We start from the raw sequence: 144,179 nt of genomic DNA, 5'->3' as shown, positions 1-144,179 counted from the left end.
GCTGGTTATCACGCATGTTCCCGGCAATCTGCACCTCTGTTTTGCAATTCCTTTAATCCATGTGTGTATCATATATTTGCCCATGTCTCTGTAAATTTTCATGGCCATAGAGCTTAATATGAAAGAGTTATAAATGTTCTTGTGCATGTTGTCGCTGCTGTCCCGCAGCAGAGTTTCTGCCGGTTGGCATGTGTATTCCCAATGATCCATCACTCCAGTGACCATGTCCTTCAACCACAGTGTGTTTTCTACCTTTGCACACACCCCTGAGAAATTCCATGGCAATAGAATTCAAGATGAAAGAGATATCATCATCTTTTCGGTGTTTGCTGTCCCTGCTGTTTCAGCAGCATTGCGCCTCTGTTTGATAGTGTTGTTCCCCATCATACATTAGTTAAATCATCAAACCCTTCATGAAGAATGTGTGTCTTATCGTTGTACACATCTCTACAGGTTGGCTTGGCCATAGGTGTCTCAATGGCTGAGATGTTGAGGCCATAGTACCTGCTACTCCTGCTGTCTAGAAATCAGTCATGCCACCCATTTTGAGTTTGTGTTCTCCGCTTAACAGATGGTCAAACCACCATTCCCTTTTACAAGAACATACCTCATACAGTCCACGATGACTCCAAAATATGGATTGCTCATTTGTGCTGACCAGAGCATGTCATCAAGGATCATAACCCCTGTTGTCCGCTGCCATGCACATCCTAGGTGCACCGGTGTCTCACCACGTTCCCCACCAAACCATTGTTCAAATCACTGATCTCTCTTGCATGACTATGTCTATGGTTGCTGCACACAAATCCACCAAATATCTATCCCAGAAGCTTAGCATAGGCCTGCGTTTTGTTGGCAAGAACCACTACTTCCCATCGCACATTCATGCTCAGTCGGTGTGCAGCTCATTGTAATCATATCCCCAGTGGATTTAGCTACTTGCTTTGGTGCACTAGTGACCATAATATGATCCCATATGACCTCTCATATGCAGCAGCACTCCATCATATATATATATATATAGAGTAATCAGGATACACAAACCTTATGTGCAGCCTTGCTTCCATCTTAAATCTATGGTCGCATTGCACTCGCAAAGTTCTAGCCATTCCAACCATCATAGTTGTCCTGCCTCATTGTGTTCTAGAACCACATATAAATAATCTTGATAGTATCTCACCATATCATCTCACTACTGTGTAGCCATTGCCATGTATATGTTTTCTCTCATCCAGCTTGCATAGCCAGCACAAGTGATCAAGCCCTTAAATCTTCATATGCTTACTTCATTCTTCATAATCTCTAGTCTATCTTGTATACAATCCTCTGATCATTTACTATTCATCTATAAATCCTTATGCTCTCTAAATCTTTCAAGTTAGCCCACATACATCATGTTTATTCCATTCCTATCATTTATTGAACCTTCCAACTTCTACCTTTGAACTTTCATGTCTTCTAAACCATTGCTCCGTTTAGTTGTTTTTGCGCTCAACGATCGTAGTTACAAGCCCTACATGTTTAAAACCTTTAAGTCTTATTTTGTAATGCTTGGTGTATTGTTTTTAGGTTCTCTTGTGATGCTTGTATCGATTGTTTGCTGACGTTAGAAGTGGAGCTACATGAGAAGTATATCTTTGAGAAGTGGAACCATCGACAAGTGTTTTGGAAGGCAAGTGTAACATGAGTTCCCTTGTTACCCAATAACCATTTAATCACCTTTTCATATGCATGTGTCTAAAATGATGAACCTATAAGGACTATACCTAGAACCTTTGTTAACTTGTATTCCTTGTTACCATTGGGTTATGCATATGGTTAGTTGGCTTAGCTTGCAATCAACCAACTATATAAAGTTAATCTTGACTAATGGATTATGGAATCAATATATAATGATGCTTTCTAGCAACATGGATATAAGGGGGCTAGAGCATTGGGCCTTTTTGGGTGCTCTAGTCCGCCCTCCGTAAGGACTGAATCTTAAAGTGGCAACCCAGGACTTACAGTACAACCATGAGAATCACATGGCTCTGATCTTAATCAAGTATCTAGTACGTCTCTAGCTTGTTAGTGGTTACCGAAAGGCGCAAGAGGGGGGTGCCTCGTGGTGTATAGTTTTGCTCCTACCTTGGTGTGTACAGTGTCGCGACCACATGTGCCTCTTGGAGGAGGTCTCTATGCACACTTGCCACTGAAACCTCGCGGCCACTAACTAGTTAGGGTGTCTAGTGAAAGGTTACGTAGTGATCCCTGCCGACTTACCTTGGAAGTGAGTCAAGAGGTTGGCTCCCTCGAGCAAAGGGCAATCACGACTCATGGGTAAAGATGTACATACTCTGCAGAGTTAGAAAAACTGATATATCAGCCGTGCTCTCGGTCACGAGCGGCCTGGATCCTTTTCGAGATAGATGGTTCAATGGATGGTTTGGGTTGATGATTAATTTTGATGATAATTATACTTGTCACCTTGGGAGCTTCAGCATAACTTAGCAACATAGGTCTAATAATAAAATATGACCAACTAAAAATGCTTATCGCAATCAAACCAAGTCAAGCCTTTTGAGCCTTGCATCCCCTCATGTTATACTTGTTGAGTATGGTGCGCTCACACTTGCTTTACATTCAACAATCAAAAATCCCAGATGGGTACCAGATGGTGATACAAAGGCGGAGTTCCCTGAAATGTTCCAGGAGTACTAGGCGAGTGTACCCCCAGTCAACCGTCCCTGTGGAGTATGGAGACCCAAAGAGAAGATATAGAATAGTTTCCGCTATGCTTTGTAATAGATGTAAGCCATTTTGTAACTATGTTCCGATATATAATAAAGCGTTGTTCTTGATATTCTCCATATTTGTCACTATATGTGTCGTGTGGACATCCTGGGCACACATATAGTTAGCGCTTGGTCTTCTTTGGAAAACCGGGTGCAACAAGTACCATCAAGTGCGTCCAAAATAGTTTCTTAGAGTATGGTGCATCAGGCACAAACCGTGCACCTATCTTGCACCGAAACTAACACTATCTCCAAACAGACCAAAGCGATATTAGATGACGCACACCATCTAGGAGTTCTATCAGGTGCGTGCAAATTAATTTTCAAGCATATGGTATGTTCCATACAAACCTTGCATCTATCTTACATGAAGATTAACACTATCTCCAAACAGATCTTACCGAGCTTTCACTTGAGCCTCTTCACCTAGGAGTACGATCAGGTGCTTCCACAACTGTTTCTAAGCCTATGGTGCATTAGGCACACACCGTGCACCTATCTTACACTGAAACTAACACTATCTCCAAATGGATCAAAGTGGGATTCCATATGACACACGTCATCTAGGAGTTCTATCGGGTGCGTCCAAATTGATTTTTGAGCATATAGTATGTCCATGCAAACCGTGCACCTATCTTGCGTCAAGATTAGTACTATCTCCAAACAGACCAAACCGAGCTTCCACTTGTGCCTCTTCAGCTAGGAGTACAATCAGGTGTGTCCAAAATGGTTTGTTAGAGTATGGTGCATTAGGCACAAACCGTGCACCTATCTTGCACCGAAACTAACACTATCTCAAAACAGACCAAGATGAGATTACATATGACACATGACATCTAGGAGTTCCATCGGGTGCGTCCAAATTGATTTCCAAGCATATGGTACATTCCATGCAAACCATGTACCTATCTTGCATCAAGATTAGCAGTATCTCCAAACAGACCAAACCCAAGCTTCCACTTGAGTCTCATCACCTAGGAGTACCAACAGGTGCGTCCAAAAAGGTTTCTTAGACTATGGTGCATTAAGCGCAAACTGTGCACCTATCTTGCACCAGAACTAACACTATGTTCAAACGGATGAAAGCGAGATTCCATATGACACACATAAGCTAAGAGTTCCATCGGGTGCCTCCAAATGGATTTGTGAGCATATGGTATGTTCCATGCAAACCGCGCACCTATCTTGCATCAAGATTAGCAGTATCTCCAAACAAACCGAACCGAGCATCCACTTAAGCCTCTTCACCTAGGAGTACATATAAGTGCGTCCAAAATGGTTTCTTATGCTATGGTGTAGTAGGTGCAAACTGTGCACCTATCTTGCACCAGATCTAACACTGTCTCCAAATGGATCAAAACGAGATTCCATATGACACACGTCATCTCAGAGTTCCATCGGGTGCGTCCAAATTGATTTATGAGCATATGGTACGTTCCATGCAAATCGTGCACCTATCTTGCATCAAGATTAGTAGTATCTCCAAACAGACCGAACCAAGCTTCCACTTGAGCCTCTTCATCTAGGAGTACCAACAGGTGTGCCCCAAATGGTTTCTTAGGCTATGGTGCATTAGGCATAAAATATCTTGCACTGAAACTAATACTGTCTCCAAATGGACAAAGCGACATTTCATACAACAAATGTCATCTAGGAGTTCCATCAGGTGCATCTAAATTGATTTTCAAGCATATGGTATGTCCCATGCGAACTGTGCACCTATCTTGCATCAAGATTAGGACTATCTCCAAACAGACCGAACCAAGCTTCCACTTGAGCCTCTTCAGCTAGGAGTTCCATCGGGTGCGTCCAAATTGAATTCTGAGCATATGATACGTTCCATGCAAACCGTGCAACTATCTTGCATCAAGATTAGCCCTATCTCCAAATAGACCGAACCGAGCTTCCTCTTAAGCCCCTTCAGCTAGGAGTACCATCAAGTGCGTCCAAAATGGTTTCTTAGAGTATGGTGCATCAGGCACAAACCGTGCACCTATCTTGCAGCGAAACTAACACTATCTCCAAACAGACCAAAGCGATATTAGATGACACACACCATCTAGGAGTTCTATCGGGTGCGTGCAAATTAATTTTCAAGCATATGGTATGTTCCATACAAACCTTGCACCTATCTTACATGAAGATTAGCACTATCTCCAAACAGATCTTACCGAGCTTTCACTTGAGCCTCTTCACCTAGGAGTACGATCAGGTGCTTCCACAACTGTTTCTAAGCCTATGGTGCATTAGGCACACACCGTGCACCTATCTTACACCGAAACTAACACTATCTCCAAATGGATCAAAGTGGGATTCCATATGACACACGTCATCTTGGAGTTCTATCGGGTGCGTCCAAATTGATTTTCGAGCATATAGTATGTCCATGCAAACCGTGCACCTATCTTGCGTCAAGATTAGCACTATCTCCAAACAGACCAAACCGAGCTTCCACTTGTGCCTCTTCAGTTAGGAGTACAATCAGGTGTGTCCAAAATGGTTTGTTAGAGTATGGTGCATTAGGCACAAACCGTGCACCTATCTTGCACCGAAACTAACACTATCTCAAAACCGACCAAGATGAGATTACATATGACACATGACATCTAGGAGTTCCATCGGGTGCGTCCAAATTGATTTCCAAGCATATGGTACATTCCATGCAAACCATGTACCTATCTTGCATCAAGATTAGCAGTATCTCCAAACAGACCAAACCCAAGCTTCCACTTGAGTCTCATCACCTAGGAGTACCAACAGGTGCGTCCAAAAAGGTTTCTTAGACTATGGTGCATTAAGCGCAAACTGTGCACCTATCTTGCACCAGAACTAACACTATGTTCAAACGGATGAAAGCGAGATTCCATATGACACACATAAGCTAAGAGTTCCATCGGGTGCCTCCCAATGGATTTCTGAGCATATGGTATGTTCCATGCAAACCGCGCACCTATCTTGCATCAAGATTAGCAGTATCTCCAACCAAACCGAACCGAGCATCCACTTAAGCCTCTTCACCTAGGAGTACATATAAGTGCGTCCAAAATGGTTTCTTATGCTATGGTGTAGTAGGTACAAACTGTGCACCTATCTTGCACCAAAAGTAACACTGACTCCAAATGGATCGAAGCGAGATTTCATATGACACACGTCATATAGGAGTTCCGTCGGGTGCGTCCAAATTGATTTCTAAGCATATGGTACGTTCCATGCAAACCGTGCACCTATCTTGCATCAAGATTAGCACCATCACCAAATAGACCAAACCAAGCTTCCACTTGAGCCTCTTCACCTCGGACCAACAGGTGCGTCCAAAATGGTTTCTTAGACTATGGTGCATTTGACGCAAACTGTGCACCAATCTTGCACCGAAACTAACACTATCTCTAAACGGACCAAAACGAGATTCCATATGACACACGTCATCTAGGAGTTCCATCAGGTGCGTCCAAATTGATTTCTGAGCATATGGTACGTTCCATGCAAACCGTGCACCTATCTTGCATCAATATTAGCACCATCACCAAATAGACCGAACAGAACGCCCACTTAAGCCTCTTCACCTCGGACCAACATGTGTGTCCAAATTGGTTTCCTAGACTATGGTGCATTAGACACGAACTGTGCACCTATCTTGCACCGAAACTAACACTATATCCATACGGACCAAACCGAGATTCCATATGACACACGACATCTAGGAGTTCCATCGGGTGCGTCCAAATTGAGTTCTGAGCATATGGTACGTTCTATGCAAACCATACACCTATCTTGCATCAAGATTAGCAGTATCTCCAAGCAGACCGAACCCAGCTTGCACTTGAGCCTCGTCATCTAGGAGTACCAACAGGTGCGCCCAAAATGGTTTCTTAGGCTATGGTGCATGAGGCACAAACTATGCACCTATCTTGCACCAAAACTAACATTGTCTCCAAATGGACCGAAACGAGATTCTATATGAAATACGTCATCTAGGAGTTCCATCAGGTGCGTCCAAATTGATTTTCATGCATATGGTATGTCGACGAAAGCTGGTCGGCAGTCTACCTTGGGGTATACCCACGGTAGTAGTTTATCGGTAGACGGTGCGCAAACTACGAACTCGATGGTGACGCAAGACACGGACAAGCTTTTTATCCAAGTTCGGCTGCCGAGTTGGCGTAATACCTACGTCCTGCGTGTGGTTGTATTGATTTGTGTTGAGAGAATATGATCTGTATGACTTGTCCTCTAGGGGACCCCTGCCCCTCCTTATATATCCTGAAGGGACAGAGTTACAAGCAAAGTATCCTATTTGGTACAATATCTTGTAACCTTGCGGTGCACGCCGACCAGTCGTGCGCCGCACGTCTTCATCCTGTGGGCCGAGTCACCTCTGATGGTGCGGCCCATATAGGCCCATGAGGGTATAGGGGTTTATACCCCCACAGCTAGTCCCCGAGCACCATGTATTGTGATGTAACACGCCGTCTTGAGCTTCTTCGATCAGTGAGGCTTGACGTCTTCAAATAAGCAAGAAAGTCGCCCAAACAGTTGCAACAGTATTTTGACCAACTCAAAAGACAGTTGATCAACATTGACATCGAAGAAACAGGTTGTTCGAAGAATGCATGGTGCTCTAAATTTTAAAAAGATTTCTTTCCTGGTGAAGTGTGTCCACTTTACTTTTTTGAAAAGTATAGATCTCAAAAAAGCAAGCATATTCACCGCAAGGTGAAGTGTGCCCACTTAGTCCCCGAGCCTGGTAGTAGGTGACGTAGGCACGTGGTGCCAGGGTCAAAAAAGTCTTCATATAAATTCTGAAACTGAGATGCATCGCCAGATGCATCGTACCGATGTAGTCCTCGAGCTTGCTGGAAGGCGAAGTATGAGCCTTGTAGCAAGGTCTAAAAAATAAAATTACCCTTCAGTTGTATATGAGTCCAATTCATATGTAACTGAGAAGAACAGTCCCCAAGCTGTGGTTGGAGAGTGATCAAGGCAAGCCCCGAGCACAGCGCAGGGAGTGATTGATGAGTCTCCGAGCACGATCGGTAGTCAGCACAGTCCCCGAGCACGACATAGAGACTGATCGGCCAGTCCCCGAGCGTGGTTGGGAACGTAAACGTGCTCGGTGGTCGGCACAGTCCCCAAGCACGGCGTAGAGACTGGTAGACAAGTCCCCGAGCGTGGTTGGGAACGTAAACGTGCTCGGTGGTCGGCACAGTCTTCAAGCACAGCGTAGAGAGTAGTCGACAAGTCCCCGAGCGTGGTTGGGAACGTAAACGTGCTCGGTGGTCGGAGCAGTCCCCGGGCACAGCGTAGGGAATAGTCGACGAGTCCCCGAGCATAGCTTGTCGACTGGACCAAACTCCTGAAAAATAAATATAGAGAATAGGTAGTACATGATGTATAAATAAACTCTAGATAAAAAATCAGTACTGCGATAAGTTTTAGATTTTTTATTATAAAATTAGCATGAGTAGTTAATTCATCCTAGAGCTTGTACCAGCTCTGGTCTAGCCAACAATCAGCATGAGGTGCGGAACCTAGACATGCGTGGGATTGCCAGCCTCGCCAGAGAGCTACTGCCGACCACCCGGAACGCAGAGGGCGGATCTCATGCACGTGTAGGGAGGAGTCGGAGACAGTACCGGCTCTGGAAAACTCGTGTAGGAGAAAAAACTAGTCGGCTAACCAAAAAGTTGTTTTTGAAGGATAATAAAAAATATTATGCCAAAAAAAATAAAATATTAGAAGTGTACTTATCTTTGGACGAAAGTCTGGTCGGCGGTGACAGAATTGTCTGGCCCTCGAGCTTTTTGACTTGCTGTCATGACGGTGGTCGCGGTTGTCGTAGCGCCGTTCTTCGCGGCGATTATTATTGCGACTGGTGGTCAGAGCAAGTAGGCCAAACAACTTGGTCGTTAACCCGAGCAGGTCGATGTCGTCGATCTGCCTCTCTTTGTAGTAGGGAAGCAGGTGACGCATCGTCGGCGTGGTCGGAGACGTTGTTGGAGTAGTCGGAGTCGTAGCCAGCGTGGTTGAAGCCGCCGCCGACGTCGATGAAGAAGTGGTTGGCGCAGATCGGATCTACACCTCCTCCGTGGTCGTGGCGGTGAAGCTATTGAAGCTGACGGTGAACGTGAAGTCGCCCGCCATGGCCACGAAGTCGGGGATGATGACCATCTTGTTCGTCGGGAGAGCTGTACGCACACCCCCTACCTGGCGCGCCACTGTCGATGACAGCTGGTCGGCAGTCTACCTTGGGGTATACCCACGGTAGTAGTTTATCGGTAGACGGTGCGCAAACTACGAACTCGATGGTGACGCAAGACACGGACAAACTTTTTATCCAGGTTCGGCCGCCGAGTTGGCGTAATACCTATGTCCTGCGTCTGGTTGTATTGATTTGTGTTGAGAGAATATGATCTGTATGACTTGTCCTCTAGGGGACCCCTACCCCTCCTTATATATCCTGAAGGGACAGAGTTACAAGCAAAGTATCCTATTTGGTACAATATCTTGTAACCTTGCGGTGCACGCCGACCAGTCGTGCGCCGCATGTCTTCATCCTGTGGGCCGAGCCACCTCTGATGGTGCGGCCCATATAGGCCCATGAGGGTATAGGGTTTTATACCCCCACATGGTACGTTCCATGTAAACTGTGCACCTATTTTACATCAAGAGTAGCACTATCTCCAAATGGACTGAACCGAGCTTTCACTTGAGCCACTTCACCTAGGAGTACCATCGGGTGCGTCCAAAATAGTTTCTTAGCCTGCGGTACATTAGGCGCAAACCGTGCACCTATCTTGCACCGATACGAACACTTTCTCCAAATGGACCAAAGCAAGATTACATATGACACACGTCATCTAGAAGTTCTATCGGATGCGTCCAAATTGATTTCTGAGCATAAGGTACGTTCCATGCAAACTATGCAACTATCTTGCATCAAGATTAGCACTATCTCCAAAAAGACCGAACCGAGCTTCCACTTGAGCCTCTTCAGCGGAGAGTACCAGTTGCGTCCAAAATGGTTTCTTAGAGTATGTTGTATTAGGCACAAACCGTGCACTAATCTTGCACCAAAACTAACACTTTCTCCAAATGGACCAAAGTGAGATATCAGATGACACACATCATCTAGGAGTTATATCGGGTGTGTCCAAATTGATTTTCAAGCATATGTTTTGTTTCATGCACACCGAGCACCTATCTTGCACCGAATGTAACACTATCTCCATATGACACACGTCATCTAAGAGTTCTATCGGGTGCATCCAAACTGATTTCTAAGCATATGGTACATTCCATGCAAACTGTGCACCTATCTTACATCAAGATTAGCACTATCTCCAAACAGACCAAACCGAGAATTCATTTAAGGCCCTTTACCTACGAGTACAATCGGGTGCGTCCAAAATTGTATCTTAGCCTATGGTGTATTAGGCACAAACTACCTATCTAGCACCGAAACTAACACTGTCTCCAAATAGACCGAAGCGAGACTCCATATGACACACGTCATCTAAGAGTTCCATTGGGTGCGTCCAAATTGATTTCCGGGAATATGGTATGTCCACCTATCTTGCATTAAGATTAGCACAATTTCGAAATAGACTAAACTGAGCTTCCACTTTAGCCTCTTCACCTAGAAGTACCAATAGGTGCGTCCAAAATGGTTTCTTAGACTATGGTGCATTTGACGCAAACTGTGCACCTATCTTGCACCGAAACTAACACTATCTCCAAACGGACCAAAGCGAGATTCCATATGACACACGTCATCTAGGAGTTCCATCGGGTGCGTCCAAATATTATTTCTGAGCATATGGCACGTTCCATGCAAACCGTGCACCTATCTTGCATCAAGATTAGCACCATCACCTAGGAGTACCATCGGGTGTGTCCAAAATAGTTTTTTAGCCTATGGTACACGTCATCTAAACAGACCGAACAAGATTCCATATGATACACGTCATCTAGGAGTTCCAATGGGTGCGTCCAAATTGATTTCTAAGCATATGGTACGTTTCATGCAAATTGAGCACCTATCTTACATTAAGATAAGCACTTTCTCGAAACAGACCAAACCGAGCTCACTTGAGCCTCTTCACCTATGAGTACCAATAGGTGCGTTCAAAATGGTTTCTTAGACTATGGTGCATTAGGTGCAAACTGTGCACCTATCTTGCACTAAAACTAATATTGTCTCCAAACTGACTGAAGCAAGATTCCATATGACACACATCATCTAGGAGTTCCATTGGGTGTGTCCAAATTGATTTCCGAGCATATGGTACGTTCCATACAAACCATGCACCTATCTTGTATCAAGATCAGCACTATCTCCAAACAGATCGTAGCAAGCTTTCACTTGAGCCTCTTCACCTATGAGTACCATGCACCAATCTTGCACCGAAACGAACACTATCTCCAAACGGACCGAAGTGAGATTCCCTATAACACAAGTCATCTAGGAGTTCATCAGGTGCGTCCAAATGGTTGGAAAAAAATATGGAAGCATATGATGGAACTCCTAGATGACGTGTGTCATACGAAATCTTGCTTCGGTCTGTTTGGAGACAATGTTAGTTTCGGTGCAGGATAGGTGCAAGGTTTGCACATAATGCAGCATAGGCTAAGAAACCATTTTAGACGCACCCGATGGTACTCCTAGGTAAAAGGCTTAAGTGAAAGCTCGGTTTGGTCTTTTTGGAGATAGTGCTAATCTTGATGCAAGATAGAAGCACGGTGTGCATGGAACATACCATATGTTTAGAAATTAATATGGACACACCGGATAGAACTCCTTGATGACGTGTGTCATATGGAATCTCACTTTGGTGTGCTTAGAGACCCTATTAGTTTCGGTGCAAGATATGTGCACGTTTTGCGCCTAATGCACCAAAGTCTAACAAACTATTTTTGAAGCACATGTTGGTACACCTAAGTGAAGAGGCTCAAGTGGAGGCTCGGTTCGGTCTGTTTAGACAAAGTGCTAATCTTGATGCAAGATAGGTGCACGATTTGCATGGAACATACCATATGCTCATAAATCAATTTGGACGCACCAGATGGAACTCCTAGATGACATGTGTCATATGGAATCACACTTCGGTCCATTTAGAGACGGTGTTAGTTTCGGTGCAAGATAAGTGCACGGTTTGCACCTAATGCACCATAGGATCAGAAACCATTTTGGACGCACCCGATGGTACTCTTAGGTGAAGGGGCTCAAGTGGATGCTCGGTTTGGTCTGTTTGGAGATAGTGCTAATCTTAATGCAAGATAGATTTACGGTTTGCATGAAACATACGATATGCTCAAAAATCAATTAGGACGCACCTGATAACTCCTTGATGATGTGTGTCATATGGAATCTTGCTTCGGTTCATTTAGAGACAGTGCTAGTTTTGGTAGAAGATATTTGTACGGTTTACGCCTAATGCACCATAGGCTAAGAAACCATTTTAGACACACCTGATGGTACTCGTAGTTGAAGAGGCTCTAGTGGAGGCTCGATTTGGTCTGTTCGGATATAGTGCTAATCTTGATGCAAGATAGTTGAATAGTTTGCATGCAACGTATCATATGTTAAGAAATCAAATTGGACGCACCCAATGGAACTCCTAGATGACGTGTGTCATATGGAATCTCGCTTCGGTCTGTTTGGAGATAATGTTAGTTTCGGTGCAAGATAGGTTCATAGTTTGTGCGTCATGCACAATAGTCTAAGAAACCATTTTTGACACACCTGTTTGTGTTCCTAGATGAAGAGGCTCAAGTGGAAGCTCGGTTCGGTCTATTTGGAGATGTGCTAAAATCGATGCAAGATAGGTGCACGGTTTGCATGGAACATACCATATGCATGGAAATCAATTTGGATGCACCCGACGGAACTCCTTGATGACGTGTGTCACATGGAATCTCACTTTGGTCTGTTTAGAAATAGTGTTAGTTTTAGTGCAAGATACGTGCATGGTTTGCGCCTAATGCACCATGGTCTAAGAAACCATTTTGGAAGCACATGTTGGTACTTCGGTGAAGAGGCTCAAGTGGAAGCTCAGTTTGATCTGTTTGGAGATATTGCTAATCTTGATGCAAGATAGGTGCATGATTTGCAAGGAACATACCATTTGCTTAGAAATCAATTTGGACGCACCCAATGGAACTCCTAGATGACGTGTGTCATATGGAATCTTGCTTCGGTCCGTTTGTAGACATTGTAAGTTTTAGTGCAAGATAGGTGCACAGTTTGCGCCTAATGCACCATAGTCTAAGAAACTATTTTGGACACACTATTTGGTACTCTTGGGTGAAGAGGCTCAAGTGTAAGCTTGGTTCGGTAAGTTTGCAGATAGTGCTAATCCTTATGCCAGGTAGGTGCATGGTTTGCATGGAACATACCATGTGCTTGGAAATCAATTTGGATGCACCCGATGGAACTCCTTGTCGATGTGTCTCATATGGAATCTCGCTTCGGTCCATTTGGCGACATTATTAGTTTCAGTGCAAGATAGGTGCATAGTTTGCACCTAATGCACCATTGTCTATGAAACCATTTTGGACGCACTTGTTGGTACTCCTAGGTGAAGGGTCTTATGTGGATGCTCGGCTCAGTCTGTTTGGAGATAGTGCTAGTGTTGATGCAAGATAGGTGCACGGTTTGCATGGATGTACCATATGCTTTGAAATCAAATAGGATGCACCTGATATAACTCCTTGATGATTTGTGTCATATGGAATGTTGCTTCGGTTCGTTTAGAGATAGTGTTTGTTTTAGTAGAAGATATGTGCACGGTTTACGCCTAATGCACCATAGGCTAAGAAACCATTTTAGACGCACCCGATGGTACTCTAGTTGAAGAGGCTCAAGTGGAGGCTCGATTTGGTCTGTTCGGATATAGTGCTAGTCTTGATGCAAGATAGTTGCACAGTTTGCATGCAATGTACCATATCTTAAGAAATCTATTTGGACGCACCCAATGGAACTCCTAGATGACGTGTGTCATATGGAATCTCGCTTCGGTCTGTTTGGAGACAATGTTAGTTTTTGTGCAAGATAGGTGCATAGTTTGTGCGTAATGCACCATAGTTTAAGAAACCATTTTTGACACACCTCTTTGTACTGCTAGATGAAGAGGCTCAAGTGGAGGCTCGGTTTGGTCTATTTGGAGATAGTGCTAAAATTGATGCAAGATAGGTGCACCGTTTGCATGGAATATACCATATGCTTGGAAATCAATTTGGATGCACCCAATGGAACTCCTTGATTACGTGTGTCATATGGAATCTCACTTTGGTCTGTTTAGAAATAGTGTTAGTTCCAGTGTAAGATATGTGCATGGTTTGCGCCTAATGCACCATAGTCTAAGAAACCATTTTGGAAGCACTATTGGTACTTCGGTGAAGAGGCTCAAGTGGAAGCTCGGTTTGATATGTTTGAAGATAGTGCTAATCTTGATGCAAGATAGGTGCATGATTTCCAAGAACATACCATATGCTTAGAAATCAATTTAGACACACCCAATAGAACTCCTAGATGACGTGTGTCATGTGGAATCTTGCTTTGGTCCGTTTGTAGACACTGTAAGTTTTAGTGCAAGATAGGTGCACAGTTTGCGCCTAATGCACCATAGTCTAAGAAACCATTTTGGATGCACTATTTGGTACTCTTGGGTGAAGAGGCTCAAGTGGAAGCTTGGTTCGGTCAGTTTGGAGATAGTGCTAATCCTTTTGCAAGCTAGGTGCATGGTTTGCATGAAACATACCATATGCTTGGAAATCAATTTAGATGCACCCGGTGGAACTCCTTGACGACGTGTGTCATATGGAATCTCGCTTCAGAACGTTTCGAGACATTGTTAGTTTCGGTGCAATATAGGTGCACAGTTTGCACCTAATGCATCATAGTCTAAGAAACCATTTTGGAAGCACTTGTTGGTACTCCTAGGTGAAGGGTCTCAAGTGGATGCTCGGTTCGTTCTGTTTGGAGATAGTTCTAATCTTGATGCAAGATAGGTGTACGGTTTGCATGGAACATACCAAATGCTTGGAAATCAATCTGGACGCACATGATCGAACTCCTAGATGATGTGTGTCATACGAAATATTGCTTCGCTCTATTTGGAGACTGTGTTAGTTTCGGTGCAAGATAGGTGCAAGGTTTGCACATAATGCAGCATAGGCTAAGAAACTATTTTGGACGCACCCGATGGTACACCTAGGTAAAAGGCTCAAGTGAAAGCTCGATTTGGTCTATTTGGAGATAGTGCTAATCTTGATGCAAGATAGATGCACCTTCTCCATGTAACGTACCATATGCTTAGAAATTAATTTGGACACACCTGATAGAACTCCTTGATGACGTGTGTCATATGGAATCTCGCTTTGGTGTGCTTAGAGATAGTATTAGTTTCGGTGCAAGATATGTGCACGGTTTGCGCCTAATGCACCAAAGTCTAAGAAACCATTTTGGAAGCACCTGTTGGTACTCCTAGGTGAAGAGGCTCAAGTGGAGGCTCAGTTCGGTTTGTTTAGAGATAGTGCTAGTTTTGATGCAAGATAGGTGCACGATTTGCATGGAACATACCATATGCTTGGAAATCAATTTGGATGCACTCGATGGAACTCCTTGATGACGTGTGTAATTTGGACTCTTGCTTCGGTCCATTTGGAGACATTGTTAGTTTCGGTGCAAGATAGGTGCAAGGTTTGCACATAATGCAGCATAGGCTAAGAAACCATTTTGGACGCACCCGTACACCTAGGTAAAAGGCTCAAGTGAAAGCTCGATTTGGTCTATTTGGAGATAGTGCTAATCTTGATGCAAGCTAGATACACGGTCTGCATGGAACGTACCATATGCTTAGAAATTAATTTGGACACACCTGATAGAACTCCTTGATGACGTGTGTCATATGGAATCTCGCTTTGGTGTGCTTAGAGAAAGTATTAGTTTCGGTGCAAGATATGTGCACGGTTTGCGCTTAATGCACCAAAGTCTAAGAAACCATTTTGGACGCACAGGTTGGTACTCCTAGGTGAAGAGGCTCAAGTGGAAGCTCGGTTCGGTCTGTTTAGAGATAGTGCTAGTCTTGATGCAAGATAGGTGCACGATTTGCATGGAACATACCATATGCTTGGAAATCAATTTGGATGCTCTCGATGGAACTCCTTGATGACGTGTGTCATTTGTAATCTCGCTTCGGTCCATTTGGAGACATTGTTAGTTTCGGTGCAAGATAGGTGCATAGTTTGTATATAATGTAGCATAGGCTAAGAAACCATTTTGGACGCACCCGATGGTACTCTTTGGTAAAAGGCTCAAGTGAAAGCTCAGTTTGGTCTATTTGGAGATAGTGCTAATCTTGATGCAAGATAGATGCATGGTCTGCATAGAACGTACCATATGCTTAGAAATTAATTTGGACACACCAGATAGAACTCCTTGATGACATGTGTCATTTAGAATCTCGCTTTGGTGTGCTTAGAGATAGTATTAGTTTTGGTGCAAGATATGTGCACGGTTTGCACCTAATGCACCAAGGTCTAAGAAACCATTTTGGAAGCACCTGTTGGTACTCCTAGGTGAAGTGGCTCAAGTGGAGGCTCGGTTCGGTCTGTTTAGAGATAGTGCTAATCTTGGTGCAAGATAGGTGCACCATATGCTCAGAAATCAATTTGGACGCACCAGATGGAACTCCTAGATGACATGTGTCATATGGAATCTCACTTCGGTCTATTTTGAGACCGTGTTAGTTTCGGTGCAAGATAGCTGCACGGTTTGCACCTAATGCACCATAGGATAAGAAACCATTTTGGACGCACCCGATGGTACTCCTAGGTCAAGGGGCTCAAGTGAAAGCTCAGTTTGGTCTGTTCGGAGATAGTGTTAATCTTGATGCAAAATAGATGCACGGTTTGCGTGGAACATACGATATGGTCAGAAATCAATTAGGACGCACCTGATATAACTCCTTGATGATGTGTGTCATATGGAATCTTGCTTCAGTTCGTTTAGAGATAGTATTAGTTTTGGTAGAAGATATGTGCACGGTTCACGCCTAATGCACCATAGGCTAAGAAACCATTTTAGACGCACCCGATGGTACTCGTAGTTGAAGAGGCTCAAGTGGAGGCTCGATTTGGTCTGTTCGGATATAGTGCTAATCTTGATGCAAGATAGTTGCATAGTTTGCATGGAACGTACCATATGTTATGAAATCAATTTGGACGCACCCAATGGAACTCCTAGATGACGTGTGTCATATGGAATCTCGCTTCGCCCTGTTTGGAGACAATGTTAGTTTTGGTGCAAGATAGGTGCATAGTTTGTGCCTAATGCACCAAAGTCTAAGAAACCATTTACCGCACCTGTTCGTACTCCTAGATGAAGAAGCTCAAGTTGAAGCTCGGTTCGGTCTGTTTGGAGATAGTGCTAATCTTGAAGCAAGATAGGTGCACGGTTTGCATGGAACATACCATATGCTTGGAAATCAATTTGAATGCACCCGATGGAACTCCTTCATGACGTGTGTCATATGGAATCTCACTTTGGTCTGTTTAGAAACAGTGTTAGTTTCGGTGCAAGATATGTGCATGGTTTGCGCCTAATGCACCATATTCTAAGAAACCATTTTGGAAGCACCTATTGGTACTTCGGTGAAGAGGCTCAAGTGGAAGCTCGATTTGATATGTTTGGAGATAGTGCTAATCTTGATGCAAGATAGGTGCATGATTTGCAAGGAACATACCATGTGCTTAGAAATCAATTTAGACACACCCAATAGAACTCCTAGATGACGTGTGTCATGTGGAATCTTGCTTTGGTCCGTTTGTAGACATTGTAAGTTTTAGTGCAAGATAGGTGCACAGTTTGCGCCTAATGCACCATAGTCTAAGAAACCATTTTGGATGCACTATTTGGTACTCTTGGGTGAAGAGGCTCAAGTGGAAGCTTGGTTCGGTCAGTTTGGAGATAGTGCTAATCCTTTTGCAAGCTATGTGCATGGTTTGCATGGAACATACCATATGCTTGGAAATCAATTTAGATGCACCCGGTGGAACTCCTTGATGACGTGTGTCATTTGGAATCTCGCTTCGGTCCATTTGGAGACATTGTTAGTTTCGGTGCAAGATAGGTGCATAGTTTGTATATAATGCAGCATAGGCTAAGAAACCATTTTGGACGCACCCGATGGTACTCCTTGGTAAAAGGCTCAAGTGAAAGCTCAGTTTGGTCTATTTGGAGATAGTGCTAATCTTGATGCAAGATAGATGCATGGTCTGCATAGAACGTACCATATGCTTAGAAATTAATTTGGACACACCAGATAGAACTCCTTGATGACGTGTGTCATTTAGAATCTCGCTTTGGTGTGCTTAGAGATAGTATTAGTTTTGGTGCAAGATATGTGCACGGTTTGCACCTAATGCACCAAGGTCTAAGAAACCATTTTGGAAGCACCTGTTGGTACTCCTAGGTGAAGTGGCTCAAGTGGAGCTCGGTTCGGTCTGTTTAGAGATAGTGCTAATCTTGGTGCAAGATAGGTGCACCATATGCTCAGAAATCAATTTGGACGCACCAGATGGAACTCCTAGATGACATGTGTCATATGGAATCTCACTTCGGTCTATTTTGAGACCGTGTTAGTTTCGGTGCAAGATAGCTGCACGGTTTGCACCTAATGCACCATAGGATAAGAAACCATTTTGGACGCACCCGATGGTACTCCTAGGTCAAGGGGCTCAAGTGAAAGCTCAATTTGGTCTGTTCGGAGATAGTGTTAATCTTGATGCAAAATAGATGCACGGTTTGCGTGGAACATACGATATGGTCAGAAATCAATTAGGACGCACCTGATATAACTCCTTGATGATGTGTGTCATATGGAATCTTGCTTCGGTTCGTTTAGAGATAGTATTAGTTTTGGTAGAAGATATGTGCACGGTTCACGCCTAATGCACCATAGGCTAAGAAACCATTTTAGACGCACCCGATGGTACTCGTAGTTGAAGAGGCTCAAGTGGAGGCTCGATTTGGTCTGTTCGGATATAGTGCTAATCTTGATGCAAGATAGTTGCATAGTTTGCATGGAACGTACCATACGTTATGAAATCAATTTGGACGCACCCAATGGAACTCCTAGATGACGTGTGTCATATGGAATCTCGCTTCGCCCTGTTTGGAGACAATGTTAGTTTTGGTGCAAGATAGGTGCATAGTTTGTGCCTAATGCACCAAAGTCTAAGAAACCATTTACCTCACCTGTTCGTACTCCTAGATGAAGAAGCTCAAGTTGAAGCTCGGTTCGGTCTGTTTGGAGATAGTGCTAATCTTGAAGCAAGATAGGTGCACGGTTTGCATGGAACATACCATATGCTTGGAAATCAATTTGAATGCACCCGATGGAACTCCTTGATGACGTGTGTCATATGGAATCTCACTTTGGTCTGTTTAGAAACAGTGTTAGTTTCGGTGCAAGATATGTGCATGGTTTGCGCCTAATGCACCATATTCTAAGAAACCATTTTGGAAGCACCTATTGGTACTTCGGTGAAGAGGCTCAAGTGGAAGCTCGATTTGATATGTTTGGAGATAGTGCTAATCTTGATGCAAGATAGGTGCATGATTTGCAAGGAACATACCATATGCTTAGAAATCAATTTGGACCCACCCAATGGAACTCCTAGTTGACGTGTGTCATATGGAATCTTGCTTTGGTCCGTTTGTAGACATTGTAAGTTTTAGTGCAAGATAGGTGCATAGTTTGCGCCTAATGCACCATTGTCTAAGAAACCATTTTGGACGCACAAGTTGGTACTCTTGGGTGAAGAGGCTCAAGTGGAAGCTTGGTTCGGTCAGTTTGGAGATAGTGCTTATCCTTATGCAAGGTAGGAGCATGGTTTGCATGGAACATACCATATGCTTGGAAATCAATGTAGATGCACCCGATGGAACTCCTTGATGACGTATGTCATATGGAATCTCGCTTCGGTCCATTTGGAGACATTGTTAGTTTTGGTGCAAGATAGGTGCAAGGTTTGCATGTAATGCAGCATAGGCTAAGAAACCATTTTGGACGCACCCGATGGTACTCCTTGGTAAAAGGCTCAAGTGAAAGCTCAGTTTGGTCTATTTGGAGATAGTGCTAATCTTGATGCAAGATAAATGCACGGTCTGCATGGAACGTACCATATGCTTAGAAATTAATTTGGACACACCCGATAGAACTCCTTGATGACGTGTGTCATTTGGAATCTCGCTTTGGTGTGCTTAGAGATAGTATTAGTTTTGGTGCAATATATGTGCAAGGTTTGCGCCTAATGCACCAAAGTCTAAGAAACCATTTTGGAAGCACCTATTGGTACTCCTAGGTGAAGAGGCTCAAGTGGAGGCTTGGTTCGGTCTGTTTAGAGATAGTGCTAATCTTGATGCAAGATAGGTGCACCATATGCTCAGAAATCAATTTGGACGCACCAGATGGAACTCCTAGATGACATGTGTCATATGGAATCTCACTTCGGTCTGTTTAGAGTCCGTGTTAGTTTCGGTGCAAGATAGGTGCACGGTTTGCACCTATTTCACCATAGGATAAGAAACCATTTTGGACGCACCCGATGGTACTCCTAGGTCAAGGGGCTCAAGTCAAAGCTCAGTTTGGTCTGTTCGGAGATAGTGCTAATCTTGATGCAAAATAGATGCACGGTTTGCATGGAACATACGATTTGGTCAGAAAACAATTAGGACGGACCTAATATAACTCCTTGATGATGTGTGTCATATGGAATCATGCTTCGGTTCGTTTAGAGATAGTGTTAGTTTTGGTAGAAGATATGTGCACGGTTTACGCCAAATGCACCATAGGCCAAGAAACCATTTTAGACGCATCCGATGGTACTCGTAGTTGAAGAGGCTCAAGTGGAGGCTCGATTTGGTCTGTTCGGATATAGTGCTAATCTTGATGCACGATAGTTGCATAGTTTGCATGGAACGTACCATATGTTATGAAATCAATTTGGACGCACCCAATGGAACTCCTAGATGACGTGTGTCATATGGAATCTCGCTTCGGCCTGTTTGGAGACAATGTTAGTTTTGGTGCAAGATAGGTGCATAGTTTGTGCCTAATGCACCAAAGTCTCAGAAACCATTTAACGCACCTGTTCGTGCTCCTAGATGAAGAAGCTCAAGTGGAAGCTCGGTTCGGTCTATTTGGAGATAGTGCTAATCTTGATGCAAGATAGGTGCACGGTTTGCATGGAACATACCATATGCTTAGAAATCAATTTGAATGCACCCGATGGAACTCCTTGATGAGGTGTGTCATATGGAATCTCACTTTGGTCTGTTTAGAAATAGTGTTAGTTTCGGTGCAAGATATGTGCATGGTTTGCGCCTAATGCACCATAGTCCAAGAAACCATTTTGGAAGCACCTATTGGTACTTCGGTGAAGAGGCTCAAGTGGAAGCTCGGTTTGATATGTTTGGAGATAGTGCTAATCTTGATGCAAGATAGGCGCATGATTTGCAAGGAACATACCATATGCTTAGAAATCAGTTTGGACGCACCCAATGGAACTCCTAGATGACGTGTGTCATATGGAATCTTGCTTCGGTCCATTTGTAGACATTGTAAGTTTTAGTGCAAGATAGGTGCACAGTTTGCACCTACCATAGGATAAGAAACTATTTTGGACACACCCGATGGTACTCCTAGGTCAAGGGGCTCAAGTGAAAGCTTGATTTGGTCTCTTTAGAGATAGTGCTAATCTTGATGCAAGATAGATGCACGGTTTGCATGGAACATACGATATGCTCAGAAACCAATTAGGACGCACCTGATATAACTCCATGATGATTTGTGTCATATGGAATCTTGCTTCGGGTGGTTTGGAGACAATGTTAGTTTTGGTAGAAGATATGTGCACGGTTTACGCCTAATGCACCATAGGCTAAGAAACCATTTTAGATGCACCCGATGGTACTCGTAGTTGAAGAGGCTCAAGTGGAGGCTCGATTTGGTCTGTTCAGATATAGTGCTAATCTTGATGCAATATAGTTGCACAGTTTGCATGCAATGTACCATATGTTAAGAAATCAATTTGGACGCACCCAATGGAACTCCTACACGACGTGTGTCATTTGGAATCTCGCTTCGGTCTGTTTGGAGACAATGTTAGTTTCGGTGCAAGATAGGTGCATAGTTTGTGCCTAATGCACCATAGTCTAAGAAACCATTTTTGACCCACCTATTTGTACTCCTAGATGAAGAGGCTCAAGTGGAAGCTCGGTTCGGTCTGTTTGGAGATAGTGCTAATCTTGATGTAAGATAGGTGCACGTTTGCATGGAACATACCATATGCTTGGAAATCAATTTGGATGCACCCGATGGAACTCCTTGATGACGTATGTCATATGGAATCTCACTTTGGTTTGTTTAGAAATAGTGTTAGTTTCGGTGCAAGATATGTACATTGTTTGCGCCTAATGCACCATAGTCTAAGAAACCATTTTCGACGCACCCGATGGCACTCCTAGGTAAAAGGCTCAAGTGAAAGCTCAGTTTGATCTATTTGGAGATAGTGCTACTGTAAGAAAGATGCACGGTCTGCTTGGAACGTACCATATGCTTAGAAATTAATGTGGACACACCCGATATAACTCCTTGATGACGTGTGTCATATGGAATCTTGCTTTGGTGTGCTTAGAGACAATATTAGTTTTGGTGTAAGATATGTGCACGGTTTGCACCTAATGCAGCAAAGTCTAGGAAACCATTTTGGAAGCACCTGTTGGTACTCCTCGGTGAAGAGGCTCAAGTGGAGGCTCGGTTCGGTCTGTTTAGAGATATGGTGTATTAGGCACAAACGGCGCACCTATCTTGCACCAAAACTAACACTATCTCCAAACAGACCAAAGCAAGATATCAGATGACACACATCATCTAGGAGTTCTATTGGGTGCGTCTATATTGACTTTTAAGCATATGGTATATTCCATGCAAACTGTGCACCTATCTTACATGAAGATTAGCACTATCTCCAAACAGATCGTACCGAGTCTCTTCACCTAGAAGTACCATTAGGTGCTTCCACAACTGTTTCTAAGCCTATTGCATTAGGCGCACACTATGCAGCTATCTTGTACCGAAACTAACACTATCTACAAATGGACTGAAGTGACATTCCATATGACACACATCATCTAGGAGTTCTATCGGGTGCGTCCAAACTGATTTCTGAGCATATGGTACGTTCCATGCAAACCATGCACCTATCTTGCGTCAAGATTTGCAGTATCTCCAAACAGACCGAACCAAGCTTCCACTTGAGCCTACCAAGCTTCCACTTGAGCCTCTTCACATAGGAGTACCAACAGGTGCGTCCAAAATGGTTTCTTAGGCTATGGTGCGTTAGGCGCAAACTGTACACCTATCTTGCACCGAAACTAACACTATCTCCAAATGGACCGAAGTGAGATTCCATATGACACACATCATCTAGGAGTTCTATCGGGTGTGTCCAAATTGATTTCAAAGCATATGGTGCATCCATGCAAACCGTGCACCTATCTTGCATAAAGATTAGCACTATCTCCAAACAGACCAAACCGAGCTTCCACTTAAACCTCTTTAGCTTGGAGTACAATCAGGTGCTTCCAAAATGGTTTGTTAGTGTATGGTGCATTAGGCAGAAAACCGTGCACCTATCTTGCGCCAAAACAAACACTATCTCCAAACAGACCAAAGCCAGATTACATATGACACATGACATCTAGGAGTTCCATCAGGTGTGGCCAAATTGATTTCCGAGCATATGGTGCATTCCATGCAAACTGTGCACCTATCTTGCATCAAGATCAGCACTATCTCCAAACAGATCGAACCGATCTTCCACTTGAGTCTCATCACCTAGGAGTACCAATAGGTGCGTCCAAAATTGTTGTTTAGACTATAGTGCATTAGGCGCAAACTGTGCACCTATCTTGCACCGGAACTAACACTGTCTCCAAATGGATCAAACCGAGATTCCATACACATCATCTAGGAGTTCCATCGTGTGCGTCTAAATTGATTTCTGAGCATATGGTACGTTCCATGTAAACTGTGCACCTATCTTGCATCAAGATTAGTAGTATCACCAAACAGACCAAACCAAGCTTCCACTTGGTCCTCTTCACCTAGGAGTACATACAGGTGTGTCCAAAATGGTTTCTTAGGCTACGGTGCATTAGGCGCAAACTGTGCACCTATCTTGCACAGAAACTAACACTGACTCCAAGTGGATCGAAGCGAGATTCCATATGACACACGTCATCTAGTAGTTCCATCGGCTGTGTCCAAGTTGATTTCTTAGCATATGGCACGTTCCATGCAAATTGTGCAAGTATCTTGCATCAAGATTTGCATTATCTCCAAACAGACCGGACCAAGCTTCCACTTGAGCGTCTTCACCTAGGAGTACCAACAGGTGCGTCCAAAATGGTTTCTTAGATTATGGTGCATTAGGCGCAAACTTTGCACCTATCTTGCACCAAAACTAACACTGTCTCCAAATAGACCAAAGCGAGATTCCATATGACACACATCATCTCAGAGTTCCATCGGGTGTGTCCAAATTGATTTATGAGCATATGGTACGTTCCATGCAAATCGTGCAACTATCTTGCATCAAGATTAGTAGTATCTCCAAACAGACCTGTCGAGGGTATCAGTAAGGGGTACCCTCAGCGATGCGCATTATGAGATTGTCCGTACGCAGGTCGAGACCCTCAATTCGACGCTCTAATCTTACCTATGCGCCGCCATCGACGGCCGTAACCTCGAAGACGGAAATAGCGTCGAGCGAATCGATCAGGCGTCGAGCGCCGATTACCGTCGAATGCGGAATAGGCTCATGCGAACCGGGGGGCGTCGAGCGCGAGGGCGCCATCCGCCGCCTGACGCGCGCACGCGGGCGGGAGCATTAAATGCGCCTGATGTTTCCCCACCTAACGCACAAGTCACGGGAGGCGTGATAGGGAACAGGCTTCCGTCCCATCAATCTTTTTGCAGCCTTCCCACCGAATGACCCAGGGCGTGTCAGGACGCAGGAAACGAGGATGGAACGTCTAATCGGGACCACCTCGAGACCTCCAAGGTCAGCGTTCCAGATATCAGCACATTACACGGCGTCCGACCCTCGACCGAACAGGGTCCCTTCCTAGGGGCAAGTTGGGCGTCGACTGACAACACCACAGCTACCCCGCCGGATCCGCCGCCATACCGTACCGGCATGCGACCTCAGAACCAGCGCGAGGCGGCGGGCAGGGCCGAACGCAGGAGCACGCGTAATCATCACCGGGCTATCAAGATGGGACGGCTCGAGGCCATGCCGTACGGAAGCCTCGAGTAGGTCAGCGCTCCATGCGGCTATCGACCCCTACTCTAGCGACTACGCATGTACCCTGGGTCTCTCCTTGGAGCTATAAAAGGAGAGACTCAGGAATAGAACGAAACAACAACACAAGACCACACTCATATGTAGAAGAGCTCCACAGTTCATACCTCGCTTGTATTTGCCCCTGTACAAGCACTTAGGTGCAAGATAATACAAACTCTCTCCCCCCGCTGGACGTAGGGCCTTCTCTTGCCCGAACCAGGATAAACCCTTGTGTCTTCTTGCATCACCATCCGGGAAGGGGAGCACGCATACAAATTTACTCATTGGTGTGACCCCCCGGGGGAAAAACACCGACAGTTGGCGCGCCAGTTAGGGGTCGTGCGTGTTTTTCATCGATTTCCCACTCCTTTCCGGATGGCTACTCTTGCCTCGCCGTTTCCGCGCTCCACGGTGATTTGGTTTGGGAGTCTCGAGTTCATGTCTACGGGCTCCGGCTACGACATGATCTTGCTCTCAGTCAAAGGACCAGAAGGAGCCCGCGTTACGCCAGCACGGTTGAAGGCCCCGAGACGCCCTCACCACCACGCCTCCCCGCCTAAGAAGAGGCGCGGACAGCACCACCGTGGCCCCTCTGCTTCAGCACGACCAACAGCTCGTGCGAGGCAGGACGTGGGCCACAAGGCGGCAGCACCATGTGACGGAGCAACAAGCGCGACGACTCAGCACCGCGCGACGACGGGAGGTGACACGTCTCGCGCGCTCTCCCCCACCGCTGCTAGGCTACTTCCACACGGGTGGTTCACTCCAAGAGCGGCACTGCCGTTCGGATTGGACAACGCCGCGGCGTCGCTCGCCAGGACGATATGCCCAAACGCCCAGATGTACGTAGAAAGACCAATGGTCCTCCCACGAAGCTCTGAAGCGCGGCAATCGGCGTCCGAGCTGCCGGACCTTTCCCGAGTACGAGGCCTCCGTCGTCTAGGCCCCGGACGATACTCGATCACCTCCATCAGGCAACGATTGCTGGAGGAAGGACGTGGGTGTTTCTACGCCGCCGAACCGGACTCCGACTCCGAGACGGACAGCTATGACCCTACGAGGGAATGCTATCACATCGACGGGGCGGTAGAAACTACTGACGAGACCCGGGATGCTGCTACGGGAGGTCGAGCCCCCGCGGCGCGAGAAGACCCCAGGACGCCTGGGAACGACGGACAGGTCGACCCCCCTCATCATGAAGACAGAACCGCGCAGCTCGCGCAGCTGCGGGAGCTCAAGACGAAGCTCGACGAAGACCGCGAGCGCCTCGTCCTGCTCGAGCAAATCCTCGAGCAAGACCTGCCCTACCCGCCGGGCGGAAGTGTCCGCAGACGCGCTCGAGAGGTACATCGACAGATCGTCGGCGACTCAGAGCCAGAGCAACCTGTCAGCCGTTTCCCTCGAGCAGGCCAGAATGTAGTGGCAGCGACGATGCTGGTACGTAACATGCCAGAGCCGTCGAATTCCCAGGCCCGACGCATTCGAGATGAGGTACAGACATTGCTCCAGGTGGCGGCGGTTCAGCAAGCCGAAAGTTCGGCGTCTCGACGTCGAGGAGCTGCCACAGAGAAGCGCGACGAACAGCCTCTAATCGAAGAGGAGGTGTTAGTCCAACAACAACCTCCCCCTCGAGGTAGAAAGACCGCTCTCATCCTCCCCGTCGACGGTCAACATCGACACGACGCGCGGCACGACATCAAAGAAAATCGACGCCGCCGGCACGGAGACGCGGAAGAGCGCGGTTATAGCGCGCATCGCGGTGGGAGATACGACAGCGACGAGGATCGGGTGGCCCCCGAGCCACCAGGCCCACGGGTGTTCAGCAGGGCGATCCGCAGCACGCCCCTACCCAATCCATTTCGACCCCCGACCAGCATCGCGAAGTATAATGGGGAGACCAAACCAGAGTTGTGGCTGGCCGACTTCAGGCTGGCCTGTCAGCTAGGTGGCGCTCGAGGTGATGATCGAGCCATCATCAGACAGCTACCCCTTTTCCTCTCCGACACCGCCCGTCGATGGCTCGAGGAACTCCCTGCCAATCAGATCCACAACTGGGTTGATCTGGTCAGAGTCTTCGAGGGTAACTTCAAAGGGACCTACATACGACCAGGGAACTCATGGGACCTCAGCAAGTGCAAGCAGAAGTCAGGAGAAACTCTTCGGGAGTATGCTCGGCGCTTCTCGAAGCAGCGCACTGAGCTGCCGCACATCCCTGACCACGACGTCATCTTGGCGTTTGTCTCGGGCACCACCAGCCGAGACTTGGTGCGGGAATTAGGTCGCAATCGACCTCAGACCGTCGACGAGCTGATGGACGTAGTAGCCAACTACGCGGCAGGGGAGGAGGCAGTCGGCGCCTTCTTCAGCTCAGAAGGGAGGAAAGGCAAGCAGCCCATCAACGAAGATGGGACCCCCAGTCGAGGCCTCAAGAAAAACAAAAAGAAGCAGAAAGTGCGGCAGTTCCACCGGGAAGATTCCGATGACAACCTTGTCGCCGCCATGGATCGAAAGAAAACTCGAGGCCCCCCGGATGGAGGCATCTTTGACAAGATGTTGGAGGAGCCGTGCCCTTACCATAAGGGAGGCGCCAACCACAAGCTCAAGGACTGTCGTATGCTGAGAAAACATTTCGACGGTCAGGGGTTCAAAAAAGATACGCGTGATGACTCCAAGAAAGAGAAGGCTGGCAGCAAGGAGGACAACAAAGATGACGACGGCTTCCCCGCCGTCCACGACTGCTACATGATCTATGGCGGGCCCTCGACCCAGTTGACCACGAGGCAGCGCAAAAGGGAGCGTCGCGAAGTCTTTGCAGCAAGAATGGCAGTGCCCCAATACCTTAGCTGGTCAAGCACTCCTATCACTTTCGACCGAGAAGACCACCCCGACAAGGTAGTCGCCCCAGGCGTCTACCCGCTCGTCGTCGACCCCATCATCATCAACACCCGGCTCTCGAAAGTGCTAATGGACGGCGGTAGCAGCCTCAACATCATTTACCTCGAGACCCTTGACCTCCTCGGCATAGATAGAGGGAAGCTCCAACCAAGTGCCGGCGGGTTCCATGGCGTCGTGCCAGGAAAAAAGGCGCTGCCAGTAGGTCGAATTGACTTACCGGTCTGCTTCGGCACGGCGGCCAACTTCAGGAAGGAGACCCTCACCTTCGAGGTGGTTGGGTTTCGAGGCACGTACCACGCCATCATCGGGCGCCCGGGCTACGCCAAGTTCATGGCTATACCCAACTACACCTACTTGAAGCTGAAGATGCCCGATCCCAAAGGTGTCATCACTGTCAGTTCCTCCTTCGAGCACGCGTACGAGTGCGACGTCGAGTGCGTCGAGTACGGGGAGGCGGTCGAGAGCTCCACCGAGCTCGTCGCGAAGCTCGAAGCCCTGGCCGCTGAGGCCCCAGAGCCTAAACGCCACGCGGGCAGCTTCGAGGCGGCGGAAGGAACCAAGAAGATCCCGCTCGACCCCAACAGCTCCGACGGCAAAGTACTGACGATCAGCACCGACCTCGACCCCAAATAGGAAGCGGTGCTCGTCGACTTTCTCCGTGCAAATGCCGACATGTTTGCATGGAGTCCCTCGGACATGCCAGGCATACCGAGGGAAGTCGCCGAGCACTCCTTGGAGATTCGAGCCGGTTCCAAGCCAGTGAAGCAGCGGTTGCGCCGATTCGACGAGGAGAAGCGCAAGATCATTGGCGAGGAAGTCCACAAGCTTTTGACGACCGGATTCATCAAGGAGGTTCATCATCCTGACTGGTTAGCAAACCCTGTATTAGTTAAGAAAAAGAATGGGAAAATGAGGATGTGTGTCGATTATACTAGTCTGAATAAAGCATGTCCGAAAGTTCCCTTTCCATTGCCACGCATTGATCAGATTGTCGATTCTACCGCGGGATGTGAAACCCTTTCTTTCCTTGATGCATATTCTGGTTACCACCAAATAAAAATGAAGGAGTCCGACCAGCTCGCGACCTCTTTCATCACGCCTTTTGGGATGTATTGCTACGTGACCATGCCATTCGGGCTTCGAAACGCGGGAGCCACGTATCAACGTTGCATGCTCCACGTGTTTGGCGAACATATAGGGTCCACGGTCGAGGCCTACGTCGACGACATTGTCGTCAAGTCAAAGCGACGAGGAGACCTGATCCAGGACCTCGAGATTGCCTTTAGCTGCCTACGCACCAGCCGGATCAAGCTCAATCCCGAGAAGTGCGTTTTCGGTGTGCCTCGAGGCATGCTCCTGGGTTACATCGTTTCGCAGCGCGGCATCGAGGCCAACCCCGAGAAAGTCTCGGCCATCACGAAAATGGGGCCGATCCGAGACATCAAGGGTGTACAGAGAGTCACGGGGTGCCTGGCGGCTCTGAGCCGTTTCATCTCGAGACTAGGAGAAAAGGCATTGCCATTATATCGACTCCTAAAGAAGGTCGAGCGTTTTTCTTGGACCCCCGAGGCCGAGGAAGCACTCGAAAGGCTGAAGAAGACGTTGACCTCGGCCCCAGTCCTGGTTCCACCTCAACCTGCAGAGCCGCTGCTCATCTACGTCGCATCGACGACCCAGGTCGTCAGCGCGGCGGTGGTGGTCGAAAGACAAGAGGAGGGTCATGCGCTGCCGGTCCAAAGGCCAGTCTATTTCGTCAGCGAGGTGCTTTCGGAGACCAAGATGCGTTATCCCCAAATCCAGAAGCTGATTTATGCCGTAATCCTTGCCCGTCGCAAGCTGCAGCATTACTTCCTTGGCCACCCCATCACGGTGGTCTCGTCTTTTCCTTTAGGCGAAATAATCCAGAGCAAAGAAGCCACGGGAAGAATAGCAAAATGGTCGGTCGAGCTCATGAGTGAGACTCTCGCTTATGCACCTCGCAAGGCCATCAAATCGCAGGCCCTGGTAGACTTCATCGCAGAATGGACGGACACCCAGCTCCCCCCGATCCAGGTCCAGGCGGAACTATGGACGATGTATTTCGATGGGTCGCTCATGAAAACTGGAGCTGGAGCCGGCCTGCTGTTCATCTCACCCTTAGGCGTCCACATGAGGTACATAATCAGGATTCATTTTGCCGCATCTAACAATGTCGCAGAATATGAGGCCCTCGTCAACGGTCTCAAGATCGCTATCGAGTTAGGAGTCCGACGCCTCGACGTCCGAGGTGACTCCCGACTCGTCATCGACCAAGTAATGAAAACCTCGAGCTGCCACGACCCAAAAATGGAAGCGTACTGCAAGGAGGTCCGTCGACTCGAGGACAGGTTCCACGGCCTCGAACTTGTCCATGTCGCTCGACGCTACAACGAGGCAGCCGACGAACTCGCCAAGATCGCATCTACCAGAGGCACAGTGCCGCCTGATGCATTCTCAAAGGATCTTCACGAGCCATCCGTCGACCTAGGCACGGGGGCTGGCGTCGACGCCACCACCGCCCAACCAACCAATGTTGTCGATACGCTCTTGATGGTGGAAGAGGCGATGGAGATAGAACGACGACCGGGTCGACCATTCGATTGGCGCACACCGTTCCTCGGCTGCCTTATCCGCGGCGAGCTGCCAGAAGACAAGACAGAAGCTCGTCGTATCGCTCGACGGGCCAAATCATATGTGATCTATGGCGAAGACAACGAGCTATATCGACGGAGCCCGACGGGGGTCTTACGACGTTGCATCACCGTAGAAGAAGGCCGAAAACTCCTCGATGACCTGCACTCGGGGGCTTGTGGCCACCACGCCGCTCCACGGACCCTTGTAGGGAACACTTTTCGGCAAGGCTTCTACTGGCCAACGGCTGTGGCGGATGCCATCGAGCTCGTACGCTCGTGTCATGGGTGCCAGTTCTACGCCAAGCAGACGCATCTGCCCGCCCACGCTCTTCAGATGATCCCCATCACCTAGCCGTTTGAGGTATGGGGGCTCGATTTAGTAGGACCTCTACAAAAGGCGAAAGGAGGATACACCCATTTGCTGGTGGCCATTGACAAGTTCTCAAAATGGATCGAGGCTCGACCCATCACCAACATCCGCTCCGAGCAAGCCGTCCTCTTCTTCACCGACATCATCCATCGGTTTGGGATCCCCAATGTCATCATCACCGACAACGGCACCCAGTTCACCGGCAGAAAGTTCTTGGATTTCTGCGATCAGCATCATATCCGTGTGAACTGGTCTGCAGTAGCCCACCCTCGAACTAAAGGCCAGGTCGAGCGTGCCAACGGCATGATTTTGCAAGGACTCAAGCCAAGGATCTACAATCGATTGAAGAAATTCGGCAAGAAATGGGTCGAGGAGCTTTCCTCAGTCCTATGGAGCCTTAGGACAACACCAAGCAGGGCCACCAAATACACCCCGTTCTTCATGGTCTACGGCTCTGAGGCTATCCTCCCCGCAGATCTCGAGTACGGGTCACCTCGACTCAAGGCTTACAACGCGCAATCGAACAAAGAAACTCAAGAAAACGCGGTCGACCAACTCGAGGAGGCTGCAGACATGGCCCTCCTCAACTCTGCCAGATATCAGCAGAGACTCCGACGCTACCACGACAAGCACGTGCGCAAGAGGGACCTCAATGTAGGCGACCTTGTCCTACGACGCCGGCAAAGCAACCAAGGACGCCACAAGCTGACTCCACCTTGGGAAGGCCCGTATGTGGTGGCCGAGGTCCTTAAGCCAGGAACGTACAAGTTGGCGGACGAAAAGGGGGCAATCTTCACCAACGCATGGAACATCGAACAGCTACGTCGATTCTACCCCTAGAAGTCCCAAACTTACGTTCCTACATTTTGTACGAAGACTTTGTAAACGAACGCGTGAATAAATAAAGTCTTTCTCTCGAGCGACTTCTTTTTGTGCTAAAAATAGTTACGAGTCATAGTCTCGACGTTAAAAGGGGATGCCGACCATGACCCATCATAGTCAGCACCCCCTCGGGGGCTACCAGGGGGACGACCCCCCCCCCCAAGCATCGAAAAAACCAAGAAGTTTTCTTTTCTTACTTAGTAAACCTTGCACGGCTCGAGTAGCTAAGGCGCCTCGAGCCCCCCAAAGGCCGAGGGATAACGAGCCGGAGAACTCCCACGCCCCCGGGCTATGGAAACTCTACTCACTTCCTTACCCTTGAGGTAATCGAGGTTGTTTTTTGACGAAAGATCTAGCAAGGGATACAAACGTAGGAACAAAGAGAAATAAAAGGACCTCGAGCGGAAAGACAAATAAGCATTTAACAATTACAAAAAGACACCGTATCGATTAGCAACAAAATCAACAAAATATCATACAAGGGGCCCCAGGCGCCCTGAGCAGGCTCGCAGGCCTCAGTCCGCGGCACGATCCTCACCGCCCTCGCCTCCGCCCGAGCTAGCCTCAGGAGGGAGCACCTCAGGCTCGAAGAGCTTGGCCAACCTTTCCCCAGGAGCCTCCGCGTCGTCGATCAAGGCATGGAGCCTCTCCTCGTTCTCCGCGTCGGTCTTGGAGATGTCGGTGACGAAGCCATGGGACACCACCTCCATGTCGTAGGAGAAGCCCGAGCAGACAACCGCCATCGCCCGCTTCACCCCGATGTGGAGGGCGTCCCGCACCCGATCTCGCAGCGTCGCGCCTATGTAGCACAACTGGTCGACCAGGGCGTCGCCTCGAGCGTCCTCCCTCGACTCATCCATAGGCTCGACCTCCCAAGAGGTCGAGAGATCACTTATCGCCGTCCGCACTCGACGGTTCAAAGCGACCTCCGCCTCGAGCTGAGCCTTGGCGTTGCGAGCCTCGGCTTGGGCGGCCAGGAGTTCGTCCTTGAGCCCTGTAAGAGCCAATATAAAGAGACCTTAGGAAAAACCAAGCACACCTCGAAAAAGAAATTCGACAAAGGGAACATACCTTTGATGCTCTCCTCTAGGGCCGTGTTCTCGCCGACCAATCTGGTGTTGGCACGCTCGATCTCTCTGTTGGAGCGCGCCAGCTCAGTATTGGCGACGCGGAGATCTTCGATCACCCTGCCAACCTGAGCAACGGCTCCACTCTTCTCCAGCAATTCTCCCTTCAAACGCTCGACGTCGTCAGAGAGACTGCGGGATCGAGCCCGCTCCGCCTCGAGGTCTTCGAGGGCCTTCTTCTTTACGTCCTCGGCGGCACCCCTTGCGACCTCACTGTCCACGTACGCCACTTTCATCTTCTGGAAAGAATCGCGGAGGGAGTCCAGGTCGGTCTTGAGAAGGCCCTTCTCCTTGTCCAGGTCCGCAATGACGCTCTTGTAGGACAGGGCCTCCTCCCGGGCTCTGGACGCGGCCTCCTCGACCGTAAGAGCCCGCTCCCGTAGCTGCATCACCTCCTCCTCCGTCTTCTTCGAGGCCTCTCGGGCCTCGGCCAAAGCAGCCTCCCTCGCCTTCTTCTCCTCCTCGAGTGCTATGAGATCTTTGTAAGCTTTAAGGAGCTTTTCCTGCGACTCGAGGAGTTGATCCTTGAGGAGGGGGAGCTGCTCCCAACCGCCCCTCGTGGCGTGTATGAAGCTGGACTTGATGCGAGAGGTCTCTTTCATATCCTGCGAATCATGGGTCGGATGGATTAGAATACAGAAACCAGAAAGCACCATGAAGATTGGAGTTCGAGAAACACTTACAAAATAAGCAGGCCCGAGCCCGTTGTTGATGACGTCCGATAGGAGCCCCACCACATGCTTATCCAAAGGCGGAGCTCCTCGACATGCTCCCACTTCTCGACCTCCTTCTTATCGTCGAGGAAGATATTGGGCTCGGACGGGTCGGTGGAAGCTCGGATACGAATCCGATCGGGACACCAGTTCTCCATCTCCCGATCAGGCCGCGCCTTGACGCCGCGGATAAAGTTCTCGACGGTCTCGAGGTAACCCCCGTGGCGCAAGAACAGGTTGGCGAGGCAAGGAAACCGCCCGTCGTCATCCACCGTCTTCCAGGTACCGTCCTTGCTCCCTGACGACCCAATCTCATCCTCCTCAGAGGGAAAGTGGCCCTCCCATGCTCGACGCTCCCGGAGGAACCCTGGGGCGATTCCGTCCATGCCGTAGATCGTCCTCTTGATCTCGGACTCGGGGTCGGTGGGGGTGCGCATCATACAGGCGAGCGCCACCACTCCGTCCGCTCGCCCCGACTCTGCCCGGATCGCGGCAGGCGCCCCCGGGAGGAGCCACGCTGGGGTGGGAGGGCCATACACCGGCAAATTTTCCTCCTGATCGCCGGGCTCTTGCGGCGCCAGTGGCGCCGGTTGGGCCAAACCTTGAGGTGGGGGCTCGAGTGGCTCGTCCTCTTGGCCCCCCTGCTGCTGCTGCTGTTGCTGCACCTGCTGCTGCTGCTCCTCCTGCGGATGCTGCAGTTGCTCCTCCGGCTGGGGTTGCTGCTGCTGCTGCTGCTCCTGTGGCTGCCGCGCCGCCTCGTGCTCCCGCTGTTCATCCTCCTCCCTCTTCTTTTTCTGCTCCTCGAGGGGGCGGGCCAGGGAGTTGATCCCCCGACGTGAGGGGTCGATGTTTCCTCCTCCATGGGGCGGGCACCCCCAGACGCTCCGTCACCATCAGACGTGTCGCTGATGGTGATGGGTTCCCCCTCGACCCCCAATCTAGGGGGCTCGGGGGCTCCCTCTGATGCTTGTGGGCGGGGCGCCTCACCACCAGTCGGCAGCGACGGAGTAGGCGCTGGACGAGACGAAGCCCTCTCGACGCCGGCTAGAGGTTGGGAGCTGGAGGAGCCTACGAAACAAAGGGTAAGGGTCAGACGTTACGATAACCGACACAGGAACACCGCAACGCCCAGAAATAAACAACGAACCAGGTTCCTTGGAGGCGGCACCCGTTCTGAGCTTCTTTGCCATGGACGGCTGGGCCTGCTCAAGGGTCCGCTTCAGCCTGAGAAAAGGTTAGCATATGAGGAAAGGTGGAAGAATGGGAAGACAAAAACCGCAACATCAAAAAGGCTTACCCCACCGGGAGAACGGCTCGCCTTCCGCCACCCCGACCAGTGGGCCTCGAGCCACCCCGCGTCGGGGCTCCAGGCCCCTCGAGGGCAGGCACTGGCTTAGGCGCGTTGGTCCCCGCCTGGCGGGCACCGGGACTGGCGCTCCTACGGCCGGCATCTCCTTTCTCAGAGGCCGCGGCACGACCACAAGTTAGTGGCCCCGACGCCTGGGGCCTAGCCAGACTGCTCTCCCTGGGCACTGGGGGAGGGCGCGGTGCGTCTTGGCCCGCCTTGGGCGCAAGAGGGGTGTCGGCCCGAGGGCGACGGGATCCGCTCGGACCCTCCTCTGGCGCCTCCGTCCGGGGGGCGTCGACGTCACCTCGAGGAGGGCCCTCGAGAATCCGATCGAGGCGCGACGCCATCCCCTCAGAGTCGTCGCTGCCCTCGTCGTCATCGTCGTCATCGTTGGGGGATTCTTCCTCAGGCTCCCCCCTCTGCCTGGATTTGGCTCGACGCGCCTCTAATGCTTGGCGGTCGAGGTTCTTCTTCTTCTCCCCCTTCTTTGCAGAGTCCTTCGCAGACTTTAGCTTTTCGGCAGATTGGCGCCGTTTGTCACGATCGACCTCGTCCTCCTTTACCGGAGGCCTCGAGGACCGGACATCAATCCGACCCTACCAAAACTAAGGTGGACTTAGAAAAAAGAAAGGGGAGAAAGGAAACCCAGAGTCGAGGCTGCGCGCAAGAAGAAAGCGTACCAGATCGATCGAGCCTGCGTCAGGTCTCATGGGGAAGCCGTTAACATGCTCCGGCTGAAAATCACCGGCAATTGCAGCCCTGACTCGGGCCGCGACTTCGTCGTCCGCCGGAGCCTCGTTCGACATCCGACATGCCTCAAGGTCCCGAGAGGAGACGCCAGGGCCCATCTCGTCCATCCTCAACGGTCGTGACATCAGAGGGAGAACTCTCCGGTGATGGACGGCCGAGAGGACGAGAGCGGCGGTCAAACCCTCCTGGCAAAGCTTCTTCAGGGCGTCGAGGAGGGGGTCGAGCCGAGATTGATGAGCTTGGACGACGCCGTATGTCCAGTCCGCTGGACGCTCCAGGATCAGACGGCCCGAGTAGGAAGGCAGGAGGTTGTCGTCGTTCCGCAAGTAAAACCACTGGGAGTCCCAGCCGGCGTGGTTGGTCGACAACCCTACCGGGATGTACTCCCACGGCCTGTCCGTCTTCCCCGTCTTCTGCACCAGATTGAGGCATCCCGCCCGCACGGGTTTCCTTACGCCCGTGGTTCCGGTGGGGGCGTGGAAAAGCTCGCCCCTGTAGAGGTGGAGCCACAGCTCCCAGTGCGGCATCATCCCCAGGTAGCCCTCACACACGGCGGCGAAAACCGCCGCTACGGTGATGGCGTTCGGAGAGAAGTGCTGGAGCTCGACCCCATAATGGAAGCAGAGGGCCCGCATGAAGCGGCTCGGGGGCGCGCCCAGACCGTGGCGGTGGAACTTGGCGAACGACACCACGTAGCGCTCAGGCGGCTGAGGCCCCCTGTGACTCGCCGGCGGCGCGATCCACTCCGACTACGATAGCGAGGTGCGGCGGCGCAGCAGTCCCTCTTTCTCAAGCTCTAACAGCCGGCGCTCCGTCATCGACGACGGGCGCCAGTCGTCGTCGGCGACGAGTCTTACAGGCATCTCGGCTGGAGGGACGGTGGATTCACTACAGCTCGAGGAGGCGTGTGCTCGTGAGACGGCGAGAAAGCAAAGGCAACAAGAGAATAAGAGCGAGAAGGTGGAAGGGAGAAGAATGGCGGCGACGCAACGGCGTATTTATAGCCAGCAGTCCGCCAACGGACAGATCCGAGAAATAAGGTAACTCCCCCCATAAATGCGCCGTCTGACAGTCCTTTCTCTCCTCACAGGCCGGACTCTCCGAATTCCCCGCCAATACAGTGTCGCAACGTCACCCGCCTAAAAAGGCGCGCCCAACGGGCAGAAAGGCGAACCGCCACGGCCACTTCCTTACTTCGTAAGCCAAGGTATGCGCCCACAATAGTCTCGAGAGGTCGATGGCTGGCCCGTCGAAAGGGTTCGACAGCCGATCTCGAGCGCCAAGAGTCAGGGATCCCCAGCGAGTGGTCGAAAATCGAGGCCCGCCTCGAGGGCTCGCTGGCGATGTCTAAGGTAGGGTCGAGACAGTCGAGAGGAATCCCCCCGAAGGGAGGTATCGAGCCGCTGGACTCTATCGAATGAGACCGGTATCCCCGACCACGTCGACCCTGCTTTATGAGGACGCCTCCGGGCTACAGCTGACCCCCTCGAAAGGGGCACAGGTTCTCACTTAGACTACCCGCTAGGAACTCAACCCGGGGTGGAAGACGCTCGCTCTATCGAGAGTACGTCGAAACCTCCACGCAAAGCAAAGCCGAACAGAACCTTCCACCACGGGTGTTGACAGCGTTTCTGCAAATTTGGCAAAATAACCCTCGAAGGAGTTAAATACTCCCTCAAGGGCTCGGGGGCTACCCCCGCGGGGTCGCTCGCGCGCCCCACGGAAATTCGACCGCAAAACAAAGCCTCCACTCGAGCGCTAGCACTCAAATGGAGGCTCGGGGGCTACTGTCGAGGGTATCAGTAAGGGGTACCCTCAGCGATGCGCATTATGAGATTGTCCGTACGCAGGTCGAGACCCTCAATTCGACGCTTTAATCTTACCTATGCGCCGCCATCGACGGCCGTAACCTCGAAGACGGAAATAGCGTCGAGCGAATCGATCAGGCGTCGAGCGCCGGTTACCGTCGAATGCGGAATAGGCTCATGCGAACCGGGGGGCGTCGAGCGCGAGGGCGCCATCCGCCGCCTGACGCGCGCACGCGGGCGGGAGCATTAAATGCGCCTGATGTTTCCCCACCTAACGCACAGGTCACGGGAGGCGTGATAGGGAACAGGCTTCCGTCCCATCAATCTTTTTGCAGCCTTCCCACCGAACGACCCAGGGCGTGTCAGGACGTAGGAAACGAGGATGGAACGTCTAATCGGGACCCCCTCGAGACCTCCAAGGTCAGCGCTCCAGATATCAGCACATTACACGGCGTCCGACCCTCGACCGAACAGGGTCCCTTCCTAGGGGCAAGTTGGGCGTCGACTGACAACACCACAACTACCCCGCCGGATCCGCCGCCATACCGTACCGGCATGCGACCTCAGAACCAGCGCGAGGCGGCGGGCAGGGCCGAACGCAGGAGCACGCGTAATCATCACCGGGCTATCAAGATGGGACGGCTCGAGGCCATGCCGTACGAAAGCCTCGAGTAGGTCAGCGCTCCATGCGGCTATCGACCCCTACTCTAGCGACTACGCATGTACCCTGGGTCTCTCCTTGGAGCTATAAAAGGAGAGACTCAGGAATAGAACGAAACAACAACACAAGACCACACTCATACGTAGAAGAGCTCCACAGTTCATACCGCGCTTGTATTTGCCCCTGTACAAGCACTTAGGTGCAAGATAATACAAACTCTCTCCCCCCGCTGGACGTAGGGCCTTCTCTTGCCCGAACCAGGATAAACCCTTGTGTCTTCTTGCATCACCATCCGGGAAGGGGAGCACGCATAAAAATTTACTCGTTGGTGTGACCCCCCGGGGGAAAAACACCGACAAGACCGAACCAAGTTTCCACTTGAGCCTCTTCATCTAGGAGTACCAACAGGTGCGCCCAAAATGGTTTCTTAGGCTATGGTGCATTAGGCATAAACTCTGCACCTATCTTGCACCGAAACTAATCTTGTCTCCAAACGGACAAAGTGAGATTTCGTACGACACACGTCATCTAGGAGTTCCATCAGGTGCATCCAAATTGATTTTCAAGCATATGGTATGTCCCATGCAAACTGTGCACCTATCTTGCATCAAGATTAGGACTATCTCCAAACAGACCGAACCAAGCTTCCACTTGAGCCTCTTCAGCTAGGAGTTCCATCGGGTGCGTCCAAATTGAATTCTGAGCATATGATAGGTTACATGCAAACCTTGCAACTATCTTGCATCAAGATTAGCACTATCTCCAAATAGACCGAATCGAGCTTCCTCTTGAGCCTCTTCAGCTAGGAGTACCATCAAGTGCATCCAAAATGGTTTCTTAGAGTATGGTGCATCAGGCACAAACCACGCACCTATCTTGCACCGAAACTAACACTATCTCCAAACAGACAAAAGCGATATTAGTTGACACACACCATCTAGGAGTTCTATCGGGTGCGTGTAAATTGATTTTCAAGCATATGGTATGTTCCATACAAACCTTGCACCTATCTTACATGAAGATTAGCACTATCTCCAAACAGATCTTACCGAGCTTTCACTTGAGCCTCTTCACCTACGAGTACCATCGGGTGCTTCCACAACTATTTCTAAGCCTATGGTGCATTAGGCGCACAGTGTGCACCTATCTTACACCAAAACTAACACTATCTCCAAACAGATCAAAGTGAGATTCCATATGACACACATCATCTAGGAGTTCTATCGGGTGCGTCCAAATTGATTTCCGGGCATATGGTATGTCCATGCAAACCATGCACCTATCTTGCGTCAATATTAGCACTATCTCCAAACAAACCAAACCGAGCTCCCACTTGAGCCTCTTCAGCTAGGAGTACAATCGGGTGCGTCCAAATTGGTTTCTTAGGCTATGGTGCATTAGGCATAAACCGTGCACCTATCTTGCACTGAAACTAACACTGTCTCCAAACAGATGAAGCGAGATTCCATATGACATATGTCATCTAGGAGTTCCATCACGTGCATCCAAATCAATTTTCAAGCATATGGCCCCATGCAAACCGTACACCTATCTTGCATCAAGATTAGCACTATCTCCAAAGAAATCAAACCAAGCTTTCACTTGTGCCCCTTTAACTAGGAATACCATTGGGTGCGTCCAAAATTGTTTCTTAGCCTATCATGCATTAGGCGCAAACCATGCACCTTTCTTGCACCGAAACTAACACTGTCTCCAAAGAGTACCATTGTGTGCTTCCACAACTGTTTCTAAGCCTATGGTGCATTAGGTGCATACCGCGCACCTATCTTACACCGAAACTAAGACTATCTCCAAATGGACCGAAGTGAGATTTCATATGACACACATCATCTAGGAGTTCTATCGGGTGTGTCCAAATTGATTTCAAAGCATATGGTGCATCCATGCAAACCGTGCATCTATCTTGCATAAAGATTAGCACTATCTCCAAACAGACCAAACCGAGCTTCCACTTAAACCTCTTTAGCTTGGAGTACAATCGGGTGCTTCCAAAATGGTTTGTTAGTGTATGGTGCATTAGGCAGAAAACCGTGCACCTATCTTGCGCCAAAACAAACACTATCTCCAAACAGACCAAAGCCAGATTACATATGACACATGACATCTAGGAGTTCCCTCAGGTGTGGCCAAATTGATTTCCGAGCATATGGTGCGTTCCATGCAAACTGTGTACCTATCTTGCATCAAGATCAGCACTATCTCCAAACAGATCGAACCGATCTTCCACTTGAGTCTCATCACCTAGGAGTACCAACAGGTGCGTCCAAAATTGTTGTTTAGACTATAGTGCATTAGGCGCAAACTGTGCACCTATCTTGCATCGGAACTAACACTGTCTCCAAATGGATCAAACCGAGATTCCATACACATCATCTAGGAGTTCCATCGTGTGCGTCTAAATTGATTTCTGAGCATATGGTACGTTCCATGTAAACTGTGCACCTATCTTGCATCAAGATTAGTAGTATCACCAAACAGACCAAACCAAGCTTCCATTTGGTCCTCTTCACCTAGGAGTACATACAGGTGTGTCCAAAATGGTTTCTTAGGCTACGGTGCATTAGGCGCAAACTGTGCACCTATCTTGCACAGAAACTAACACTGACTCCAAGTGGATCGAAGCGAGATTCCATATGACACACGTCATCTAGTAGTTCCATCGGCTGCGTCCAAGTTTATTTCTTAGCATATGGCACGTTCCATGCAAATTGTGCAAGTATCTTGCATCAAGATTTGCATTATCTCCAAACAGACCGGACCAAGCTTCCACTTGAGCGTCTTCACCTAGGAGTACCAACAGGTGCGTCCAAAATGGTTTCTTAGATTATGGTGCATTAGGCGCAAACTTTGCACCTATCTTGCACCAAAACTAACACTGTCTCCAAATAGACCAAAGCGAGATTCCATATGACACACATCATCTCAGAGTTCCATCGGGTGTGTCCAAATTGATTTATGAGCATATGGTACGTTCCATGCAAATCGTGCACATATCTTGCATCAAGATTAGTAGTATCTCCAAACAGACCGAACCAAGTTTCCACTTGAGCCTCTTCATCTAGGAGTACCAACAGGTGCGCCCAAAATGGTTTCTTAGGCTATGGTGCATTAGGCATAAACTCTGCACCTATCTTGCACCGAAACTAATCTTGTCTCCAAACGGACAAAGTGAGATTTCGTAGAACACACGTCATCTAGGAGTTCCATCAGGTGCATGCAAATTGATTTTCAAGCATATGGTATGTCCCATGCAAACTGTGCACCTATCTTGCATCAAGATTAGGACTATCTCCAAACAGACCGAACCAAGCTTCCACTTGAGCCTCTTCAGCTAGGAGTTCCATCGGGTGCGTCCAAATTGAATTCTGAGCATATGATAGGTTACATGCAAACCTTGCAACTATCTTGCATCAAGATTAGCACTATCTCCAAATAGACCGAATCGAGCTTCCTCTTGAGCCTCTTCAGCTAGGAGTACCATCAAGTGCATCCAAAATGGTTTCTTAGAGTATGGTGCATCAGGCACAAACCATGCACCTATCTTGCACCGAAACTAACACTATCTCCAAACAGACAAAAGCGATATTAGTTGACACACACCATCTAGGAGTTCTATCGGGTGCGTGTAAATTGATTTTCAAGCATATGGTATGTTCCATACAAACCTTGCACCTATCTTACATGAAGATTAGCACTATCTCCAAACAGATCTTACCGAGCTTTCACTTGAGCCTCTTCACCTACGAGTACCATCGGGTGCTTCCACAACTATTTCTAAGCCTATGGTGCATTAGGCGCACACTGTGCACCTATCTTACACCAAAACTAACACTATCTCCAAACAGATCAAAGTGAGATTCCATATGACACACATCATCTAGGAGTTCTATCGGGTGCGTCCAAATTGATTTCCGAGCATATGGTATGTCCATGCAAACCATGCACCTATCTTGCGTCAATATTAGCACTATCTCCAAACAAACCAAACCGAGCTCCCACTTGAGCCTCTTCAGTTAGGAGTACAATCGGGTGCGTCCAAATTGGTTTCTTAGGCTATGGTGCATTAGGCATAAACTGTGCACCTATCTTGCACTGAAACTAACACTGTCTCCAAACAGATGAAGCGAGATTCCATATGACATATGTCATCTAGGAGTTCCATCACGTGCATCCAAATCAATTTTCAAGCATATGGCCCCATGCAAACCGTACACCTATCTTGCATCAAGATTAGCACTATCTCCAAAGAAATCAAACCAAGCTTTCACTTGTGCCCCTTTACCTAGGAATACCATTGGGTGCGTCCAAAATTGTTTCTTAGCCTATCATGCATTAGGCGCAAACCATGCACCTTTCTTACACCGAAACTAACACTGTCTCCAAAGAGTACCATTGTGTGCTTCCACAACTGTTTCTAAGCCTATGGTGCATTAGGTGCATACCGCGCACCTATCTTACACCGAAACTAAGACTATCTCCAAATGGACCGAAGTGAGATTTCATATGACACACGTCATCTAGGAGTTCTATCGTGTGCATCCAAATTGATGTCCAAGCATATGGTATGTTCTATGCAAACCGTGCACCTATCTTGCATCAAGATTAGCAGTATCTCCAAACAGACAAAACCAAGCTTCCACTTGAGTCTCTTCACCTAGGAGTAGCAACAGGTGCGTCCAAAATGGTTTCTTAGGCTATTGTGCATTAGGCGCAAACTGTGCACATATCTTCCACCGAAACTAACAATATCTCCAAACAGACCAAAGCGAGATTTCATATGACACACGTCATCCATGAGTTCCATTGGGTGTGTCCAAATTGATTTCCGAGCATATAGTACGTTTCATGCAAACCATGCATATATCTTGCATCAAGATTAGCACTATCACCAAACAAACCGAACCGAGCATCCACTTGAGACTCTTCAGCTAGGAGCACAATCGGGTGCATCCAAAATGGTTTGTTAGAGTATGGTGCATTAGGCACAAACCTTGCACCTATCTTGCACTCAAACTAACACTATCTCCGAACAAAAAATGAGATATCAGAAGGCACACATCACCTAGGAGTTCTATAGGGTGCGTCCAAATTGATTTTCAAGCATATGGTATGTTCCATGCAAACCGTGCACCTATCTTACATGAAGATTAGCACTATCTCCAAACAAATCGTACCAAGCTTTCACTTGAGCCTCTTCACCTAGTAGTACCATCGGGTGCTTCCACAATGGTTTTTTATCCTATGGTACATTAGGCGCAAACCGTACACTTATCTTGCACCGAAACTAACACTATCTCCAAATGGACCGAAGTGAGTCATGACATCTAGGAGTTCCATTGGGTGCGTCAAAATTGATTTCCAAGCATATGGTACATTCCATGCAAACCATGCACCTATCTTGCATCAAGATTAGTAGTATCTCCAAACAGGCCGAACCCATGCTTCCACTTGAGCCTCATCACCTAGGAGTACCAACAGGTGCGTCCAAAATGGTTTCTTAGACTATGGTTGTCGGTGTTTTCTCCATGGGGGGTCACACCAACGAGTAAACTTGTGTGCGTGCCCCCTTTCCCAGATGGTGATGCAAGTAGACACAGAGATTTACCCTGGTTCGGGCAAGAGAAGGCCCTACGTCCAGCTGGGGAGGGAAGTTTGTATTATCTTGCACCTAAGTGCTTGTACAGGGGCGAATACAAGTGTGGTATGGAGTATGGGAGTTCTACTGCGTATGGGTGTAGTGTTGCGTGTGTGTCGCTATCTATTCCCGGGTCCTTCCTTTTATAGCTCCAAGGAGAGACCTAGGGTACATGTATAGGTGTCAGAGTAGGGGTCGATAGAAGCATGGCGCGCTGACCTACTCGAGGCCTCCGTACCGGCGTGGTCTCGAGCCGTCACGTCTCGGTAGCTTGATTATGATTACGTGTGCCCCTGTATCCTACTCTGCGCGCCGTCTTGGGCTGGTTCACCGGTCGCACGCCTGTACGGTATGGCGGCAGATCCGGCGGAGTGGTTGCGGCGTTGTCAGTCGACGCCCGATTAGTCCCCAAGAAGGAACCATGTCCGGTCGAGGGTCAGACGCCGTGCAATGCCCTGACATCCAGAGCGCTGACCTTGGTTGTCTCGAGGGGGTCCTGATTAGACGTTCCATCCCTGCTTCCCGCGTCCTGAAATGCTCTGGGTCGTTTGGTGGGGAAGGCTGCAAAAAGAGCGACGGGACGGGTGCTTGTTCCCTATCACGCTTCCCGTGACCAGCGTGTTAGGTGGGAAAGCAACTGGTGCATTAAATGCCCTGGCTCTCGTGCACGCGTCAGGCGGCGGGCGGCGTCCTTGCGCTCGACGCCTCCCGGTTCGCGCGAGCCCATTTCCGTATTCGACGGTAGCTAGCGCTCGACCCCTGATCGATTCGCTCGACGCCGTTTCCGTCTTCGAGGCTGCAGTCCTCGACGACGCCCACTTGTATGACCAGAGCGTCGAGTTGAGGGCCTCGACCTGCGTACGGGTAATCTCGTTATGTCCATCGGTGAGGGTACCCCTTACTGATACCCTCGACAGTAGCCCCCGAGTCTCCATTTGAGCGCGGGCGCTCGAGTGGAGGCTTTGTTTTGCGATCGAATTTCCATGGGGACGCGCGAGCGACCCCGCGGGGGTAGCCCCCGAGCCCTTGGAGGAGTTTTTGACTCCGAGGGTTATTTTGCCTAATTCGTAGAAACGCTATCGACACCAGGGGTGGAAGGTTGTGATTGGCTCGTTTTGCACGGAGGTTTCGACGTACTCTCGATAGAGCGAGTGTCTTCCACACCAAATTGAGTTCCTAGCGGGTAGTCCAAGTGAGAACCTATGCCCCTTTCGAGGGGGTCAGCTGTAGCCCGGAGGCATTCTCATAAAGCAGGGTCGACGTGGTCGGGGATACTGGTCTCATTCAATAGAGTCCAGCGGCTCGACGCCTCCCGTCGGGGGGATTCCTCTCAACTGTCTCGACCCTACCTTGGACATCGCCAACGAGTCTTCGAGGCGGGCCTCGATCTTCGACCGCTCACTGGGGATCCCTGACTCTGGTGCTCGAGATCGGCTGTCGAACCCTTTCGGTGGGCCAGCCATCGACCTCTCGAGACTCTTGTGGGCACATCCCTTGGCTTACAAGGTAAGGAAGGAGTCGTGGCGGTTCGCCTTTTTGCCAGTTGGGCGCGCCTTTTTAGGTGGAGACGTTACGACACTGCGTCGGCGTGGAATTCGGAGCGCCCCACCTGTGAGGGGGAAAGGACTGTTAGATGGCATATTTATGGGGGGAGTTACCTCATTTCTCAGATCTATCCGTTGGCGGACTGCTGCCTATAAATACACCATGGCGCCGCCGTCGTTCTTTCTTCTGCCTCCCGTCTTCATTCTTGCCTTAGTCCTCTCGCCGTCTTAGCTTTCTTGCCGTCTCACGCGCGCACACCCCCTCGAGTAGTAGAGGATCCGCCATCCTTCCGGCTAGGATGCCTGTGAGACTTGTCGTCGCCGATGACTGGCGCCCGTCGTCGATGACGGAGCGCCGGCTGCAAGACCTCGAGAGGGAGGGACTCCTGCGCCGCCGCACCTCGCTGTCGTCGCCGGAGTGGATCGCGCTGCCGGCGGACCACAGGGAGCCCAGGCCGCCCAAGGGCTATGTGGTTTCGTTCGCCAAGTTCCACCGCCATGGACTGGGCGCTCCCCCGAGCCGCTTCATGCGGGCGCTCTGCCACCACTACGGGGTGGAGCTTCAGCACTTCTCCCCAAACGCCATCACCGTCACGGCGGTCTTCGCCGCGGTGTGTGAGGGCTATTTGGGGATGGTTCCCCACTGGGAGCTGTGGCTCCACCTCTACAGGGGCGAGCTCTTCAATGCCCCCACCGGGACCACCGGCGTAAGGAAGCCTGTTCGGGCGGGTTGCCTCAACCTCGTGTTGAAGACCGGGAAGACGGAGAGGCCGCGCGAGTACATCCCGGTGGGACTGTCAACCAACCACGCCGGCTGGGATTCCTAGTGGTTCTACTTGAGGAACGACGATGTCGCACCCAGTTTTGATAACAAAACCAAGTACTCAAATATGTGCGCCCAGGATGTCCAAACACACATATTCTCACAAATTGTAAATATATCAAAGTAAAGTACTTTATTACATCGCTTATTCAACTTAAATATCTCACAAAGTCCTGCTCATAGCAACATTATTACATAAAACGGGAAGCTAAGCCCTTGTTGCCACAGGGACACCAACTGGTGAACACCAGCTCTCTAGAAGTCCTGGACATCTTCAGGGAACTCCTCAGTACACACATCTGTTACCCATCCGGGATTTTCATTGAAATATAAACAAGTGTAAGCGCACCATGCTTAGCAAGTATAACATAGGGGTATATGAAGGCTCAAAGGCTTGACTCGGTTTAACAGCGGTTAGCATTTTAGTTGGTCATATTTTATTTACCAAGACTTACTACTTTTAGTGAATGTCCAACCCTGGTTACATATGAATTAATCAAAGTTATTATAATCCCCAAATATAACCAAGTAACCGCTAACCAAGAAGGATCCAGGCCGCTCATGACCGAGAGCTCGGCTGTTATAACAGGTTTTAGATTTCTGCAGAAATTGTACAACTTTACCCCCGAGCCGTGGTTCCCTAGTGTCGGGGTTTGCAAGGCCCACACCACTTCTACCGAGGAAGTGTGACCGGGTCCCACTACGTAACCTTTCACTAGTCACCCTAACAAAATAGTAGCCGCGAGGTTTCAGTGGCAAGTGTGCATAGACGACCTCCTTCAAGAGGCACATGTGGTCGCGGCACTGTACACACCAAGGTAGGAGTGACATCTATACACCACGAGGCACCCCCCTCTAGCGCCTTTCGGTAACTACTAAATTGCTAGAGACATACTAGTTATATGATTAAGGTCAGAGCCATTTGACTCTCGGGATTGTACGTGTCCTCCTGGGTGGCCGCTTCAGGATTAAGTCCTTATGGAGAGGAATCTAGAGCTTTCAAACCCAAGCTCTAGCCCCCTGAACCAAGTTACTAGTACATATTTTATCATGTTGCATACACCAATTTAATCAGATTAATTTATTAACTTGAGTTTTGAGCATAGCAAGCAACTACCTACATAGATGCACACCTTCCCATGGGTAACAAGGATTTGTGGTACAAAATTTATCTAGGTAAAGTCCTTATAGGTATTTCCAATTTAGACACATGCATATGTATGATTTAAGTAATATTCATAGGTACAAGGAAGCCTATATTACACTTGCCTTCCTCAAAAGTTTCTTCCTGGTAGAACTCCACAAACTGCTCCTCAACCACTCCAACCTGTTCTCCTTCTATTCGTGATCCAAACACCAATCAATCATCCATTCCAATCATCACATGCATACAAATAGAGTTCTATTAGAACAGTACACCAAATAGTGAAAACAGTGACTGAAAAGTATTTAAATCTACTCTACGCATTTCTACGAACATATGAGCGAAAGAATCACTCTAATCGGATTTAAAACGTGAAAGTTATGCATAAAACAAAATGAATGGCATTTCTGTGAATAAACTGAATCCAAAAATGAATTTAAAAGAATTAAAACTGACTTTCTAACGGGTCTGGACTGCGCGCACTATTATTTAAAAGTACAGGGCTCAAAACGAAAGAAAATAGGGTTAAAAAGAAATACTTTTGAACTGGATTGGACCGCGGGTTGATTTGCTTGAAACAGGGGGGTTAAACTGCAAAAACTCCAGCGGCCCGCGGCTGACCGCGTCGCTGACCGACAGGGGGCCACGTGGCGTGCGGGGATTGGCTCGGTCCACCACTGTGCGCGTGGACCGGCCGGCCGAGTGTCGTGGACCGCGCCCACGGGTCCACGGTGGACCGGTTACATAACCCCGAAGGGGTATGTAATCTGGACCGTTGGGATCTAATCAGGCGGCTCAGGAAGGAGGGAGGCGGGGTGCTCGCCTGGCCGAGGCCGAGCACGGCGGCGCCATTGTCGCCGACGAGGTGAGCTCCTCGGAGCTCACCGGAAACTCGTTCCCGGCCACTCCAAACCAAACTAAAGCTACCGAAATGATCTACGCGATGAGGCGAACTCGATAGAGCACAAAGAAGGGGCGGGGAGCACGTCGGGACGACGGCCCCGCGGTGGTGTCACTTCCGCGGCCTCGGCGAGCCTCGGGCTCAGTGGTCTAGCGCTCTAGCTCAAAATTGAAAGCACGGGGGGTATCGTAGAAGTACCGCGGTTCCGATGGAGATGCTCGCGGTGTCCGAAGGTGCTCCAAGCAGTGTGGCCACGAGCGCGGTGGTCTGGGGAAGAAAAGGGCGACGGTGAGCTCAAATTTGTGGCATACAAGATCAAAACAAGGATGAAATCGATGCCTACGGTCGCGGCGAGTCTCAACCAAACTCCCGAGACGATCTCCGGGCTCTGGGTCGCTCGAGCAAGGGGAAACCGAGGTGGGGGATCGACTCCGAGCTCCGGTGGTGGCTAGGGCAGCAAGGGGGGGGCTCGGCCTGGGGTTTTATAGGGCGAGCAGGGGCATTGAGGGAGCGCGCATGCGGGCGTTAACTCCGGGCGTCAAGGCGGCTTGATAGAGCCCCGATTGATGGCCTCCATCAATCGGCGCTTGAAGGGGGATGAATGCCCCTAGCGGTGCTCCCGGCTCGGTGGAGAAGAAGGGGGGGAGACGCTGACGTGCGGACCCCACGGTGCAGCGAGAGAGAGGGGGAAGGGTGAGCGCCGACAGGCGGGACCCACCGCGCAGTGAGAGGGGGAGAGGGGGAGGGCGCGCGGGCTGACCGCGCGGAGTGGGCCGCGCCACTGGGCCGCGTGCGCGCGCGGAGCGGGCGAGGGGCGGGGTGCTGGGCCGCCACGGCCCAAGGCCAGGGGTGGGCGCGGGGGTTCAGGCCGGCCAGGGTTTGGGGGCTGGGCCAGATTTGGGTGAAGAGAAATAAGAATAGGAGAAAACTCTTTTGTATTTTCCAGAACTATATATTTGTATAGATCCCTTTAATTTGATTTTTAAACCAAACAACCCAGTCTTACAATCAATCAAAAATATTATGCACCAGCATGAATGCAGCATTTCATGTTTCTAAACCTTATGGTTTATTTTAAATAATTCCAAAAATTGTTATTTTGCCTAAATAATTCTCAGATAATTCATATAATTGTGCCAAATTGAATACTAATTCGAAAATAAATTTTTAGGGTGCTACAAACCTACCCCCCTTAGGATGAATCTCATCCTCGAGATTCGGATGGTTCAAAAAGATGAGGGTACTCAGATTTTAAGTCGTCCTCTCTTTCCCAGGTTGCTTCATCTTTTGAATGTCTATTCCATTGTACTTTGCACATTCTTATGACCTTGCTCCTGGTGATTCTTTCTGCTGTCTCCAAAATTCTTACAGGATATTCTTTATAGGAAAGGTCTTTTTGAACATCGAGCTCTTCCAGAGGTAACTGTTCTTCGGGTACTCTCAGACATTTCTTAAGCTGTGACACATGGAAAACATTGTGAACACTAGAGAGTTGCTCAGGTAATTCCAGTTGATAGGCGACTTCTCCTCTCCTAGCAATGATCTTAAATGGTCCCACATACCTGGGAGACAACTTCCCCTTTGTATGAAATCTCTTGACTCCTCTCATAGGTGAGACCTTGAGATACACATAATCTCCTATTTGGAATTCCAAATCCCTTCTCCTGGTATCTGCATAACTTTTCTGTCGTGACTGTGCTATTTTCAAGTTCTGTCTTACTGTGTGTACTTGTTTCTCTGCTTCTTGCAAGATTTCGGGCCCAAAAACTTGACTTTCCCCAGTTTGACTCCAGAATAGCGGTGTCCTGCACTTCCTGCCATATAATACCTCAAAAGGTGCCATTTTGAGACTCTTCTGATAACTATTATTATAGGAGAACTCTGCGTAGGGTAAACTTTTGTCCCAACTTGTCCCGTATTGCAGGGCACAAGCTCTCAACATATCTTCTAGTATCTGGTTTGTTCTTTCTGTCTGTCCATCTGTTTGAGGATGGTAGGCCGAGCTAAAATTCAATTTGGTATCCATGGACTCATGTAGTTTCTGCCAAAAGTGTGATGTAAACTGTGTCCCTCTATCAGAAACGATTTTCTTTGGCACCCCATGTAAACACACAATCCTTTCCATGTATAATTCTGCCAACTTTGCCCCGGAATAGGTAGTCTTGACAGGGATGAAGTGAGCTACCTTGGTCAATCGATCTACAATAACCCAAATAGAATCGTATCCTTTCTGTGTCCGAGGTAGTCCCACTATAAAGTCCATCCCAACTTCCTCCCACTTCCACTCAGGTATTTTCATGGGTTGAAGTAATCCTGCTGGTCTCTGATGTTCTGCTTTTACTCTTTGGCAGGTATCACATATAGCCACATATTCTGCCACATCTCTTTTCAAGCCATACCACCAATATCTTTCTTTTAAGTCGAGGTACATTTTGGTACTACCCGGGTGTATAGAATAAGCGGAGTCATGAGCTTCTCTCAAGATAGCCTCTCTAATAGACTTTATCTCGGGTACACAAATCCTCTTACCGAACCATACTGTTCCTTGATCATCCATGTGGAATCCTGGTGCCTTACCAATCACTATCCGTTCCGCGATATCTTTAATTTTCTCATCTTCCAATTGTCCTTTACGGATATCTCGTTCTAGTGTAGGTTCCACCTCCAACTCCATAGTATTAGCCACTATACTCAGGTTCAGATGTTCAAACTCTTCGCACAACTCCATAGGTAATTGAGTCACATAAGCCATATTAACATAGCTCTTTCTACTCAGGGCATCTGCCACTACATTAGCTTTACCCGGGTGATAGTGTACTTCCAGGTCGTAGTCCTTAATCAGTTCCAACCATCTTCGTTGTCTTTAGTTCAAATCAGACTGGGTGAAGATATATATTAAACTCTTATGATCTGTATAAATCTCACATTTATGACCGATTAGATAGTGTCTCCATATTTTTAGAGCGTGCACCACGGCCGCTAACTCCAAATCATGGGTCGGGTAGTTCAACTCGTGTTTCCTTAACTGTCTAGAGGCATAGGCCACCACTCTGCCCTCTTGCATGAGTACACAACCCAGACCTTGCCGAGAGGCATCACAGTAGATAGAGAAACTCTTAGTGATGTCAGGTAAGATGAGTACGGGGGCAGAAGTCAGTCTCTTTTTCAACTCTTCAAAACTGGCTTGACACTCTTTGGACCATATAAATTTAGCATTCTTTTCTAGCAGAGCGGTCATTGGTTTGGCTAGCTTTGAGAAACCCTCAATAAATCTTCTATAGTACCCGGCCATTCCAAGGAAACTTCTAATTTCACTCACATCTTTGGGTGGTTTCCAGCTTAACACATCCTGGACCTTTTTCGGGTTCACTGCTACCCCTCCGTTAGAGATGATGTGCCCAAGGAAAGATACCTCTTTTAACCAAAATTCACATTTACTAAGCTTAGCATAGAGTTGATGTTCTCTAAGCTTTTGTAGCACCAATCTCAAGTGTTTCTCATGTTCTATCTCATTCTTAGAGAAAACAAGTATGTCATCTATGAACACAACCACGAACTTGTCAAGGTATTCCATGAATACTTTGTTCATCAAATACATAAAGTAGGCAGGTGCATTTGTCAACCCAAAGGACATAACTGTAAACTCATATAGTCCGTATCGAGTCACAAAAGCAGTTTTAGGGATATCAGATCGTCTTATCCTTAACTGATGATAACCAGACCGAAGGTCTATCTTAGAAAACACACAGGCTCCTTTCAACTGGTCAAACAGGTCATCAATCCTAGGGAGTGGATACTTGTTCTTAATTGTGACCTCATTAAGTGATCTGTAGTCTATACACATTCTTTGTGTACCATCTTTCTTTTCTACGAATAACACTGGTGCTCCCCAAGGTGAGGAACTTGGTTGAACATAACCCTTATCTAGCAACTCTCTTAATTGCTTCTTAAGTTCTGCTAACTCATTCACACCCATTCTATATGGTCTTTTAGCTATGGGTGCAGTTCCAGGTAAAAGTTCAATTATAAACTCAATGTCACGGTCAGGTGGCATACCTGGCAGTTCCTCAGGGAATACGTCCGGATACTCATTCACTATCCATATGTCCTCTATGGATGTCCCCTTCAGCTGATTAACTGTGTAATATTGCTTAGCCGACATGCTAACCTCTACCTCAATTTGTTGGCCTGAAAGTGTCATTAACTGAACTGTTTTGCTATCACATTGTATAACTGCTTTTCTCTGTTTCAACCATTCCATACCCAAGATAACATCAATGCCAGAAGTTTTCAAAACCACCGGGCTAACTGTAAACTCTACCCCCCTTAAGGTGATGTTCACTAGAGGGCATCTAAGGGTAGCTTGCATTTCTGCTCCAGGTGAGCTAACTATCATGGAGTTTTTCATAGCAATCATAGGTATATCATATTTCTTGACAAAAGACTGAGCAATAAAGGAATGTGATGCACCGGAATCGAATAAAACTGTAGCGGGGCTTGAGTTGACTGGAAACATACCGAGCATCACGTCCGGTGCCTCCTGTGCCGCCTCGGCTGTCACATGATTTACTCTTCCTCTGATATTGTTCTGGGCCATCTTCTTGGGGCACCTATTGGAGTAGTGTCCCGGCTCACCACAACTGTAACATTTGTTATCATTGTTGGCATTTGGTGCTTTTGGTGCGCCATTCTTTGGTGGAGCATTGGGAATGTTTGTCTTTACAGGAGCATTATTAACTGGCTGCTGACGTAGGTTAGGAGCTCGGTACTGCTGCTGCTGCTGCTGTGCACGTTGTGGCTGCGGATTACGATTGACCAGGCTTGACTGACCTTGATAGCGTTGCTGAGGATAAGCTTGCGGAGGATTGGTACGAGTACGCGTGTTGTTTCCTGACTGTTGCCCCTGGAACTTCCTCTTTTTATCTTCCATTTGGCGGCGTTTGTTCTCAATCACCAAGGCCTTGTCCACCAGATACTGAAAGCTTGCAAAAGTGTGGGAGAGGAGCTGGTATTGGAGCCCATCATTCAACCCTTCCATGAATAACTCCTGTCTCTTTTCATCGTTCTCCACCTCTGTGGGAGCATATCGTGACAATTGTATGAACTTGTCACGATATTCAGCAACAGACATACTTCCTCGCTTGAGGGAGAGAAATTCTTTCTTCTTCAGTTTCATCAGTCCGGCAGGGACATGATGAGAGCGGAAAGCATTACGGAATTCCATCCAAGTTATGGGGTCAGCATCCGCACGGCCAAAATGAAAAGAATCCCACCAATCAAGGGCAGCTCCTTGCAATTGCCCTGCCGCATACAACACTTTCTCTCTGTCATCACACTGTGCAATCTCCAGTTGTCTTTCGATCGCACGAAGCCAGTCATCCGCTTCGAGAGGGTCGGTGGAGTGTTTGAAAACAGGTGGATGTCCCTTCAAGAATTCTCCTCTCTTGTCTCTAACATGAGGAGGTGCATTTCCATTACCATTTCCATTGTTCTGCATATTTTGGGCCAATTGCTGCAGCAGTTGTGTTTGCATCATCATCAGTTGCTCCATAGTAGGAGGTGGTGGTGGTGGTGGCACATCCTCACCCCTCCTGTTCCTCCTAGTGTTGGCCATCTGTACCAGATGCATAATATGAGTCTCATATGTCCAAGATATTTAATTTTCAAGAGATGTAACATGCTGGAATTATCACCATCTGATCAAGTATGGGATTACATATGTTGTGAGTACGATGTGGTATGCATTCTGCATTTTTCTGCTGTTCTTACTAAAGCTACAGCGAAGTAAAACAAGCATAACTTTCTTTCTGTTTAACATCTCGCTGCGAAATTTAACTTTCTGGAAAGCTTGGAAATTTTCCTACAACTTTCATTCAGATCACTTCCTCAAATTCTGGCGTTTACATAGGTAAGAACAAGGAACAACTTTTACTGTTCTGAAGTTTTCTGACTGCGCAGAGAGGTCAGCTTGTGGAAATTTTATCTCTCAAACGGTAACAGATATTGAGGTGATCCCAGAGCCAAAAGAAAGATATAGAAATCTATTTTATTCCATAAAGTTTTTTTGTATTTTTAGTCCATCCAGAACTCGAGATATACAATTTTTAAAGCGGACTGCTCAGAGGGAAAAACATGGGTAGACAGCAAGATATAAGTAAAACCCAACAATTTATTCATATTATCCTTAGACCTTAGCCCTATTCTAAATGACTGTGGACAGGCCCACAATCATTGCAACCATGACAAAAATCCAACTCATCCATTAAGCATTATTACAAGCATGTATTCACGAAGTAGCAATTGTTCAATCAGTAGAAAATAAGAACACGCTCTCGCATCTCTATGCGTGTTTATTACAAATGGGGAAACCTCCTATGGGTCAAGGTTGGTGCCGGTGTTGGGGTCCTCGTGGTTCCTTAGGGGTGACTCCGCGAGGATGAGTGGTACTTCTTCAACATGATTCCCCTGCTGTTGCTTTAACATGGAGTTCTCGACAGCCAACTCAAGGTAGGCCTTCCTCAGGGCATCTAGCTCATCTGAGACTCGATCCAAGTCTGTGTTGGTTTGAGCCAAGCATGCCAGGGTGGGTCGGATTCTGGGATTCCCTGCTACAAGTGGTGCAGCGATGTTGCAGATTGTCTGACCACTCCGCCGGCGGGGTAGATAGCGATCTTCTTCCCATGCAATGTCAGCAAAGTGGCGGTCGCGGTTCACCACCAAGGCCTGCCGGGCAGCGTCCCGGATAGCTGCTGCGCGGGTAGTCCTGGCGGTGATCGCACGGTGGATGTGGCACACCCGACTTCCTTCTCGGATGTAAGCTTCAGTCTCCCAGAAGCCGATGTAGTCGGGGTGAGTCCAATGCTCGGTGCGGTACTGTACAGTACACCGGGCATGGAAACGACGTGCGAGAGTAAGAAGCTTCGGATGGTAGTAGGCGTCACCATGCAAGTCGAAATGGATCACCACTGTCCATCCCTTTGCCAGAAGCGCAGCATGGTGATCTTGGCTATCTCCATCACCATCCCCATCATCACCACCACTGCCGTGGTCGCTTGAGTCAGAGCTGTCAGAACTATCTCCATCATCTGGATCACCAGCTCCTTCTTGTTCATCTTACTCCATGGGCTCCTCTTCGGTTTCGTCATCCTCAACTGGTTCCTCTATCATGACTTCCTCCTCAGCATCCTCATCCATGGGTACATCCATGGTTTGTTCCTCTTGTGGATCCTCCTCCATGTCCCTCAGTGCTTCAACCAGATGCGGGGGAACACGCTTGCCTAGAGTGAACCTTGTCCTCTTGTTGGGCATGATGACACGTTTGCGAGCTGTCCACTTGGTACGGGCCATCTATAAGAAAATGTATGAGGATTAGAATAAAATAATTTTCTCAATAGATATTAGGCAAGTTATAAGCATTAATTTTATAAGAAAATAATTAGTAAAATAAGTGCTCAAGACCCTAAAAACGTCCATTTCTAACTAGGCTGATCGTCCTACAGTCAGGCTAAGCTTTGATACCAATTTGTCGCACCCAGTTTTGATAACAAAACCAAGTACTCAAATATGTGCGCTCAGGATGTCCAAACACACATATTCTCACAAATTGTAAATATATCAAAGTAAAGTACTTTATTACATCGCTTATTCAACTTAAATATCTCACAAAGTCCTGCTCATAGCAACATTAATACATAAAACGGGAAGCTAAGCCCTTGTTGCCACAGGGACACCAACTGGTGAACACCAGCTCTCTAGAAGTCCTGGACATCTTCAGGGAACTCCTCAGTACACACATCTGTTACCCATCTGGGATTTTCATTGAAATATAAACAAGTGTAAGCGCACCATGCTTAGCAAGTATAACATAGGGGTATATGAAGGCTCAAAGGCTTGACTCGATTTAACAGCGGTTAGCATTTTAGTTGGTCATATTTTATTTACCAAGACTTACTACTTTTAGTGAATGTCCAACCCTGGTTACATATGAATTAATCAAAGTTATTATAATCCCCAAATATAACCAAGTAACCGCTAACCAAGAAGGATCCAGGCCGCTCATGATCGAGAGCTCGGCTGTTATAACAGGTTTTAGATTTCTACAGAAATTGTACAACTTTACCCCCGAGCCGTGGTTCCCTAGTGTCGGGGTTTGCAAGGCCCACACCACTTCTACCGAGGAAGTGTGACCGGGTCCCACTACGTAACCTTTCACTAGTCACCCTAACAAAATAGTAGCCGCGAGGTTTCAGTGGCAAGTGTGCATAGACGACCTCCTTCAAGAGGCACATGTGGTCGCGGCACTGTACATACCAAGGTAGGAGTGACATCTATACACCACGAGGCACCCCCCTCTAGCGCCTTTCGGTAACTACTAAATTGCTAGAGACATACTAGTTATATGATTAAGGTCAGAGCCATTTGACTCTCGGGATTGTACGTGTCCTCCTGGGTGGCCGCTTCAGGATTAAGTCCTTATGGAGAGGAATCTAGAGCTTTCAAACCCAAGCTCTAGCCCCCTGAACCAAGTTACTAGTACATATTTTATCATGTTGCATACACCAATTTAATCAGATTAATTTATTAACTTGAGTTTTGAGCATAGCAAGCAACTACCTACATAGATGCACACCTTCCCATGGGTAACAAGGATTTGTGGTACAAAATTTATCTAGGTAAAGTCCTTATAGGTATTTCCAATTTAGACACATGCATATGTATGATTTAAGTAATATTCATAGGTACAAGGAAGCCTATATTACACTTGCCTTCCTCAAAAGTTTCTTCCTGGTAGAGCTCCACAAACTGCTCCTCAACCACTCCAACCTGTTCTCCTTCTATTCGTGAAAACAGTGACTGAAAAGTATTTAAATCTACTCTACGCATTTCTACGAACATATGAGCGAAAGAATCACTCTAATCGGATTTAAAACATGAAAGTTATGCATAAAACAAAATGAATGGCATTTCTGTGAATAAACTGAATCCAAAAACGAATTTAAAAGAATTAAAACTGACTTTCTAACGGTTCTGGACCGCGCGCACTATTATTTAAAAGTACAGGGCTCAAAACGAAAGAAAACAGGATTAAAAAGAAATACTTTTGAACTGGATTGGACCGCGGGTTGATTTGCTTGAAACAGGGGGGTTAAACTGCAAAAACTCCAGCGGCCCGTGGCTGACCGCGTCGCTGACCGACAGGGGGCCACGTGGCGTGCGGGGATTGGCTCGGTCCACCACTGTGCGCGTGGACCGGCCGGCCGAGTGTCGTGGACCGCGCCCACGGGTCCACGGTGGACCGGTTACATAACCCCGAAGGGGTATGTAATCTGGACCGTTGGGATCTAATCGGGCGGCTCAGGAAGGAGGGAGGCGGGGTGCTCGCCTGGCCGAGGCCGAGCACGGCGGCGCCATTGTCGCCGACGTGGTGAGCTCCTCGGAGCTCACCGGAAACTCGTTCCCGGCCACTCCAAACCAAACTAAAGCTACCGAAATGATCTACGCGACGAGGCAAACTCGATAGAGCACAAAGAAGGGGCGGGGAGCACGTCGGGACGACGGCCCCGCGGTGGTGTCACTTCCGCGGCCTCGGCGAGCCTCGGGCTCAGTGGTCTAGCGCTCTAGCTCAAAATTGAAAGCACGGGGGGTATCGTAGAAGTACCGCGGTTCCGATGGAGATGCTCGCGGTGTCCGAAGGTGCTCCGAGCAGTGTGGCCACGAGCGCGGCGGTCTGGGGAAGAAAAGGGCGACGGTGAGCTCAAATTTGTGGCATACAAGATCAAAACAAGGATGAAATCGATGCCTACGGTCGCGGCGAGTCTCAACCAAACTCCCGAGACGATCTCCGGGCTCTGGGTCGCTCGAGTAAGGGGAAACCGAGGTGGGGGATCGACTCCGAGCTCCGGTGGTGGCTAGGGCAGCAAGGGGGGGGGCTCGGCCTGGGGTTTTATAGGGCGAGTAGGGGCATTGAGGGAGCGCGCATGCGGGCGTTAACTCCCGGCGTCAAGGCGGCTTGATAGAGCCCCGACTGATGGCCTCCATCAATCGGCGCTTGAAGGGGGATGAATGCCCCTAGCGGTGCTCCCGGCTCGGTGGAGAAGAAGGGGGGGGGACGTTGACGTGCGGACCCCACGGTGCAGCGAGAGAGAGGGGGAAGGGTGAGCGCCGACAGGCGGGACCCACCGCGCAGTGAGAGGGGGAGAGGGGGAGGGCGCGCGGGCTGACCGCGCGGAGTGGGCCGCGCCACTGGGCCGCGTGCGCGCGCGGAGCGGGCGAGGGGCGGGGTGCTGGGCCGCCACGGCCGAAGGCCAGGGGTGAGCGTGGGGGTTCAGGCCGGCCAGGGTTTGGGGGCTGGGCCAGATTTGGGTGAAGAGAAATAAGAATAGGAGAAAACTCTTTTGTATTTTCCAGAACTATATATTTGTATAGATCCCTTTAATTTGATTTTTAAACCAAACAACCCAGTCTTACAATCAATCAAAAATATTATGCACCAGCATGAATGCAGCATTTCATGTTTCTAAACCTTATGGTTTATTTTAAATAATTCCAAAAATTGTTATTTTGCCTAAATAATTCTAAGATAATTCATATAATTGTGCCAAATTGAATACTAATTCGAAAATAAATTTTTAGGGTGCTACAGACGATGACCTCCTGCCCGCCTACACCGGGCGTCTGATCACGGAGCGTCCGGAGAATTGGACGTACGGCGTCGTCCAGGTTCATCAATCTCGGCTCGACCCCCTCCTCGACGTCATGAAGAAACTGCGCTCGGAGGGCTTGACCGCCGCCCTCGTCCTCTCAATCGTCCATCACCGGAGAGTTCTCCCGTTGATGTCTCGACCGCTGAGGATGGACGAGATGGCTGCCGGCGCCTCATCTCGGGACCTCGAGGCATGCCGGATGTCCAGCGAGGCTCCGGCGAACGACGAAGTCACGGCCCGTGTCAGGGCCACCATTGCTGGTGACTTCAAGCCGAAGCATGTTAACGGCTTCCCCATGAGGCCAGATGCAGGCTCGATCGATCTGGTATGCTTTCTTCTCGTGCGCAGCCTCGATTCTGGGTTTCTTTTCTTCCCTTTTTTCTAAGTCCACCTTCGTTCTGGCAGGGACGGATTGATGTCCGATCCTCGAGGCCTCCAGTAAAGGAGGACGAGGTTGATCGTGACGCACGGCGCCGGTTCGCCAAGAAGTCAAAGTCCGCCAAGGACTCTAAGAAGAAAGGGGAGAAAAAGAAAAACCTCGACCACCAAGCATTAGAGGCGCGTCGGTCTAAATCCAGGCAGAGGGGGGAGCCTGAGGAAGAGTCCCCCAGCGACGATGATGGTGGAGATGATGACGAAGACAGTGATGACTCCGAGGGGATGGCGTCTCGCCTCGACCGCATCCTCGAGGGTCCGCCTCGAGGCGACGTCGACGCCCCGCGGATGGGGACACCAAAAGAGGGACCTGGCGGATCTCACCGCCCTCGTGCCGACACCCCCCCGGTGCCCGCGACTAGTCAGGTCGCCCCACGTCCTCCCCCCGCGCCCAAGACGGGTGGCCATGCTAGGCCCCAGGCGACGGGGCCACTGACTCGCGGTCGTGCCGCGGCCTCCGAGAAAGGAGACACTGGCCGCAGGAGCGCCAGTCCTGGTGCCCCCCAAGCGGAAGTTGCTGGGCCAAGGCCCACGCCTGTCCTTGAGGGGTCTGGGACCTTGACACGGGGTGGCTCGAGGCCCACCGGTCGGGGCACCAGCAGGCGAGCTGTTCTCCCTGTGGGGTAAGCTCTTCGACGTTGTGACTTTTGTTCTCCTGTTCTTCTGCGTATTCTCATATACCAGTCTTTTTACGCTGATTCCTTTTGTTTCGGATTAAAGCGGACGCTCGAGCAGGCTCAACCTTCGATGGCGAAGAGGCTCAAAGCAGGAGCAGCCTCCAAGGAGCCAGGTTTGTGGCTTACTTTTGGGACTTGTGATGTTCTTACGTTGGTCATCATAGTGACCGGCCTCTATTCTTTGTTTTACAGGCTCCTTCGACTCTCATCCTCCGGCCGACGCTGTGAGTGCCCCGCCTCTCCCTGAGTCAGTCCCGTCGCCGCCAACACTGGTCGAGGTGCCCCAGACCCAGGGGCAAGAGGGAGCCCCCGAGCCTCCCCGATCGGGGGTCGAGGGGGATCCCATCACCATCAGCGACACGTCTGGCGGCAACGAGACGTCGAGAACACGGCCCTGGAGGAGAGTGTCCGCGGTACGTTTCCTTTGTCGGATTTCTTTTTTGAGGTGTTCTTGGTTTTTCCTAAAGCTTCTTGTATTGGCATTTACAGGGCTTAAGGATGAACTCTTAGCCGCCCAAGTCGAGGCCCGCGGTGCTAAGGCCCAGCTTGAGGCGGAGGTTGCTTTGAACTGTCGAGTGCGGATGGCGATAAGCGACCTCTCGACCTCTTGGGAGATCGAGCCTACAGACGAGTCGAAGGAGGACGCTCGAGGCGATGCATTGGTGGACCAGCTGTGCTACTTAGGCGCGACGCTGCGAGATCGGGTGCGGGATGCCCTCCACATCGGGGTGAAGCGGGCGATGGCGGTTGTCTGCTCGGGCTTCTCCTGTGACATGGAGTTGGTGTCCCACGGCTTCGTCACCGACATCTCTAAGACCGACGTGGAGAACGAAGAGAGGCTCCACGCCTTGATCGATGACGCGGAGGTTCCTGGAGAGAGGCTGGCCAAGCTATTTGAGCCTAAGGTGCTTCCTCCTGAGACTAGCTCGGGCGCAGACGACGGTGGTGAGGATCGTGCTGAAGACTAAGGCCTGCGAGCCCGCTTTGGGTGCCTAGGGCCCCTTGTATAGTATTCTTATTAACTTATTTTTTAAGTGATACAGTGTCTTTAAGTATTTGTTAAATGTTTTTCTGTCTTTCCGCTCGAGGCTCTTTTATTTCCCTTTGCGCCTATGTTTGTATTCCTTGTTTGATCTTTCGTCAAAAACAGCCTCGATCACCTCAAGGGCGGGGAAGCGAGTAGAGTTTCCATAGCCCGGGGGCGTAGGAGTTCTCAGGCTCGTTGTCCCTCGGCCCTCAAGGGGCTCGAGGCGCCTCAACTACTCGAACGTGCAAGGTTTACTAAGTAAGGAAGGGAGAATTTCTTGGCTTTTTCGACACTTGGGGGTGGGGTCGCCCCCTGGTAGCCCCCGAGGGGGTATCGACTATGATGGGTCATAGTTGATACCCCCTTCTAACGTCAGGATTTGTGAGAAAGTAAATCACTCGAGGGAAAGGCTTCATTTATTCATGCATTCATTTACAAAGCCTCGATACAAAATGTACGCAGGAACACAAAGCTTTGAAATTCTAGGGGTAGAATCGACGTAGCTGTTCGATGTTCCACGCGTTAAAGATCGCCCCCTTTTCATCCGCGAGCTTGTATGTCCCTGGTTTCAAGACCTCGGCCACCACGTATGGGCCCTCCCAAGGTGGAGTTAGCTTGTGGCGTCCTTGATTGCTCTGCCACCGTCGTAGGACAAGGTCACCCACGTTTAAGTCCCTCTTGCGCACGTGCTTGTCGTGGTAACGTCGAAGTTTCTGCTGATATCTGGCAGAGTTAAGGAGGGCCATGTCTCGAGCCTCCTCGAGTTGGTCGACCGCGTTTTCTTGAGTCTCCTTATTTGATTGCTCGTTGTACGCTTTAAGTCGAGGGGACCCATACTCGAGGTCTGTGGGGAGGACAACCTCAGAGCCGTAGACCATGAAGAATGGGGTGTATTTTGTGGCCCTGCTTGGTGTTGTCCTTAGGCTCCATAGGACCGAGGAAAGCTCCTCGACCCACTTCTTGCCAAATTTCTTCAAGCGATTGTAGATCCTTGGCTTGAGTCCCTGCAAAATCATGCCGTTGGCACGCTCGACCTGGCCGTTAGTTCGAGGGTGGGCTACTGCAGACCAGTTCACACGGATGTGATGCTGATCACAGAAGTCCAAGAACTTTTTGTCGGTGAACTGAGTGCCGTTGTCGGTGATGATGACGTTGGGAATCCCAAACCGGTGGATGATGTCCGTGAAGAAAAGGACGGCCTGCTCGGAGCGGATGTTGGTGATGGGTCGAGCCTCGGTCCATTTGGAGAATTTGTCGATGGCCACCAGCAAGTGGGTGTACCCTCCTTTCGCCTTTTGTAGGGGCCCTACTAAGTCGAGCCCCCACACCGCAAATGGCCATGTGATGGAGATCATCTGAAGAGCGTGGGCGGGTAGATGCGTCTGTTTGGCGTAGAACTGACACCCATGACATGAGCGTACGAGCTCGATGGCATCTGCTACGGCCGTTGGCCAGTAGAAGCCTTGTCGGAAGGCGTTCCCTATGAGGGTCCGTGGAGCAGCATGGTGGCCGCAAGCCCCCAAGTGTAGGTCCTCAAGGAGTTTCTGTCCTTCTTCCACGGTGATGCAACACTGCAAGACCCCCGTCGGGCTCCGTCGGTATAGCTCGTTGTCCTCGCCGTAGATCACATATGACTTGGCCCGTCGCGCGATACGGCGGGCCTCAGATCGATCTTCCGGCAGCTCGCAGCGGATTAGGCAGTCGAGGAACGGTGTGCGCCGGTCGAACGGTCGACCGGGCTGCTGTTCTACCTCCATCACCTCAGCTGCCATCAATAGTGCGTCGACGGTGTCGTATGGCTGGGTAGGAGCGGCATCGACGCCAGCCCCTGAGCCCAAGTCGACGGATGGCTTGTGAAGATCTCTCGAGAGCACGTCAGGTGGTACCGTGCCTCGGGCCGACGCGATCTTGGCGAGTTCGTCGGCTGCCTCGTTGTAGCGTCGGGCGACATGGACGAGTTCGAGGCCATGGAATTTGTCCTCGAGTCGACGAACTTCTTTGCAGTATGCCTCCATTTTCGGGTCATGGCAGCTTGAAGTCTTCATCACTTGGTCGATGACGAGTTGGGAGTCGCCTCGGACATCGAGGCGTCGGACTCCTAGCTCGATGGCGATCTTGAGACCGTTGACGAGGGCCTCGTATTCTGCGACATTGTTGGATGCGGCAAAGTGAATCCTGATGACGTACCTCATATGGACGCCCAAGGGCGAGATGAACAACAGGCTGGCCCCGGCCCCCGTCTTCATGAGTGACCTGTCGAAATACATCGTCCACAGCTCCGACTGGACCTGAGTGGGGGGAAGCTAGGAGTCTATCCATTCCGCGACGAAGTCCACTAGAGCTTGCGATTTGATGGCCTTGCGAGGCGCATAAGTGAGAGTCTCACTCATGAGCTCGACCAACCATTTAGCTATTCTTCCTGTGGCCTCCTTACTCTGGATTATCTCACCCAGGGGAAAGACGAGACAACCGTGATAGGGTGGCCGAGGAAGTAGTGCTGCAGCTTACGGCGAGCGAGGATTACGGCATAGATCAGCTTCTGGATTTGGGGGTAACGTGCCTTGGTCTCCGAGAGCACCTCGCTGACGAAATAGACTGGCCTCTGGACTGGCAACGCATGCCCCTCCTCCTGCCTTTCGACCACCACCGCTGCACTGACAACCTGGGTCGTCGAGGCAACGTAAAGGAGCAGTGGTTCCGCATGTTGAGGTGGGACTAGGACTGGTGCTGAGGTTAGTGTTTTCTTCAGATTTTCGAGGGCTTCCTCGGCCTCGGGGGTCCAAGAAAAATGCTCGACCTTCTTCAGAAGTCGATACAGCGGTAACGCCTTTTCTCCTAATGTCGAGATGAAACGGCTCAGCACCGCTAGGCCTCCCGTGACTCTCTGCACACCCTTGATGTCTCGAATCGGCCCCATTCTTGTGATGGCTGAGACTTTCTCGGGGTTGGCCTCGATGCCGCGTTGGGAAACAATGTAGCCCGAGAGCATGCCTCGAGGCACACCGAAAACGCATTTCTCGGGATTGAGCTTGATCTGGTTGGCGCGTAAGCGGCTAAAAGCGATCTCGAGGTCCTGGATCAGGTCTCCTTGCCACTTTGATTTGCCGACTATGTCGTCGACATAGGCCTCGACCGTCGACCCTATATGCTTTGCCAAATACATGGAGCATGCAGCGTTGGTACGTGGCTCCCGCGTTTTGAAGCCCAAACGGCATAGTTACATAGGAATACATCCCAAAAGGTGTGATGAAAGAGGTCGCTAGCTGGTCTGACTCTTTCATTTTTATTTGATGGTAACCAGAATATGCATCAAGAAAAGAAAGGGTTTCACATCCCGCAGTAGAATCAACAATTTGATCAATACGTGGTAATGGAAAGGGAACTTTTGGACATGCTTTATTTAAACTCGTATAATCGACACACATCCTCATTTTCCCATTCTTTTTCTTAACTAGTACGGGGTTTGCTAACCAGTCGGGATGGTGAACCTCCTTGATGAATCCGGCCGACAAAAGCTTGTGGACCTCCTCGCCAATGATCTTGCGCTTCTCCTCGTCGAATCGACGCAACCGTTGCTTCACTGGCTTGGAACCGGCTCGAATCTCCAAGGAGTGCTCGGCGACTTCCCTCGGTATGCCTGGCATGTCCGAGGGACTCCATGCAAACATGTCGGCGTTCGCACGGAGAAAGTCGACGAGCACAGCTTCCTATTTGGGGTCGAGGTCGGCGCTGATCGTCACCACCTTGCCGTCGGAGTTGTTGGGGTCGAGCGGGATCTTCTTGGTTCCCTCCGCTGGCTCGAAGCTGCCCGCGTGACGCTTGGGCTCTGGAGCCTCAGCGGCCAGGACCTCGAGTTTCGCGATGAGCTCGGTGGAGTTCTCGACCGCCTCCCCATACTCGACGCACTCAACATCGCACTCGTAAGCGTGCTCGAAGGAGGAGTTGACAGTGATGACGCCTTTAGGACCGGGCATCTTCAGCTTCAAGTAGGTGTAGTTGGGTATGGCCATGAACTTGGCATAGCCCGGGCGCCCAATGATGGCGTGGTACGTGCCCCGGAACCCGACCACCTCAAAGGTGAGGGTCTCCTTCCTGAAGTTGCCCGCCGTGCCAAAGCAGACCGGTAGGTCGATTCGACCCACTGGCAGCGCCTTTTTCCCTGGCACGACGCCATGGAAACCGCCGGCACTTGGCTAGAGCCGTCCCCTATCGATGCCGAGGAGTTCGAGGGTCTCAAGGTAGATGATGTTGAGGCTGTTGCCTCCGTCCATTAGCACCTTTGAGAGCCGGGTGTTGACGATGATGGGGTCGACGACGAGCGGGTAGACGCCTGGGGCAACCATCTTGTCGGGGTGATCCTCTCGGTCGAAGGTGATGGGTGTGCTCGACCAGCTGAGGTACTGGGGCACCACCATTCTTGCCGCGAAGACCTCACGGCGTTCCCTCTTGCGCTGCCTTGCAGTCAACTGTGTTGAGGGCCCACCATAGATCATGTAGCAGTCGTGGACGGCAGGGAAACCATCGTCGTCCTTGTCGCCCTCCTTGTCGCAGCCCTTCTCCTTCTTGGGGTCGTCGCGCGCATCCTTTCTAAACCCTAGGCTGTCGAAATGCTTTTTCAGCATACGACAGTCCTTGAGCTTGTGGTTGGCTCCTCCTTTATGGTAAGGGCATGGTTCCTCTAGCATCTTATCGAAGATACCTCCATCTGGGGGGCCTCGAGGCTTCTTCCGCTCCATGGCGGCGATGAGGTCGTCGTCGAAGTTCTCCTGCTTGAACTGCCGCACTTTCTGCTTCTTCTCGTTCTTCTTGAGCCCTCGACTGGGGTCCCGTCTTCATCGGCAGGTTGCTTGCCTTTCCTTCCTTCACAACTGAAGAAGGTGCCGACTGCTTCCTCTCCTGCTGCGTAGTTTGCCACTACGTCCATGAGCTCATCGACGGTCTGAGGTCGATTCCGACCCAATTCCCGCACCAAGTCTCGACTGGTGGTATGAGAGACAAATGCCAGGATGACATCGTGGTCGGGGATATGTGGCAGCTCGGTGCGCTGTTTTGAGAAGCGTCGAGCATACTCTCGAAGAGTTTCTCCCAACTTCTGTTTGCATTTGCTGAGGTCCCATGAGTTCCCGGGCCGTATGTAGGTCCCTTTGAAATTACCCTCGAAGACTTTAACCAAATCGACCCAGTCGTGGATCTGATTTGCTGGAAGTTCCTCGAGCCACCGACGGACGGTGTCGGAGAGAAAGAGTGGTAGCTGTCTGATGATGGCTCGATCATCTCCTCGAGCTCCTCCTAGCTGACAGGCCAGCCTAAAATCGGCCAGCCACAACTCTAGTTTGGTCTCACCATTGTATTTTGCGATGCTGGTCGGGGGTCGGAATGGACTGGGCAGGGGCGTGCTGCGGATTGTCCTGCTGAACACACGTGGGCCTGGTGGCTCGGGGGCCATCCGGTCCTCGTCGCTGTCGTACCTCCCACCGCGATGTGCGCTGTAACCGCGCTCTTCCGCATCCCCATACCGACGGCGTCGATTCTCCTCGATGTCATGCCGCGCGTCGTGTCGACGCTGATTGTCGACAGGGAGGACGAGAGTGGTCTTTCTTCCTCGAGGGGGAGGCTGTTGATGGACTGACACCTCCTTTTCGTTTTGGGGTGGCTCATCGCGCTTTTCAGTGGCGGCTCCTCGTCGTCGAGAAGCCGAGCTTTCGGCTTGTTGTACCGCCACTAGCTGGAGCAGAGTCTGCACCTCGTCTCGAATGCGTCGAGCTTGGGAGTTCGATGGCTCTGGCATGTTGCGTTGCAGCATTGTTGCTGCCACTACGTTCTGGCCTGCTCGAGGGAAGCGGCTGACGGGTTGCTCTGGCTCCGCGTCTCCGACGATTTGCCGGTGTACATCTCGAGCTCGCCTACGGACACTTCCGCCGGGCGGGTAAGGCAAGTCTTGTTTGAGGATTTGCACGAGCAGGACGAGGCACTCACGGTCTTCGTCGAGCTTTGTCTTGAGCTCTCGTAGTTGCGCAAGCTGCGCAGCCCTGTCTTCCTGTGGAAGTGTGTCGACCTGTCCGCCGTCCCCAGGCGTCCTGGGGTCTTCCCATGCTGCAGGGGCTCGACCGCCCGCAGCTGCGTCCTGTGTCTCGTTGGTAGTTTCAACTGCCCCGTTGATGTGATAGCATTCCCTAGTAGGGTCGTAGCTATCGGTCTCGGAGTCGGAGTCCGGCTTGGCGGCGTAGAAACATCCACGTCCCTCCTCCAGTAGCCGTTGCCTGAGCGAGGTGATCGTGTATCGCCCAGGGCCTAGGCGACGGAGGCCTCGTACCTGGGAGAGATCCGGCAGCTCGGACGTCGGCTGCTGTGCTTCAGGGTTACGCGGGAGAACCATTGGTCTCTCCATGTATGTCTGGGCATTTGGGCATATCGCTCTAGCGAGCGACGCCGCGGCGTTGTCCAATCCGAATGGCAGTGCCCTTCTTGGACTGATCAACCCGTGTGGAAGTAACCTGGCGGCGGGTGTGTCACCTCTTGTCGTCGTGTGACGCTGAACCGACATATCCACGGTTCCGGCACGCGGGGCTGCCGACTCCTGTGCCACCTCCTGCCTAGCACGAACTGCTGGTCGTGACGAGGCAGAGGGGCGACGATGATGCTGTCCACGCCTCTTCTTGGGCGGGGAGCCGTGGTGGCGAGGGCGTCTCGGGGCCCTCAACCGTGCTGGCGCATTGCGGGCTCCTCCTGGTCCTTTGATCGAGAGTAAGATCATGTCATAGCCGGAACCAGTCGACATGAACTCAAGACTCCCAAACCAAATCACCGTGGAGCATGGAATCGGCGAAGCGAGAGTGGCCATCTGGAAAGGAGTGGGAAATCGATGAAAAACACGCAGGACCCCTACCGGGCGCGCCAACTGTCGGTGTTTTCCCCATGGGGGGTCACACCGAGTAAACTTGTGTCCGTGCTCCCTTTCCCAGATGGTGATGCAAGTAGACACAGAGATTTACCCTGGTTCGGGCAAGAGAAGGCCCTACGTCCAGCGGGGGAGGGAAGTTTGTATTATCTTGCACCTAAGTGCTTGTATAGGGGCGAATACAAGTGTGGTATGGAGTATGGGAGTTCTACTGCGTATGGGTGTAGTGTTGCGTGTGTGTCGCTATCTATTCCCGGGTCCTTCCTTTTATAGCTCCAAGGAGAGACCTAGGGTACATGTATAGGTGTCAGAGAAGGGGTCGATAGAAGCATGGCGCGCTGACCTACTCGAGGCCTCCGTACCGGCGTGGTCTCGAGCCGTCCCGTCTCGGTAGCTTGATGATGATTACGCGTGCCTCTGTATCCTACTCTGCGCGCCGTCTTGGGCTGGTTCACAGGTTGCACGCCTGTACGGTATGGCGGCAGATCCGGCGGAGTGGTTGCGGCGTTGTCAGTCGACGCCCGATTTGTCCCCAAGAAGGAACCATGTCTGGTCGAGGGTCAGACGCCGTGCAATGCCCTAACATCCAGAGCACTGACCTTGGTTGTCTCGAGGGGGTCCTGATTAGACGTTCCATCCCTGCTTCTCGCGTCCTGACATGCTCTGGGTCGTTTGGTGGGGAAGGCTGCAAAAAGAGCGACGGGACGGGTGCCTGTTCCCTATCACGCTTCCCGTGACCAGCGTGTTAGGTGGGAAAGCAACTGGCGCATTAAATGCCCTGGCTCTCGTGCACGCGTCAGGCGGCGGGCGGCGTCCTTGCGCTCGACGCCTCCCGGTTCGCGCGAGCCCGTTTCCGTATTCGACGGTAGCTAGCGCTCGACCCCTGATCGATTCGCTCGACGCCGTTTCCGTCTTCGAGGCTACGGTCCTCGACGACTGCCCACTTGTATGACCAGAGCGTCGAGTTGAGGGCCTCGACCTGCGTACGGGTAATCTCGTTATGTGCATCGGTGAGCGTACCCCTTATTGATACCCTCGACAATGGTGCATTTGGCACAAACTGTGCACCTATCTTGCACCAGAACTAACACTATGTCAAAACAGATCAAAGCGAGATTCCATATGACACACATCATCTAAGAGTTCCATCGGGTGCCTCCAAATGGATTTCTGAGCATATGGTATGTTCCATGCAAACCACGCACCTATCTTGCATCAAGATTAGCAGTATCTCCAAATAGACCAAACCAAGCTTCCACTTAAGCTTCTTCACCAAGGAGTACATATAGGTGCGTCCAAAATGGTTTCTTATGCTATGGTGCAGTAGGTGCAAACTGTGCACCTATCTTGCACCAAAACTAACACTGTCTCCAAATGGACCGAAGCGAGATTCCATATGACACACGTCATCAAGGAGTTCCATCGGGTGCATCCAAATTGATTTCCAAGCATATGGTATGTTCCATGCAAACCATGCACCTACCTTGCATAAGGATTAGCACTATCTCCAAACTGACCAAACCAAGCTTCCACTTGAGCCTCTTCACCCAGTAGTACCAAATAATGCGTCCAAAATGGTTTCTTAGACTATGGTGCATTAGGCGCAAACTATGCACCTATCTTGCACTAAAACTTAGAAAGTCTACAAATAGACCGAAGCAAGATTCCATATGACACACGTCACCTAGGAGTTCCATTTGGTGCGTCCAAATTGATTTCTGCGCATATGGCACATTCCACGCAAACTATGCAACTATCTTGCATCAAGATTAGCACTATCTCTAAACAGACCATCCGAACTTCCATTTGAGCCTCTTCACCTAGGAGTACCAACAGGTGCGTCCAAAAAGGTTTCTTAGACTTTGGTGCATTAGGCGCAAACTTTTTTTTGAGAGCCATTAGGCGCAAACTGTGCAACTATCTTGCACCAAAACTAACAGTCTCAAAACAGACCAAAGCGAGATTTCATATGACACACGTCATCTAGGAGTTCTATTAGGTGCGTCCAAATTGATTTCTGAGCATATGGTACGTTCCATGCAAACCGTGCACCTATCTTGCATCAAGATTAGCACCATCACCAAATAGACCGAACCAAGCTTCCACTTGAGCCTCTTCACCTCGGACCAACAGGTGCATCCAAAATGGTTTCTTAGACTATGGTGCATTAGACACAAACTATGCACCTATCTTGCACCAAAACTAACACTATCTCCAAACAGACCAAACCGAGATTCCATATGACACACGTCATCTAGGAGTTCCATCAGGTGCGTCCAAATTGATTTCTGAGCATATGGTACGTTCCATGCAAACCATACACCTATCTTGCATCGAGATTAGCAGTATCTCTAAGCAGACCGAACCCAGCTTGCACTTGAGCCTCTTCATCTAGGAGTACAAACAGGTGCGCCCAAAATGGTTTCTTAGGCTATGGTGCATTAGGCACAAACTATGCACCTATCTTGAACCAAAACTAACACTGTCTCCAAATGGACCGAAACGAGATTCTATATGAAACACGTCATTTAAAAAACAAACCGTTAGGGGCCTATGTTAAAAAGGCATCTGATTCTCACTTTTGGAAAGGATTGATGAATGTTAAAGAGACCTTTATGAGTCTAGGGTCTTTCAAAGTGGGAGATGGTTCGCAGGTTCGCTTCTGGGAAGACAAATGGCTTGGATCCATCCACTTAAAGAGAGGTTCCCAGATCTCTTTCATCTAGTAAGAAGGAAACAGGATATTGTGTCCAATGTGCTCAGTTCGGTCCCGTTAAATATCTCTTTCCGTAGAAACATAGTTGGGAGGAATATGAGGGATTGGCATAGAATTGTTAATTCAGGAGGGTACAAATACCTTCACTTGGTCACTACATTTATCAGGGAGATTCTCAATAAAATCTATGTATGCCGCTCTAATTAATAATGGTGTTAGAGTGTCACAGGATATCTAGCATGTAAAGATACCTACAAAAATTAAAATATTTTTGTGGTACCTAAAACTAGGTGTAACCTTAACTAAAGATAACCTAGCTAGGCGAAATTGGGAGGGAGATAAAAGGTGTGGCTTTTGCTACTTACCAGAATCTATCCAACACCTTTTTCTCGATTGTTACTATGCAAAATTCCTATGGCGAGTGGTTCATTTACTTTTTGGCATTCCACCTCCCCATACTATTGATGATTTATTTAATCATTGGTCAAAAGTGGGAAGTGGTAATCAAAATAATTTGATGTTAATAGCAGCAGCCGCCCTTTGTTGGTCAATCTGGCTCACGAGAAATGAAGTGGTATTTGACAAAGGTAGACCAAAAACTTTTTTGCAGGTTCAATTCAGGGGAACACATTGGCTATGCCAGTGGGCAAAGCTACAAAGGTGTGAAGATTTGAAGAATCAGCTAATCCATGTCTGTCAACATATCGAAGTTGCTGCCCTCTGCTTCTTTGGTTCTAATGGATGGTCTACAGCTAGAAGAATTGGTCTACTTTAGTCTTTCTATTTTTTTAGGTTGTCAGAATGTGGTTCTTTTTTTATTTTCTTGAGCGTGGTTTGTGTAATAAGAGGCCTGGTTCCACTTCGGTAGATGAAGCTGGATTTTTATCCATTATTTTAAAAAATATGAAACACGTCATCTAGGACTTCCATAAGGTGCGTCCAAATTGATTTTCAAGCATATTGTACGTTTCATGTAAACTGTGCACCTATTTTGCATCAAGAGTAGCACTATCTCCAAATGGACTGAACCGAGCTTTCACTTGAGCCACTTCACCTAGGAGTACCATCGGGTGTGTCCAAAATGGTTTCTTAGCCTGCGGTGCATTAGGCGCAAACCGTGCACCTATCTTGCACCGATACTAACACTTTCTCTAAATGGACCAAAGCAAGATTACATATAACACACATCATCTAGAAGTTCTATCGGATGTGTCTAAATTGATTTCTGTGCATAAGGTATGTTTCATGCAAACTATGCAACTATCTTGCGTCAAGATTAGCACTATCTCCAAATAGACCGAACCGAGCTTCCACTTGAGCCTCTTCAGCGGAGAGTACCATCGGTTGCGTCCAAAATGGTTTCTTAGAGTATGGTGTATTAGGCACAAACCGTGCACCAATCTTGCACCAAAACTAACAGTTTCTCCAAATGGACCAAAGTGAGATATCAGATGACACACATCATCTAGGAGTTATATCGGGTGTGTCCAAATTGATTTTCAAGCATATGGTATGTTTCATGCACACCGAGCACCTATCTTGCACCGAAACTAACACTATCTCCATGTGGAGATTCCATATGACACACATCATCTAAGAGTTTTGTCGGGTGCATCCAAACTGATTTCTAAGCATACGGTACATTCTATGCAAACCGTGCACCTATCTTACATCAAGATTAGCACTATCTCCAAATAGACCAAACCGAGCATTCACTTAAGCCCCTTTACCTAGGAGTACAATCGGGTGCATCCAAAATCGTTTCTTAGCCTATTGTGCATTAGGCACAAACTGTGCACCTATCTTGTACCGAAACTAAAACTGTCTCCAAACAGATCGAAGCGTTCTCCATATGACACACGTCATCTAAGTTCCATCGGGTGTGTCCAAATTGATTTCTGGGAATATGGTATGTCCCGTGCAAACTATGCACCTATCTTGCATTAAGATTAGCACAATCTCAAAATAGACTAAACCGAGCTTCCACTTTAGCGTCTTCACCTAGAAATACCAATAGATGCGTCCAAAATTGTTTCTTAGACTTCGGTGCATTAAGAGCAAACTGTGCACCTATCTTGCAGCAAAACTAACACTGTCTCCAAACAAACCAAAGTGAGATACCATATGACACACATCATCTAGGAGTTCCATCGGGTGCGTCCAAATTGATTTCTGAGCATATGGTACGTTCCATGCAAACCATACACCTATCTTGCATCAAGATTAGCACTATCTCCAAACAGACTGGACCAAGCTTCTACTTGAGCATCTTCATCTTTGAGTACCAATACATTTTCCAAAATTGTTTCATAGACAATGGTGCATTATGCGCAAACTGTGCACCTATCTTGCACCAAAACTAACACTATCTTCAAACGGGCCAAAGCGAAATTCTATATGACAGACGTCATCTACGAGTTCCATCAGGTGCATCCAAATTGATTTCTGAGCATATGGTACTTTCCATGCAAACTGTACACCTATCTTGCATCAAGATTAGTACTATCTCCAAATATACCGAATGGTGCTTCAATTGAGCCTCTTCACCTAGGAGTACCATCAGGTGTGTCCAAAATGGTTTTTTAGCCCATGGTGCATTAGGCACAAACCGTGCACCTATCTTGCACTGAAACTAACACTCTCCGAACAGACCGAATGTGATTCCATATGATACACGTCATCTAGGAGTTCCAATGGGTGCGTCCAAATTGATTTCTGAGCATATGGTACATTAGGCGCACACCGTGCACCTATCTTGTACCGAAACTAACACTATCTTCAAATGGACCGAAGTGAGATCCATATGACACACGTCATCTTGGAGTTCTATCGGGTGCAACCAAATTGATTTCTGAGCATTTGGTACATTCCCTGCAAACCGTGCACCTATCTTGCATCAAGATTAGCACTATCTCCAAACAGACCAAACTGAGCTTTCACTTGAGCCCATTCACCTAGGAGTACCATCCGGTGCGTCCAAAATCATTTCTTAGAGTATGGTGCATTAGTCACAAACCATGCAATATCTTCTTAGAGTATGGTGCATTAGGCACAAACCGTGCACCTATCTTGCACTGAAACTAACACTATCTGCAAATTGACCAAAGCGAGATATCACATGACACACATCATCTAGGAGTTCTTATATGAAGATTAGCACTATCTCCAAACAGATCATAGCAAGCTTTCCCTGGAGCCCCTTCACCTAGGAGTACCATCGGGTGCTTCCATAATAGTTTCTTAGGCTATGGTGCATTAGGCGGAAACCATGCATCAATCTTGCACCGAAACAAACACTATCTCCAAACGGACCGAAGTGAGATTCCATATGACACACGTCATCTAGGAGTTCATCGGGTGCGTCCAAATTGATTTCTGAGCATATGGTACATTTCGTGCATACTGTGCACCTATCTTGCATAAAGATTAGCACTATCTTCGAACAGACCAAACTAAGCTTTCACTAGAGCCCCTTTACCTAGGAGTACCATCGGGTGCGTCCAAAATTGTTTCTTAGCCGATGGTGCATTAGGCACAAACCGTGCAGCTATCTTGCACTGAATCTAACACTGTCTCCAAACAGACTGAAGCGAGATTCCATATGACACTCGTCATCTAGGAGTTCCACTGGGTGCGTCCAAATTGATTTCCAAGCATATAGTAAGTTCCATGCAAACCGTGCAACTATCCTGCATCAAGATTAGCACTATCTCCAAACAGACCAAACTGAGCTTTTACTTGAGCCCCTTTACCTAGGAGTACCATCGGGTGCATCCAAAATTGTTTCTTAGCCTATGGTCCATTAGGCGCAAATTGCACCAAAACTAACACTTTCTCCAAATGGACCAAAGCGAGATTACATATGACACACATCATCTAGGAGTTTCCATCGGGTGTGTGCAAATTGATTTTCAAGCATATGGTACGTTCCAAGAAAACCATGCACCTATCTTACATGAAAATTAGCACTATCTCCAAACAGATCATACCGAGCTTTCACTTGAGCCTCTTCACCTAGGAGTACCATCAAGTGCATCCAAAATAGTGTCTTAGCCTATGGTGTATTAGGTGCAAACCGTGCACCTATCTTGCACCAACACTAGCACTATCTCTAAACAAACCGAAGTAAGATTCCATATGACACATGTCATCTCGGAGTTCCATTAGGTGCGTCCAAATTGATATCCGAGCATATGGTGTTATGTTCCATGCAAACTGTGCACCTATCTAGCATCAAGATTAGCACTATCTCCAAACAGACCAAACCAAGCTTCCACTTGAGCCTCTGCAGCTAGGAGTATCATTGAGTGCATCAAAAAATGGTTCACAAACCGTGCACTCACCGAAACTAACACTGTCTCCAAACAGAATGAAGCAAGATTCCTTATGAAACACATCATCTAGGAGTTCTATCGGGTGCGTCAAAATTGATTTCTGAGCATATGGTATGTTCCATGCAAACCGTGCAACTATCTTGCATCAAGATTAGCACTATCTCCAAATAGACCACATCGAGCTTCCACTTGAGCCTCTTCACCAAGGAGTACCATTAGGTGCGTCTATAATGGTTTCTCAGCCTATGGTGCATTAGGTGCAAATCGTGCACATATCTTGCACCGAAACCAACACTGTCTCCAAACAGACCAAAGCGAGATTCCATATGACACACATCATCTAGGTCTTCCATCTAGTGTGTCCAAATTGATTTTTGAGCATATGGTACGTTCCATGCAAACCGTGCACCTATCTTGCATCAAGATTAGCACTATGTCCAAAAAGACCGAACTGAGCTTCCACTTGAGCCTCTTCACCTAGGAGTACCAACAGGTGCGTCCAAAATGGTTTCTTAGACTATGGTGCATTAGGCGCAAACTGTTGAAAGCCCTAGTTTGGTTTTGGATAATTGATGAAACCCTAGTACTAACCTCTATACTAAGTGTGTGTAGACTTAATGAGGTTGGTACATGCCAAGTGATGGAGCAAGAGATGATCATGGTGATGACCACAAGATGATCAAGTGCTAAACTTGGAAAAGAAGAAAGAGAAAAACAAAACCCTATGGAGATCAAGGCAAAGGTATTGCTTAGGGTTTTGGTTTTGGTGATCAAGACACCATAGAGGGTGTGATCACATTTAGGATAGATAGCCATACTATAAAGAGGGGAATTCTTTGGCTAAGCGGTTATCAAGTGCCACTAGGTGTCATTATTCATGTGCATGCATTTAGAACCTAGTGAGCTAACTGAACTCCTTTGAAGAAAATGTTTGTGAAAATGCTAACACACGTGCACATGTTGGTTTACACATTGTGGTGTTGGCAAACTTTGAAAAGGAGGTGGAGTTTGAAGGGTAGAGAGAGGATGGGTTCCTCTCCCCCTCGTTGCTCGGCGGGATTCGGCGCTTTTTTGAGAAAATGACGTGCAATTTTTCTATTGCACCAGTGGGAAAATTAGAGAAGACGCTGGCTTAGAGGCACCAGATGCTGGCTCAGAGGCACCAGACACTGTGTGTGTGCGTCCGGTGTGTAGGCAGTGCCTAGCTCAACTAGGGTTAGGCACCGGACGCCCACCACCGGATGCAGGTTAGATCCTATTTTAGTGTCCGGTGTTTTGAGTCCAGTGTTCTGCGCTTTTGCAATGCTCTCTAGGTATGAGACCAGTGAGCACCGGACGGTCTGTGCTCAGCGTCTGGTGACCCCGCGAGTTTGCAGACCTCCCTGAGTTTAAGTCCGGTGAGTATCGGACGCGTCCGGTGCCAACTTGAGCGCGTCCGGTGCTCTGCAGGTGACCGTTAGAGATCAACGTGCGAAAGTGGATAGGGCAACACGTGGCCCCGCGAGTTTGCAGACCTCCCTGAGTTTAAGTCCAGTGAGTACCGGACGCGTCCGGTGCCAACTTGAGCGCGTCCGGTGCTCTACAGATGACCATTAGAGATCAACGCGCGAAAGTGGATAGGGGATCACGTGGCTGTTTCTGGAGCACCGGACACATGGGTTGAGCGTCCGGTGCCCCTGCGGTTTGTCAGGTGACCCCGTTTTTAGCCCAGTGAAAGAGCCAACGGCTCTATTTATTTTAAGGATCTTATAAATAGTTGTTGGCTGGCTTAGTGCTCACTCTCTTGGCATTCTAGCGTACTTTAATCCTTGTGAGCCTAAGCAAACACCTCCCTCTCATCTCCTTCATAGATTATTCATCTTTGTGAGATTGGGAGTGATTCCAAGTGCATTTTCTTGAGTGATTGCATCTAGTGGCACTTAGGGATCGATTTGGCTGCGGTTTTCTTGTTACTCTTGGTGGTTGCCGCCACGTAGACGACTTGAAGCAGTGGAGGAGCATTGGTACGAGTTGGTGATTATTCGTGGACATCTCCTGGTGATTGTGAGGGGTCTTGTACCTTCCTTGTGGAGAGCCGAAAGGTAACTTTAGTGGATTGCTCGTGTCATTGAGTTACTCACTTGTGGGTCAGTTCTTGCGGTGTCCTAGTGAGGACGACGTTCGTGCTACACCTCTTAGCCGCCGAACCACTAAGTGTTGGTCGACACAACAGGGACCTAGCGTGCCAGCAAGCACGCGAACCTCGGGAGAAAATTGTGTGTCTCCATTGTGATTGTTCATTGGATTTCTCCCGGTGATTGGACTTCATATTATTGATTGGTTCATCCCCTCAATGTGGTGGTATAAAGATCAAACCACCTCTCTTACATTCCCGCAAACTAGAGTAGCTTACTTACTTGTATAGAAACTTTAGATAGCTCTCTAGTGTAAGTAGTGACATAGCTCTTGTGTGCATAGTGATCATAGCAACTAGAATTGTTGGATAGGTGGCTGGCAAACACCCCTTTAGAGCTAGAGCAAAAAGCTATGCTTGTTATCTACTAACCTCTTGCACTAGTGAGTTTGTAGATTTTTAAATAGGCTATTCACCCCCCTTCTAGCCATATTAGGACCTTTCAAGTGGTATCAGAGCCGTGGTCACCATTTTGTGAAGGATTAACAACCTCGGTGCTCAAATTATGGCTCAAATAGTGTTCGACCATGTTGGGGGCAAACCACCGTTCTTTGATGGCACAAGTTCTTTTGACTATTGGAAGAGAAAAATGAAAATGTATCTTGGATCAATCAATGATAGAGTGTGGGAAGTCATGGATAATGATTTTGTGATCCTTGACCCCGCTAACCCCACCGACAATGAGAGAGCAAACAAGCAATGCAATACACTGGCTCTCAACACAACTATAATGGCATTGGTTCAAAGGTATTTGAACAAGTCAAAGATCTTGAGAAGGCAAGTGAAGTGTGGACAAGGCTAGAAGAAACATATGAGGGCACTACAACGGTAAAAAGTGCCAAGTTGTACATGCTCAAGGACAAGCTATCAAACTTCAATATGAAGGATGATGAGTCAATTCTGAAAATGTTCTATAGGCTCCAAGTCATTATCAATGACCTCAAGGGCCTTGGTGAGAAAGTGAAGGACAATGACTTCATTTAAAAGTTCTTGATGTGCTTGCCCAAGAGGTTCAAGACATTGAGAACAATCATCTTTAGAGGTGGATTGACAAGTGTATCTCCGAATGAGGTACATGGAGATGTCATGACCGAAGATCAGTATAATGACAATGATGACGATGAGGTCATGAAAAGAAGGATGATGATGAGAAGAAGAAGAAGAGTGTAGCATTCAAAGCTAGCTCTTCATCCAAGAGCAAGAACAAGGAAGAATCAAGTGATGAGGAGTGTTCCAATGATGATAGTGATGATGAAGCACTAGCACTCTTTATCCGCAAGTTTGGCAAGATGATGAAGGAAAAGGGCTACCATACAAGGAAGAGAAGGGACAACTCCAAGAACAAGGAATATGTGAGGCTATGCTACAAGTGCAAGAGCCCCAATCATATTGTGGCGGATTGTCCTTACAATAGTGACAATGATGAGCATAACAAGAGGAACAAGAAGGAGAAGAAAGAAAAGAAAGAGAAGAAGATGGTCTTCAAGAAGAAGAATAAGGGTGGATCCTATGTTGTGACATGGGATAGTGATGCCTCTTCGGATGATGACTCAAGCGATGATGACAAATCATCCGAAAAGAAGGCATTTGCAAGCATTGCTATCAACAAGCCATCACTCTTCGATACTCCTTCATGCTTCATGGCCAAGGGCCACAAGGTACAATATGATGAAAGTGAAAGTGAACATGAACATGATAGTGATAGTGATAGTGATGATGAAAATGAATTCACTAATGAACAACTCAAGGACATGTTAGAACAAGCTGAATCTCTCATTCAATCTAAAAACAAGAAGTGCAAAGAATTGGCCAAGAAGTTAAAAGCTCTTGAGCAATCCTTTCATGAGCTCAATGCTAATCATGAGAGGCTAGTGGAAGCCCATGAGAAGCTTGGCAAGGCTCACACCAAGCTTGAGAAAGCTCACTCCTTGTTGTTAGAAGAGAACAGGGAAAAGGTTGTTGTATCATGTGATGTGGGCACAACATGTGACTTAATTAAAGAATCACCCAACCCACCTATTGTTGTTGCCACTAACTCTTCTTTTAGGTCTTCATCCACCACCACCAACTCTACCTCTACTTCTAGTGTTAGTGTCACTTGTGATACCTCACTAAAGGTTGAGAATGAGACTCTCAAGAGAGAGGTGGATGAGCTCACTCACGCCCTAGGCAAGGCCTATGGTGGTGAGGCCCGCTTGCTAAAGTGCTTGGGTAGCCAAAGGTTTTCTCTCAACAAAGAGGGATTAGGCTATACCCCCAAGAAAGGCAAGGCGGCCTTTACAACTCACAAGCCTAGCTTTATGAAGAGCAATGGTTGGTATTGCAACAAATGCAAGCAAGTTGGTCACCTAGAGCTTAATTGCAATAAAGTGAACAAGAACAACAAAAATGCTAATGTATCTTACATTCCATTTGATTCTTGTTATGTGCTTACCAAGGGTGAGAAGGGTGTGCATGCTAAGTTTGTTGGTACACCAATTGTGGGTCCAAAGAAGAAGGGCATTTGGGTACCAAAAATCTTAGTTACTAACCTCCAAGGACCCAAACAAGTATGGGTACTTAAGAAATATTGATTTGTTTTGTAGGTAAATTATAAAGACGGAGGAAGGCATTGGGTACTTGATAGTGGGTGCACACAACACATGACCGGTGATTCAAGAATATTCAATTCAATCAATCCAAATGTTGACAATGGTGTTGATAGTATCACATTTGGTGACAATGGCAAAGCGAAGGTCAAAGGGCTTGGTAAAATTGCTATATCCAATGACTTGAGCATTTCCAATGTGCTACTAGTAGAGAGCTTGAACTTAAATTTGCTATCCATAGCTCAACTTTGTGATCTTGGTTTCAAATGCATATTTGGAGTTGATGATGTAGAGATCATAAGTGTAGATAGCTCTAACTTGATATTCAAAGGCTTTAGATATGAGAATCTATACTTGGTTTATTTCAATGCTAGTGAAGCTAAATTGTCAACATGCTTGCTCACTAAATCTAGCATGGGTTGGTTATGGCATAGAAGGCTTTGTCATGTTGGAATGAAATAATCAAACAAGTTAGTCAAGCATGATCTTGTTAAAGGCTTGAAACATGTCACATTTAAGAAAGACAAGATTTGTAGTGCATGTCAAGCCGGAAAGCAAGTTGGCAACACTCATCAAAAGAAGAGCATCATGAGTACATGCAAGGCATTTGAGTTGTTGCACATGGACTTATTTGGACCAACCACATACACAAGCATTGGTGGAAATAAATATGGATTTGTGATAGTAGATGATTTCACAAGATACAAATGGGTATTCTTTCTTAGTGACAAGAGTGATGCTTTTGCAACTTTCAAATCATTTGTCAAGAGAATACACAATGAGTTTGAAACAACCATCAAGAAAGTGAGAAGTGACAATGGAAGTGAATTCAAGAACACAAGAGTTGATGAGCTTTGTGATGAATTTGGCATTAGGCATCAATTCTCGGCCAAGTACACTCCACAATCAAATGGTCTTGTAGAGAGAAAGAATAGAACCTTGATTGACATGGCAAGATCAATGTTGAGTGAATACAATGTGAGTCATTCTTTTTGGGCCGAAGCAATCAACACGACTTGCTACTATAGCAACCGACTCTATTGTCACCCAATGATGGAGAAGACACCATATGAGCTCTTGAATGGTAGAAAGCCCAACATTGGATACTTTCAGGTTTTTGGTTGCCAATGCTACATATTGAAGAAAGGCACTAGATGGAGCAAATTTGAAAAGAAATGTGATGAAGGCTTCTTGCTTGGTTACTCTACTACTAGCAAAGCTTATAGAGTTTGGAATTTGGCTAGTGGTACTCTTGAAGAGGTGCATGATGTTGAGTTTGATGAAACCAATGGCTCTCAAGGGGAAGATGAGAATCTAGATGATGTGAGAGGCACTAAATTGGCCGATGCAATGAAGAACATGGATATTGGTGATTAAGGCCTAGAGAGGTGATTGATGTTGAAGATGACAAAGATCAAGTGCTTCCTACCTCTAATGTGCAAGCTAGTGGTTCTTATGATCAAAATCAAGCTAGTACAAGTGGTACACAAGTGCAAGATCAACAAGCTAGTACATCATCTCATGATCAACCAAGTGCAAGCAATCAAGTGCAAATACACCAACCAACAAATATTGCAAGAGATCATCCATTGGATCATATCATTAGTGACATTCAAAGAGGAGTGCAAACTAGATCAAGATTAGCATTATTTTGTGAGCATTTCTCCTTTGTGTCTCACGTTGAGCCAAAGAAGATTGATGAAGCATTGAGAGATGTTGATTGGGTTAATGCTATGCATGAAGAGCTTAACAATTTCAAGAGAAATCAAGTATGGCAATTAGTTGGGAGGCCAAGTGATCATAATATCATAGATACTAGATGGGTCTTCCGCAACAAGCAAGATCAAGATGGGATAGTTGTAAGGAACAAAGCAAGATTGGTAGCACAAGGCTATACTCAAGTTGAAGGTCTTGACTTTGGTGAAACATATGCCCCGGTTGCAAGATTGGAAGCAATTAGGATCTTGTTGGCCTATGTTTGTCCACATAATATCAAGTTATATCAAATGGATGTAAAGAGTGCATTTCTCAATGGCTATATCAATGAAGAAGTTTATGTTGAGCAACCACCCGGTTTTGAATATGACAAGATAGTGCTAATCTTGATGCAAGATAGGTGCACAGTTTGCACCTAATGCACCGTAGTCTAAGAAACCATTTTGGACGCACATGTTGGTACTCCTAGGTGAAGGTGCTCAAGTGGATGCTCGGTTTGGTCTGTTTGGAGACAGTGCTAATCTTGATGCAAGATAGGTGCACCGTTTGCATGGAACAACTAAATGCTTGGAAAACAATCTCGACGCACTTGATGGAACTCCTAGATGACGTGTGTCATACGAAATGTTGTTTCTGTTTGTTTGGAGACAGTGTTAGTTTTGGTGCAAGATAGGTGTAAGGTTTGCACATAATGCAGCATAGGCTAAGAAACCATTTCAGACGCACCCGATAGTACTCCTAGGTAAAAGGCTCAAGTGAAAGCTCGGTTTCGTCTATTTGGAGATAGTGCTAATGTTGATGCAAAATAGATACACGGTCTGCATTGAACGTACCATATGCTTAGAAATTAATTTGGACACACCCAATAGAACTCTTTGATGACATGTGTCATATGGAATCTCGCTTTAGTGTGCTTAGAGACAGTATTAGTTTTGGTGCAAGATATGTGCACGGTTTGCGCCTAATGCACCAAAGTTTAAGAAACCATTTTGGAAACACCTACTGGTACTCCTAGGTGAAGAGACTCAAGTGGAGGCTTGGTTTGGTCTGTTTAGAGATAGTGCTAATCTTGATGAAAGATAGGTGCACGATTTGCATGGAACATACCATATGCTCATAAATCGATTTGGACACACCAGATGGAACTCCTAGATGACATGTGTTGTATGGAATCTCAATTTGGTCTATTTAGAGATAGTGTTAGTTTCGGTGCAAGATAGGTAACCAGTTTTCACCTAATGCACCATAGGATAAGAAACCATTTTGGACGCACCCGATGGTACTCCTAGGTCAAGGGGCTCATGTGAAATCTAGGTTTGGTCTGTTTGGAGATAGTGCTAATCTTGATGCAAGATAGATGCACGGTTTGCATGGAACATACGATATGCTCAGAAATCAATTAGGACACACGTGATATAACTCCTTGATGAAGTGTGTCATATGGAATCTTCCTTCGGATCATTTAGAGACAGTGTTAGTTTTGGTAGAAGATATGTGCACGGTTTACGCCTGATGCACCATAGGCTAAGAAACCATTTTAGACGCACCCGATGGTACTCGTAGTTGAAGAGGCTCAAGTGGAGGCTCGATTTGGTCTGTTCAGATATAGGGCATATCTTGATGCAAGATAGTTCCATGATGTGCAAGGAACATACCATTTGCTTAGAAATCAATTTAGACGCACCCAATGGAACTCCTAGATGACGTGTGTCATATGGAATCTTGCTTCTATCCGTTTGTAGACATTGTAAGTTTTAGTGCATGATAGGTGCACAGTTTGTGCCTAATGCACCATAGTCTAAGAAACCATTTTGGACGCACTATTTGGTACTCCTAGGTGAAGTGGCTGAAGTGGAAACTTGGTTCGGTCAATTTGGAGATTGTGCTAATCCTTATGCATGGTAGGTGCATGGTTTGCATGGAACAAACCATATGCGTGGAAATCAATTTGGATGCACCCGATGGAACTCCTTGACTACGTGTGTCATATGGAATCTCGCTTTGGTCCATTTGGAGACATTGCTAGTTTCGGTGCAAGATAGGTGCATAGTTTGTACCTAATGCACCATAGTCTAAGAAACTATTTTGGACGCACTTGTTGGTACTCCTAGGTGAAGGGGCTCAAGTGGAAGCTCGGTTCGGTCTTGTCGAGGATATCAATAAGGGGTACCCCAACTGATGTGCATAACGAGAGTGCCCGTACGCAAGTCGAGGCCTCCTACTCAACGCTCTACCTAGTCACGCGTACGGTCCTCGACGATCATAGTCTCGAATACGGAAAGAGCGTCCTGCGAATCGATCAGGGCTCGAGCACCAGCTACCGTCGAACACGAAAACAGGCTCGAGCGAATCAGAAGGCATCGAGCGCAAGGACGCCGTCCGCCGCCTGACGCGGGCACGGGAACCAGGGCATTTAATGCACCTGTCGTGTTCTCACCTAACCCGCCAGTCACGGGAAGCGTGATAGGGAACACGCATCCATCTCGTCATTCTTTTTGCAGCCTTCCCCACCAAAGAAGCCAGAGCGCGGCAGGTTGCAGGGAATGGGTCGAGATGTCTAATCAAAACCCCCCTCGAGATGCCCAAGGTCAGCGCTCTAGCTAGCCAGGCGTTATACGGTACCTGACCCTCGAGTAGACATGTTTCCTTCCCATGGAAGGGTCAAGCGTCGAGTGACAGCGCCTCAACCACTCCTACGCAGATGCTGCCGCGACGTACAAGCATGCAACAGATAAACAGGCCCAGGATGGTGCGCAGAGCGGGATACCGGGGCACGCGTAATCATCATCAAGCTACCGGGACAAGACGGCTCGAAACCACGCCGGTACGGAGGCCTCGAGTAGGTCAGCGCGCCATACCTCTATCGACCCCTGCTCTGGCGCCTATACATGTACCCTAGGTCTCTCCTTGGAACTATAAAAGGGGAGGTCTGGGAGTGGATACAGGGGACAGGATACAACATCACCGAACACACAAGCCATACGCAGTAGAGCGAATTCACTCATACTCCACCCATACCACACTTGTATTCACCCCTGTACAAGCACTTGGGTGCAAAATAATACAAACTCTCCCCCCCCCCCCCGCTGGACGTAGGGCCTTCTCTTGCCCAAACCAGGATAAATCTTTGTGTCTTTTTGCATCACCATCTAGAAAAGGGAGCACGCATACAAATTTACTCGTTGGTGTGACCCCCTAGGGGAAAACACCGACAGTTGGCGCGCCAGCTAGGGGTCCTGCGTGTTTTTCACCAATTTCCCATTCCTTTCTAGATGGCCACTCTCGTTTCGCCGATTTCGTGCTCCACGGTGATTTGGTTTGGGAGTCTCGAGTTCATGTCTACTGGCTCCGACTATGACATGATCTTTCTCTCGATCAAAGGACCGAGAGGAGTCCGTGTTGCGCCAACACGGTTGAGGGCCCCGAGACGTCCTCGCCACCATGCCTCCCCGCCCAAGAAGAGGCATGGACAACACCACCGTCGCCCTTCTGCCTCGTCGCGACCGACAGTTCGTGCCAGGCAGGAGGTGGCACAGGAGCCGACAGCCCCGCGCGCCGAAACCGTGGGTATGACGGCCCAATGCCACGAGGATCGCACGACGACAGGAGATGACGCGCCCCGCGCGCTCTCCCCCACCGCCACGCTGCTTCCACACGGGTTGTTCGCCACAAGAAGAGTGCTGCCGTTCGGGCTGGACAACGTCGCGGCATCGCTCGCCAGGACGATATGTCCAAACGCCCAGACGTACATGGAGAGACCAATGGTCCTCCCACGCGACAATGGAGCACGATCACAGACTACCGAGCTGCCAGACTTCTCGCAGGTATGAGGCCTCCGCCGCCTAGGCCCTGGGCGGTACACGATTACCACCCTCAGGCAGCGGCTGCTGGAGGAAGGACACGGATGCTTCTACGCCGCCGAGCTGGACTCCGGCTCTGAGTCCGATAGCTACGACCCTACTAGGGAGTGCTTCCATATCGACGGGGCGATAGGAACTACCAATGAGACGCAAGACGCCGTTGCTGGCAGTCGAGTCCCTGCAGCGAAGGAAGACCCCAGGACGCCTGGGAACGACGGACAGGTCGACCCGCCTCCATAGGAAGACAGAGCCGCGCAAATTGCGCAGCTACGAGAGCTCAAGGCAAAGCTTGATGAGGATCACGAGCGTCTTGTTCTACTTTAGCAGATCCTCGAGCAGGACTTGCCTTACCCACCTGGCGGAAGTGTCCGCAGACGGGCTCGAGAGGTACATAGGCAGATCGTCGGAGACGAAGAGCCCGAGCAGCCCGTCAGCCGTTTCCCTCGAGCAGGCCAGAACGTCGTGGCGGTGATAATGCTGCTGCGTAATATGCCCGAGCCCTCGAACTCCCAAGCACGGCGCATCAGAGATGAGGTGCAGACTCTGCTCCAGGTGGCGGCAGTTCAACAAGTAGAAAGCTTGGCCTCCCGACGTCGAGGGGCAGCTACAGAAAAGTGTGACGAGCTAGCCCAGAAAGAAAGAGGTGTCAGTCCATCAACAGCCACCCCATCGAGGGAAAAAGACCACGCTCCTCCTCCACGTCGACGACCAACGACGACACGACGCACGACGCGACATCGAGGAAAATCGTCGCCGTCGTTACGGGGACGCAGAAGAGCGCGGTTACAGCGCCCACCACGATGACAGCGACGAGGACCGAATGGCCCCTGAGCCACCGGGACCTCGGATGTTCAGCAGGGCAACCCGCAGCACGTCGCTGCCCAGCCCGTTCCGACTCCCGACTAGCATTGCAAAATACAACGGCGAAACCAAGCCAGAGGTATGGCTGGCCGATTTTAGGCTATCCTGTCAGCTGGGTGGCGCTCGAGGGGACGATCGAGCCATCATCCGACAGTTGCCACTCTTCCTCTCCGACACCACCCGCAGATGGCTCGAGGAGCTCCCGGCCAACCAGATCTACGATTGGGTCGATTTGGTCAGGGTGTTCGAGGGTAATTTCAAAGGGACCTACATACGGCCCGGCAACTCGTGGGACCTCAGCAAATGCAAGCAGAAGTCAGGAGAAACTCTCCGAGAGTACGCTCGACGCTTCTCGAAACAGCGCACCGAGCTGCCACACATCCCCGACCACGACGTCATCCTGGCCTTTGTCTTAGGCACCACCAGTCGAGATTTGGTGCGGGAGTTAGGGAGAAATCGTCCTCACACCGTCGACAAGCTAATGGACGTAGTGGCGAACTATGCTGCAGGGGAAGAAGCAGTCGGCGCCTTCTTCAGCTACGAGGGGAAGAAAGGCAAGCCGTCAGCCGATGATGGCGAGGGCCCCAGTCGAGGACCCAAGAAGAACAAAAAGAAGAAGAAAACATGGCCGTTCCAGCGGGAGGACCTCGATGACGATCTCGTCGCTGTCATGGAGCACAAAAGGCCTCGAGGCCACCAGAGGGGGCCATCTTCGACAAGATGCTAAAGGAGCCATGCCCTTACCATAAGGGAGGGGCAAACCACAAGCTCGAGGACTGCCGTATGCTGAAAAAGCATTTCGACGGTCTGGGGTTCAAGAAGGACGCTCGTGATGACTTGAAGAAAGAAAAGAGCGGCGACAAGGGGGACGACAATGACGACGACGGTTTCCCAGCCGTCCACGACTGCTACATGATCTATGGCGGGCGCTCGACGCAGCTGACTGCAAGGCAACGCAAGAGGGAATGTCGTGAAGTCTTTGCGGCCAGGATGGCAGTGCCCCAGTATCTCAGCTGGTCGAGCACCCCCATCACCTTTGACCGAGACGACCACCCCGACAAGGTAGTCGCCCCTGGCGTCTACCCGCTCGTCGTTGACCCCATCATCGTCAACACCAAACTCTCAAAGGTGCTGATGGACGGTGGCAGCAGCCTGAACATCATCTACCTCGAGAACCTCGACCTCCTCAGCATCAACAGGGCACAGCTCCAACCAAGCGCCGGAGGCTTCCATGGTGTCGTACCTGGGAAGAAGGCGTTACCGGTAGGTCGAATCGACCTACCGGTCTGCTTTGGCACAGCGGCCACCTTTCAGAAAGGAGTTCCTTTTCCTTTACCACGTATCGATCAAATCGTTGATTCTACTGCGGGATGCGAAACCCTTTCTTTTCTTGATGCTTATTCTGGTTACCACCAAATAAAAATGAAAGAGTCCGACCAGCTCGCGACCTCGTTCATCACGCCTTTTTGGATGTATTGCTATGTAACCATGTCGTTCGGGCTTCGAAACGCGGGAGCTACATACCAGCGATGCATGCTCCATGTGTTCGGAAAACATATAGGGTTGACGGTAGAGGCCTATGTCGACGACATCGTCGTCAAGTCAAAAAAATGAGGAGACCTGATTCAGGACCTCGAAATCGCTTTCAGTTGCTTACGCGCCAACAAGATCAAGCTCAATCCCGAGAAGTGTGTCTTTGGTGTCCCCCGAGGCATGCTCCTGGGATACATAGTCTCCCAACGCGGCATCAAGGCCAACCCCAAGAAAATCTCGACAATCACGAGAATGGGGCCGATCCGAGACGTCAAGGGAGTGCAAAAGGTCACGGGATGTTTGGCGGCGCTGAGTCATTTCATCTCGAGGTTGGGAGAAAAGGCGCTGCCACTATATCGGCTCTTAAAAAAAGCCGAGCATTTCTCTTGGACCCCCGAGGCCGAGGAAGCCCTCGATAACTTGAAGAAAGCGCTGACCTCTGCACCAGTCCTGGTCCCACCTCAACCCGCAGAACCTCTGCTTCTGTACGTTGCCGCGACGACTCAGGTCATCAGTGCGGCGGTGGTGGTCGAGAGGCAAGAGGAGGGGCATGCGCTGCTGGTCCAGAGGCCAGTCTATTTTGTCAGCGAGGTGCTCTCGGAGACCAAGGCACGGTATCCGCAGGTCCAAAAGCTAATCTACACCGTGATCCTCGCCCGACGCAAGCTGCAACATTACTTCCTCGGCCACCCTATCATGGTGGTCTCATCCTTCCCTTTGGCGAGATCATCAAGAGTTAGGAGGCCACGGGGAGAATCGCTAAGTGGTCGGTCGAGCTCATGAGTGAGACCCTCACTTATGGGCCCCGCAAAGCTATCAAGTCACAAGCCCTAGTGGATTTCGTCGCGGAATGGACAGACTCCCAGCTCCCCCTGGCTCAAGTTCAGGCAGAGCTATGCACGATGTATTTCGACGGGTCTCTCATGAAGACGGGAGCTGGGGCGGGCCTGCTATTCATCTCACCCCTAGGCGTTCATATGAGGTATGTCATCACGATTCATTTTGCTGCATCCAACAACATCGCAGAGTACGAGGCCCTTGTCAACGGTCTGAAGATCGCCATCGAGCTAGGACTCCGACGCCTCGACGTTCGAAGCGACTCCTAGCTCGTCATCGACCAAGTGATGAAGGCCTCGAACTGCCACGACCCAAAAATGGATCTGTACTGCAAGGAGGTCCGTCGACTCGAGGATAAGTTCCACGGCCTCGAGCTTGTCCAAATCGCCCGACGCTACAACGAGGCGGCCGACGAACTCGCTAAGATCGCGTCGACTCGAGGCACGGTCCCACCTGACGCGTTCTCGAGAGATCTACACGAGCCATCCGTCGACTTGGGCTTAGGGGCTGGCGTCGAAGCCACCCCCACCCAGCAAACGGACGCCATCGATACGCTGCTAGCGGCAGCCGAAGTAATGGAGATGGAACAGCGGCCCAGTCGACCGTTCGACTAGCGCACGCCGTTCCTCGACGGCCTAATTCGTTGCTAGTTGCCAGAAGATCGATCTGAGGCCCGCTGTATCGCTCGACGGGCCAAATCATACGTAATCTACGGCGAAGGCAATGAGCTATACCGACGAAGCCCGACAGGGGTCTTGCAGCATTGCATCACCATAGAGGAAGGCCGAAAACTTCTCAAGGATCTACACTCGGGGGCTTGTGGCCACCATGCTGCTCCACGGACCCTCGTAGGGAATGCTTTCCGACAAGGCTTCTACTGGCCAACGGCCGTAGCTGACGCCATCGAGCTCGTGCGCTCGTGTCATGGGTGCCAATTCTACACCAAGCGGACGCATCTGCCCGCCCACGCTCTCCGAATGATCCCCATCACGTGGCCGTTTGCGGTATGGGGGCTTGACTTAGTAGGACCCCTACAGAAGGCAGCAGGGGGGGTACACCCATTTGTTGGTTGCCATCGACAAATTCTCCAAATGGATCGAGGCTCGACCCATCACAAACATCAGCTCCGAGCAAGCCGTCCTTTTCTTCACCAACATCATCCACCGGTTCGCGATTCCCAACGTCATCATCACCGACAACGGCACTCAGTTCACCGGCAAAAAGTTCTTGGACTTCTGTGATCGGCATCACATCCGTGTGAGCTGGTCTGCAGTGGCCCATTCTCGAACCAACGGCTAGGTCGAGCGCGCCAACGGCATGATTTTGCAGGGGCTCAAACCAAGGATCTACAACCGCTTCAAGAAATTCGGTAAGAAATGGGTCGAGGAGCTTTCTTCGGTCCTATGGAGCTTAAGGACGACGCCAAGCAGGGCCACAAAATACACCCCATTCTTCATGGTCTACGGCTCTGAGGCTGTGCTCCCGACGGACCTCGAGTATGGATCCCCGCGACTCAAAGCATACAACGAGCAATCAAATAAAGAGACTCGAGAGAATACGGTCGACCAACTCGAGGAAGCTCGAGACATGGCTCTCCTCAACTCCGCCAGATACCAACAAAAGCTTCAACACTACCACGACAAGCACGTGCGCAAGAGAGACCTGAACGTGGGCGACCTTGTCCTACGGCGGTGGCAAAGCAACCAAGGACGCCACAAGCTGACTCCACCTTGGGAGGGCCCAGACGTGGTGGCCGAGGTACTGAAGCCAAGGACATACAAGCTCGTGGATGAAAAGGGGGCGGTCTTCACCAACGCGTGGAACATCGAACAGCTACGTCGATTCTACCCCTAGAATTTCAAAGGTTTATGTTCCCATGTACATTCTGTACCAAAGGCCTTATAAATGAATGCATGAATGAATAAGATATTTCCTGCGAGTAATTTACTTTTTCACGGGCCGAAACCTCGACGTTAGAAGGGAGTACCAACTATGACCCATCATAGTCGATACCCCCTTGGGGGCTAGCAGGGGGACCCCACCCCCAAGCGCCGAAAAAACCAAATAATTCTTTCATTCCTATCAGTAAACCTCGTAAGGTCGAGTAGTAGAGGCACCTCGAGCCCCTTAAGGGCCGAGAAACAACGAGCCTGAGAACTCCTATGCCCCCGGGCTACGGAAACTCTACTCGCTTCCTCACCCTTGAGGCAATCGAGATCGCCTTAAACAAAAGACCAAACGAGGAATACAAACATAGGCACAAAGGGAAAACAAAGGAGCCTCGAGCGGAAAGACTGGCAAACATTCACAGATCTTATAAGTCACTTAAAAACACAATATTACATAAGATAGAACGACAAAGTACTATACAAGGAGCCTAGGCACCTAGAGCAGGCTCACAGGCCTCAGTCTGAATCTCGGCCCTCACCACCCTCATCCGCACCCGAGCTAGTCTCGGGAGGAAGCACTTCCGGCTCGAACAGCTTAGCCAACCGTTCCCCAGGGACCTCCGCGTCGTCGATCAAGGCGTGGAGCCTCTCCTCATTCTCTGCATCAGTCTTGGAGATGTCGGTGACAAAGCCGTGGGACACCACCTCCATGTTGTAAGAAAAGCCTCAGCAGACTACCGCCATCGCCCGCTTCACTCCGACATGAAGAGCGTCCCGCACTCGATCCCTCAGCGTTGCGCCCAGGTAGCCCAGCTGATCGACCAGCGCATTGCCTCGAGCCTCCTCCCTCGATTCGTCAACAGGCTCGAGCTCCCAGGAGGCCGAGAGGTCGCTTATTGCGGTCCGTAGCCGACCATTCAAAGCGACCTCCCCCTCGAGCTGAGCCTTGGTGGAGCGGGCCTCGACTTGGGTGGCCAGCAGCTCGTCTTTAGGCCCTGCAAAGACCAACACGAAGAAATTAGCTAACGCCAAGCACACCTCAGAAAAGAAACTCGATAGTAGAAACGTACCACGAATGCTCTCCTCCATAACCGTGTTCTCGCCAACCAAGTTGGTGTTGGCCCTCTCGATCTCCTTATGGGAGCGCACCAGCTCGGTGTTGGCGACGCGCAGATCCTCGATCGCCTTGCCGGCTTGCGCGATGGCCCCATCTTTTTCCAACAGCGCTCTCTTCAGACGATCGACGTCGTTAGAGAGGCTGCGGGATCGAACCCGCTCCGCCTTGAGATCCTCAATAGCCTTCTTTTTAGCCTCCTCCGCGGCGCTCCTAGCGATCTCGCCATTCACGCACTCCACCTTCATTCTTTGAAAGGTATCTCGGGCGGAGGCAAGTTCAGTTTTGAGAAGGCCCTTCTCCTCGTCTAGGTTAGCGATAGCGTTCTTGTAAGACAAGGCCTCCTCCCGGGCCTTGGACGCGACTTCCTCGACCATCATGGCCCGCTCCCTCAACAGCGTGGCCTCCTCCACTGCCTTCCTCGAGGCCTCCCGAGCCTCAACAAGGGCGGCCTCCCTCTCCTTCTTCTCCTCCTCGAGCGCCAAAAGCTGCTTATAGGCCTTGAGGAGTTTCTCCTGCGACTCCAGGAGTTTGTCCTTGAGGAGAGGGAGTTGTTCCCAGCTGCCTCTCGTGGCGTGGATGAAGCTCAATTTAATGCGAGAAGTTTCTTTCAGGTCCTGCGAGCCAGCGATTGAGCAGTTAGGACACAAAACCAAACGTGCTATACGGATTAAAGCTGAAAAATACTTACAAAGTAGGCCGGTCCGAGCCCGTTGTTAACAACGTCGGACAGGAGCCCCACCGTATGCTTCATCTAGAGGCGAAGCTCCTCGACGTGCTCCCACTTTTCGACCTCCTTTCGGTCGTCTAGGAAGATGTTGGGTTTAGACGGATCGGTGGAAGCCCGGATGCGGATCCGGTCGGGGCACCAGTTCTCCATCTCCAGGTCGGTGCGCGCCTTGACACCTCGAATGAGCTCCTCGACGGTCTCGAGCGACCCCCCGTGGCGCAAGAACAAGTCGATGAGGGAGGGGAACCGCCCGTCGTCGTCCACCATCTTCTAGGTCCCGGTATCGCTGCCTCCACCACCACTTGACGTTCCAGCCTTGTCCTCCTCAGCGGGAATGCGGTCCTCCCACGACCGACACTCTCGAAGGAATCCCGGAGTGATTCCATCCATGCCATAGATCGTACACCTGATCTCGGATCGGGGGTCAACGGGGGTGCGCATCATACAAGCGAGCGTGACCACGCCGTCCGCCCGCCCCGACTCTGCTGGGATCGAGGCGGGGGGCCCTGGACGGAGCCACGCCGAGGTTGGAGGACCAAAAACTGGCAGACCCTCCTCCTGGTTTCCAGGCTCTTGCGACGCTGGTGGCACTGGTTGGGGCGGACTGTGAGAGGGAGGCTCCAGCAGTTCCTCCAATTGCTAGCCCCTCAGCTGCTGCTGCTCCTGGAGCTCCTGCAGCTCCTCGAGCTGGGGACCTGCTGGCAGATGCCCTTCCTCTCCTTCTTTCTGCTGCAGCTGCTGCTCCTCCTGCGGCAGCCGCCGCGTCTCCTACTCGCGCTCCTCCTCCTCCTTCTTCCTCTGCTCCTCGACAGAGCGAAGCCCGGCAGGCCAGGGCGTCCGCTTCGCGGCAAGAGAGGTCTGGGCCTCCTCGTCCATAGGACGAGCGTCCTTTGAGGACCCGTCGCCACCAGACCCATCACTTATAGTGATAGGATCCCCCTTGACCCCAGATCGGGAAGGCTCGGCGGCTCCCTCCTGCCCTTGGGGGGGAGGTGCCTCGACCCGCTTTGGCGATGATGGGGCAGATTCACCCACAAAGGGACGGGGCGGGGCGCTCTCGGCACCGGTCGGCGGTCGAGGGTCGGAGGAGCCTGTAAAACACACAAAAGCAAAGGTCAGTCGTCACGATGATCGATGTAAGAACAACACAAGTCCCATAACGACGGGAATGAGCCGCTAACCTGAACCTTTGGAGGCCGCTCCTACTTTAAGCCTTTTGGCCAACGAGGGCTGGGCCTGCTTGAGCGTCCGCTTCAACCTGAACGGGCACGAAAGAAGCCATTACACGATAAAACATAAAGACATAGGAAGATGAGAATCATAGTGTCGAAGACCTTACCCCATAGGGAGGACGGCCCGCCTGTCGGTACCTCGACTGGCGGGCCTCGAATCGCCTCGCGTTGAGGCTCCAGGCCCCTCACGAGCGGGCACAGGTCTCAGCTCGGCGTCTCCCGCCTGACGAGCGCCAGGGCTGGAGCTCCTGCGTCTTGTTTCCCCTTTGCCGGAGGCCACGGCACGGCCATGGGTCAACGGCCCCGTTGCCTGGGGCTTGGCCCGGTCGCCCACCTTTGGTGCAGGGGGAGGTTGGGGGCGCGGGACGGACCGACTTTGAGCCGGCGCGGGAGGGATATCGGTACGGGAGTGGCGAGGGGACGACTCCCTCTGCTGCCTCTCAAGAGACCCGCCTGGTCCCTCTTTTGGTGCTCCCGTCCACGGGGCATCGGCGTCGGCACAGGGCGGACCCTCAAGGATCCGGTCGAGACAGGACACCATTCCCTCCTAATCGTCACCATCGTCACCACCATCATCACCCTCATCCTCATTGGGGGATTCTTCTTCAGGCTCCCCCCTTTGCCTGGACTTTGCTCAACGCGCCTCTAACGCTTGGTGATCGAGATTCTTCTTCTTCTCCTTTTTCTTTTCCGAGTCCTTTGTGAACTTCTGCTTTTCAGCAGACTGGCGCCGCTTGTTACGATCGACCTCGTCCTCCTTTACTAGAGGCCGCGAGGATCGGACGTCGATCGGTCCCTACGAGAGCGAGGACGAGGCTTAAGAAAGATCGAAGAGAATCAAGAATCGGGGTCGTCGAGGCTTACCAGGTCAATTGACCCCACGTCGGGCCTCATAGGGAAGCCGTTCACATGCTCCACCTTGAAGTCACCAGCGACAACCGCCCTGACCCGGGCCGCGACCTCATTGTCCGCCGGAGCCTCGTTGGACATTCGGCACGCCTCGAGATCCCGGGACGAAACGCCGGGACCCATCTCGTCCATCCTCAGCGGCCGAGACATCAACGGGAGAACCCTCCGATGATGGATGACCGAGAGGATGAGAGCTACGGTCAGGCCTTCCATGCATAATTTCTTCAAGGCGTCGAGGAGGGGGTCGAGTCGCGACTGGTGAACTTGGACGACGCCGTACGTCCAGTTGTCCAGGAGCTTCGAGATCAAGCGGCCGGTGTAGGCAGGAAGGAGGCCATCATCGTTCCACAGGTAGAACCACTGGGAGTCCCATCCGGCATGGTTCGATGACAATCCCACCGAGATGTACTCGCGTGGCCTCTCCGTTTTGCCTGTCTTCAGCACCAAATTGAGGCACCCGGCCCGCACGGGTTTCCTCACACCAGTAGTCCCGGTGGGAGCATTGAAAAGCTCGCCCCGGTACAGGTGGAGCCACAAATCCCAGTGGGGCATCATCCCCAAATAGCCCTCACACACCGCGGCAAAGACCGCCGCGACGGTGATGGCGTTTGGGGAGAAGTGCTGTTGCTCCACCCTGTAGTGATGGCAGAGCGCCCGCATGAAGCGACTCGGAGGAGCGCCCAGGCCGTGGCGGTGGAATTTAGTGAATGAGACCACATAGCCTGTGGGCGGTCTGGGCTCCCGATGGTCCGCCGCCGGCGTGATCCACTCCGGCCGCGACGACGACGTACGAGGGCGTAAGAGCCCCTCCCTCTCGAGCTCCAATAACCGGCGCTCCATCATCGACGACGAGCACCAGTCGTCAGCGGCGATGAGCCTCACAGGCATCTTCAAGTGGGAGAGAGGCGACTTCACTGGTGAACAAGGGTCCGCGCGCGTAAGGGGGCAAGGGAGCTGAGGCAAGAATGGAGGCAGAAGGTGGAAGGGAGAAGCGTAGCAAGGCCACGGGATATTTATTGACGGCAACCCACCAATGGACAGATCCGATAAACACGGTAACTCGCCCATAAATGCGCCGCCTAACGGTCTTCTTCCTCCTCACAGATGGGAAGCTATGAATTCTGCGCCGATACAGTGTCGCGACGGCTCTCGCTTGAAAAGACGCGCCCAACGAGAAAAAAGGTGAACCGTCGCGGTCCTTTTCCTTCCCTTGTAAGCCAAGGTACGTACCCATAAAAGTCTCGAGAGGTCGCAGGCTGACCCGCCAAAAGGGTTCGACAGCCGATCTCGAGCACTAGAGTCAGGGATTCCCGGCGAGTGGTCGAAAATCGAGCCCCGCCTCGAGAACTCGGTGGGGATATCCAAGGTGGGGTTCAGACGGTCGAGAGGAATCCCCTCGAAGGGAGGCATCGTGCCACTGGACTCTATCGAACGAGACCAGCATCCCCGACCACGTCGACCCCGCTTTATGGGAACGCCTTCGAGCTACAGCTGACCCCTCGAAAGGGGCACAGGTTCTCACTTGGATCACCCGCTAGGAGCTCAATCTAGGGTGGATGACACTCGCTCTATCGAGAGTACGTCGAGACCTCCACGCAAAACAAGCCAATCAGAGCCTTCCACGACAGGTGTCAAGAGCGTTTCTGTGAATTAGGCGATATAACCCTCGAAGGAGTCAAAAACTCCTTCAAGGGCTTGGGGGCTACCCCCGCGGGGTCACTCGCGCGCCCCCACGGAAACTCGACCACAAAATATTTCCTCCACTCGAGCGCCAGCGCTCAAATGGAGACTCGGGGGCTACTATCGAGGATATCAGCAAGGGGTACCCCAACTAATGTGCATAACGAGAGTGCTCGTACGCAAGTCGAGGCCTCCGACTCGACGCTCTACCTAGTCACGCGTACGGCCCTCGACGGTCATAGTCTCGAACACGGAAAGAGCGTCCTGCGAATCGATCAGGGCTCGAACACCAGCTACCGTCGAACACGGAAACAGGCTCGAGCGAATCAGAAGGCGTCGAGCGCAAGGACGCCGTCTGCCGCCTGACACGGGCACGGGAACCAGGGCATTTAATGCGCCTGTCGCGTTCTCACCTAACTCGCCAGTCACGGGAAGCATGATAGGGAACATGCATCCGTCTCATCATTCTTTTTGCAGCCTTCCCCACCAAGTAAGCCAGAGCACGGCAGGTTGCAGGGAATGGGTCGAGATGTCTAATCAAAACCCCCCTCGAGACGCCCAAGGTCAGCACTCTAGCTAGCCAGGCGTTATACGGTACCTGACCCTCGAGTAGACATGTTTCCTTCCCAAGGAAGGGTCGAGCGTCGAGTGACAGCACCTCAACCACTCCTACGCAGATGCTGCCGCGACGTACAAGCATGCAATAGATAAACAGGCCCAGGACGGCGCGTAGAGCGGGATACCGGGGCACGCGTAATCATCATCAAGCTACCGGGACAAGACGGCTCGAAACCACGCCGGTGCGGAGGCCTCAAGTAGGTCAGCGTGCCATACCTCTTTCGACCCCTGCTCTGGCGCCTATACATGTACCCTAGGTCTCTCCTTGGAACTATAAAAGGGGAGGCCCGGGAGCGGATACAGGGGACGGGATACAACATCACCGAACACACAAGCCATACGCAGTAGAGCGAATTCACTCATACTCCATCCATACCACGTTTGTATTCACCCCTGTACAAGCACTTAGGTGCAAAATAATACAAACTCTCCCCCCCCCCGCTGGACGTAGGGCCTTCTCTTGCCCGAACCAGGATAAATCTTTGTGTCTTTTTGCATCACCATCTGGAAAAGGGAGCACGCATACAAATATACTCAATGGTGTGACCCCCCGGGGGAAAACACTGACAGGTCTGTTTGGAGATAGTGCTAATATTGATGCAAGATAGGTGCACGGTTTGCATGGAACATACCAAATGCTTGGAAATCAATCTGGATGCAATTGATGGAACCCTAGATGACGTGTGTCATACAAAATCTTGCTTTGGTCTATTTGGAGATAGTGTTAGTTTCGGTGCAAGATAGGTGCAAGGTTTTGCACATAATGCAACATAGGCTAAGAAACCCTTTTGGATGCACCCTACTTCTAGGTAAAAGGCTCAAGTGAAAGCTCAGTTTGATCTATTTGGAGATAGTGCTAATCTTGATGCAAGATAGATGCCCAGTCTGCATGGAGCGTACCATTTGCTTAGAAATTAATTTGGACACACCCGATAGAACTCCTTGATGACGTGTGTCATATGGAATCTCGCTTTTGTGTGCTTAGAGGCAGTATTAGTTTTGGTGCAAGATATGTGCATAGTTTGCGCCTAATGCACCAAAGTATAAGAAACCATTTTGGAAGCACCTGTTTAGAGATAGTGCTAATCTTGATGCAAGATAGATGCACAGTTTGCATGGAACATACGATATGCTCAAAAATCAATTAGGACACACCTGATATAACTCCTTGATGATGTGTATCATATGGAATCTTGCTTCGGTTCATTTAGAGATAGTGTTAGTTTTGGTAGAAGATATGTGCACGGTTTACGCCTAATGCACCATAGGCTAAGAAACCATTTTAGACGCACACGATGGTACTCGTAGTTGAAGAGGCTCAAGTGGAGGCTCGATTTGGTCTGTTCGGATATAGTGCTAATCTTGCTGCAAGATAGTTGCACAGTTTGCATCCAACGTACCGTATGTTAAGAAATTAGTTTGGACGCACCCAATGGAACTCCTAGATGACGTGTGTCATATGGAATCTCGGTTCGGTCTGTTTGGAGACAATGTTAGTTTCCGTGCAAGATAGGAGCATAGTTTGTGCCTAATACACCATAGTCTAAGAAACCATTTTTGACACACATGTTTGTACTCCTAGATGAAGAGGCTCAAGTGGAAGCTCGGTTCGGTCTGTTTGGAGATAGTTCTAATTTTGATGCAAGATAGGTGCACGGTTTGCATGAAACATACCATATGCTTGGATATCAATTTGGATGCACCCGATGGAACTCCTTGATGACGTGTGTCATATGGAATCTTGCTTTGGTCTGTTTATAAACATTGTTAGTTTCGGTGCAAGATAGGTGCATAGTTTGCGCCTAATGCACCATAGTCTAAGAAACCATTTTGGACGCACTATTTAGTGCTACTGGGTGAAGAGGCTCAAGTGGAAGCTTGGTTCGGTCAGTTTGGAGATAGTGCTAATTCTTATGCAAGGTAGGCACATGGTTTGCATGGAACATACCATATGGTTGGAAATCAATTTGGATGCACCCGATGGAACTCCTTGATGACGTGTGTTATATGGAATCTCGCTTCGATCCATTTGGAGATATTGTTATTTTCGATGCAAGATAGGTGGACAGTTTGAACTTAATGCACCATAGTCTAAGAAACTATTTTGGACGCACTTGTTGGTACTCCTAGGTGAAGGGGCTCAAGTGGATGCTCGGTTCGGACTGTTTGGAGATAGTGCTAATCTTTATGCAAGATAGGTGCACGGTTTGCATGGAACATACGAAATGCTTGGAAATCGATCTGGACGCACATGATGGAACTCCTAGATGACGTGTGTCATACAAAATCTTGCTTTGGTCTGTTTGGAAACAATGTTAGTTTCGGTGCAAGATAGGTGCAAGGTTTGCACATAATGCAGCATAGGCTAAGAAACCATTTTGGACGCACCCGATGGTACTCATAGGTAAAGGGCTCAAGTGAAAGCTCGGTTTGGTCTATTTGGAGATAGTGCTAATCTTGATGCAAGATAGATGCATGGTCTGCATGGAACGTACCATATGCTTAGAAATTAATTTGGACATACCCGATAGAACTCCTTGATGACGTGTGTCATATGGAATATCGCTTTGGTGTGCTTAGAGACAGTATTAGTTTCGGTGCAAAATATGTGCACGGTTTGCGCCTAATGCACCAAAGTCTAAGAAACCATTTTGGAAGCACCTGTTGGTACTCCTAGGTGAAGAGGCTCAAGTGGAGGCTTGGTTCGGTCTGTTTAGAGATAGTGCTAATCTTGATGCAAGATAGGTGCATGATTTGTATGGAACATACCATATGCTCAGAAATCAATTTGGACGCACCAGATGGAACTGCTAGATGACATATGTCATATGGAATCTCGCTTCGGTCCGTTTACAGACAGTGTTAGTTTCGGTGCAAGATAGGTGCACAGTTTGCACCTAATGCACCATAGGATCAGAAACCATTATGGACGCACCCGATGGTACTCCTAGGTCAAGGGGCTCAAGTGAAAGCTCAGTTTGGTCTATTGGAGATAGTGCTAATCTTGATGCAAGATAGATGCATGGTTTGCATTGAATATACGATATGCTCAGAAATCAATTAGGATGCACCTGATATAACTCCTTGATGATGTGTGTCATATGGAATCTTGCTTCGGTTCGTTTAGAGAGAGTGTTAGTTTTGGTAGAAGATATGTGCACGGTTTACGCCTAATGCAACATAGGCTAAGAAACCATTTTAGACGCACCCGATGGTACTCGTAGTTGAAGAGGCTCAAGTGGAGGCTCGATTTGGTCTGTTCATATATAGTGCTAATCTTGATGCAAGATAGTTGCACAGTTTGCATGCAATGTACAATATGTTAAGAAATCAATTTGGACGCACCCAATAGAACTCCTAGATGACGTGTGTCATATGGAATCTCGCTTCGGTCTATTTGGAGACAATGTTAGTTTCGGTGCAAGATAGGTGCATAGTTTGTGCCTAATGCACCATAGACTAAGAAACCATTTTTGACGCACCTGTTTGTACTCATAGATGAAGAGGCTCAAGTGGAAGCTCGGTTCGGTCTGTTTGGAGATAGTGCTAATCTTGATGCAAGATAGGTGCACGGTTTGCATGGAACATACCATAGCATGGAAATCAATTTGGATGCACCCGATCGATCTCCTCGATGATGTGTGTCATATGGAATCTCGCTTTGGTCTATTTAGATGCTGTGTTAGTTTCGGTGCAAGATATGTGCATGGTTTCCGACTAATGCACCATAGTCTAAGAAACCATTTTGGAAGCATCTGTTGGTACCTTAGTGAAGAGGCTCAAGTGGAAGCTCCGTTGGATCTGTTTGGAGATAGTGCTAATCTTGATGCAAGATAGGTGCATGATTTGCAAGGAACATACCATATGCTTAGAAATCAATTTGGACGCACCCAATGGAACTCCTAGATGACGTGTGTCATATGGAATCTTGCTTTGGTCTATTTGTAGACATTGTACGTTTTAGTGCAAGATAGGAGCACAGTTTGCGCCTAATGCACTATAGTCTAAGAAACCATTTTGGACGAACTATTTGGTACTCTTGGGTGAAGAGGCTCAAGTGGAAGCTTGGTTCGGTCAGTTTGAGATAGTGCTAATCCTTATGCAAGGTAGGTGCATGCTTTGCATGGAACATACCATATGCATGGAAATCAATTTGGATGCACCCGATGGAACTCCTTGACGACGTGTGTCATATGGAATCTCGTTTCGGTCCATTTGGAGACATTGTTAGTTTCGGTGCAAGATAGGTGCACAGTTTGCACCTAATGCACCATAGTCTAAGAAACCATTTTGGACGCACTTGTTGGTACTCCTAGGTGAAGGGGCTCAAGTGGATGCTCGGTTCGGTTTGTTTGGAGATAGTGCTAATCTTGATGAAAGATAGGTGCACGGTTTACATGGAACATACCAAATGCTTGGAAATCAATCTAGACGCACATGATGGAACTTCTAGATGACGTGTGTCATACAAAATCTTGCTTTGGTCTGTTTGGAGACAGTGTTAGTTTCGGAGCAAGATAGGTGCAAGGCTTGCACATAATGCCGCATAGGCTAAGAAACCATTTTGGACGCACCCGATGGTACTCCTAGGTAAAAGGCTCAAGTGAAAGCCCGGTTTGGTCTATTTGGAGATAGTGCTAATCTTGATGCAAGATAGATGCACCGTCTACATGGAACGTACCATTTGCTTAGAAATTTATTTGGACACACCCGATAGAACTCCTTGATGACGTGTGTCATATGGAATCTCACTTTGGTGTGCTTAGAGATAGTATCAGTTTCGGTGCAAGATATGTGCACGGCTTGCGCCTAATGCACCAAAATCTAAGAAACCATTTTGGAAGCACCTGTTGGTACTCCTAGGTGAAGAGGCTCAAGTGGAGGTTTGGTTCGTTCTGTTTAGGGATAGTGATAGTCTTGATGGAAGATAGGTGCACGATTTGCATGGAACATACCATATGTTTGGAAATAAATTTGGATGCACCCGATGGAACTCCTTGATGACGTGTGTCATTTGGAATCTTGCTTCGGTTCGTTTAGAGATAGTGTTAGTTTTGGTAGAAGATATGTGCACGGTTTACGCCTAATGCACCAAAGGCTAAGAAACCATTTTAGAAGCACACGATGGTACTCGTAGTTGAAGAGGCTCAAGTGGAGGCTCGATTTGGTCTGTTCGTATATAGTGCTAATCTTGATGCAAGATAGTTGCATAGTTTGCATGCAACGTATCATATGTTAAGAAATCAATTTGGACGCACATAATGGAATCTCGCTTCGGTCTGTTTTGAGACAATGTTAGTTTCGGTGCAAGATAGGTGCATAGTTTGTGCGTAATGCGAAACCATTTTGACGCACCTCTTTGCACTCCTAGATAAAGAGGCTCAAGTGGAAGCTCGGTTCCTTCTGTTTGGAGATAGTTCTAATCTTGATGCAAGATAGGTGCACGGTTTGCATGAAACATACCATATGCTTGGAAATCAATTTCGATGCACCCGATGGAACTCCTAGATGACGTGTGTCATATGGAATCTCGCTTTGGTCTATTTAGAAGCAGTGTTAGTTTCGGTGCAAGATATGTGCATGGTTTGCGCCTAATGCACCATTGTCTAAGAAACCATTTTGGAAGCACCTGTTGGTACTTTAGTGAAGAGGCTGAAGTGGAAGCTCCATTTGATCTGTTTGGAGATAGTGCAAATCTTGATGCAAGATAGGTGCATGATTTGCAAGGAACATACCATATGCTTAGAAATCAATTTGGACGCACCTAATGGAACTCCAAGATGACGTGTGTCATATGGAATCTTGCTTCGGTCCGTTTGTAGACATTGTAAGTTTTAGTGCAAGATAGGTGCACAGTTTGCGCCTAATGCACTATAGTCTAAGAAACCATTTTGGACGCACTATTTGGTACTCTTGGGTGAAGAGGCTCAAGTGGAAGCTTGGTTCGGTCAGTTTGGAGACAGTGCTAATCCTTTTGCAAGGTAGGTGCAAGCTTTGCATGGAACATACCATATGCATGGAAATCAATTTGGATGCACCCGATGGAACTCCTATGACGTATGGAATCTCGTTTCGGTCCATTTGGAGACATTGTTAGTTTCGGTGCAAGATAGGTGCACAGTTTGCACCTAATGCACCATAGTCTAAGAAACCATTTTGGACGCACTTGTTGGTACTCCTAGGTGAAGGGGATCAAGTGGATGCTCGGTTCGGTCTGTTTAGAGATAGTGCTAATCTTGATGAAAGATAGGTGCACGATTTGCATGGAACATACCATATGCTTGGAAATCAATTTGGATGCACCCGATGGAACTCCTTGATGACGTGTGTCATACAAAATCTTGCTTTGGTCTATTTGGAGACAGTGTTAGTTTCGGAGCAAGATAGGTGCAAGGTTTGCACATAATGCAACATAGGCTAAGAAACCATTTTGGACGCACCTGATGCTACTCCTAGGTAAAAGGCTCAAGTGAAAGCTTGGTTTGGTCTATTTGGAGATAGTGCTAATCTTGATGCAAGATAGATGCACGGTCTGCATGGAACGTACCATTTGCTTAGAAATTGATTTGGACACACCCGATAGAACTCCTTGATGACGTGTGTCTTATGGAATCTCGCTTTGGTGTGCGTAGAGATAGTATTAGTTTCGGTGCAAGATATGTGCACGGTTTGCGCCTAATGCACCAAAGTCTAAGAAACCATTTTGGAAGCACCTGTTGGTACTCCTAGGTGAAGAGGCTCAAGTGGAGGCTCGGTTCGGTCTGTTTAGAGATAGTGCTAGTCTTGATGGAAGATAGGTGCACGATTTGCATGGAACATACCATATGCTTGGAAATCAATTTGGATGTACCCGATGGAACTCCTTGATGACGTGTGTCATTTGGAATCACGATTCGGTCCATTTGGAGACATTGTTAGTTTCGGTGCAAGACTGCACAGTTTGCACCTAATGCACCATAGTCTAAGAAACCATTTTGGACGCACTTGTTGATACTCCTAGGTGAAGGGGCTCAAGTGGATGCTCGGTAAGGTCTGTTTGGAGATAGTGCCAATCTTGATGCAAGATAGATGCATGGTTTGCATGGAACATACGATATGCTTAGAAATCAATTAGGACGTACCTGATATAACTCCTTGATGATTTGTATCATATGGAATCTTGCTTCGGTTCGTTTAGAGATAGTGTTAGTTTTGGTAGAAGATATGTGCACGGTTTACGCCTAATGCACCAAAGGCTAAGAAACCATTTTAGACGCACCCGACGGTACTTGTAGTTGAAGAGGCTCAAGTGGAGGCTCGATTTGGTCTGTTCGTATATAGTGCTAATCTTGATGCAAGATAGTTGCATAGTTTGCATGCAACGTACCATATGTTAAGAAATCAATTTGGACGCACATAATGGAACTCCTAGATGACGTGTGTCATATGGAATCTTGCTTCGGTCTGTTTAGAGACAATGTTAGTTTCGGTGCAAGATAAGTGCATAGTTTGTGCGTAATGCACCATAGTCTAAGAAACCATTTTGACGCACCTGTTTGTACTCCTAAATAAAGAGGCTCAAGTGGAAGCTCGGTTCGGTCTGTTTGTAGATAGTGCTAATCTTGATGCACCATATGCTTGGAAATCAATTTCGATGCACCCGATGGAACTCCTAGATGACGTGTGTCATATGGAATCTCGCTTTGGTCTATTTAGAAGCAGTGTTAGTTTCGGTGCAAGATATGTGCATGGTTTGCGCCTAATGCACCATAGTCTAAGAAACCATTTTGGAAGCACCTGTTGGTACTTTATTGAAGAGGCTCAAGTGGAAGCTCTGTTTGATCTGTTTAGAGATAGTGCTAATCTTGATGCAAGATAGGTGCATGATTTGCAAGGAACATACCATATGCTTAGAAATTAATTTGGACGCACCCAATGGAACTCCTAGATGACGTGTGTCATATGGAATCTTGCTTCGGTCCGTTTGTAGACATTGTAAGTTTTAGTGCAAGATAGGTGCACAGTTTGCGCCTAATGCACTATAGTCTAAGATACCATTTTGGACGCACTATTTGGTACTCTTGGGTGAAGAGGCTCAAGTGGAAGCTCGGTTCGGTCAGTTTGGAGATAGTGCTAATCCTTATGCAAGGTAGGTGCATGCTTTGCATGGAACATACCATATGTATGGAAATCAATTTGGATGCACCCGATGGAACTCCTTGACGACGTGTGTCATATGGAATCTCGTTTCGGTCCATTTGGAGACATTGTTAGTTTCGGTGCAAGATATGTGCACAGTTTGCACCTAATGCACCGTAGTCTAAGAAACCATTTTGAACGCACATGTTGGTACACCTAGGTGAAGGGGCTCAAGTGGATGCTCAGTTCGGTCTGTTTGGAGATAGTGCTAATTTTGATGAAAGATAGGTGCACAGTTTGCATGGAACATACCAAAAGCTTGGAAATCAATCTAGACGCACATGATGTGTGTCATACAAAATCTTGCTTTGGTCTGTTTGGAGACAGTGTTACTTTCGGAGCAAAATAGGTGCAAGGTTTGCACATAATGCAGCATAGGCTAAGAAACCATTTTGGACGCACCCGATGGTACTCCTAGGTAAAAGGCTCAAGTGAAAGCTCGGTTTGGTCTATTTGGAGATAGTGCTAATCTTGATGCAAGATAGATGCACGGTCTGCATGGAACATACCATTTGCTTAGAAACTGATTTGGACACACCCAATAGAACTCCTTGATGACGTGTGTCATATGGAATCTCGCTTTGGTGTGCTTAGAGATAGTATTAGTTTTGGTGCAAGATAGGTGCACAATTTGCACCTAATGCACCATAGTCTAAGAAACCATTTTGGACGCACTTGTTGGTACTCCAAGGTGAAGGGGATCAAGTGGAAGCTCGGTTCGGTCTGTTTGGAGATAGTGCTAATCTTGATGCAAGATAGATGCATGGTTTCCATGGAACATACGACATGCTTAGAAATTAATTAGGACGCACCTGATATAACTCCTTGATGATTTGTATCATATGGAATCTTGCTTCGGTTCGTTTAGATATAGTGTTAGTTTTGGTAGAAGATATGTGCACGGTTTACGCCTAATGCACCATAGGCTAAGAAACCATTTTAGACACACCTGATGGTACTCGAAGTTGAAGAGGCTCAAGTGGAGGCTCGATTTGGTCTGTTCGTATATAGTGCTAATCTTGATGCAAGATAGTTGCACAGTATCATGCAACGTACCATATGTCAATAAATCAATTTGGACGCACATAATGGAACTCCTAGATGACGTATGTCATATGGAATCTTGCTTCGGTCTATTTGGAGACAATGTTAGTTTCGGTGCCAGATAGGTGCATAGTTTGTGCGTAATGCACTATAGTCTAAGAAACCATTTTTGACGCACCTGTTTGTACTCCTAGATGAAGAGGCTCAAGTGGAAGCTCGGTTCGGTTTGTTTGGAGATAGTGCTAATCTTGATGCAAGATAGGTGCACGGTTTGCATGGAACATACCATATGCTTGGAAATCAATTTCGATGCACCCGATGGAACTCCTTGATGAAGTGTGTCATATGGAATCTCGCTTTGGTGTATTTAGAAGCAGTGTTAGTTTCGGTGCAAGATATGTACATGGTTTGCGCCTAATGCACCATAGTCTATGAAACCATTTTGGAAGCACCTGTTGGTACTTTAGTGAAGAGGCTCAAGTGGAAGCTCCGTTTGATCTGTTTGGAGATAGTGCTAATCTTGATGCAAGATAGGTGCATGATTTGCAAGGAACATAGCATATGCTTAGAAATCAATTTGGACGCACCCAATGGAACTCCTAGACGACGTGTGTCATATGGAATCTTGCTTCGGTCCGTTTGTAGACATATTAAGTTTTAGTGCAAGATAGGTGCACAGTTTGCGCCTAATGCAGGACGCACTATTTGGTACTCTTGGGTGAAGAGGCTCAAGTGGAAGCTTGGTTCGGTCAGTTTGGAGATAGTGCTAATCCTTATGCACGGTTGGTGCATGCTTTGCATGGAACATACCATATGCATGGAAATCAATTTGGATGCACCCGATGCAACTCCTTGACGACGTGTGTCATATGGTATCTTGTTTCGGTCCATTTGGAGACATTGTAAGTTTCGGTGCAAGATAGGTGTATAGTTTCCACCTAATGCACCATAGTCTAAGAAACCAATTTGGACGCACTTGTTGGTACTCCTAGGTGAAGGGGCTCAAGTGGATGCTCGGTTCGGTCTGTTTGGAGATAGTGCTAATCTTGATGAAAGATAGGTGCACGGTTTGCATGGAACATACCAAATGCTTGGAAATCAATCTGGACGCACATGATGGAACTTCTAGATGACGTGTGTAATACAAAATCTTGCTTTGGTCTGTTTGGAGACAGTGTTAGTTTCGGAGCAAGATAGGTGTAAGGTTTGCACATAATGCAGCATAGGCTAAGAAACCATTTTGGACGCACCCGATGGTACTCCTAGGTAAAAGGCTCAAGTTAAAGCTCAGTTTGGTCTATTTGGAGATAGTGCTAATCTTGATGCAAGATAGATACACGGTCTGCATGGAACGTACCATTTGCTTAGAAATTGATTTGGACACACCCGATAGAACTCCTTGATGACGTGTGTCATATGGAATCTCGCTTTCGTGTGCTTAGACATAGTATTAGTTTTGGTGCAAGATATATGCATGGTTTGCGCCTAATGCACCAAAGTCTAAGAAACCATTTTGGAAGCACCTGTTGGTACTCCTAGGTGAAGAGGCTCAAGTGGAGGCTCGGTTCAATATGTTTAGAGATAGTGCTAGTCTTGATGGAAGATAGGTGCACGATTTGCATGGAACATACCATATGCTTGGAAATCAATTTGGATGCACCCGATGGAACTCCTTGATGACGTGTGTCATTTGGAATCTCACTTCGGTCCATTTGGAGACATTGTTAGTTTCAGTGCAAGATAGGTGCACAGTTTGCACCTAATGCATCATAGTCTAAGAAACCATTTTGGACGCACTTGTTGGTACTCCTAGGTGAAGGGGCTCAAGTGGATGCTCGGTTCGGTCTGTTTGAAGATAGTGTTAATCTTGATGCAAGATAGATGCATGGTTTGCAAGGAACATATGATATGCTTAGAAATCAATTTGGACGCACCTGAGATAACTTCTTGATGATTTGTGTCATATGGAATCTTGCTTCGGTTCGTTTAGAGACTGTTAGTTTTGGTAGAAGATATGTGCACGGTTTATGCCTAATGCACCATAGGCTAAGAAACAATTTTAGACGCACCCGATGGTACTTGTAGTTGAAGAGGCTCAAGTGGAGGCTCGATTTGGTCTGTTCGTATATAGTGCTAATCTTGATGCAAGATAGTTGCACAGTTTGCATGCAACGTACCCTATGTTAAGAAATCAATTTGGACGCACATAATGGAACTCCTAGATGACGTGTGTCATATGGAATCTCGCTTCGGTCTGTTTGGAGACAATGTTAGTTTCGGTGCAAGATAGGTGCATAGTTTGTGCGTAATGCACCATAGTCTAAGAAACCATTTTGACGCACCTGTTTGTACTCCTAGATAAAGAGGGTCAAGTGGAAGCTCGGTTCGGTCTGTTTGGAGATAGTGCTAATCTTGATGCAAAATAGGTGCACGGTTTGCATGGAACATACCATATGCTTGGAAATCAATTTTGATGCACCCGATGGAACTCCAAGATGACGTGTGTCATATGGAATCTCGCTTTGGTCTATTTAGAAGCAGTGGTAGTTTCGGTGCAAGATATGTGCATGGTTTGCGCCTAATGCACCATAGTCTAAGAAACCATTTTGGAAGCACCTGTTGGTACTTTAGTGAAGAGGCTCAAGTGGAAGCTCTGTTTGATCTGTTTAGAGATAGTGCTAATCTTGATGCAAGATAGGTGCATGATTTGCAAGGAACATACCATATGCTTAGAAATCAATTTGGACGCACCCAATGGAACTCCTAGATGACGTGTGTCATATGGAATCTTGCTTCGGTCCGTTTGTAGACATTGTAAGTTTTAGTGCAAGATAGGTGCACAGTTTGCGCCTAATGCACTATAGTCTAAGAAACCATTTTGGACGCACTATTTGGTACTCTTGGGTGAAGAGGCTCAAGTGGAAGCTTGGTTCGGTCAGTTTGGAGATAGTGCTAATCCTTATGCAAGGTAGGTGCATGCTTTGCATGGAACATACCATATGCTTGGAAATCAATTTGGATGCACCCGATGGAACTCCTTGACGACGTGTGTCATATGGAATCTCGTTTCGGTCCATTTGGAGACATGTTAGTTTCGGTGCAAGATAGGTGCACAGTTTGCACCTAATGCGCCATAGTCTAAGAAACCATTTTAGACGCACCTGTTGGTACTCCTAGGTGAAGGGGCTCAAGTGGATGCTCGGTTCGGTCTGTTTGGAGATAGTGTTAATCTTGATGAAAGATAGGTGCACGGTTTGCATGGAACATACCAAATGCTTGGAAATCAATCTGGACGCACATGATGGAACTCCAAGATGACGTGTGTCATACAAAATCTTGCTTTGGTCTGTTTGGAGACATTATTAGTTTCGGTGCATGATAGGTGCAAGGATTGCACATAATGCAGCAAAGGCTAAGGAACCATTTGGGACGCACCCGATGGTACTCCTAGGTAAAAGGCTCAAGTGAAAGCTCGGTTTGGTCTATTTTGAGATAGTGCTAATCTTGATGCAAGATAGATGCACGGTCTACATGGAACGTACCATTTGCTTTGAAATTGATTTGGACACACCCGATAGAACTCTTTGATGACGTGCGTCATATGGAATCTTGCTTTGGTGTGCTTAGAGATAGTATTAGTTTCGGTGCAAGATATGTGCACGGTTTGCGCCTAATGCACCAAAGTCTAAGAAACCATTTTGGAAGCACCTATTGGTACTCCTAGGTGAAGAGGCTCAAGTGGAGGCTCGGTTCGGTCTGTTTAGAGATAGTGCTAGTCTTGATGGAAGATAGGTGCACGATTTGCATGGAACATACCATATGCTTGGAAATCAATTTGGATACACCCGATGGAACTCCTTGATGACGTGTGTCATTTGGAATCTCGCTTCGGTCCATTTGGAGACATTGTTAGTTTCGGTGCAAGATAGGTGCACGGTTTGCACCTAATGCACCATAGTCTAAGAAACCATTTTGGACGCACTTGTTGGTACTCCTATGTGAAGGGGCTCAAGTGGATGCTCGGTTCGGTCTGTTTGGAGATAGTGTTAATCTTGATGCAAGATAGATGCATGGTTTGCATGGAACATATGATATGCTTAGAAATCAATTAGGACGCACCTGGTATAACTTCTTGATGATTTGTGTCATATGGAATCTTGCTTCTGTTTGTTTAGAGACAGTGTTAGTTTTGGTAGAAGATATGTGCACGGTTTACGCATAATGCACCATAGCCTAAGAAACCATTTTAGACGCACCCGATCGTACTCGTAGTTGAAGAGGCTAAAGTGGTGGCTCGATTTGGTCTATTCGGATATAGTGCTAATCTTGATGCAAGATAGTTGCAGAGTTTGCATGCAACGTACCATATGTTAAGAAATCAATTTGGACGCACCCAATGGAACTCCTAGATGACGTGTGTCATATGGAATCTCGCTTCTGTCTGTTTGGAGATAATGTTAGTTACGGTGCAAAATAGGTGCATAGTTTGTGCCTAATGCACCATACTCTAAGAAACCATTTTTGACACACCTGTTTATACTCCTAGATGAAGAGGCTCAAGTGAAAGCTCGGTTCGTCTATTTCGAGATAGTGCTAATATTGATGCAAGATAGGTGCAGGGTTTGCATGGAACATACCATTTGCATGGAAATTAATTTGGATGCACCCGATGGAACTCCTTGATGACGTGTGTCATATGGAATCTCACTTTGGTCTGTTTAGAAATACTGTTAGTTTCGGTGCAAGATATGTGCATGGTTTGCGCCTAATGCACCATAGTCTAAGAAACCATTTTGGAAGCACCTGTTGGTACTTCGTGAGGAGGCTCAATTGAAAGCTCGGTTTGATATGTTTGGAGATAGTGCTAATCTTGATGCAAGATAGGTGCATGATTTGCAAGGAACATACCATATGCTTAGAAATCAATTTGGACGCACCCAATGTAACTCCTAGATGATGTGTGTCATATGGAATCTTGCTTCGGTCCGTTTGTAGACATTGTAAGTTTTAGTGCAAGATAGGTGCACAGTTTGCGTCTAATGCACTATAGTCTAAGAAACCATTTTGGACGCACTATTTGGTACTCTTGGGTGAAGAGGCTCAAGTGGAAGCTTGGTTCGGTCAGTTTGGAGATAGTGCTAATCCTTATGTAAGGTAGGTGCATGCTTTGCATGGAACATACCATATGCTTGGAAATCAATTTGGATGCACCCGATGGAACTCCTTGACGACGTGTGTCATATGGAATCTCGTTTCGGTCCATTTGGAGACATGTTAGTTTCGGTGCAAGATAGGTGCACAGTTTGCACCTAATGCGCCATAGTCTAAGAAACCATTTTAGACGCACTTGTTGGTACTCCTAGGTGAAGGGGCTCAAGTGGATGCTCGGTTCGGTCTGTTTGGAGATAGTGCTAATCTTGATGAAAGATAGGTGCACGGTTTGCATGGAACATACCAAATGCTTGGAAATCAATCTGGACGCACATGATGGAACTCCTAGATGACGTGTGTCATACAAAATCTTGCTTTGGTCTGTTTGGAGACATTATTAGTTTCGGTGCAAGATAGGTGCAAGGTTTGCACATAATGCAGCATAGGCTAAGAAACCATTTTGGACGCACCCGATGGTACTCCTAGGTAAAAGGCTCAAGTGAAAGCTCGGTTTGGTCTATTTGGAGATAGTGCTAATCTTGATGCAAGATAGATGCACGGTCTGCATGGAACGTACCATTTGCTTAGAAATTGATTTGGACACACCCGATAGAACTCTTTGATGACGTGCGTCATATGGAATCTTGCTTTGGTGTGCTTAGAGATAGTATTAGTTTCGGTGCAAGATACGTGCACGGTTTGCGCCTAATGCACCAAAGTCTAAGAAACCATTTTGGAAGCACCTATTGGTACTCCCAGGTGAAGAGGCTCAAGTGGAGGCTCGGTTCGGTCTGTTTAGAGATAGTGCTAGTCTTGATGGAAGATAGGTGCACGATTTGCATGGAACATACCATATGCTTGGAAATCAATTTGGATACACCCGATGGAACTCCTTGATGACGTGTGTCATTTGGAATCTCGCTTCGGTCCATTTGGAGACATTGTTAGTTTCGGTGCAAGATAGGTGCACAGTTTGCACCTAATGCACCATAGTCTAAGAAACCATTTTGGACGCACTTGTTGATACTCCTATGTGAAGGGGCTCAAGTGGATGCTCGGTTCGGTCTGTTTGGAGATAGTGTTAATCTTGATGCAAGATAGATGCATGGTTTGCATGGAACATATGATATGCTTAGAAATCAATTAGGACGCACCTGATATAACTTCTTGATGATTTGTGTCATATGGAATCTTGCTTCGGTTTGTTTAGAGACAGTGTTAGTTTTGGTAGAAGATATGTGCACGGTTTACGCATAATGCACCATAGCCTAAGAAACCATTTTAGACGCACCCGATGGTACTCGTAGTTGAAGAGGCTAAAGTGGTGGCTCGATTTGGTCTATTCGGATATAGTGCTAATCTTGATGCAAGATAGTTGCAGAGTTTGCATGCAACGTACCATATGTTAAGAAATCAATTTGGACGCACCCAATGGAACTCCTAGATGACGTGTGTCATATGGAATCTCGCTTCTGTCTGTTTGGAGATAATGTTAGTTACGGTGCAAAATAGGTGCATAGTTTGTGCCTAATGCACCATACTCTAAGAAACCATTTTTGACACACCTGTTTATACTCCTAGATGAAGAGGCTCAAGTGAAAGCTCGGTTCGTCTATTTCGAGATAGTGCTAATATTGATGCAAGATAGGTGCAGGGTTTGCATGGAACATACCATTTGCATGGAAATTAATTTGGATGCACCCGATGGAACTCCTTGATGACGTGTGTCATATGGAATCTCACTTTGGTCTGTTTAGAAATAGTGTTAGTTTCGGTGCAAGATATGTGCATGGTTTGCGCCTAATGCACCATAGTCTAAGAAACCATTTTGGAAGCACCTGTTGGTACTTCGGTGAGGAGGCTCAATTGAAAGCTCGGTTTGATATGTTTGGAGATAGTGCTAATCTTGATGCAAGATAGGTGCATGATTTGCAGGGAACATAGCATATGCATAGAAATCAATTTGGATGCACCCAATGGAACTCCTAGATGACGTGTGTCATATGGATTCTTGCTTCGGTCCGTTTGTAGACATTGTAAGTTTTAGTGCAAGATAAGTGCACAGTTTGCGCCTAATGCACCATAGTCTAAGAAACCATTTTGGATGCACTATTTGGTACTCTTGGGTGAAGAGGCTCAAGTGGAAACTTGATTCGGTCAGTTTGGAGATAGTGCTAATCCTTATGCAAGGTAGGTGCATGGTTTGCATGGAACATACCATATGCATGGAAATCAATTTGGATGCACCCGATGGAACTCCTTGACGACGTGTGTCATATGGAATCTCGCTTCGGTCCATTTGGAGACATTGTTAGTTTCGGTGCAAGATAGGTGCACAGTTTGCACCTAATGCACCATAGTCTAAGAAACCATTTTGGACCACTTGTTGGTACTTCTAGGTGAAGGGGCTCAAGTGGATGCTCGGTTCGGTCTGTTTAGAGATAGTGCTAATCTTGATGCAAGATAGGTGCACGGTTTGCATAGAACATACTATTTTCTTGGAAATCAATTTGGATGCACCCGATAGAACTCCTTGATGTCGTGTGTCATATGGAATCTCATTTTGGTATGTTTAGAATTCGTGTTAGTTTCGGTGCAAGATATGTGCATGGTTTGCCCGTAATGCAGCATAGTCTAAGAAGCCATTTTGGAAGCACCTGTTGGTTATCCTAGGTGAAGGGTCTCAAGTGGATGCTCGGTTCGGTCTGTTTAGAGATAGTGCTAATCTTGATGTAAGATAGGTGCACGGTTTGAATGGAACATACCATATGCTTGGAAATCAATTTGGATGCACCCAATGGAACTCCTTCACGATGTGTGTCATATGGAATCTCGCTTCGGTCCATTTGGAGATAATGTTAGTTTCAGTGCAATATAGGTGCATAGTTTGTGCCTAATGCACCATAGTCTAAGAAACCATTTTTGCACACCTGTTTGTACTCCTAGAAGAAGAGGCTCACGTGGAAGCTCGGTTTGATCTGTTTGGAGATAGTGCTAATCTTGATGCAAGATAAGTGCATGATTTGCAAGGAACATACCATATGCTTGGAAATCAATTTGGATGCACCCGATGGAACTCCATGATGACGTGTGTCATATGGCATCTCGCTTTGGTCCATTTGGAGACATTGTTAGTTTCGGTGCAAGATAGGTGCACAGTTTGCACCTAATGCACCATAGTCTAAGAAAACATTTTGGACGCACTTGTTGGTACTCCTAGGTGAAGTGGCTCAAGTGGATGCTCGGTTCAGTCGTTTATAGATAGTGCTAATCTTGATGCAAGATAGGTGCACGGTTTGCAAGGAACATACCATATGCTTGGAAATCAATTGGGATGCATCAGATGGAACTCCTTGACGACGTGTGTCATATGGAATCTCGCTTCGGTCCATTTGGAGACAATGTTAGTTTCGGTGCAAGATAGGTGCATAGTTTGTGCTTAATGCACCATAGTCGAAGAAACCATTTGTGACTCTCCTGTTTGTAGTCTTAGATGAAGAGGCTCAAGTGGAAGCTCGGTTCGGTCTTTTTGGAGATAGTGCTAATCTTGAAGCAAGATAGGTGCCCGGTTTGTATGGAACATACCATTTGCTTGGAAATCAATTTGGATGCACCCGATGGAACTCCTTGATGACGTGTGTCATGTAATCTCACTTTGGTCTGTTTAGAAATAGTGTTAGTTTTGGTGCAAGATATGTGCATGGTTTGCGCCTAATGCACCATAGTCTAAGAAACCATTTTGGAAGCACCTGTTGGTACTTTGGTGAAGAGGCTCAAGTGGAAGCTCGGTTTGATATGTTTGGAGATAGTGCTAATCTTGATGCAAGATAGGTGCATGATTTGCAAGGAACATAGCATATGCTTAGAAATCAATTTGGACGCACCCAATGGAACTCCTAGATGACGTGTGTCATATGGAATCTCGCTTCGGTCCATTTGGAGACAATGTTAGTTTCGGTGCAAGATAGGTCCATAGTTTGTGCCTATTGCACCATAGTCTAAGAAACCATTTTTGACACACCTGTTTGTACACCAAGATGAAGAGGCTCAAGTGGAAGCTCGGTTCGGTCTGTTTGGAGATAGTGCTAATCTTGATGCAAGATAGGTGCACGGTTTGCATTGAACATACTATTTGCTTGGAAATAAATTTGGATGCACCCGATGGAACTCCTTGATGATGTGTGTCATATGTAATCTCACTTTGGTCTGTTTAGAAATAATGTTAGTTTTGGTGCAAGATATGTGCATGATTTGCGCCTAATGCACCATAGTCTAAGAAACCATTTTGGAAGCACCTGTTGGTACTTCGGTGAAGAGCCTCCAGTGGAAACTCGGTTTGATATGTTTGGAGATAGTGCTAATCTTGATGCCGGATAGGTGCATGATTTGCATGGAACATAGTATATGCTTAGAAATCAATTTGGACGCACCCAATGGAACTCCTAGATGACGTGTGTCATATGGAATCTTGCTTCGGTCCGTTTGTAGACATTGTAAGTTTTAGTGCAAGATAGGTGCACAGTTTGTGCCTAATGTACCATAGTCTATGAAACCATTTTGGATTTACTATTTGGTACTCTTGGGTGAAGAGGCTCAAGTGCAAGCTTGATACGGTCAGTTTAGAGATAGTGCTAATCCTTATGCAAGGTAGGTGCATGGTTTGCATGGAACATACCATATGCTTGGAAATCATTTTGGATGCACCTGATGGAACTTCTTGATGATGTGTGTCATATGGAATCTTGCTTTGGTTTATTTAGAGACAATGTTAGTTTCGGTGCAAGATAGGTGCATAGTTTGTGCTTAATGCACCATAGTCGAAGAAAACATTTTTGACACATCTGTGTGTACTCCTAGATGAAGAGGCTCAAGTGGAAGCTCGGTTCGGTCTATTTGGAGATAGTGCTAATCTTGAAGCAAGATAGGTGCCCGGTTTGCATGGAACATACCATTTGCTTGGAAATCAATTTGGATGCACCCGATGGAACTCCTTGATGACGTGTGTCATATCGAATCTCACTTTGGTCTGTTTAGAAATACTGTTAGTTTCGGTGCAAGATATGTGCATGGTTTGCGCCTAATGCACCATAGTCTAAGAAACCATTTTGGAAGCACCTGTTGGTACTTTGGTGAAGAGGCTCAAGTGGAAGCTCGGTTTGATATGTTTGGAGATAGTGCTAACACTACAAGGTTTCCCCCATGATGCAACAGCCTAAAAGTGTTGCAATAGGCCAAAAAGTGTTGCAATAGACAAAATTGCAACACAAAAAAATGGTTGGGAGGTGTTGCCACTGTTACGGTAGCAATAGGATTGTGCAACACATTATTTTGGTGTTGCCATAGACTTTTCTCTATTGCAACACAAGAGAGTGTTCTGGCAACACCATGAAGTGTTGTGAGCAATAATACAGACAACCACCATGGGTGTTGCAATAATAACTATTGCAGCACACTAGGTGTTGCCAAAGATATTTGTTGCCACATATGGAAAGAGTAGCAATAGGTACACTAGCAACGATGATGAGTGTTGCCATAGACCCTATTGCTACACATCAATAGCATTGCGATAGATGGACCTCCTATTGCTTCAGTATCTCTGTGGTTGCTATAGGTAGACTCTCTATTGCCACAATAGATATTTGGTTGCTACAGGTGGTTTCCCTATTGCAACACTTATATATGTGGTTGCTATAGGGAGAACCCTCTATTGCCATGAGAAATGTTTTGGTTGCTAAAGGTGGCTTCTCTATTGCCACACTTGTCTATGTGGTTGCTATAGTTGAAACCCTTTATTGCCACGACAAATGTTTTGGTTGCTAGAGGTGGTCTCTATATTGCCACACAAAGTATTGTGGTTGCTATTGGTAGAACCATCTATTGCGACAATTGTTTTGGTTGCTATAGGTGTAACTCTATTACCACACCCACTATTTTATTGGTATGAGGTTTTTGCCACACCATTTGTTTGTTGCTATAGCATATATTGCATCATCAAATTATTATGCCAATAGCCCATATTGTAATGCTTTGTTTAGTAGCTACAAACAGTAATTGCACGCCGAACAATATAAGATGTATGAAATATTTAGACATCCATTAAACCTAGTCTGTTCATACAAATAATTAATGAAACCAAAACCATCCAATGTCAAACTTAGTAGATAACACATCCACAAATGAAACACATAATGTATCCAACACAAATCACTATCTAGTTTGATCACATCAAAATGTAATGAGCTATGGAGCACTGCAACAATGGTATGGTTGCCTTGATGTTGATCATCCCATCAATTGTGCGCTCCATTCAAACTCCATCTTGCTCCTAAAATGAATCATTAACAATTAGTATATGTATCAGGTAAACTAAAATTGTATTATTTTGGCAACAACAGTTTGGAGTTGACAAAGCAAGCAATTTATAATCTTAAACTAAAGACTAGCAGGTTTGCAGAATTATTCAAAAGTAAAGTGTCCCCTGTAAAGGCTATATGTCAAACCTACAAGTCAATTAGGTATATACAAAAAAAATACTCAGTGACACAAATCTGATCCAAGAATATTCCTAGGTAGTGGAGTGACAAAAAAATCACCTGCACACTGCCTGCTTGTTCTTTCCTTTTGCCAAATGCTCGTTTCTTAGCCGCATCATCCTTCAATGCTTTTGTATTAGTATAAGAAACTGCTAGATTCCCTCCTTTGTTTTGGGCTGTTTTTGACTTATTCACAGCACTCCTAGTTGTGCGAGTATTAGCAGTAGTTGCAGGTGTTGTAGATGCAAGTTGTGTTTCCAGTGTGCTGCTAGTACGACCGGTAGTTATCCCTGTAGCATCTGTGAGTTGTGTTTGCAGCAGGCTGCTATGTGGGTTATCCTGCGAATCAATAGATGGAGGGAAAATTAGGCCCATACTATGGACTATAACATACAACATTAAACTCTCATCAATCCTTGAACTACCTGTTGATGTGATATTTCTTCATTTTCTCTTGTTGTTACATTTCCTTCAAACATGTTTGTTTCTGCACCAAGCTCGGCAATTTCTCCCTCTTTGTCACCCTACATTTAAAGTTTGATCAGAAAAAACATGTTTGAGTTTGGAAGTACAAAAATGATGTTTACACATTTAAATTTCAGATATGCATATTGTCTACACCAAAACAACACCTTTAGTAAGAACTTAACTACTATAAGCAAGGTTTGTAGCCAGTTATCTTAGAAAGAATTTTATGTTAGCTACAACTTTATCATTATCATCTAAATAGGATTCCATAGCTAAAGGGATTAAACAACACAAACAAGGCATCCCTGTCCAGATTTGGAGAGAATCTGCCACCCAAATTTGAACAGCTATAACTATAGCTCTAGACCACCAAAAGTAGTGATCCAAAACAATTTAGAAAGCTTATGAAAAAACTTATAATTATTATACTATCACTGAAGCATGATCCCATGTTTAAATAAGGCAAACAAGATAATTATTCAGGTCTGTCCAGAGGGCATGCAAAACCTGATAGCCAATTTGTAAAATCTGCAACTCCTAAACCATCAGTCCTATGGTCATGAAATTTTAGCACAATCAAGATAATGAAGTTGTCTACAAGTTTTGTATTTACCATGATCACTGAAAACATCATTTATAGCACCAAAATAATTGCATAACAAAAAACTGTAGATGCAGCCATTTCAGCATAAACATCTAGAGTTTTTCACTAATTTAGTTAACCGGGAGCACACACATAGGATATATTCAAAGATTAACCACTCTTATCCTAGGTCAGCAATATATTCAAGTTAAAGTAAGCAAGGAGCAACACATTACTTGGTATGGCACGTTAAGATTTTACACTAATATTACCTGTGGTAATGATGTTTGTCCTTGTATTGCTTGCATCATCGACATAAACTCTTGCTTAAGTGCTTCTCTATCAGCCTCCCTTGCCTTCTCCATTTCTTCTATCTGACGCCTATGTTCTTCCCTTTTGGCTTGCCTTTCAGCCTCTTGAGTTTCAATTCGTTCTTGTAGCTTTGCAAACGCCTCCATCAGTGTCGCATCTTGACGGACACGGAACTGGTATTCCTCAGACAGTAGCTGCCTTCTAGTTGGGTACTTTGCCATGTATCCATTAGCATGGATCTTAGTTGATTTGTAGTTTGTTGTTTCCTTGTAGGCTACCTGGAAAATATGGTTTTGCTCCACGTCTGAGATGATGTTTATATCTCCATTTGTTTCCCTCTCTGAAAGTTTGTTGCTTGCATTATCCTAACAAAGAGATGATAATAAAAGTAGTTAATTGAAAAATAAATTGTAGGAATTCACTTTGTATTGTATCACTTAATAAGGATTGTACAAACTGCTATATACTCACATAGACATCCCTAGATTCTTGGCTTGTCCAGTCCCCATTCTTAGTGTGTGTCATCATAAAAAGGTCCAAATCATTTGGCTCATCACCAGTTAGTGGATACCTCTAGTGTGGAAAGAATGTAACAAATTAGTGACATTTCATCATGTAAGGAAGCATGTACATGTGCTTTTGAAGTTATTACCTTCTCATAGCTTAACTGAGAAAAAGACTTTGATCCGGTCACATGGTTTATCTTTTTATTGTGCCGATTACGAGAATTCTTGTTGCTAATCCTCTACACACGGAGTTATTTTTAAAAATATAGTGAATTTGTCAAAACATATCCTTTATTTTAGCAGGTACAATTGGCAAGAATAAAATAAATGTCATCAAACCTGAAATTCTTCGCTACCAAAATACATCACCAGATAGTGCCATTCAACAATGTCCAACTCTTCTAGCTTGTGTCTCATTCTCTTATCATCGGTGGTGTATGCCCTGTACGTAGCACTTAATGTTGATCGCCATCCTTTGTAACGCTCATTTGCGATGGTCCATATTTTTTTCCTGTTTTCCTCATTATTCTCAAGGTCCCACTTATTCTGTTGAGCAAAAAAAATATAAATACTAGGCCACTTCTTAAATAATTTGGTAAATGTGTAAGCAACCGAAAACAAATCAGAACTTACCATAATATTAGATGCTATTGACTTTTTAACATCTTCGTGGATATCTCTCCATGTTCTCACTCCAATGAGTGGTGCTTTTTTCCTTGTAAACAATACTATTTCATCAATAAATGTGCGTGTGTTCTAACCTGAAACTCCTCCAATTCTAGATAATTCAACTTTAAGCTTCTGACTGCCCTGCTTGGATCTCTTGTGGGAGGCTGCCAATCCTTTTAGGGTACCTCGTGCCTTCCTCTTTTGGGAGTCTTGTCAATGGAAACTATATACAATGCAAGAGGTTAAACAAAATTGTTTACTAGGGACAACTGAACTAATCTCAAAATAAAAGCACAATAAGCATTACTTACTATTTCCCTGTGTTTTCTCACGTCGAGCATGAGAGGGTAGGTTCAGAGGTGGTGTTGGATTGCTATCTTCACTTGAATTTAGTAAATCAATCTGATTCCTATAGTTGTCATATGCACCTGCAAACAATAGGTCACATGTGTAAGATATAAATGGATTGCAAAGGACTGATTATTGTTTGGTTGACAGTTTAGGAAAAATTGTTATATTACTAATATCATCAAGTTGTCCTTGCACTCTTAACCATTCTTTGTAAGTCTTGACTGTGTCTTCCCTGTATACATCTTCAAATTCTACAAAAACCATGTTGATATTAGTGATGTGGCCATTGCAATATATTATAATATAACCATTTAGAATAGGCCAGCAACATAACTTACCCATGTATTTTCTGTCTTTATGCATATTGTTAAGCCAGACCTTGTAATCATCAATTGACTCATCTATGGAATCTTCACTAATTGATGCCATTCTTGGCAATTTAATTGGTGTTATCTCCACATTTCGCTCTGTTATTTGATCCCTTGACAATACTAATCTGACCTCCCTTTCCTCCCCATTACTTGATAACATTGCATTTGCATCTTCACAATATTCGATCTCGTTTAGTGTTGCTACAGTGTTACCACATCTCCTCTTATAGTACAAGTAGTCCCTGGCACCATACCCTAGATTTGATTTCATTGTTATTAAGTTACCAAACGTGATCGAATCCTTGTCTATTGTATACTGAGCAAAATCTTGTCCCCCCAGTGCCCCCTTGCAAGTGAAAGACATAGTCCATGTTTGTTCTGAGCTGTCACATAATATAATGAGAAACACATAAGCATAGGTGATAAAATAATATTTTAAGAAGGAACAACTTGACAATGGCAAACGATAATGTGTCCTTCATTATGTGCCATAAACGCATCCACACATATTAAGGTAGTCAGATGTGTCCTTCATTGCTAATGTAATGACGATTTTATGATGATCATGAATAGCCAATTTTCAAGTTGCCTTCACTATATTGATTAACCTGTCGAATTCTAACTGATTGTGATGTAGCATATAACAAGACATTGTTTCATTGCAAGTATCATCACCCAAAAAAGTCCTCGAAAACAAAAGTATCTGAACCTACCACTATGTTCAAATAGATATGACCAATTAGGCTAGAAAGAGTTAATCGATGGCAGCTGCAGCAGTAATATAAATCATGCTAGTAGTAGGACAGGCACATAGGGACCAATGCCACCAGACATGGGACAAATAAGAATGCAACTAAATATATCATTTACTTTCTCGGTGGCTGTAGCTTGCCAAGACACAGCACTGCAAGCGCTAAAATTTAGTAATGGTTTTGTTCCATGCTTTAAAATGCTCAAAGAACATTAAGATCAACCTTTTTAACTAGAAAATCTAGGAAAACATTATACACCACTCATCTGTTGTGGGGTCAATCTATCATACAGCTTCATATTCCTTGAAAAGCCTTAAAAAATAATTTCATATTTAATGGATGCAAACTTATGCAGCTAAAGTAGATTTTGAAATATATATATATGTAAGCTGCAATCGGTTCCCATATTTCATTACTTGCATTCTGATTATTTAAACAGTTGTTCCTATTTGTTCAACTACTAGATTTGGCATTGCTGGTAAAATCTGAAGAGCACAATAGAAATACCATCGGGTAGTTCTCGAGTACCTCTTCATCCTAAAGTTGTGATTCCTACTCTGGCATTATCAGAGACCACATCAAATAGCTTTTCTAGCTTCTCTGTAAAGAGCAACTACTCTGCTATTGTACTAGTTCTCATTTGAATGGTACTCTTCTATTAACTTTAAACATTTGTGTACTCAGTTTGCTCTAAATAATTTATGCACTCAGTATGGGATCTAGGTTGATCGAAGCATGGGTTTAATATACAACTAAACGATGCAATCAGATATGGATAGCAAATGAAGTGACCAAATATACATCTCTACCTCACCCTGCCTATTAGCAATGATACGCCGGCCAACACAATGAACGGGACCAAATATACACCTGTACCTCACCCTGCCGTATCAATGATACACCGACCAACACCATGAACGGTGCGGCAAAGCCATGCAATGTTTCTAGTCTCTTTCTAAAACAAATTCAGAATGATATGATCTACCAGCAGGTGTGTTTGGGGAGGGAAGGGGAGGGGATATTTTGTGCTCTTACCTGTCGTCAGTCTGAGAGGAACGCCGGCGGCTTTCTGTTCCTTGGCTAGAGTCACCTCCATCTTCATCGCCAGATGGTGTCTCCGTCCTGGACGAAGGTGTCCGAAAAAGCGACATGGTCGCCTTGGGTCTGGACATCGTGGAGGCAGGTGCCCGCAACGATGCAGGTGTGGGCGTGTTGCACGCAGGTGCCGTCGCTGCTGTAGTTGTGGGCATCGACGACGATGCAGGTGTCCGTGTTGCCGCTCTCGCCGGTCCCTCCGGAGGGGTCGCCATCTTCTCCCTGTTGGTCGAAGCCCTAACTGGCGCCTGGCGGCTGCAACTATCTGCTCTCCTACACGATTACTTTAGATAGAATTACGGTGGGAGATGAATGGTCAAGTAACGTGGGGAGGGAAAAACGTGGGACCAGTTGTCGGTGTTTTCCCCCGGGGGGTCACACCAACGAGTAAATTAGTATGCGTGCTCCCTTTCCCGGATGGTGATGCAAGAAGACACAGAGATTTATCCTGGTTCGGGCAAGAGAAGGCCCTACGTCCAGCGGGGGGGAGAGAGTTTGTATTATCTTGCACCTAAGTGCTTGTACAGGGGCGAATACAAGCGTGGTATGAAGTGTGGAGCTCTACTACGTATGAGCGTGGTCTTGTGTCCTGATCCTCTTCTGATCTATTCCTGAGTCTCTCCTTTTATAGCTCCAAGGAGAGACCCAGGGTACATGCGTAGATGTTAGAGTAGGGGTCGATAGCCGCATGGAGCGCTGACCTACTCGAGGCTTCCGTACGACATGGCCTCGAGCCGTCCCATCTTGATAGCCCGGTGATGATTACACGTGCTCCTGCGTTCTGCCCTGCCCGCCGCCTCGCGCTGGTTCTGAGGTCGCACGCTTGTACGGTATGGCGGCAGATCCGGCGGGGTAGTTGTGGTGTTGTCAGTCGACGCCCAACTCGTCCTTAGGAAGGGTCCCTGTTCGGTCGAGGGTCGGACGCCGTGTAATTTGCTGATATCCGGAGCGCTGACCTTGGGTGTCTCGAGGGGGTCCCGATTAGACGTTCCATCCTTGTTTCCTGCGTCCTGACACGCCCTGGGTCGTTCGGTGGGAAGGCTGCAAAAAGAACGATGGGACAGAAGCCTGTTCCCTATCACGCCTCTCGTGACCCGTGTGTTAGGTGGGGAAGCGTCAGGTGCATTAAATGCCCTGGCTCTCGTGCGCGCATCAGGCGGCGGACAGTGTCCTTGCGCTCGACGCCTCTCGGTTCGCTCGAGCCCGCTTCCGTATTCGACGGCTGTTGTCGCTCGAGCCCTGACCGATTCGCTCGACGCTATTTCCGTCTTCGAGGCCGCGGCCGTCGATTGCCGCGCGTGTGTACGGATGGTCTCGTTATACGCATTGGTGAGGGTACCCCTTGTTGATACCCTCGACAGTAGCCCCCGAGTCTTCATTCGAGCGCTGGCGCTCGAGTGGAGACTTTCGTTTTTACGGTCGAGCTTCCACGGGGGCGCGCGAGCGACCCCGTGGGGGTAGCCCCCGAGCCCTCGAGGGAGTATTTAACTCCTTCGAGGGTTATTTTGCCAAATTTGCAGAAACGCTGTCAACACCCGTGGTGGAAGGTTCTGTTCGGCTTTGCCTTGCGTGGAGGTTTCGACGTACTCTCGATAGAGCGAGCGTCTTCCACCCCAGATTGAGTTCCTAGCGGGTAGTCCAAGTGAGAACCTGTGCCCCTTTCGAGGGGGTCAGCTGTAGCCCGGAGGCGTCCTCATAAAGCAGGGTCGACGTGGTCGGGGATACCGGTCTCATTCGATAGAGTCCAGTGGCTCGATGCCTCCCTTCGGGGGGATTCCTCTCGACTGTCTCGACCCTACCTTGGACATCGCCAGCGAGTCCTCGAGGCGGGCCTCGATTTTCGACCACTCGCTGGGGATCCCTGACTCTTGGTGCTCGAGATCGGCTGTCGAACCCTTTCGACGGGCCAGCCATCGACCTCTCGAGACTATCGTGGGCGCATACCTTGGCTTACGAAGTAAGGAAGCTGCCGTGCCGGTTCGTCTTTCTGCCCGTTTGGCGCACCTTTTGAGGTAAGTGACGTTGCGACACTGTATCGGCGGGGAATTCGGAGCGTCCGGCCTGTGAGGAGAGAAAGGACCGTTAGACGGCGCATTTATGGGGGGAGTTACCTCATTTATCGGATCTATCCGTCGGTTGGCCGCTATCTATAAATACGCCGTGGCGTTGCTCCATTCTTTCTTTCCCCTTCCGTCCTCTCGCCTTCGTTTTCTCGCTGCCTTTGCTCTCTTGCTTCCTCCACGCGCGCGTGCATCCCCTCGAGCGGTAGTGAATCCACCATCCTTCCAACCAAGATGCCTGTGAGGCTTGTTGCCGCCGACGACTGGCGTCCGTCGTTGATGACGGACCGCCGTCTGCTAGAGCTCGAGAATGAAGGGCTCTTGCGCCGCCGCACTTCGCAGTCTTCGCCGGAGTGGATCGCGCCGCCGGCGAGTCACAGGGAGCCCCAGCCACCCGAGGGCTATGTGGTTTCATTCGCCAAGTTCCACCGCCATGGCTTGGGTGCTCCCCCGAGTCGCTTTATGCGGGCCCTCTGCTTCCACTATGGAGTGGAGCTCCAGCATTTTTCCCCGAACGCCATCACTGTCGCGGCGGTCTTCGTCGCGGTGTGTGAAGGCTATCTGGGGATGATGCCCCATTGGGATCTATGGCTCCACCTCTACAGGGGCGAACTTTTCAACGCCCCCACCGGAACCACCGGCGTGAGGAAACCTGTGCGGGCCGGATGCCTCAACCTGGTGTTGAAGACGAAGAAGACGGAAAGGCCACGCGATTACATCCCGGTGGGGCTGTCGTCGAACCATGCTGGGTGGGACTCCCAGTGGTTCTATCTGAGAAACGACGACGGTCTCTTCCCCGCCTACACGGGCCGTCTGATCTCGGAGCGCCCAGACAACTGGACGTATGGCGTCGTCCAAGAGCACCAGTCGCGGCTCGACCCCCTCCTCGACGCCATGAAGAAGCTGCGCCTGGAGGGCTTGTCCGCCGCTCTCGTCCTCTCTGCTGTCCATCGTCGGAGGGTTCTTCCCCTGATGTCTCGGCCGTTGAGGATGGACGAAATGGGGCCGGGCGTCTCGTCCCGCGATCTCGAAGCTTGCCGGATGTCCAACGTGACTCTGGCGGACGATGAAGTCGCCGCCCGGGTCAGGGCGGCCATCGCCGGCGACTTCAAGTCGCAGCACGTCAACGGCTTCCCCATGAGGCCTGATGAAGGCTCGGTCGATCTGGTATGTTTTCTTCCTCGTGGGTAGCCTTGACTCTGGGTTCCTTTTCCACTCCCTTTTTCTAAGTGGCGGATCGACGTTCCACACTCGCAGGGGCGGATCGACGTTCGATCCTTGAGGCCCCCGGTGAGGGAGGACGAAGTCGACCGCGACACGCGGTGCCGGTCCGCCGAGAAGTCGAAGTCCGTCAAGGACTCTAAGAAGAAGGGGGAGAAGAAGAAAAACCTCGACCGGCAAGCCTTAGAGGCGCGCCGGTCCAAGTCCAGGCAGAGGGGAGAGCCTGAGGAAGAGTCCCCCAGCGAGAAAGATGACGACGATGACGAGGACAGTGAGGACTCCGAGGGGATGGCGTCTCGTCTTGACCGGATCCTCGGGGGTCCATCTCAAGGCGACGTCGACGCTCCTCGGGCGGAAGCTCCGACGGGGGGCCCAGGCGGATGCTACCGTCCTCGCGCCGATACCCCTCCCGCGCCCAAGGTCAGCCAAGTCGTGCCGCGCCCTCCCCCGGTGCTCAGGGAGAGCGGTCATGCCAGGCCCCAAGCGACGGGGCCACTGACCCGCAGTCGCGCAGCGGCCTCCGAGAAAGGAGAGGTCGGCCGCAGGAGCGCCAGTCCCGGCGCCCGTCAGGCGGGAACTGACGCACCTAGGCCAGCGCCTGCCCTCGAGGGGCCTGGAGCCCTGACGCGGGGTGGCTCGAGGCCCACCGGTCGGGGCAGAGGGAGGCGAGCTGTTCTCCCCGTGGGGTAAGCCTTCTCGATGCTGTGGCTTTTGTCTTCCTATTCCTCTACGTTTGCTCATATACCAATCTTTTCTCAGGCTAAAGCGGACCCTCGAGCGGGCCCAGCCGTCCATGGCAAAGAGGCTCAAAATGGGAACCGCCTTCAAGGAACCAGGTTTATAGCTTGTTTATGGGCCCTGTGATGTTCTCGCGTCAGTTATTACAGCGTCTAACCTTTATCCCTTGTTTTGTAGGCTCCTCCGACTCCCAACCTCCAGCCGGTGCCGAGAGGAGTCCGCCTCATCCCGTGCCTGCCTCGTCGCCGCCGACTTGTGGCGAGGCGTCCCAGACGCAAGCGTCAGAGGGAGCCCCCGAGCCCCCTCGATTGGGGGTCGAGGGGGAACCTATCATCATCAGCGACACGTCTGATGGTGACAGAGCGTCTGGGGGTGCCCGCCCTATGGAGGAGGAAACGTCGAGCCCTCGTGTCGCGGGGTCAACTCCCTGGCCCGCCGGCCTCCGTACCCTCGAGGAGCAGAAAAAGAATAGGGAGGAGGATGAACAGCGGGAGCGCGAGGCGGCGCGGCAGCCACAGGAGCATGAGGCACAGCAATAGCAGCAACAACGACAGCAGCAGCAGCAACAGCAACAGCAGCAGGAGCAACCGCAGCAGCAGCAGCAGCCACCGCAGCAGCACCAGCAGCAGCAGCAGGCGGGCCAAGAGGAGGGACCGCTCGAGCCTCCACCCCAAGGTCCGGCCCAGCCAGTGCCACCGGAGCCGCAAGAGCTCGGCGAGGAGGAGGACCTGCCGGTGTACGGCCCCCCAACCCCGGCGTGGCTCCTCCCGGGGGCACCTGCCGCGATCCGGGCAGTGCCGGGGCGAGCAGATGGAGTGGTGGCGCTCGCCTTCCTGAAGCGCACGCCCCCCGACCCCGAGTCCGATATTAAGAGGACAATCTACGGCATGGACGGGATCGCCCCAGGGTTCCTCCGGGAACGTCGGGCGTGGGAGGACCGCTTTCCTTCCGAGGAAGATGAAATTGGGGCATCGGGGACCAAGGATGGAACCTGGAAGACGGTGGACGACGACGGATGGTTCCCATGCCTCGTCGACCTGTTCCTGCGCCATGGGGGCTCCCTCGAGACCGTCGAGGGCCTCATCCGCGGCGTTAAGGCGCGGGCTGACCGGGAGATGGAGCACTGGTGCCCCGACCGCATCCGTATCCGGGCCTCCCACGACCCGTCTGAGCCCGACATCTTCCTCGACGATCGGAAGGAGGCGGAGAAGTGGGAACACGTCGAGGAGCTCCACCTTTGGATGAAGCATGTGGTGGGGCTCCTCTCGGACGTTATCAACAACGGGCTCGGCCCGGCTTATTTCGTAAGTGTTTCTCGAACTCCAATCCTCATGGTGCTTTCTAGTTTCTGTATTTTAATCCATCCGACCCTTGATTCGCAGGATATGAAAGAGACCTCCCGCATCAAGTCCAGCTTCATACACGCCACGAGGGGCGGTTGGGAGCAGCTCCCCCTCCTCAAGGATCAACTCCTCGAGTCGCAGGAAAAACTCCTTAAAGCTTACAAAGATCTCATAGCACTCGAGGAGGAGAAGAAGGCGAGGGAGGCTGCCTTGGCTGAGGCCCGAGAGGCCTCGAAGAAGGCGGAGGAGGAGACGATGCAGCTACGGGAGTGGGCTCTTACGGTCGAGGAGGCCGCGTCCAGAGCCCGGGAGGAGGCCCTGTCCTACAAGAGCGTTATCGCGGATCTGGACAAGGAGAAGGGCCTCCTTAAATCCGACCTGGACTCTCTTCGAGAGTCCTTCCGAAAGATGAAGGTGGAGCATGTGAACGGCGAGGTCGCCAGGGGCGCCGCGGAGGAAGCCAAGAAGAAGGCCCTCGAGGATCTCGAGGCGGAGCGGGCTCGATCCCGCAGTCTCTCTAACGACGTCGAGCGTCTGAAGGGAGAATTGCTGGAGAAGAGTGGGGCCATTGCTCAGGCTGGCAAGGCGATCGAGGATCTCCGCGTTGCCAACACCGAGCTGGCACGCTCCAACAAAGAGATCGAGGGGGCCAACACCAGGCTGGTCGGCGAGAACACGGCCCTCGAGGAGACCGTACGCGGTATGTTTCCTCTATCAGATTTCTTTTTCCGAGGTGTGCTTAGTTTTTCCTAAGGTCTCTTTGTATTGGCTTTTACAGGGCTCAAGGACGAACTCCTGGCCGCCCAAGCCAAGGCTCGCAACGCCAAGGCTCAACTCGAGGCAGAGGTTGCTTTGAACCGTCGAGTGCGGACGACGATAAGTGATCTCTCGACCTCTTGGGAGGTCGAGCCTATGGATGAGTCGAGGGAGGACGCTCGAGGCGATGCCCTGGTCGACCAGTTGTGCTACATAGGCGCGACGCTGCGAGATCAGGTGCGGGACGCCCTCCACATCGGGGTGAAGCGGGCGATGGCGGTTGTCTGCTCGGGCTTCTCCTACGACATGGAGGTGGTGTCCCATGGCTTCGTCACCGACATCTCCAAGACCGACGCGGAGAACGAGGAGAGGCTCCATGCCTTGATCGACGACGCGGAGGCTCCTCGGGAAAGGTTGGCCAAGCTTTTCGAGCCTGAGGTGCTTCCTCCTTAGGCTAGCTCGGGCGGAGGCGAGGGCGGTGAGGATCGTGCCGCGGACTGAGGCCTGCGAGCCTGCTCAGGGCGCCTCAGGCCCCTTGTACGATACTCTGTTAATTCTGTGGGTAACTGATGTTGTATCACTTTCGTAATTGTTAAATGCTTATTTTGTCTTTCCGCTTGATGCTTTCGTTTCTCTTTGCGCCTACGTTTGTATCCCTTGCTCGATTTTTCGTAAAAGACCACCTCGATCACTTCAATGGTGGGGAAGTGAGTAGAGTTTCCATAGCCCGGGGGCGTAGGAGTTCTCCATCTCGTTGTCCCTCGGCCTTTGAGGGGCTCGAGGCGCCTTAGCTACTTGAACCGTGCAAGGTTTACTACGTAAGAAAAGAAAACTTCTTGGTTTTTTCGATACTCGGGGGGGGTCGTCCCCCTGGTAGCCCCCGAGGGGGTGCTGACTATGATGGGTCATAGTCGGCGCCCCCTTTTAACGTCGATATCGTGACTTATTAATCTTCTCGACACAAAGAAAGAAGAATTGTTTCGAGGGAAGGAATTTATTTATTCATTCGTTCGTTTACAAAGTCTTGGTACAAAACGTAAGCAGGAACATAAGTTTAGAACTTCTAGGGGTAGAATCGACGTAGCTGTTCGATGTTCCATGCGTTGGTGAGAATTGCCCCCTTTTCGTCCGCCAGCTTGTACGTTCCCGGCTTCAGGACCTCGGCCACCACGTACGGACCTTCCCAAGGCGGAGTCAGCTTGTGGCGTCCCTGATTGCTTTGCCGGCGTCGTAGGACTAGGTCGCCCACGTTGAGGTCCCTCTTGCGCACATGCTTGTCGTGGTAGCGTCGAAGCCTTTGCTGATATCTGGCAGAGTTGAGGAGGGCCATGTCTCTAGCCTCCTCAAGTTGGTCGACCGCGTTTTCTTGAGTCTCTTTGTTCGATTGCTCGTTGTAGGCCTTGAGTCGAGGTGACCCATACTCGAGGTCTGTGGGGAGGATAGCCTCAGAGCCGTAGATCATGAAGAACGGGGTGTATTTTGTGGCCCTGCTTGGTGTTGTCCTAAGGCTCCATAGGACTGAGGAAAGCTCCTCGACCCATTTTTTGCCGAATTTCTTCAATCGATTGTAGATCCTTGGCTTGAGTCCTTGCAAAATCATGCCGTTGGCACGCTCGACTTGGCCGTTAGTTCGAGGATGGGCTACTGCAGACCAGTTCACACGGATGTGATGCCGATCGCAGAAGTCCAAGAACTTTTTGCCAGTGAACTGGGTGCCGTTGTCGGTGATGATGACATTGGGGATCCCAAACCGATGGATGATGTCGGTGAAGAAAAGGACGGCCTGCTCGGAGCGGATGTTGGTGATGGGTCGAGCCTCGATCCATTTGGAGAACTTGTCAATGGCCACCAGCAAATGGGTGAATCCTCCTTTCGCCTTTTGTAGAGGTCCTACTAAATCGAGCCCCCACACCGCAAACGGCCAGGTAATGGGGATCATCTGAAGAGCATGGGCAGGCAGATGCGTCTGCTTGGCGTAGAACTGACACCCGTGACATGATCGTACGAGCTCGATGGCGTCCGCCACGGCCGTTGGCCAGTAGAAGCCTTGTCGAAAAGCGTTCCCTACAAGGGTCCGTGGAGCGGCGTGGTGACCGCAAGCCCCCGAGTGCAGGTCGTCGAGGAGTTTTCGGCCTTCTTCCACGGTGATGCAACGTTGTAAGACCCTCGTCGGGCTCCGTCGATATAGCTCGTTGTCTTCGCCATAGATCACATATGATTTGGCCCGTCGAGCGATACGACGAGCTTCTGACCTGTCTTCTGGCAACTCGCCGCGGATAAGGCGGTCGAGGAACGGTGTGCGCCAATCGAATGGTCGACCTGGTCGTCGTTCTATCTCCATCATCTCTTCCACCATCAAGAGCGTATCGACAGCATTGGTTGGTTGGGCGGTGGTGGCATCGACGCCAGCCCCCGTGCCTAGGTTGACGGATGGCTCGTGAAGATCTTTTGAGAATGCATCAGGCGGCACCGTGCCTCTGGTCGATGCGATCTTGGCGATTTCGTCGGCTGCCTCGTTGTAGCGTCGAGCGATATGGACAAGCTCGAGACCGTGGAACCTGTCCTCGAGTCGACGGACCTCCTTGCAGTACGCTTCCATTTTTGGGTCGTGGCAGCTCGAGGTTTTCATTACTTGGTCGATGACGAGTTGGGAGTCACCTCGGACGTCGAGGCGTCGGACTCCTAACTCGATAGCGATCTTGAGACCGTTGACAAGGGCCTCATATTCTGCGACATTGTTAGATGCGGCAAAATGAATCCTGATTACGTACCTCATGTGGACGCCCAAGGGTGAGATGAACAGCAGGCCGGCTCCGGCTCCAGTTTTCATGAGTGACCCATCGAAATACATCGTCCATAGTTCCGCCTGGACCTGGGTCGGGGGGAGCTGGGTGTCCGTCCATTCTGCGATGAAGTCTACCAGGGCCTGCGATTTGATGGCCTTGCGAGGCGCATAAGTGAGAGTCTCACTCATGAGCTCGACCGACCATTTTGCTATTCTTCCCGTGGCTTCTTTGCTCTGGATTATTTCGCCTAAAGGAAAAGACGAGACCACCGTGATGGGGTGGCCAAGGAAGTAATGCTGCAGCTTGTGACGGGCAAGGATTACGGCATAAATCAGCTTCTGGATTTGGGGGTAACATGCTTTGGTCTCCGAAAGCACCTCGCTGACGAAATACACTGGCCTCTGAACCGGTAGCGCATGTCCCTCCTCCTGCCTCTCGACCACCACCGCCGCGCTGACGACCTGGGCCGTCGACGCGACGTAGAGGAGCAGCGGCTCTGCAGGTTGAGGTGGAACCAGGACTGGTGCCGAGGTCAGCGTCTTCTTCAGCCTTTCGAGTGCTTCCTCGGCCTCGGGGGTCCAAGAAAAGCGCTCGACCTTCTTTAGGAGTCGATATAATGGTAATGCCTTTTCTCTTAGTCTCGAGATGAAAGGGCTCAGAGCCGCCAGGCACCCCGTGACTCTCTGTACACCCTTGATGTCTCGGATCGGCCCCATTTTCGTGATAGCCGAGACTTTCTTGGGGTTGGCCTCGATGCCGCGCTGTGAAACGATGTATCCTAGGAGCATGCCTCGAGGCACACCGAAAACGCACTTCTCGGGATTGAGCTTGATCCGGCTGGTGCGTAGGCAGCTAAAGGCAATCTCGAGGTCCTGGATCAGGTCTCCTCGTCGCTTTGACTTGACGACAATGTCGTCGACGTAGGCCTCGACAGTTGACCCTATATGTTCGCCAAATACGTGGAGCATGCAACGTTGATACGTGGCTCCCGCGTTTCGAAGCCCAAATGGCATGGTCACGTAGCAATACATCCCAAAAGGCGTGATGAAAGAGGTCGCGAGCTGGTCGGACTCCTTCATTTTTATTTGGTGGTAACCAGAATATGCATCAAGGAAAGAAAGGGTTTCACATCCCGCGGTAGAATCGACAATCTGATCAATGCGTGGCAATGGAAAGGGAACTTTTGGACATGCTTTATTCAGACTAGTATAATCGACACACATCCTCATTTTCCCATTCTTTTTCTTAACTAATACAGGGTTTGCTAACCAATCAGGATGATGAACCTCCTTGATGAATCCGGCCGTCAAAAGCTTGTGGACTTCCTCGCCAATGATCTTGCGCTTCTCCTCATCGAATCGGCGCAACCGCTGCTTCACTGGCTTGGAACCGGCTCGAATCTCCAAGGAGTGCTCGGCGACTTCCCTCGGTATGCCTGGCATGTCCGAGGGACTCCATGCAAACATATCAGCATTTGCACGGAGAAAGTCGACGAGCACGGCTTCCTATTTGGGGTCGAGGTCGGCGCTGATCGTCAGCACTTTGCCGTCGGAGTTGTTGGGGTCGAGCGGGATCTTCTTGGTTCCTTCCGCTGCCTCGAAGCTGCCCGCATGACGCTTAGGCTCTGGAGCCTCAGCGGCCATGGCCTCGAGCTTTGCAATGAGCTCGGTGGAGCTCTCGACCGCCTCCCCGTACTCGACGCACTCGACGTCGCACTCGTACGCGTGCTCGAAGGAGGAACTGACAGTGATGACGCCTTTGGGACCAGGCATCTTCAGCTTCAAGTAGGTGTAGTTGGGTATAGCCATGAACTTGGCATAGCCCGGGCGCCCGATGATGGCGTGGTACGTGCCTCGGAACCCAACCACCTCAAAGGTGAGGGTCTCCTTCCTGAAGTTGGCCGCTGTGCCGAAGCAGACTGGTAGGTCAATTCGACCTACTGGCAGTGCCTTTTTCCCTGGCACGACGCCATGGAAACCGCCGGCGCTTGGCTGGAGGCGTCCTCTATCGATGCCGAGGAGGTCGAGGGTCTCGAGATAGATGATGTTGAGGCTGCTGCCACCATCCATCAGCACTTTCGAGAGTCGGGTGTTGACGATGATGGGGTCGACGACGAGCGGGTAGACGCCTGGGGCGACTACCTTGTCGGGGTGGTCCTCTCGGTCGAAAGTGATAGGAGTGCTTGACCAGCTAAGGTACTGGGGCACCGCCATTCTTGCCGCAAAGACTTCACGACGCTCCCTTTTGCGCTGCCTCACGGTTAATTGAGTCGAGGGCCCGCCATAGATCATGTAGCAGTCGTGGACGGCGGGGAAGCCGTTGTCATCTTTGTTGTCCTCCTTGCTGCCAGCCTTCTCTTTCTTGGAGTCATCACGCGTGTCTTTTTTGAACCCCAGACCGTCGAAATGCTTCCTCAGCATACGACAGTCCTTGAGCTTGTGGTTGGCGCCTCCCTTATGGTAAGGGCACGGCTCCTCCAACATCTTGTCAAAGATGCCTCCATCCGGAGGGCCTCGAGGCTTCTTTCGATCCATGGCAGCGACAAGGTTGTCTTCGGAATCTTCCCGGTGGAACTGCGGCACTTTCTGCTTCTTTTTATTTTTCTTGAGGCCTCGACTGGGGGTCCCATCTTCGTCGACGGGCTGCTTGCCTTTTCTTCCTTCTGAGCTGAAGAAGGCGCCGACTGCCTCCTCCCCTGCCGCGTAGTTGGCTACTACGTCCATCAGCTCGTCGACGGTCTGAGGTCGATTGCGACCTAATTCCCGCACCAAGTCTCGACTGGTGGTGCCCGAGACAAATGCCAAGATGACGTCGTGGTCAGGGATGTGCGGCAGCTCAGTGCGCTGCTTCGAGAAGCGTCGAGCATACTCCCGAAGAGTTTCTCCAGACTTCTGCTTGCACTTGCTGAGGTCCCACGAGTTCCCTGGCCGTATGTAGGTCCCTTTGAAGTTACCCTCGAAGACTCTGACCAGATCAACCCAGTTGTGGATCTGATTGGCAGGGAGTTCCTCGAGCCATTGACGGGCGGTGTCGGAGAGGAAAAGGGGTAGCTGTCTGATGATGGCTCGATCATCACCTCGAGCGCCACCTAGCTGACAGGCCAGCCTGAAGTCGGCCAGCCACAACTCTGGTTTGGTCTCTCCATTGTACTTCGCGATGCTGGTCGGGGGTCGAAATGGATTGGGCAGGGGCGTGCTGCGGATCGCCCTGCTGAACACCCGTGGGCCTAGTGGCTCGGGGGCCACCCGGTCCTCGTCGCTGTCGTATCTCCCACCGCGATGCGCGCTATAACCGCGCTCTTCCGCGTCTCCGTGCCGGCGGCGTCGATTTTCTTTAACGTCGTGCCGCGCGTCGTGTCGACGTTGATTGTCGACGGGGAGGATGAGAGCGGTCTTTCTACCTCGAGGGGGAGGTTGTTGATGGACTGACACCTCCTCTTCGTTTAGAGGCTGTTCGTCGCGCTTCTCTGTGGCAGCTCCTCGTCGTCGAGATGCCGAACTTTCGGCTTGTTGAACCGCCGCCACCTGGAGCAATGTCTGTACCTCATCTCGAATGCGTCGGGCCTGGGAATTCGACGGCTCTGGCATGTTACGTAGCAGCATCGTCGCTGCCACTACATTCTGGCCTGCTCGAGGGAAACGGCTGACAGGTTGCTCTGGCTCTGCGTTGCCGACGATCTGTCGATGTACCTCTCGAGCGCGTCTGCGGACACTTCCGCCCGGCGGGTAAGGCAGGTCTTGCTCGAGGATTTGCTCGAGCAGGACGAGGCGCTCGCGGTCTTCGTCGAGCTTCATCTTGAGCTCCCGCAGCTGCGCGAGCTGCGCGGTTCTGTCTTCCTGAGGAGGGGGGTCGACCTGTCCGTCGTTCCCAGGCGTCCTGGGGTCTTCTCGCGCAGCGGGGGCTCGACCACCCGCAGCAGCATCCCGTGTCTCGTCAGTAGTTTCTACCGCCCCGTCGATATGATAGCATTCCCTCGTAGGGTCATAGCTATCTGTCTCGGAGTCGGAGTCCGGTTCGGCGGCGTAGAAACACCCACGTCCTTCCTCCAGCAATCGTTGCCTGAGGGAGGTGATCGAGTATCGTCCGGGGCCTAGCCGACGGAGGCCTTGTACTCGGGAAAGGTCCGGCAGCTCGGACGCCGGCCGCCGCGCTTCAGAGCTACGTGGGAGGACCATTGGTCTTTCTACGTACGTCTGGGCGTTTGGGCATATCGCCCTGGCGAGCGACGCCGCGGCGTTGTCCAATCCGAACGGCAGTGCCGCTCTTGGAGTGAACAACCCGTGTGGAAGTAGCCTAGCAGCGGTGGGGGAGAGCGCGCGAGACGCGTCCTCTCCCGTCGTCGCGCGGTGCTGAGTCGTCGCGCTTGTTGAGCCGTCACACGGTGCTGCCGACTTGTGGCCTACGTCCTGCCTCGCACGAGTTGTTGGTCGTGCTGAAGCAGAGGGGCCGCGGTGGTGCTGTCCGCGCCTCTTCTTAGGCGGAGAGGCGTGGTGGTGAGGGCGTCTCGGGGCCTTCAACCGTGCTGGCGTAACGCGGGCTCCTCCTGGTCCTTTGACTGAGAGCAAGATCATGTCGTAGCCGGAGCCCGTAGACATGAACTCGAGACTCCCAAACCAAATCACCGTGGAGCGCGGAAATGGCGAGGCAAGAGTAGCCATCCGGAAAGGAGTGGGAAATCGATGAAAAACACGCAGGACCCCTACCTGGTGCGCCAACTGTCGGTGTTTTCCCCCGGGGGGTCACACCAACGAGTAAATTTGTATGCGTGCTCCCTTTCCCAGATGGTGATGCAAGAAGACACAGAGATTTATCCTGGTTCGGGCAAGAGAAGGCCCTACGTCCAGCGGGGGGGAGAGAGTTTGTATTATCTTGCACCTAAGTGCTTGTACAGGGGCGAATACAAGCGTGGTATGAAGTGTGGAGCTCTACTACGTATGAGCGTGGTCTTGTGTCCTGATCCTCTTCTGATCTATTCCTGAGTCTCTCCTTTTATAGCTCCAAGGAGAGACCTAGGGTACATGCGTAGATGTTAGAGTAGGGGTCGATAGCCGCATGGAGCGCTAACCTACTCGAGGCTTCCGTACGACATGGCCTCGAGCCGTCCCATCTTGATAGCCCGGTGATGATTACACGTGCTCCTGCGTTCTGCCCTGCCCGCCGCCTCGCGCTGGTTCTGAGATCGCACGCTTGTACGGTATGGCGGCAGATCCGGCGGGGTAGTTGTGGTGTTGTCAGTCGACGCCCAACTCGTCCTTAGGAAGGGTCCCTGTTCGGTCGAGGGTCGGACGCCGTGTAATTTGCTGATATCTGGAGCGCTGACCTTGGGTGTCTCGAGGGGGTCCCGATTAGACGTTCCATCCTTGTTTCCTGCGTCCTGACACGCCCTGGGTCGTTCGGTGGGAAGGCTGCAAAAAGAACGATGGGACAGAAGCCTGTTCCCTATCACGCCTCCCGTGACCCGTGTGTTAGGTGGGGAAGCGTCAGGTGCATTAAATGCCCTGGCTCTCGTGCGCGCGTCAGGCGGCGGACAGTGTCCTTGCGCTCGACGCCTCTCGGTTCGCTCGAGCCCGCTTCCGTATTCGACGGCTGTTGTCGCTCGAGCCCTGACCGATTCGCTCGACGCTATTTCCGTCTTCGAGGCCGCGGACGTCGATTGCCGCGCGTGTGTACGGATGGTCTCGTTATACGCATTGGTGAGGGTACCCCTTGTTGATACCCTCGACACCAGTTGTTTGGGTGGGGGTTTTGGCGCAAGATATTTTGCTACAAAGAACGCCGCCTCTGAGTTTCATTTGGAAATTTTGGTGGGATGTGTAACAACGGTGCTGGTTTCTAAAATTTGAATAAGTATTCATCATGAACATGGTCAATGAACGATTTGATGATATTTGAATAAGTTTTACTAAAATTCCAACAAACAAAATGTTAGCTCGATTCTAAATAAAAGTACGGCAAGAGCCTATGACATATTTTTTTTATGCCGCTATCGGCCGATGGATGAATTTTAAAAAAACTTGACAATTTTTTAAAAAAACTTGATAATCTTAAATAAACTTGGTAATTTAAAATATCACATTTTAAATTCTAGAACCTTAGAGCATCTCGAACAGACTAAATAAATTGTTTTGTAAATGTAAATCTACATCGATAAAAGGTTCGATAGGGCTAACCCAAGGCGGCCCCGTCCCACGCACTTTTCGGTTCTTCTCACCCAATAGCAACCCGGGTAGCACACACCCAACGACGTGTGCATGGGCATCGGCGGTGAAAGTGGCGTCGGGCATGGAGAACGTTCATGAGGCGCTAGTGGCGGCCAGATTGGGCCACATCAAGGTGACGATGTCGATGGCGCGGACCATCTTAGGCATGTATAGCCTGAAGGTGGCGGCGCAGTGATGCCACTAATTGCCAATATCTACTCGTACCTGGCCTATGCCTCGACAATCCGAGCACCATGGACATGACCTACACGCTCTTCACCTCACAGGCAACGTCGTTGGCTACCTAGTAGTAGTTGTGGTCACCATAGTTATTAGGACCAGACCTAACTGGCTATTCGACCAGTAAAAGACCGAACTAGAGAGTATAGCGGTCCGGTACATTTAAAAAAATAAAATGTTTAGTCCTCCCTCCAGGGTTAGTAGTACTCCCTCCAATGATATATCTATATTTTTGTAAAAGTATTATTTTTTTAGACAAATCTATTCATTTGCTTTTAATATTTCAAACTCAACAAATTTGAAGTAATTTATGATTTATATTCTAAATGTTTGACCGAAACCTTTTCCAAAACGACTTCTTTTACCAATCTCGAGGGAGTAGCAAGCAGTAGTAGTTGGCATCCATCGTAATTATAATTTCCATATTGATGCTAAAATAATGTAGATATGAGTGATAGATATCCAAAGTTAAAATAGCATAATAAATATAGAGTGATACCTGTTTAATGTGTGTGGAGATAGTTCCATGGTAAATAAAACAGTAAGAAAACAAAAAAAAGTAGAGTGATATATGTTTAATGTGTGTGGACATAGTTCGATTTTAAATAAAACAGTAAGAAAACACAAAAAAATATTTTTTTTGTCAAAGTAGCAATAAAGCAATAATGTCAGAACGGCTTTTGGGTAATTAGAAAAAAAAATAAAAAAATGCATTCAACAGCTCTATGCTAAGGCTCATCTACTCTGCATCTGTTACTCTCGTCCAAGGCGCAGAGGCCACCGTCATCCAAGGTATTGAGGAGCAGGACTCCACACTGGAGTCGAGGCAACCGGCCGTACGGATGGCACCAAGGACTACGACCACGGCACACGCGGTTCGACCCTCTAAGATTCACAACCTCCACCGGCGCCCTTCCCTCTGCCACCAACGTCGCCTCGTTCCAGAGTGGTCATCGGCCGGCAGTGGCATCAGTCATCCCCATCGGCCGTCGCCCATTGTCCAGCAAGGGCCTAAACCCACCTGACTCCCTGCAATCTCAACATGCATCACTTCGTCTGTACGTCAGGTAAGGATTTTAACTGACTGACTGCTTTTATCCTGATTCGGTGATTTGTTTGGGGTTTTTTAGTTTATGGATTGGTAATTTAATTTTACCATTTATTAATTCTACAACTAGAGAGGTAGAGGAAGCAAGAATTTGATGTGGATCGTTTGCTAATTTGTTTGGGGTTTTTAGTTTGTCGACTGCTCCAGAATTCCAGAAAGTCATTGCTAATTGCTTTGCAGAGGTAACACTTCCATTTTCTGTAATTCGTTTATTATGTTGCAGTCAGTTGAGATATGTGAGAAGACCGATTGAAAAACAGAACAAAAGCAGAGGTCCTGAAGGCAACAATAATTTGCTCAAGTGTGGACAACTGTGCATGAATGAGCTTCACATGCCATTTGGAAGAAACATCAGCCTGTTGTAAACTTATGTTGATGGATACATTTGCACATGTTGTAAAGGACCCAATTAGACTGACGTACGATTTTCTTAGCCTACTTGAGACAATAGTTTTTGTTCTGATCTGTAAGAGTTGATCAAAGATATGCTATAAGATGTTGTATGCACATTCTAATTTTTCATCTGAAACTTGTATACAAGGTTATTTGGGATGAAGATGATAACACTAGTTGTTTTGCTTTGGTTCTGTTTGAGGCCTATCTAAGCCTATCTTCATCCTGGTTTACTGTGGTACTGCATCCTGGGCTGTAAATTGTATTTTGTCTGAAAGCTCTCTTTCCAGTCTTAATTGAAAGACAAAGCTCCAGGTGTTTTGCTTCGAAAAATAAAACTCAGTGAGAAATTTGAGAAGAGTATAAGAAAGGAATTGAAGTTAGGAATTTAGAGGGAGATATGTCCGGATGGAGCAAAATAATAGATATGCTGCCGTATGAATAGTACTGCACTACTGCTTATGACAGCAAGCAATCAGACAGCAAGCAATCAGCCTACAGTTACTTGAAAGCTTCAAACGCACACCACTAAATAGTGCATTGTATTTTATTTTAGTTCTGTGCTCTGAAGATCAACAATCAGCGAGGATACAGAGAGGATCAACTACAGTACGCGTCACAGTTGAACAAAAAAAGTATTTAAACAAAGAAATCGTCTTCTAGGCTTTCTACCACAACTGGAGCAACAACTCCATCATCAATGTAGGTGTCATCTTCGTCATCATCCTCATCAAGTAAGACCGCATCATTTGGTTCAGGAACTGCTTTGCCACGCACCTGATTAATAATGGAGGCATCACCAGTTGTGCCTTCTTTGTCTGCTCTTGTCCAATTTGATAAATCCTCATTTGCGCTTACTAAATTCATGTCTTCGATTCCCACATCAATTAGATGAACTTCGATGTCACCCTCATTTTCTGCTTCTGGCATGGCAAACAAATTTCTTGGTCTCACCGCGACAACACTTGACCATCCCAGCTTTTTCACGAGGTTGAAAAAAAACACCGGTTCAGCCTGTGTCGCAAGAATATAAGGTTCACTTGAATATCGGAACCTGGAAGTATCGATATCAATAACACCATATTTATCTCTACTGTATCCTCTACTTCTGCTAGTACTGGCAGCCGGCACATCATACCAATCACATTGAAATAATACAACTTCTTTTTCCATAGGGAATTCGAGTGAGATAATTCTTCTAATCACTCCATACCACGTCATGTTACCAGTAGTACCATCACCCCTCACAAGCACACCGCTATTTTGTGTGACGAGATTTCTCTCAATGGTTGTCGTTCGAAATAGCCAGTTGATGTAGCACCTATTGAACACATGAGCTCGAGGGTCTGGTCCTTGAGAAAGGGCATACATCAGTTCACTTGCTTCCCCTTTCTCATATAGTTTGGTGATCTGAAAACTCAGATTGAAAACAAATGTCTCTATTAATTAGTATATTGTACTAACCATCGCATGGAATAAAAAATAAATAAATAGAACCAACCTTGTCCTCGAACCACCTTACAAAGTGCTCTTCATGTCGTTTATTAAGATTCCTTATACTATTTATTTTGAGTTCTTCCATGTGCTTCCTACAATCGAAATAGCCAATTAACTAGTTGATGCCACAAATAAATTATACAATAATTAATGATGGTATATTGCAACTTACTCAACCCATGGTCTAGCTTCATCGCAGTTACTAATTACGTAGTGCCTCATTTTCCGAACCTCATCTCCACCAAAAGTCTCAATAGTCTTTCCTCTCCTCTTGTAGTTTATTTCACCAAATATGCTCAGACCAGACAACGACTCATTCACAGTTGTGCTTTCATGACGATTAGCGCGATTTAGCTTGTTGTCGACATCCAAGAATCTAGAGCAAAATGTAAGGCACTCATCGGCTATGTATGCCTCAGCTATTGAACCTTCTAGGTGCGCCTTGTTCCTCACATAGCCTTTAATAGTACGTAGATACCACTCAACTGGATACATCCATCTATAACACACGGGCCCTCCAAATTTAGCCTCCTCAGCTAGATGAACTGACAAATGAATTATGATATCAAAAAACGCAGGTGGGAATACCATCTAAAGTCGACAAAGAGTCTCTTTAATTGAAGTACTAAGTTTGTCAAGATCATCTTCCACCAGCTCCTTCGAACAAAGTGCTGTGAAGAACCTACTGAGCTGAATCAATGGTGCGACAACATCTTCTGGTAAAATCTTTCTAATGACTAAGGGCAATAATTTTTGTAGAATAATATGGCAGTCATGAGTTTTGAGTCCAGATAACTTGCATGCATTTACATCAACACATCTCCTTATATTGGAGCTAAACCCATCAGGCATCTTTGCTCCCTGTAGAAATTGACATAAAATTTTCTTATCATCCTTATCTAAAAAGTACAAGGCTGGTGGCAAGGTATATCTGTCATTGTCAATCACAGGGTGTTGATCTTGCCTTATCCCTAGTTGTTCCATGTCAAGCCGGGCATTCTCACTGTCCTTACATTTACCTTCAATTTCAAGCAAAGTACCCAATATGCTCTCACATATGTTTTTCTCGATATGCATCACGTCCAAATTATGCCTTATGAGCAAAGAAGACCAGTAAGGAAGCTCAAAAAAAATACTCTTCTTTCTCCAGTTGTGCCATCTTTTATCTTCATCACGCTTCCTCTTTTTTGATGTTGTCTTTCCAAAATTCACTTGATCAAAAGTTTCATATTGCTCCAATACCTGTTGACCAGACAATGGCACTGGAGCCTCCCTAGTTTCCACCTCATTGTTAAAGCTGATCGTGTTCATGCGCCATGGATGGTCTGCGGGCAAAAAACGACGATGCCCCATGTAGCAGTGCTTGTTCCCAAATTTCAACCACAAATAATCTGTATCCTTGTGGCAGTATGGACATGCAAATTTGCCTTTTGTGCTCCAGCCAGAAAGCATCGCGTATGCAGGAAAGTCATTAATTGTCCAAAGCAGAATAGCATGTAGTTTAAAATTCTTCTTTACTTTATCATCCCATGTATCAATACCCTTTTTCCCAAAGCTCCTTGAGCTCATCAATGAGGGGCCTCAAATATACATCAATGTTCATTCCAGAAGATTTTTTACCAGGTATCAACATCGACATCATTCAATAAGGTTGTTTCTCAAACAACCAAGGAGACAAATTGTAAGGTATTAAGATAACAGGCCATGTGGTGTATGTAACTTTTTGCATACCAAAGGGGTTGAAGCCATCAGAAGCAAGACCCAGCCTAATATTACGAGCGTCCTTTGCAAACCAATCATACTTTGCATCCACGTGCTTCCACGCCTTTGAGTCAGCTGGGTGACGCATTTTGCCATCATTGATTAATTCTTCCTTATGCCATCGCATTTGTGAAGATGTGCTCTCTGTCATATATAATCTTTGCAGCCGAGGAGTAAGAGGAAAATACCGTAGGATTTTACGTGGGACACGCTTCTTATTTGTTTTATCAGCACCAGCACCACCATCAGCATCGCCCCTCTGATCATAAGCACCGCCGTCAGACGTTTTCCACCTAGACTCACCACATTTGGGACATGTATCTAGATTTGTATTTTCCTTCCAAAATAATACACAGTCCTTCTCACAAGCGTCTATCTTTACATAGTCCAAGCCTAAATCTCGGACCACCCTTTGCACTTTCTCCATTGTGTCTGGGACACAATGGCCTTTTGGTAGAAACCTTGAGAAAAGATTAAGTACCGCCTCCAATGCACGGTTACTCATACCAGTCGAGCACTTAACCTGAAAAAGTTCCACAATAAAAGAGACCTTAGTAGCATCCGTGCAACCTGGATACAACTGCTTTTCTGCCTCCTGTAATAATTTCAAGAAGATCTTGGCATGTTTATTTGGCTGTTCATTGTCATCAGTATCTATGATCTCTCCATGTATAGCACCTCTTATTAGGGATCTAACCAAATGAGTGGCACCATGGTCCTCACTCGGTGTGCTTTCTTTATTATTGTCATCTCCAACTTCTTCTGCTGTCGCCTTGTTGTCTGCTTCTACATTAGCTGGTGGTGGTGCGTCATTGTGAACTTCTACATCAGCTGGATGTACATCTTGGTTGTATAATCCCACATCTGAGCCTTCCCCTTCGTTGATAAAGCTTTCAGCAAACCCTCTACTAAGCACATGAAGCTGAACCTCAGACTGTGGTCTATATGACATGCATACACATCTAGGACATGGACACGGAGCAGTTCCACCTCTCGATGTGCCACCAAATGTGATGTCCAAAAATTGTCGGAGTTTCTGCTGCCAGTCAGTTGAAGAACGAGGCAAGCACATC

General features: G+C 48.7%; 3 protein-coding genes across 8 annotated transcripts; 1 reads left to right on the top strand and 2 right to left on the bottom strand.

The window, feature by feature from the left end:
* On the bottom strand, positions 54,833-94,324 carry LOC8063433 (translation initiation factor IF-2). Its single transcript, XM_021453448.1, has 6 exons — positions 93,891-94,324; positions 93,733-93,809; positions 93,381-93,642; positions 87,616-87,691; positions 55,578-55,807; positions 54,833-55,499 (listed from the first exon to the last, which is right to left on the bottom strand). Exons 1-6 carry the CDS (start codon positions 94,322-94,324, stop codon positions 54,833-54,835), a joined length of 1,746 nt encoding a protein of 581 aa, XP_021309123.1.
* On the bottom strand, positions 117,494-123,272 carry LOC110433011. Of its 6 annotated transcripts, none has more exons than XM_021454521.1 (12): positions 122,944-123,272; positions 121,124-121,539; positions 120,956-121,036; positions 120,746-120,862; positions 120,399-120,657; positions 120,105-120,276; positions 119,912-120,004; positions 119,731-119,832; positions 119,220-119,624; positions 118,322-118,420; positions 117,957-118,235; positions 117,494-117,688 (listed from the first exon to the last, which is right to left on the bottom strand). In XM_021454521.1, exons 6-12 carry the CDS (start codon positions 120,180-120,182, stop codon positions 117,671-117,673), a joined length of 1,074 nt encoding a protein of 357 aa, XP_021310196.1. In that variant the 5' UTR covers positions 120,183-120,276; positions 120,399-120,657; positions 120,746-120,862; positions 120,956-121,036; positions 121,124-121,539; positions 122,944-123,272; the 3' UTR covers positions 117,494-117,670. The 6 variants fall into 6 exon arrangements, 5 of the variants coding, with proteins under 5 accessions (XP_021310196.1, XP_021310193.1, XP_021310194.1 ...); XM_021454518.1 differs by having other exon boundaries at positions 117,498-117,688; positions 120,105-120,311; XM_021454519.1 differs by having other exon boundaries at positions 117,498-117,688; positions 120,105-120,311; positions 120,399-120,643.
* On the top strand, positions 138,362-140,025 carry LOC110432667. The gene is made up of 3 exons (XM_021453447.1): positions 138,362-138,394; positions 139,116-139,414; positions 139,679-140,025. Exons 1-3 carry the CDS (start codon positions 138,362-138,364, stop codon positions 139,818-139,820), a joined length of 474 nt encoding a protein of 157 aa, XP_021309122.1. The 3' UTR covers positions 139,821-140,025.

This window comes from Sorghum bicolor, chromosome 2 (genome assembly GCF_000003195.3).
Source record: "Sorghum bicolor cultivar BTx623 chromosome 2, Sorghum_bicolor_NCBIv3, whole genome shotgun sequence".
Classification (NCBI taxonomy): Eukaryota; Viridiplantae; Streptophyta; class Magnoliopsida; order Poales; family Poaceae; genus Sorghum; species Sorghum bicolor.
Note: the sequence above shows the minus strand (reverse complement) of the source record. Positions and strands in the feature narration are given on the sequence as shown.

Excerpts from the sequence above, each read along its gene's own strand:
- LOC8063433 (XM_021453448.1), bottom strand. The coding sequence starts at position 94,324 with ATGGTGTCCTGTCTCGACCGGATCCTTGAGGGTCCGCCCTGTGCCGAC. Across the intron at positions 93,643-93,732 it reads AGCGGCCTCCAAAGGTTCAG|GCTCCTCCGACCCTCGACCG; the intron begins GTTAGCGGCTCA and ends TGTGTTTTACAG. Across the intron at positions 87,692-93,380 it reads GCCGCGAAGCGGACGCCCTG|GTACGACACCATGGAAGCCT; the intron begins GCCTGCCGGGCT and ends CCTTCTTCCCAG.
- LOC110433011 (XM_021454518.1), bottom strand. Across the intron at positions 119,833-119,911 it reads CTCAGTTAAGCTATGAGAAG|AGGTATCCACTAACTGGTGA; the intron begins GTAATAACTTCA and ends TTTCCACACTAG. Across the intron at positions 118,421-119,219 it reads GACAAACATCATTACCACAG|GGTGACAAAGAGGGAGAAAT; the intron begins GTAATATTAGTG and ends CTTTAAATGTAG.
- LOC110432667 (XM_021453447.1), top strand. The coding sequence starts at position 138,362 with ATGGACATGACCTACACGCTCTTCACCTCACAG. Across the intron at positions 138,395-139,115 it reads ACACGCTCTTCACCTCACAG|GCGCAGAGGCCACCGTCATC; the intron begins GCAACGTCGTTG and ends CTCTCGTCCAAG. Across the intron at positions 139,415-139,678 it reads TCACTTCGTCTGTACGTCAG|TCAGTTGAGATATGTGAGAA; the intron begins GTAAGGATTTTA and ends ATTATGTTGCAG.